Source organism: Prinia subflava, chromosome Z (assembly GCF_021018805.1).
Source record: "Prinia subflava isolate CZ2003 ecotype Zambia chromosome Z, Cam_Psub_1.2, whole genome shotgun sequence".
Lineage (NCBI taxonomy): Eukaryota > Metazoa > Chordata > Aves > Passeriformes > Cisticolidae > Prinia > Prinia subflava.
In genome coordinates, this window is record NC_086283.1 from 95,730,536 (window position 1) to 95,852,431 (window position 121,896).

The following is a 121,896-nucleotide window of genomic DNA, read 5'->3' on the forward strand; positions in this document are numbered from 1 at the left end:
TTCCCAGTGACCAGTGCACCTGTCTAAGCCATCGAATACCATGGGAGACAGTATCAAAAGCTGTACTAACATCCAGGTAGACAATACCTACAGCCTTTCCTTCACCATGCAGGTTAGCTTGTCATCAAAGGAGATGAGGTTGGTCAGACAGGGCCTGCCTTTCATACACCTGTGCTAGTTGGGCATGATTCGCTGGTTCTCCTGCCTTGTGTGTGATGACATTCAAGATGATGGTTTTCATAACCTTCCCCAGCACCAAGGTCAGCTTGACAGCCTGTAGTTCACCAGGTCCTCCTCTGATCCTTAGAAAAGGGCATTACATTGGCCAGTCTCCCGTCACCTGGGATGTTTCTGATTAACTAGGACTGATGACAAATGATGGAGAGCAGCTTGGAGACCTCTTCCTCCGGTTTCCTCAGCACCCTTGGAGCCCTTCTGGTCCCAGAGGCTTGTGAGCATCTGAGTGAAATACAAGGTCACTAACTGCTTCCTACTGCATTTCAAGTGGCCTTTTCTGCTCCCTGTCCCTGTCTACCAGATCAGGAGGCTGGTTGCCTTAAGGATATCAGGTTTTTCTGTAAAGACTGAGCCAAAGAAGGCATCGAGTATCTCAGCCTTTTCCTCTTCCTTGGTGACAATGCTCGTTCCATGTCAAATAAAGGATGGAGATCTTCCTTGGACTTCCTTTAGCTGCTGAAGTACTTATAAAAAACCTTTTTATTATGTTTCAAAGCAATGACCAGATTGAGTTTTAGCTGAGTGTCACCTTTCTAAATTTCTGTCTACATGACCTAACAGCATCCTTGTACTCTTCCAGAGTTGCCTACCCCTACTTCCAAAGGTCAAGAGTTATCTTTATTTCCCTGACTTCACTCAAAAGTTCTATATTCAGCCAGGTGAGTCTTCTTCTCCACTGACTCATCTTTCAGTACACAGGGATGCTCCTGCACCTTTAAGATTTCCTCCCTAAAGTATGTCTAGCTTTCATGGAGCCTTTTGTTATTAAGGATTGTTTCCCAGGAGATTTGCTGAACCAGTTTCTGAACAAGTCACTGTTCACTTCCCAGTTTAAGTACAGCTTTCTGTACTGCCCATATGTTGCTTTTCACGAGTTCCTCAGCTATCACTGTACTGTGACTGTGAAGTGTGGAGCCAGGCAGTAGATGGTGCCTGCCCAGGGACTGTGAACCAGCAACACTCACACAACATCACTAAAACCAATGGCATTATACCAGATCCATGCTTCTTTAAAAGTGTATTATTCCCCAAATTGGGAATAATGTGTTACACTGACTCCAGCCTCTAAGAGAGGCTAGGATCAGTGCCTAGGACTCCTTTCTTGCAAACTTATCCAATTCTATTCAGAAAGCTATTATCCAATGTGCTATTTTTTTCTTATCTTTTCTTACACTGGTGAGAAATTAGAATGTTTTCTCACTCTCCTATTTTTTATAAGTTAACAGCCAGCAATATGGTTTTGTATAGATAGAACACCCAATATATAGGCAGTAAATTATTCCAAAGCAAATGTTAAAATATGGTAAGCCAGTGAAATATATCGCAGTTTAGTTTGTAAATTAGTTGAAGCTCTTTTATTTAACTTATGACAAAATTTGCACTTTGTTGGACTGTGATTGAAGCATGGTTCTACAGCCCACATGCTGATGGGTGTGAAGGAGGAACCTGACTCCAAAATCTTGAAATGCAAACTGCATCAGTCCAGGGGAGGGAAGTGTGTTTTCCACTATATCCACGCATTTCTATAAAATGTCCTTCTACCTTGTACTAGTGTGGCCTTTTTATTTTTTGTCTTTTCCCACTCAACTAAGATGCAACAATGATGTGGGAAGGAAAATTTCTTGCATTTTGAAAAAGGGCCAGCTGGCAATCAAAAAACCACAGATCCTGATAGAGGTTTATCGAACAAGCTCTTTAAAACAAACCTGCATCAGAGAAATCTTGCCACCTAGCAGGGGGTCTGGTATTGAACTTATGATTAATGATAGGTATGTGAATGGGTAGTTGAACTCACATGTGAGGAAAGAGTGAGGGAAGAAGATAAAATAGCAGCTTGTTTCTTGGCTTGGCTAGCATCCAGTTGCTGACTATCAAAAGTGATTGAATTACAGGTTGTACCTTTCTGTTTGAGCCTTAAACAAGAAGATACCTTCCCATTGGCTCCTATAAAAACCCACCTTAATATCTCAAGGACTTCTGGGTGCAGAGTCTCTAGACTCTATAATACAGGTGGTTAACTGGGTTTGCTACAGGTAATATCATGAGCTCCCTTGGTGACTCCAAACTGACTTTTGGATGGCTGTTTCCTGCTATAGATGCCATTTTAAAGCAATTTCATAAAAAGTTTCCGTGGATACAATAGCCAACAGTGGCAGCTATACAGAGCAGCAGCTGGGTAGACAACACCACAGGCTAACTCTGCACCAAGTTGTGTAATCCATGTATCCCTGTCCAAGAAGTCTGACTCTGGAGTAAACTCTTAAGTTTTAATCAACAGTTTTAATATTTCATTATATGCACAATGAAGGCTGCTGTCAAAGTAGATGCTCTCCCTAAGGCTGTGTTGGGACATCTGATCCATTGATCTTCAGTGAACACAAGTACAACTGACAAAGAAAGACAGTCCTAAGCTGAGATCTTTCAGCTGCTTCACCCAACCTCAGCTGGATCTTTGATCAGGATTTTTGCCCTTGACAAATGCACTGTCTTGGCAAGGGCAAAGCAAGATGTTGCAGCTACTCACTTGAGGAGGCTGCCAAACAATGTTTAAGTTCTTCCATTCTTCCTTAATTAGGGAAGGTGAGACAAGAAATCAGCAAAATGGGTTGTTCACCCAACTACCTTCCTGCATCTACCCAGAAAGATCTTTTTCACAGGCAAGTATAGCTGTGAGTTTGCTCTAACACTATTGTGGTATCCAAGGGTTCCCCTACACTCAAAGGCTAAAAAGACTTACCTGTCAGGCTATACTCAGTTGGCCTTTAAACTAGAACCTACTGTTCTTGTAATTACCTTCTTGAGTGCTTGCCTCTAGGGACTGTAGTCAGGCTTGTCAGAAATTTGCCCAAATGTCCGGACAACTGCTACAGTTCTGGAGATATATTCATGATTACATTGCAGTGATATGTGTTCTCTCTAACCTAAGGACCTTGCAGATTAGGGATTCTTTTTTTTTTTTTTTTTTTAAGGGAAGGAATGGGGGCTTTTTCTGAAAAAATATTCTTAATTTCTTAGTTGAGTGACTGCCTTTCCTTCAGAATTGCAGGCACCACTGAAGTCCTAGAACATGGGGAAACAGACCGCTACTTCAGCAAACATTTGCTTAAAATGAGAATATTAGTGTTTGCAGTTTTCAAAGGGAACTTCCCAATTTCAAAAAGACAAGGTTCAAGCACTACAAATGCTTGTAGTCTGATCTTTGCCTCCAGGCAGAACACCACTAACTCTCACTGGTTTGCAACACTTGGCAGCACACTGATGAGCAATATAATATGCACGAAAATGAGGGAACAAAATATATGGAAATCTTCAATGATGGAGCAAAGGGTTGGAAAATACCTTGTATTTTCAATTTTCACATCATTTCATTGAAATTTCTGATTTTCAGAACATTGGTTCAAATATTAAGGCAGTCAGTATTTAATATCTCCATAGTGGAATTCCAGCATTATAAAGGAATAAAATCTACAGCTTCGTGCTAGGAAAGTATACCTCACTTCTTTTGACCATGCTGTATACCTCACCAGTTTTTGACTCTGACTGTTTTAGGAGTTACACCCACTTGTCCCCAGGAGAGAGACTCCAGGCTCCAGTATGGCAAGTACCTGGCAAGAAAACCTATCATAAGTAAGTGTCCTCTCCATACAAATTCACACTTAGGAAGGATGTTACAGATAGCGAAAAAGATCTTGAGGGGCAGCACATATTATTTTTAATTTTTGTCTCTATCCCTTCCTCCTTTTGTATTTAGCAACTGTGAGGTTATAATGTCTGCAGAAAGGAGACTATCTTTCTTTTTCCATGAGAGGCAGACCTCTTGGTAGTTCCACTCTTTTTATTTAGGGCCATCTCTCCCTGTGCAGTCTCTTTCTGCAGTTCCTTATCTGACCATATTAATTGATGCTGCTCTGTTGTGCTAAGGCTGGTGCTATACATCTTTCAAATAAAATAAAAAATTTGATAGGGGAACACTTAGAAGAGATTCAAATGACGCACTTATTCTGATTATACTATTTCCACCATTGTAAATGGCCTCTCTGGAAAACTAGGCACCATTATTCACTCTAGAGAGGACACCATTTCCCCAGCCACTCCTTAGACAGTACAGACCATTACAAAGGTTTTGTGAGCCTGATGGAAAAAGGCAGTGCAAAACTAAAAAGCAAAAATAATTCTTCATGAGGATTCCTGTCGATGAGTCTCCCCTCTCCTCATGAATGCATCAGGAGGCAGGAAGGAAAGTCATGGATGCACATTTCAGCTCCACCAGTAAACAGTTGATCATGTGAAATAAAAGGTTTTTCTCCAAGTTCCAGTGGTCCCACATGCTTACCTCAGACCTGTTGCTGTGTATTAGCAGTTTATGAATGTGTATGTGCCAGGGATGATTCCTGTCCAGAAGATGCCTGGCACAGCTACAGAGCTACTGTCACATTCTTGGAGAAGCTCAGAACATTAGTGTGATGACCAAGCTAGCAGGACAGCATCTTTGAGACTTCTCCCCCAGTTTTCCTCTTGCTGAACTTGGGAACTGCCTTCATATGAATAAAATTATCCTGTTGAGAAGACATAATACAGCTTTGCTGTGCCTTGTGGTGCCAGTCAACAGACGCTGAGGAAATGAAGCAACAAGTCCAAGGTATGGTGGAGGTGTATCTAGACTACTGGTTGTTCCTCTCTGCTGGGGACACCATTTACTATGTGGTAAACTTACTGGAGGAGCAAAGATGACTGTAGTCCTGCTGCCAGTACTGCCCAACACTGCAGGCAGTTTGGGCCCTGGAACACTGCCACACTGCTGGGCAGACCCACCCTAAATACTCCTGCAGAGAAGATATCTGCATCCTTCCCTGCCTCTGCCTGCCTGACAGCTCTTGAACTAAAGAAACCTTTGTGTGGTTGCTCAAGTTTTTAAGCCACCCTCCTGGGCTGGTTTTGAAAGCTCACACCTGACTTAAGCGGTTTCTATATTTGTCATTGCCTGTAAAACCCTTTTGTATAACTTGAGTCTGACCAGGGACACCATCTCCTAAGCAAAATCCAGGGATCCCTAGAGGCTCATCCTGCTCACACCATAACCAATGCAAAGAGTTCTTCCTTCCACTTTTCAAAGTTGTAAAATACAGAGAACTGTTTTACCTGTTCCTAAAGTTCATGAAAAATCTACACCACTTGGAGTAAAACTCTCCTTTACCTAGTGGACTGAAGAAACAATGTCATGAAATGCAATAAGTAATCACATAACAAAACATCCTAGGGAATGCCTTAGGTCATTTTTTTTACAATATGCTTTAAATCATTTAAGATAACAAAGACTTTGACACAAAGTATCTCAGGTTTTTGGTAGTATCAGTATTTATCATATTCAGCTCAAATTCACCTTCACACAAAACAGAGAAGCCCAGGAAGCTACAGATGTGGAAGTACTTAGGATCAGAGGCATTTTATGCAAGTGAACATCAAGCATCTAAGTATCTTTGGTGTGACCCTAAAAATTTCAATATCAATTTTTGGAATAAGAAAATCCCAGCTGACCGGCTGGAGCAGGTAAAGAGAGGACCCACAGGCTTATGCTGGGAGTAGTGACAGGATTTGTGCACCTGCACAGAGCTCAGCCATGCCCCATGCAGGCCCAGAGCCACAGCAGGCTGCAAGAGGAAACCTCTGCAAACCACCAGCTCCTCAGACACAAGAGCAAACCAGGAGCTTTCTTCTGCCAAGGTCACTGTTGTGCCTATTATCACCAAATAATGGGAGGTGTGGATCTGTGCAGAAAAGGAACTATGCAGACTTTCAGCCAATTAATTTTACAATTGATTCTCTCGTTTGCTGGCATCCTCTACCACCAGCAGGGCTCTTTCCTGCAATCCAGTGCAACGCACACATCTTTGAAAAATGATGCTTTCAAGCTTGCCCTGTGGTGCAGTAAATTGGAAAGTGCTCTTAATAATAATAAGGATCAACATTGACTTTAATGGTCTTCAAACCCTTCATGTAATTTCATTAGCTACCCAACACAGATGCAAGCAGGGATGATGTCATCCTTTTTACTTTGCTCTGAAACCTGAGTCAGGCACCAGAGATAGAAAACAGTTTTATTGTTGTAATCGGATTAAAGCTTCTGGCATTTGGTGATAGATAGGCGATTGCCAGAAATGTAGGAGGTTCTTATGAAGACACAGCTCAGACTGGGGCAAGGGTCTTACAGGTTGTGTGCAGTGGAGTGTTGTGGGTGCCATCAGATGGCTGGGAGCACTGTGAATCAGCATGGGCAATTTGTCCTTTAGTAACATTTCTGCCAGTGCAAGCACTAGAAGACAGTGCAGACACACAGCACTGAGAAACCTCTGTTTTCACACCAGTAGTGACTACCAGAACTCCCATCTCCTTGCAAAGCACATTGGCATAAATACCTCATGCAGGCAGTATACCACTTCACATGTGTGCTGAGTGCAAGTTGTCTGTGTGTGCAAAAAAACTCCTGCTGTCTTCCTCTGCCTGACATGGTGAGCACCACGGATGATCCCCATTTCTCAGCACCTTACCCCAGGCTGACATCTTTCCCAAGAACAGGAAGAAATAGTGGTTGCCTTTTGATACTTGTGGACACAGAGCAACGTCATGACATCTTTCCCACTCTTCCAGAACAGATGCAATAGGTAAAAATAAAAAAAGATTAAAAAGAAAATCCAGAACAGAAACAAAGAGAAATGGGGAAGCTAGATAAGTCCATGGCCATTGACTCCTTTACAAGGCTTTTTCAATAAGCTGATAAGATGCAATTACCTCATCATCTGAATACTGCAGCAGTAAAATCAATGCTACTTGAGGAGTCTGACAATCAGCTGTTCACTCTCTTGATATTTGTGACAGTCAAGGCAATTCTGTATAAAACATTGATAGCATTAAAGTACAACAATACTAGTTCCTGGTTCCCTAACGGATACTGAGAAAATTAACTTATTCCACCTATGGAATTACGATAAATTCAGACCTCTGAATTTTCATTTTTAGCTCGATAAAGTGTTTTTTGGGTTTTTTCCTGGGTGAGTGTTCTGCAGCAATGTCAGCACTGTTGTGGAAGAGGCATTCACATGAGACCCAGCACATACCTGCCTAACAAGAAGTTAGAATACAGAACAACCCTCTGGATGGACTTTTATATTAATATCATAACATTATTATCCAGAATGTAATTCTAGACAATCTGATTTTAATTTTATCTCCATGTATCTGATCAGTAAATAGACCTGCAAACATGTAATAAATAACAGCAAGGTCACAAAAACCCAAATCATCACAATTATGGAAGTAATATATTTTGATTGTTAGACGAGGCAAGCATCTGGCTGCCTTTCAGCATTTCTGAATGTCCTCTGATTTATGTACATTATAGATGTCAAGCAGGGGAATAGATTGCTGTGAAAGGTTGTGGAATCTCTATCGTTCAAGATTTCCTCAGAGTAGATTAGACAAACATCTGCCAGGAATAACCTGGGCAAAATTGCTTCTGTGTTCAGCAAGAAATGTGTTGCACAACCTCTTGAGGCCATCCAGCTCTACAAGTCTAAAAAGAAACTGATACTCATGTCATGGTTTTCTGATTGTATGGGAAGTCTGTCTGGGCTTTCATCAGATATTTAAATAGTAAACCAGCATTAATTTATTCATAACAATCATGCCAAGAATAATATGCATCAATTTTATTTCTGGCATGATGTGATTTCCCTGGAATTATATAAGGGACTAATTTAATTCAGCATTTGATAATTAATAATCTATCAATGTGTTACATTAATATGCATATTGAGTTATTCTGCCATCATTTAAAACAGTTATATCACTAATGAGACTATTAACTATGGAGATCATCAAGTCACATTGGATTCACATTTTAATTATTTCTATCTAAGGCTAGTTTTTAGCTCAGCCAGTTAACAAATGCCAGGGTAGTGCTGGCATAGGAAACATGCAGCTCTTAATTTTCATTACGATGTCGTGGAGAATGCTAGTAAAGACAGATGTGACTGTTTTGTATCACAGGATCCTGCTGGACAGAGAAAACTTAAAGGTGTAGTCTCATTTAGAACATGATGCATCGATGCTTTTTGCTCACTGTTTCTGGAATTATTTTAATTGTACCAAATCCAGAAGCTAATTAGGATCTAATGCTGGAAAACTCATCATCTCCTGGTGAACTTCAAATACACAAGTAGCTTCACTGAAAAGAACAGCTAAATTTAAGTTCCTGAGCATTTGCAGGAAATATTACCATGGCTCCTCAAATGTGATTACAACCACAAATCTTATCCCAGTTACCTGACAAATTAACAGAGCTATGCCACCTTTTCAAGTTGAATTGGGTAGTGAGTGAGTCTGAGGTGAGACAGAAGAGTCCCCTCTGGAAGCTCCATTTCAGATTAGTTGAACAAGAGATGAAACCATTAAAATGTTACTTAACATTCTACTTCTTAAAACTCAAACTTTAAGACTGACAATATGAGCAGCAATGCAGAAAAAAAATATTGCAAGTAAAATTGAACTTTTAGGGCAATTTTTAGAAATTACATCATTTGGGGATGTTTTTGCTATTTTGTCTCTAGCAAAAATGAAGTACACTTGGAAAGATGACAATGTCACTTCAGTGCATTGTATTGTGTGCTGGATTGCCATGTAGATTCAAATTATAACTATCTGGGCACCAGGCCCATTCTTCATTGACACTCATAAAGAATGAATATTAAGAGATCAAGAACACAGCAGCAGTTAAGATGAAGAACATTCTGATCCCTGTTGCATGGGGTGGTTGTTTAAATGTCCAGAATATATCCCAGCAGTGGTATCAGACAAGCAAAATTGTGTATTTCCTTGGGTCCATAAAGAGAGAAAAAGTTATTGCAGTTGAAAAATATCCCAAAATAACAAGAGCAGCAGTGGCTGCAGGTGCATGGTCATTGGCAACCTAAGTTCAGACTCAGACTCCATCAAGTGGTTTGCCCTAGTTGTAGTCATATTTTACACCTGGGCTTGTCTCTGACTCATGCCTTCTCCTTCCACACTGTCCTTGGTTCTTTGTCTTCCCACTGTTTTACTCTGTACTAAAAAGGCCAGCCAGCCAGCACACCTGCTCCCAAGTTTCCTTTCCCCACAGAGTATCACGTGTTATCCTGTAGGATGAGAAATGCTAAGGAAGAGGCTGAACTGATCTATGTCTGTTCCAGAGTGCAGAAGTTCCAATATCAGTGAATGTGTATTAATGCATGCAGGAAAAAAGAGAAAAATTTAATTTTTTTTTTTTTTAACTTCCATTCCTGTTTTTCTGTTCTCATTCTCTTTCCATGACTTCCACTGATAATGAATCAGCATGAGCTCTTACTGACTCACACCAGACAAATAGGTTTGGACTCTGGATAGAATCACATTTTCTCCTCTTTCTTGCCCTGTCTTAAGTTCTTAGAGCAAGGCACAAGTTGTTTGCTTCCCCCAAGACCCAATCCCACAGACATTTCTCACTAATATGAAGCAGAAGCTGAAAAGTCACACCAAAAACCATGTGAATTCTTTACTATTTTTTCTCTATGCTGCACTACAGGTCTACATGGAGCTTCTCAGACCAGTAAAAACAAGAGATAAACAGACTTACTTTCTAATATTTGCCATACAGCTTCACAGATGCAGGAGAAGCTGTACCCAGGGGCACTGACACAGGAAACATGCACCCTCACAGTCCTGCTCCTGAAAGCAGAACAAGGTGTGGGGTAGGGAGCCCTCATTTAGTGCCCCTGACACAGGAAGATCAGAAGTGATTCGCCTTCACTAGCAGCATTGCAGGAACAGAACCCAGGCACACAATGCCTATTTCTGTTGTTGCACATGTTTAAAAGTATTTTCAGTAAGGCATTGGAACAACCCTCTTGCAGGCTAGGAGAGCATCATGTGTTCATATCCCAAGGATTTCCCACTATACACTGGTCTCTATTACAGATTCCTCAGCAACTGGAAACTAAGCTGCTTTCAAAGAAGACTCTGTGGGCTAAGTTGTTCTATTTAGCATTACATGCTGAAATAAATGAGGCTGTACATAAAATCCCACTTTTTTCAAATGTCATTTACATTATAATTCCATAGTTCCTCACTTGGCCTGGTTTTAAATCTTGTTCTTAACACTGTAATGGCACAAAAGTGGGGACAGAAAGGAGAGGGAAGAGATAAATTTATAGATCATTCTTGTCTTTTGCTTTTAAGAGACTTTGCTGTAAAATACACTTCATATTTTAATGGGAACCTGCTTAATAATTATTAGGCCTAATTTAAGGGTGCAGAAAGCAACCATGTTACTAGTTACACATCAATTGGTTCACTAACCTCAGAAAAGATAAAATAAAAGGACCTAGGTGCATATACTTTCCCCCTTTTTTGCTCCTGCACAAAACCACTCTTATTGACATTTGGGTGAGTTTTAAGAAAAAAAAAAAAAAAAAAAAAGAAAATATACATGATGAAAGAAAAATATCAATAAATAAAGCCAAGTGAGAAAACATGAGAAAGAGCAAGGAATGTGTTAGGGATGGCAAACTGAGTCCCCAGCTGTGCTATTGGGGATGATGGGGGCACTCCAAACATCAAGCTCTGTTATTCCAAAGCAGGCGCAGGTAAGCCTTAGAAAATCCTTCCAGGGAAAGTCCTCACCCAGCTGAAATCACAGCAATTTGTTATCTCTCATGGTGCTTGGATCTCACTTTCAAACCTCAGGATATTTATTAGAGCCTGTAAGAGCTTTAGATCCCTTTTCTTGAAGACAACAGATAGCCAAGCTGAAAAACTAAGGCAGGAGCGTGGAGTCACTCTTCATTCTTAGTGGCTTTAAGAATAGGGTAGTAGGGTGTTGGGGGTTAGATTTGTTTCTTTTTTACTTAAAGAATTTTTTCCTGTATGTTGCTAGGAAACTAACTACTGGCTAGTTGTAGGTACTTAAGCAGAACAAAGGGGCCAAAGGAGAGGAGTTGTAGCACTTGGCTACACTTTTTTAGGTCTCAGGGAGTTTCTCTCAGAGGGGGAGATAATTCGAGTTTTAGGGTAGGTAAAGGACAGAGCTGGGGGGCAGTTTCTCGCTCTTACTCTCAGCATCGGAGAGAGGATGGCCAGGCTGCTGCTTGCTGCGGGAGGAGTCACTGTCACCACCACATCCAGTCCTGGAAAATCGACCACCAACTGCTCGTGTGCCCAGGAATTCTGAGCTCGCCTCCTCCTGCCCTGCCGGGCCGGCCCTGTCCTGCCACCTTTCCTTCGGTGCTGCTTTGAGGATTTCTGTTGCTCTGTGTCCCTGCACTGCCCTGCCCTGCTGGGACATCCCTGCTGCTCCAGCCACCACTGCAGAGCTTCTGATCCCATCCACCAGCCCAGGATTGTCCACCGCTCCAGCCTGGGGCTCTCGGAATCCTAAGAGATCAAACTGCCCCGGGCTTTGTGAAAGAAAGCCCTCGAGGTTCCTGGTTCTGTTTATTATTAATGCTGTAGTTGTTGTTGTTGGTTTGCTTTGTCATATATATTAGTAAAGAACTGTTATTCCTATCCCCATACCTCTGCCTGAAAGCCCCTTTCATTTTCTAAATTAGAATAATTTGAAGGGAGGGGATTTGAATTCTCTGTTCCAAGGGAGGCCCTGCCCCTCCCTAGCAGACACCTGTCATTCAAACCAAGACAAAGGGATACATCCAGACATACTTTTTATGCCAGGCTCTTCCCCACATATAACACAAATATTGTTATTACATCTGTCAGCAGGTCTGTGATCCCACTGACCATGGAGTTATTCCTGGGTTCATCTCCTGGTCTCATCAGTATGGTAGAAGAAATTGGCTCATACTATTAGTGTAGGCAATTTCACCTATGGAACAAAAAAGCATATAAAAATTAGCATATAAAAAAGGTCATTTGTTTATTGAGGATGCTGAGACTTCATCTTGGTGCTCATAAGTGCTCACAAGGTGCCCTGACTGATTTCAGCAAACCCTCTAACAGTGCTGATTTCTTCTGGCTGTGGGCAGAAAAAACTGTAACATCTCCTACCATATGAAATAAACGATAAGGCAAGAATGAAAAGAGGATGTATTTTAATTCCTGGTCAAACTGGAACTCAAAATACCAATAGCTGACCCTCAATAGTAACTGTAAGGTCGAACACAAAGTGATACCTAGACCATAAATAGCCATTTTGGACAGGATTAGCAACCGTGTGTTCAGATAATGAATAAGAGGACAATTGCAGGCTTGCACAGACTGCTGGTTGGGTAGCAGTACAAAGAGCCACACTGAGCATGATTACAGCAGCCCAGACAGGTTCACAGTCCTTCTCATCCATGCAAGGAAAAGACAGGCTCTGTGCCAAAGGGGCTTTCCTTTCCTGACATTTCACAGCATGTGCCATCAGAGGGCTCAGGGCCAAGAGTGGGAAGTTTATTAGCAGCAGCTGGAAGAGTTTAGACAGCTGTTGCTTTCCAGCGTCTTTCCGAAAGCCTTGAGGACCCACACTCCTAGAGAATGTTATCTCCAAAGCACTGATCAAGAATGCATCTGCAGGGAATTCAACTTGAAACACATAAAAGGTTCCAGCAAAGAGGAAATAAACCAGCTGTCCCAGTGCCCACAGTGGAACAGACCAGACTGAGTGGGTCTACTGCAGCAGGGTAGCTAGATAAAGGCTGGACATCGTGAGAGGCTCCCCAGGAGTGAGCAGAGTGAAGCCCTGGAACAGATCACCTGCAAGGCTGCCTGTGAAACCTGGGCAGAGGGAAGGTAAAAATGTAACCCATTTAGTAACAATGGAAGGAGACGGACATGGAGTGCTCTTGAGGGTCTTTACAGACTTCCAAGTTTTTACATATTTCAAAGGCAGTGAAACCCTACAGACACTAGAACTATACTATGTTGATAGTTACACACATCTAAGTCAAATCAAAACAAAAATTTTGTTTCAGAGGAATGTGCATGCTTGACTTCCACATAACTTGAATAGCTGTATGCTTGCAAGGATTGTGCTGTATTTGTACCTGCTGACAATGTGCTGAAATAATCTTTTTCTCAAAGTCGTTACCAGGTATCTCTTACCTGTTCTTCTTTGTCTGCAAAAGCTTCAGCTAGCTTGCACTCCCAGGGCGAGTAACTTCAAAACTTTTGGCAGGTATTGAGGATAACTGGCAAAAGTTTTGCCTGGACTCTGTACTCCTCAACAATTTAGCAGAGACACCTCAAAACCTAGCATCTCTTTTTGGTGAGAGATTTTCATCTTTTGATAAAGAGTCATTATCAAAGTAGATCAAGTAGAAAGTCTTTGGAAAGTACACAGCAATCTTTTTGATTTTATAAGTAACTAAAGACAAGTAAGGAGTCTGAAGGAAATGCTGTGCCCTACCATAAGCAGGAGAAAATGAGAAGCTTAAAATAAGAAGACTTCCAGGGAAAGAACAGAAACCTTGCTAATAGGAATTCCCAGAGGGCTCAGGACCAGCATATGGCACAGCAGCCTTGCTGAGTTTATCACATGAATTTCAGTTTCCTTGAAAAGTTGAAACGATCCTTGACCAAATTTTTTTTAAGTCCTTTAAACTGAGGCAGTATTTCCCAGTGCTAATGAAAACCCATTCATGATTAATTCAATATCCTGATATTTGAAGAGAACTGCTGTTGTGGTATTATACAGCTATCACAGAAAATTATCACTTCAGGACAGATGATGCAGTTGTGTTGATGAGTAAAAATTACGCCAAATCATTAAGGGCTCTTCTGATCAGCGAAGTTGTCCACTGAAGTCATGTATATGAAAACTCAGCATGACTTTTTTCTGCTAGAAAGATCTTCATAGAGTTTCTAGAGGACCGTTTTTATCTTTGGAAGACTTAATTAAAGGGTCTGCATTTGAATTATGACTTTTGAGTCTCTACAAAGTGTTAAATGGTTTTAGAAAATGTTTCCTGTCAACTTAGAGTTACAAAGTACTTTTAATCATCCAAGGCTTTTCCATTATATCTCGATGTTAAGTTTCTAACTTTTACTAACTAGATGAACCAGGTGTTTAAAACTTTGTGTTCTAGGAACTCCATAAGGTCGCCAGGGAAAGTGTCCCAACTCCATCCCCAAAAGGTACAAATGTGTTGCTATTTTGGTGCAGTTTTGGGTAAAATATGGAGAAAAGACATGGTGAGTGGCATGAGTGGTTTCATGAACAAGGTTGTTTGGTATTTTCTCTATAGAAGAAGAGAAGGACAATTTAAATGTTACATGAAACAAATGACAGTGAATTGATATACATTTAAATACACTAAGATCTATCAGTTTCCAAGAGTGATTGAGTGACAAGCCTCCTTGCTTCCTTACCTTCCATCTGACCAAGAGGAAGCTAGCTGGTGAGAAGTTTGACCTTAGCCTGGTTGAAATGGTTGCCTGCGCAATGCAACTCTTCATTTCCCTTCTGTAACACATTTCTCAGGTTCTACCCTAAACCTGATACAGAGGATGAACAGACCATCCCATTTTCAGTCTGTAGTCTGCAATAAGCCAGATAGTTGGGGTGCAGCCAAAGCAGTGCTCTCAGCATTTATATCCAGATTTTTTCTTGATATAACAGAAAGAGAAAAATCACTGAATTTGGTTGTGGTCCTAGTTTTGAAGTTCAATGAGCTGAGCACTGAGGTCTTTGGAGACAGAGTCTTCAAATAAAAGGCAGCCAGGAGTCCCCCTCCAAGTCAAAAGCTGCAGTGAAGTGGCAACATGCTAAACAGACATGATTAAACAAATCTGCATCAGAGACATGACCTGCTCACACTGTGTATCAAATGAGGAAAAGCAGAGCACTGCTTGTAGGTGCTCACACTGGGATTGGAGGGAGGAGCACAGCCCGGAGGTCTTGAGCAGAGATGAGAGTGGTAAGACCAGGTTCAATTGCAGGCTCTCTGCAACCAGGCTCCTTGATGAATGAGGAAAATTAAACCCTGGGATTCCTCTGTGTCATGACACAAAATACTGCTGGATGAAGACATGTAAGTACAAAGCAGGATGAAATATCCATTCTGATATTTACAGAGATAGAGCAGAATCGCAATTGCTTCACAGATAACAGTAACTATTCATCCTAATTTTCTGCTGAAAGCCTATAGTCTACAACAGGGTCATGCTAGCCCATTGCCCTCTTCTCCCCAAATAAAAAAATGTACCAAGAGAATAGAAAGCACATGTTAAATATCTGACTTGTGTCTAGCTATTATCCACCTTCTTCCTACATAATAACCTCCTCTTCTCTATTTATATTCACATCTATATTTAATGCTCACTGAAGACTATGGACTTGTATTTGATGTTCATCTGAAGACATGATTCATCACAATCCTCAATTTTAGTAATGGGAAAAGGCTGTGTTAGAAAAAAACCCAGATGAGCGTTTTCATCTTGGTAGCCATATAACCTTTATGTGAACTTGAAAAGTCATACAAAAAATGGCAGTCTCAGCCTATTGCGGTTGATTCACAAAGTTTTCTGAATGCCGCATGATCCTCCCTAGCAGTATCTGATCTCTCCTTCTTTCAAGAACACTCGTTAAAAAGAGACAGCAAATCACTCATTCGTTGACCTACCATGTCTGTTGTTTTTAACATAAGATGTAAAAACATTCTATTAGTTAAAAGAAGTTTTTGAAAAAACAGATGTTATCATTTCTATGTCTGTAGTTCTGAGAATGAAAAACAAGGACAGTAGGTCAATTATGAACTTGTTTTTCATGCTCTACCCTGCAACCAGAGCCACCAGTCCTGACTGCCAAGCAAGTGGTCAGAGAGGAGCATGGCACTCCCTTCCCTGCTATTAACATGAACCCTCTAAGAACAACCTATGGCAGGGTCACTAAATGCAGACAGCTGAAGAGCCTCTGATATGAATTCACTACAAAAACAATCTACTGATCTTCCTTACCAGAATAAAAGGAGCACCAGACTATTTTGTGTCATGAAACATATATGCTCAGATTGTCCTATAATTCTCACATGGAGAATGCCAACGTACATGGGGCAAAAATATTCCTACACACAGAGCACACAGAGCTCGTTGCTATCTATTAGTTATCATGACTTTATAAACCTCTTTGCACAAAAAATAGATTTACCTACCCCTGGTTTTCCAAACTAGTTAGTTTCCCTTAAAAAAAATCAACCAATTAGAGATCAGACATAGCTGGGTTAGATGACACTATAATTTTAGAATATAATTTAATGTGAACTTCTAATTCCAATGTGAAAGATTGAAATTCCACTGGATATGTGAATTCATTAAACAGAAGATATTTTCATCCATCAGAATACATTCTTTACAGAAATAAGAAGCCAATCTCCAAATTTACCGTTGCTATTTGGGATATTGAGGTTTTACCTGAATTAAAAACCCTTAATTTCTAGAAAAGCATGATCCTTCACCTCTTTCATCCTACCTTCCCCAAAGGAGTCAAAGGAGTAAGTGAGTAACCAAAATACCTGGCTGAAAGTGCATATGCATGGTGGTGAAGCCAAATCAGAAGGTGTGGTCTGGATGCCTGAAGCACTAGCCCTGAAAGGGGCACGTGGCTGAGACAGGCTCATCTGATAACTTCAAACCACACTGCAGCTCCTTTTGTTTGCTCAAAACAGCTCCTTAGCTCCAAAACATCCTGGAGCTTCTCTCATGCCAAGGAACTGACACCAAATTTTCAAATGCAACTCCCCCTGGGAGAGGAACAGAGCAGAACCTCAGCCCCAAATTCCTGATGCAGTGACGGGCAGGGCAGGAAGCAGGAATCACACACAGGCACATTGTCCTGCCACAGGGAAGGTTTTCACACAAACCCATCAGCTGCACCAGGCTGCCTGGTTGGGATGGGTACAACTGGTTTATGGGACCAACCTGAGTCAAGCTGGATCATCCTCCTGAGCTGGGTTTTGGGGAACTGGTTTTGTGACCCCTTGCTGGTCAAGGGAGCCAGAGCAGGTCAGTGCTGCTGTCTGTGGCTCTGTGGCCAGAAGAAACCTTTGTCTAAGTCTAGCCTCAGTGACATCATGAACTGACATGTCTGGGACCAGGAGCCTCATGCAGTGTTTTTATCTTCTCTGTCACTTCATAGAGATGCTTATGCAACATGACAGAGGGAGGCAGGCATGGTATCCCATTTGTGTGCATACACTCTACCTCTGGACTTCTCTACCAAGAGCATGCTATTTCCAACATACTTTCTCCTGAATCCAGCAGACTTTTCACTTTCTCTTGCCATTACTGCCTGCATGCTGGACTTGGGGACCCAGTACCCAAGTGCTGCAGAAAGACTCAAGTGACACAGCATGACATTGGAATGGCTTTGCTATAAATCAAGAAAGTCACAGGCTCTTCATTCCACCAGCAAGGGTATAACAGCACCACATAAGGGAAAATCTGACCCATGCAACCTAGAAAATATTCCCACAGATGCATGAAGAGACTAAAACCAAAAGGGCAAAGCAGGTGCTGATCCATTTTTCTGTTACAGACAGTCTTCCCCACATCTCTATTTAAAAGCAATGATTGAAACATATTTCCATCCTTGCTATTTCTGCATTATAATTGTTTGTAAATACAATTTTTTCTTTAATTACTCCTTCCTACATATGCATGAGAATGATATGATAAAGAACAATGCAACATTGCAATTGAATAAGCATAGCAAAAGCACTGTGCTATTAACTTCATAGCAGTGATGTGTTATAAAATGAAAGTAAAGAAAAGGGGGAGTAATTTGTTTATAAATATGTTAGTTAGGAGGAGCAAATGCCATATTGCCTGATTGCAAGTGATTGCACAGCATGCCTTCTAGCATGGATTTCATGGTGCAAAATGTAGTTAATAAAACTACCTTTATGATTTTTATTACAGTCTTTTAGCATAAATAGCTAATAACCAATTTACATTAATGATATTGGCACAATGTAAATTAGTGTCTTTTTGTTTGTATTGCTGAAGTGCAGTTCCATTGCCAGACAATTGTATTCGGCCATTCTATTAACTGGAGAGATCTAGGAAACAGATACAGTCCCAGAGCCTGCTCAAGGGATATTAATTCTGAAAAGAAAGTGCACTGCATGCCTCCTTATTAACTGGGGCCTCACAAAGAGCACATCTGCTTTTTGCACCCAAGCCTGTTCCTCCATCACACATGTTGGTATAGAGATAAACACCCAAGCAGGTTCAAATCAATTTTAGAAACCAGGTTTCCAGCCCCATGTAGCATTTCAAGATTTCATTTGCTTTCCTGTTCTAAGTCACAAGCACCAAGGTCTTAGGAAACTGGTTGCCACCCACCCTAACCAAGAGACCCCAGTAGTTGGGTCATTCACTTAGAAGAGGGTACTAGTTCTCGTAGAGGCATAGCAGCTGCACTGGGGATGACACCAGGCAAACACAAAAAAGGGGCTGCTGCCTCCCTATGGTCTCCTGGTCAAGATCTTCTCTGCTAGCACTCTCTTGCTCCTGGCTACTTAGGACACCTCCCCATGGTGGAAGGGTTGTATTGCATCCAAGAGACAGACCTCACGGTTTCTTCAGTGTAGCAAGTGATGTGAAACCTTGCACGAGACTTACACCACCACTTCTCCCCTTCTCCCAGGTGATGGCTTTCCTGCTTGACACATAGAGAAAGGGATGGTTATAACGTAATTTCTATTGGTGCAAATGGCAGGTGAGGAAAGCGGCCTTTACAGCCTATTAAATCAATGCCTCTGAAAGCCAAAGATCAAATGCAAATGTGGCAAATTACTGGCAAGGTATGTGAAAGCCACGCAATCCTGCCTGCTGAGGTTTTTCATTTCAGGCCTCATTCATCTGGGACCTTTCATATTCACAGGGTCTTTCTTTAGTCATGCTATATAAGCAGCTACTGTATATACTGAAAGCAAATTGCCCCACATACTTAAGAGTGCTGCTGGAAGAACAATAAATCATTCATCTATTTCTAATTTCATTACCCTTTATGTGATACTGATACAAAAGCATCCTTTCCATTTATCTGCCTGTTTCTTGGACAAAGACTAGAAGAAAGGCTTCTTCTCTTCATACAAATTGGCAGTAAGTTGTTCTCCTTTCATCAGTACAGAGGACAATTTCTGCTACCTGAGGGTTTTGGACAAGGGATGCATGTACTGGTTGTGTGTCATTTTAATTCCAAGCATGCAATACACTGGGCTAAATTCTGCTGCTGTTAACACCAGACTAATAGCTCCAAAAAATCCCCTATGAACAGAGAATGTTTTTTTTCGTTTTGAACACGAACAGCCATTTTAAAGAACCATTATTTAAATATACATATATAGATGTCAACTACAACTCCCTCTTACCCTCAGCATGAGCAATGCCATTCTAGCAGATTAACAGTAGACCTCAGGTTCGTACTTGTGCTGCACTACTATATACTAAGGATAATTTCATTGAAGCTCATCAATTTCTGTTGAATCTCCAGTGTAAATGAGATCAGAAACAGGCTTTGTGATCTCTGTGTATTCTTGTCCACTAGATACACAGAACATAACGAACTAAGCAAACAGAGTAGACAAGATAATGCTATCACTGTAGCATATTGAATACTAATGCCATTAATGACATCAACATTATGAGTGTTATGAATGGCCAAGACTCATGAGAGGTATAAGAGGAGAATCACTTCACTGGAGACCTGGCACCAGAAGACAGAACCCAATGATATGAGGTCAGGGCTCAAGATTGTTCTGATTTGATAATTACTTAGGTACCATCTGATTAAAATTAGGTGAACTTAGAGAAATGCTTCATGGTTTCACTTCCATTCCAAAACAATAAGATCACTGCTCCAGCTGGCTCATGTGCCTCTCTTGCATATTATGAGCCATAAAAACACCAAATTGAGCTAATTATGATTCCTGTTAAACTTATACCATCCAATCCAAATCCCATTATCTGAATGTAAAGATTCCCAAGAGGTTCCACAGAGTTTGGATTAGATCTACAATGACAAATGCCAAGTATGTAAGGCCAAAATGAGCTGACTACACCAGTGTAATTTTGGAATGACTCTAATAGAGTCTGTGAGGCTATTCTGATTAATGTGGGTTTGAACAAAGAATTTAACCATTAGTGATTTGCACTGGAATACAGTATGCTTGCCATTTTATATCAGTCCTAAAGATTTCCGTTTTCTTTTTTTCTTTCTAACCCTAATTAATTTTTCTTTTAACTGTATCTGTTATGTGTTCTCCTGGTAATTTTTCAGATGAAAGATTCTGTGTAGTTCATTATTTCTTCTACTAAAAATATTGGATACAACCTATAATAGGACAGGAAAGCTTTTTGCATAGCATAGTCTTTGAGCCAAATTCAGGTCTTGCACTTCAGGAGTATTCCGTTCTCACTTGACATCAATAATATAGCCTAAGAGGAAATGAGAGAGGGATTTGGTCAATTATACAAGCACAATTTTTTCCAGAACCTGCTTGAAAGTGACACAAATAATCATTAATGAAGATTAATGGGAAGATTCTGGGGTACAGAAATAATTATTTACTATTTCACTTTAGAAGCACGAATGGGAAAACAAAAAATGAATGATCACAAGAGTTAAAATCTGGTCTAGTGCAGTGTGTTTGGGAGTATATGGCTATTAATAAACTCTTTTGCCAGTATTTCAGTATGAATAACAATATCTCAAAGCTTCCTACAGCGGCCACAGCCTTGGCTCAGATTTACTGAGAAAGCACCACCTGCTGCTCTGCAGCACTGATCGGGTTAAAAAGCCAGTAAAAATGGTATTTGTTTCTCCTGAGGCTGGCTGGTTGAGGCAGCTCCCGTAACTGGGCAGCTGTCCTGTGCTCCCTGCTGTTGGTGTCAACACCTCCACTGGCCACCAGTGCAGAGGAACCAGCAGCACCTGCATGACACTCACACACAGAGGGCCCAGTATTTCACCGGTAAAGAGATATTTGCAAGGAAAGAGAGCTGATGTTTATTTTCAAAAGTTATCTCCTGCAAGGAAAAAGCCCTTTTCTTTATCACTGGAAATAGAACTTTTTACAATAAAAGGACACCAAATCAGGACAGGTTTCCCTACAGATAGACAAAGCTCAGCAGAGTTTAGCTGCTGATTTGATGCTTCTTACAATCTCCTTGAATATTAAAATGCTTTGCCATTGCAACTGGGGGATAAAACCGTGTATTTCACAAACCTACCTTAATCTGGCAACATTTACAAATGCTAAAACATCCTTTTTAAAAGGTGCTTTAAAGACATACTGAGGCATAGGTTTAATAGCTTGGATTTAGTCAGTCAAAATCAAGGGCTGGTATGGAACAGCAATTTAAAATATCAAGCAGCATGCACATCACATCCAGTGGAAGTGGGTGCCATGATATATGGTGCAGTTCAGACTGCCCTGTTTGCTCAGAGTCACTGCATTACCAGCACTATATCCTAACTTAACTGATCTGTAGAAGTGCTTTGGAATATGGAAGAGCAAAGAATCCACATACAACCAATTTCTCTTCTGCTCTATTTAAAAGTTAAAGGCACTAGCAAAAGAGAATAGATATCACTCCTTGCTTTATGCAGATGGGAATACCCATCATGAAATTATTGATAAGCCTTATTCAAAAGGCAGAGAGCCCTCAGGGTCCTTCTCTGCTGCCCCACAAAGAGATGTGGTGCCATATCCATGGGACACTGCTGCAAAGCTGATGGGACACACCGTGCCAGCCTCTCAGTGCCCTGGGCAGGAGCAGGCACTTCTTGGGTGGTCTGCAGAGGTGTCAAATCTGCTGTCATGCTCTGGCCAGGGGCCTAGGCAGAAGGCCTTGCATGAGCCCCATGGGTGGTCCTGCACTACAGAGGAACACTGTACCTCTTGTCATGCCTGGACTGCTTCATTTCAGAGAAGGAAGCAGGAATGCTCCAGGCTATCCATTGCATCAGAAAGGATGTGTCAATAACTGCCCTGTCTGTGTGTATCTTTCATTGGACAACCTCTCTAGGAAAGAAAAAACTAACTCTCCAGAGGGTGTACAGGAACAAATAAATTGTCTACAGCAATTTCAGATGCCTGGAGACCTCTTCAATGTCCATTTGCAATACCTGTTGGGAGGAGTGAGAGGAACATTAGGCAGACAGCAATAAGGCACTGGCAAAGCCAAATTCACCTCAGACAGAGGGCAGGACAAGGTAGGCAGAGAAAGGTGAGTGAAAGAGTGAAGTTGTCACACGAACACAGATTACAACACCATCTTGTGATCCAGAACAACTGCCTGCACTAGATGTCATTAAAACTTCAGGGGAAGGGACAGCTAAATGAAACTTCTCACCAGTGAAAATATTACCTCCAGGAGAAAGATGCTTCAGGAGTACAGGAACCTACTCCTGCCACTCAGCTGGTGATCCTCCCAGTCTGCTGACAAAGCAGCAGGGCAGGGTGCTTTTCCCAGCCCCATCAGTGCTCCCTGTAGCCATCACAACTGTGAGCCCTGCACCCTGAGAGCCCACAGCACCTCCTGCCCACCTAACTGGACAGCTCTGCTCTTACCTGCCAGCATCTCTGGTCTGCAATCAAAACACAAAAATTCAGATATCTGATGGTCCCCCTGAGGACTGTAACATCGTCAGCCTTGCATATGGCCCCAGATGAGCAACAGCGTAGGGCATAAGTGTAAAAAGTAAATTACTTATGTAAATACAAGGCTAAAGTTGTGTTGAATTATGTGACTTTCTTGTCTCTAGCTTCTGTCAACAGCCAATGTTGCCACATGCTGGCAACTCTCCTCCTCACAGAGGGCAGTGAGCCTGTCAGACCTGCACACCAAGCCACCTCACAACTGCACACAGCCATCTTCCCTCACCAGAGATTCCATTCACATAGCTGGTTATTCCCTTTAGCAAGAAGTTTCTAGAAGAAATTTCTCACTGATCCCTAGCTGATGGATTGCCCCTTCTGCATGCTTAGAAATCTCCTTTAATTGCTAGGAAGTAGAACATTTAAAACAATTCCTTTTGTAACTGTTCTTTTGCCTCCAGTGTAAATTTTGTTTGCATTGTGTATATAGGGATGTTTATGTCTAAATTTTATTGTTTTCTCCCCATCCACGTATAAGGGCAGATGTTAAAGAAATCTCCTATTTGGTGTTACTTATGGATATGTTTCTTAGAAATAATAACAAGCAAAAAAAGGTAATTTCATACATGTCAGTTTTAAAATAGGCTTTATTAACTCACAAACATAAGTGTAATTGGTAAAGATACAAATTTATTTCTAAATAAAACCCATAAAGAAGGCTCCCTTCAAAACTGGAAGTAGTACAACAGCCCCAGCAGACCAGCACAATGGTTCCCTTGCTGAACACAGACTGGGAAGCAAGTCTCTGCAGAGCACCCGGCTCTGTGGCTACACATCAGGAGGAGGGGGATGTTTGAGCAGTTATTGAGGTGCAAATGGAGCTGTGATCCTTCAGAGGATGTCTTTGAGAAGCATCAGGGACAGTTCAGCTTATCAATTCAGTTTATAAAAACACTGCACCAGCTTAACTTGGACTATTTTTCTATAGAGGATGCCAGGCAGGGTTATATCCATTACCTAATGAGTGCCTAAGATGCCCAGGGTAGAGAGAGCCTGCACTTGCATCTGACCTGACAACAGCTGGTTTTGACCAGACTGAGATGTTTTAGTCTGTCTGGACATGCAGTCTTGTTATGAAAACATCAGGAAATAGAAACTCTGTCTTCTGCCCCCATGGTTTACCCCGGAAATATTACCCTCCCTGCACTACAGCTCCAGCCAGTTATGCCTTTCTCCATTACATTAAATTCTCTTTTAATAGCTATTACTGTCTCCCCATAGAAGAGTTTTACACCACAAGTAAATCACCTCTCTGACTGAGAACAGGAGGGAAAATTCTTTCATCCTATATTCTGCACACATTGAAGTGAGGTGACCTTAGTGGGAGCAGCTTTTCCATAACATTCTTTTGAGAGCATGAAGCCCATTGGATGGGAATCACTACCTTAAGTTTTCTCAGATCAAGTCAGATGTCCCATTTAGTAGAGAAAAGACAGCAATTAGCTGTCTTTGGGCTATGACTTACTTTTCATACACTAAATCTTACTTGGTTTAGGTGAAAATCCTTCTGACTGTGCTGACCCAGCAAAAATTACTAATCACTATGGCGGCCCTAAGTAACTATTGGGGTGGCACAGAATTTTAAAAGGAAACTCATCTTTGTAAAAAGGATTCTGATAACAGTGCTGAATAATATGAGGTTTAGGACAGATCTAAGTGCTGCAGGCACCCTAACTCTGTAATGCTTCCCCATGACCAACCATTCTTCCAGACCACTCAGTACAACTCATCTATGAACTTCCCGGGGTTTTTTGTTTGGTTCGGTTTGGGTTTTTTGTTCATTTTTGTTTGTTTGTTTTGTTGGGGGTTTTTTTCAGAAAAGACAGATAGATTAGAAGACTTGGATGAAGTGTGAAGTCAATCACCTACATATGCTACATCTTCAGTGCCAGGCATACAGAAATACCCCTCATTTCATCCAAAGAGAATCTCAAAAATCTTGATTAGAGATATGTTAATCTGAAGCCATCCTTGGAAATTAAATGTCTGTGACCTTTTGAATGACCACTTCCTCTGCTTGCCAGCATGAGAGGAGAGAACAAGTGTGTCTTTCTTTGCTGCTTCAGGTCCACCAGAAGATAATTAAAGTCCACCTAGAAATTAGGATGGAATGCACAGAAAATACCTACATCCTATTCCTATATTTACAAATAATCTGGTGAAAATATGCCAAAGCTCTTCTTGCTACATTTCCTCAGGAGTAGAAACCCTGTTCCCTTCCACCAAACAGCTCTCTTTGAGAGCTAGGTTTCCAAAGACAAAAGTCCTCACACACTTCCAGCTGGAAGCACTGCCCAAGAGCTCTGCCAGCTCACAATAGACCCACGTGGCAAAAATATTCATGTGTTATCAGCCTGTTGGTAAGGTGTCCCTTGTGACTAGAAAGTGGACATGGAGGAAGAATGGTATAATTTACCATGAGTTTTGGATTTAGAATTTCCCAGCCCACAAAGCTCTGTGATCTTCATCAAGCCACTTGCTAACTTCCTGGCAATTTTTCACTCTTTAAAAAATGTAAGGATAAAAACACTGCTTTAGTCATGGTATGTTGTAAGGATAAACACAACTCAGATGCTGAAGTGCTGAGATACCACAATAGCATATGTGACACGAAAAGGAAATGTCTCATGGACACAGTGTCTCATGAAGAAGAGAGAAAACAGGTAAAACTTTAGGGAACAACACATGTCAGTCTAGAAATGTTTCTTCAGCTTATTCTGTTTATGCCATGAATGCACTAAAACTCTGGCCCACTCACATCACCTGCCTGCCATCAAAGCAACAGTACCTGGTCAACAGCATGAGGAGCTTCAGAGAAAATCTCAGCTAAAAATCAGTGGTAAAACCTGCCTGGTGGTGTAGCTTGTTACACAGGAGCAACAGTGCACAGGGAATTACTCATCACAGAACCAGCTCTATATCATGACCTCTGATGAAACCTCAGAGTCAAGAGAGGGCCTTAGTTGTAAAGGAGAGGATTACCCAGACATGGCACTAAGGAAAGTCTTTCTGACAAGTCGTACCTGCTTACCATAATGGCTAGGTCTGTGTTTGCCACAGCTACACAGAAAGGTTTAGGGCTTGTTTCGAAAGACAAGAGATGCTAGAAAGCCTTGGAGCTCCTGGCAGCCTTTATGATACACAAGTAAAATTGGTAATGCTGGTAAAAACAGCCTCAGGTTCATTACCTTGGACCTTTCTGTCCAAAAATTACTTCTGGGTTTAGTTTGTTACTCTCTGACGTGGGTTATTCTGAGTCCTTGCAGGGCTGTGTGTCGTTCAGCCAGTACAGTGTCTATAGGTTTGACCTTTACAGTGGAGCTGCTCCACAACTTCCCAGACTGTCCTATTTGCTCTGACCTTCACAGAATTTTATACTGATATGCTGATAGCAAAATTGTTGTCATAGTTGGGGATGAGAGTTATGTTCTTAAACAAAACAGCCTGTGACAGCACATACCTAACAAAAGATAAATGAAAATTATGTTAATAAGGAAAAACAAAATTCTGTAGCAGAATTTGATGCAAAGTAGGTTGTGAAATTTTCAGTGGGCCAACAGAAAATAAGTTTTTAGAAGTTCCTACGAGAACTTCTTAGTATAAGCCCATGAAAATAGACAAAAACAATTTTGAGATAAACATGATGACAAAGTTCAAAGAACTTAATGTACAAACAGTACTAAAAGAAAAGTGTATGACTGAGAAAGAAAGAGGTAAAAAGCAAGACCATAACTGTTACTCTACTGGTACAAAAATGTCCTTCTAGGAACAAAATTAAGCTGTCAGAATTTGTGGAGCATATCTGCATATCAATTGTCAGGAAAAACAAAAGGAAAACAAACACAATGAATAACAGCACAGAATATTGGACTTCACAGAGTCAGATATGAACCAGACTGTTCCTGTAGCTTGAGGCTCCTTGGAATACACTAGCCCCTTATTACAGATTGTGTACAGAAATACTTTTGCTCATCTTCTGTTTTTATCAGAAAAATGCAAGGAAGTATTAGACAACAGCACTTCTAGGAAAAACAAAAGTTTTTCTTCTGATTTTCTACTCTGCACTCAAGAACACATATTCTTGTGGGAAGAAGATGTATTTGGATCACTTTTTTTCCTTTTGTTGAGAAAAGAGGTATTTTTAGCACCACTTTTAAATATATTTGTCATCTGTTTTTCCCATTTCCCTTAGACTTTTTTATTTGTGAAACTATGTCCATGGAAGGGATGTTCTGTCCCGGGTAAAGAAGGTGCCTCTTCAGGGACCCAGGCATGGTCCCTTCACCTGCCCATGCCTCAAGATCTCGGCTTCTCCCTATCAGAGCACTTCAAAAACAATCTGGACTGCCTTTTTCCCTTAATTTTTACAACAAGGGCTGAAAAATGCAAACAACCACCAATCCTCATTCATAGAATGGTCTGTTTACAATTTTCTGTAATTTTAAAGGATCTTTCAAGTGGGTTGGTATTTAACATTTGCTGTCTTTCCAGCACACATCTGGAGCCTTAAAAAGACTCATTATTTCTCCATAAAGATGTCTTTCTAGATGAGCTTTCTGATCTTGTTTGTGTTGGTGATTGAAAGTGTAATGTCCCCAGAATGCCAGTGTAAATCACTGAAGTTTAATTATGAAAACTGTTTTCTGCTCCTCATAATCTTTGGCCAAACAAGTCTATGTCTCCTCCTCAAAATCTTCGGGCAAAAAAGTCTGTGTGAAAGGTGAAGAATCCAGGAGTTTTTACAGACAGATTGTACATACCCAGGTATGTGGACAGCAAGCACAAATGTAAGATTTTTATGTCAGGAAAGCCTGCAGGATCAGGTGCTTCATAGTGGAACAGGCAAGACACGGTGCACAAGCTCAAGCACAGCTCCTCTGTCTTCAGATGGCTGTTCCAAAACAGAACTGACCTGATCTTGCCTAGTTACATGTGCAAGAGGAAACTGCTCTGCGGCTGCACTGGTGTCAGATGCAGATCTCCATGTGGGAACTGATGACAACAAACTTAGCACTGTATGCAAGTCATTCAAAAGTCAATGTGGCCCTGTGAGAAAACCAGCATTCATACCTGCCACCATGACAGCCCGAAGAACTGAATCTCTCCATTCAGGCAGTCCAAGGGCAAAAATGTGTATGTTTGCTAAAACTCTCAGAGTATTTTCAGTTAATAGGTTGCATTAATGTCTAAAAGTTACATTACAGTCTTTACACTTTCTGTGCCTTTCCTCAGAATACTTAGCTCCATTCGTGCATGTATAGACAAGAGAGATTTTGAATTAATAAATGTGGTATTATGGCATGATCCCTTAAGCAACTGAGAGATGAAAGGCTGGTTTTTGCTTTATTCCTAAACACACTAACATCAGGGGTAAATTTTGAGCTTGATGCAAGAGATTCAGCTGTGCAACTGACATTAAGGCTAATAGCAGCCACAAGAAAAACAAAATTACATTCTCTTCCTTGGACGAGAAATTAAATACAGATTGCAACTTATTCAAAGAGTTCAAAGTCAATTACTTTTCTCAGTGAAATCAATGAGAAGGACTTTCCATTTCAGTTCATCAGACTTTCTGCCTGCTGAGTAGAGTGACTTTATCTGGGATCTTTATCACCATTTGCCTTCCCGGGTTGTTGGCTTTTCTTTCTTTCTTTGCCTGATTGATGATCGGTTTCATAAATACAACAATATAGGTTTTTGTTTCAAAAGCATTTCAACTGCTTTCAATAACTGCTAGAATTTTGAAAAATCAGTAGAAATTTCCTTTAAGACACTGTAAAGGCCACAATAAAGGCTAATATTTGGATGAAACATCCAAATCCCACACTCCATTCCTCCCAACAGACCTGTGAAATGTTGCTGCAGATCCGTGGAGACACTCTGACTAGGACAAACTTTCATCCAGTGATGTCTCTAAAAACAGTGTGATTAGGTTTTCATTTGTCACTGTTTGTTTAAGGCAGGTGTCACTTTTCCCATCAACAGTATCAGTAGGCACAAGGGCAGACAGTCACTTACAAAAACCACTACAGAACACAGACTAGATGTGCCTAGGGGACATTGAGGTGAAACCTATGTTCAGTTCATTCAAAGATGTCAACACTATCTGCTTACATGTACTGATCCCAAACTTTGTTCTAAGATACTTGGTTTTGGCATTGCCATCTCCAAGATCTGGGCTGGTTCTCACACCGACAACTGTCATTCATTCTTAAAACCAAATGTCCACACAACACAACCAACTTAACTAAAATGAGTAACTAAAGGTAACTAAAATTAGTTACCTCCCATCTTATGTGCACCCACACCAGATAAGCTGAGAATTCTGCAGCCAAATCCCAGGACCCAATTTCAAACATTATTAAATAATCATCATAACATTTAGCTGCTGAGTAGCCCTAGTAATCACATTGTTCTCAGATTCCCATGCCCTGCTGTTATCCCAGCAGCCACTGCTCCACAGCCCACAGCAGCTGTGCCCCCTGGTATCCCCCTCTAATTGTCTGCACCCCAAACTTGTGCTTGTAAAGATGGATGTTCAAGATGAGGAGCAGATGCACGTCCTGGTGGGGCAGGGGTGGGAGCAGGAGCTGATGGTGCAGCTAAACATTGCTGGAACTGTCATGGAAATATGCAGCCTGCCACGCTGTCCTTGAGGGGCAAGGACATGGGGAAAAGGAGGCATATAAAGGGTTTGCTATCAGTTAGCTGAAGAAAACTCTTCATGTATATGTGCCTGTAAGCAGAAAGTTCTTTCACTATATACATTATTAGCAAATAGAAATTATTAAGTTCAAAAAGGACAACAGATGGATTACAACTGGATCCCAAGGGTCATTAACTCACGAGATTTTTAGAGTGTACCATTAGACTAAAATCACTTAAAATACCTTATATACCATAAACAGTGTATCTCAGAAGCAGAAAGGAGCACGAAAGGTAGTAAGAAGCAGCTAAGTGGAAGGAAAATAGTCTTCCCACCAGACCAGAATGGGGCAAAATCATAATTTTTCCAGTAATAAAATGAAACATAACATTCCTCTGTGACAGTATGCAGTGTTTGCTGTGTGTTAGCATTAGTCGTTACTGCAACTGTGCAAGTGTTGTATCCAAGCTGTGTCCATTGAAGAGCTGGAGGCACCACCTCTTGCATTTCCAGAGTGGGAAAGAGAGAGGAGACCTCATGCCTACTTCAGTGCCCTGCCAGCTGTGAAGGGCAGGGGCACTGGGGCCCCTGGGGCTCAGGGGATTCAGGGGACAGCCCTGCTCCCACTCCCTGCCACGGCACCCCTTGCTGCTCACTGAGTCACGAGGCTGCAGTGGATGTGGATGAGCCACTGGCAGCAGCCACCTCTCTCTCATGCTTCCTTCAATGCTCAAGACATATGGGCTTTCTCCCCAGTACGCTGGCTGGAGTCCAGGTCAGTTTTGGAAAGACCTTCCCCACAGTGGGTTTTCCAAAATCCTGCTCTCTATCCTGACAGCAATCTCAAAAGCTGTTCATCCCAGGCAGGTAAAGCATGAAGAGAGCACAGGTCCCATGACCAAGCACAGACCCCTGCCTCCCTGAGCTTCCCAACACCGAGAAACAAAATCCACATACACTCAGAGAGCCAAAATCCACTTCGACCCTACAACTGTCCTAAACTCTGGGGTCATGCACATCTTGATACATTTTCTATCCTTTATTTTAAACCTCATGATAACACTGGTAAAAATCCAACCACAGGCATGAGGGAGCCCCCTGCTGGTAAATAAATTTCTGGTGGAAGAGAAAGAAAACAAATTTTGACTTAGGTTTCTTTACCCTGTCAGCAGATCTGTAAGGTCATACAAATCAGCACCCTTTCATAACCATATTAGGGGGGAAATGACATCTGAAAATCTATGTGCTGGGAAGACAGTCGTGAAGGAGGTCCCCAGGTTAGGAAAATCAAGTTAGGACAGTTTGCTACTGATTTCCTGTGGCAGATTTAACCGTTGAGTTAAAACCCACCGACATCAGAGGTGACATTACTGTGCAAGTCACATGAAGGTGCTGCAAGAGGCTGGAGAGCAGAGGAGAGGACAAGTGTCTCATCCTGGCTCACACACTGATTCTCCAGGTGCATTGTGTATGTGATGAATAGCAAATTCACATACAAGACATGAATCTGAGCTGCCATTTGTGCCACACAGATTGTCATCCAAGAGTTGGGTATGAATACTACTTTCCCCGGTCTCTGCATTTCAGTCTTATTTCAGTACACACAGCTGTGTTCTCATTCCATTAAGACAATAATACCACCTTTCAAAATTCAGGTTTGAAATAAACCCAGGGGACAACAGACAGACAGTTAAAGATAGTTTGGCAGTGGTGTGTTGCTGGAAGGTAATCAGTGGGGTGTTCCTCTGTGAGGAAGGAGGATCACACTCTAGGGCTGGAAGGCAATCCTGCCTTCCCAACACAGCTTTATCATAACACTCTCTGGGATTTTGCCATCAATGTGGTCATTCAGTTATCCATGACATATGACACAGAAAGGGAAAAGCTTGAAAAAGGGTTAAGGATATTGTACTTCAGGTATTTCTATTATCTTCCTCTAACAAGATCATTCGTATTAAAAAAAAAATAACCACACAGAGAAACACTACGTTGTTGATATATGGCAAGGGGAAATACATGTGGGACATACTGACAATTTGTTGCAGTTTGAAACTGTGACAAAATGTGATTATCTGAGGTAAAAATATGTTATTAAACATTCGGCAAGAGGTCAAGCATTCTACAGCTTCCTGGTTCTCTTGCAAAGCTCAACAATAAAATGTGAGGAGAACAAACTGTGTTAAGACTTTTTTTCTCACTAAGACCAGATTTTCATGTTCATATATTGAATTTTAAAACAGCTAATTTGGAGAGAGAGCCTTCATAAATTGACCTATTCTCTGCAATGCTGGTTTCCTATTTTTCATCTTTCCTAGTGTAATCAATAGTAAAGGACTGTAAGTAAATTGCTCATGTGGGTAGTCAATAGATTGAGAGGATGTTTTAAATATCTTAGTAACAACTAACATCTCAGACAGGGTGTTGCAGCCATCAATGGGGCTGGTTTAATGCAGTGTCAGCAGGAACCATATCTGTTAAGCCACACACCTCTGCAACACCACAAACTTCTTGGTTTCTCAAAAAATGTAGTGCATTAGGTATGAATTCAGCAGTGGTTAATGTCCTTTGCTCAGTGCTTGTTCCAGAGAGATGAACTAAGTTGCACTCTAGAGGAGATAGGGCAAAAGGGGCAAAAGTATCAGTGGACCTCAAACCACCCATGTCATGAATATTCATTGCCAGCTGAACTCAGACTGGGTACCTTTCCTGATCATCCTCCATTAACCACGCCTTCCTCCTCAGTGGATTTCTGAACAGACCACCAAACCGTCGGAAATTATCCCTTGAACACCAAAAGTCCCAGCCATGGGCCAGCACACAAGTTTCTTTGATCCTTCAATTGGGCACAAGGCTGCTTTCATATCTTCCAGGAATGCCTGTCAGACCTGACAGGATCTGTGTTGCAGGAAAATACCAAGAGCCTCCTTTTCATCGTCTATACTGAGAGCCCAGATGTTCATCTAAGCACCATTTACAGGTAGTGGGCTATCTTTTTAAAGTAATTTTATTCCTAGAATTGCAGTAGAGACCTCAAAATGAGTTTTATCACTGTAATTTTATTTACTTATAAAAATCTACAGTTTGCACTTAATATAGAGAATACTCTCAAGCTGTCAGCTATCTTCTGCCAATTTATTATTCATAATCTGATACTAATTTTTTAGACGTTAAGCTATTGTCCAACAGCTGGTTGCAATATTTTGGGAGGGTGGGGAATGGAAAATAATGCTTTTGAAATAGGCTTAGACTCACAGCACAGGAATCACAATTGCAAGGACCCTCACTGCTCCACTGCTGGCTTACTCCTCCTCTGCAATGTGATGTATTGGAGCCAGTCTTACCCAAGAACCTCCCTTTCACCCATTTGTCTACCAGTGCTTGTGAAAGGGACAGAACTTATGAAAGGATTACTTGACCTTTTCTCTGGAAGATGGGAAGGATTACCAAAAGATCCAGACTGGAATGGGTTACTTCCACAACCTTTCAGCAGTACTCCAGCTCTGATGGGATTTTTATCATCTCAGTGGCATCACAGCTACATGAGAGGAGCTGTGGTTTAACTGCACCAAGCACTGAGAAACTGGAAGGGTTTCACACAAGCTCCCTGAGAACTGGAGGTACTGTGGCCCTGTTCAAACAGGGGGCTGTTGCACTGACATACCTCTCCATCCCACAGCTTGGGGAACTCACTTCTGTGCCTCAACCAATTTCATCTGAGCTTTCTTTTTCCCTTTCACTGTATGTTCTTGGTATTATTTTAGACAGTTTGTTCCAAACCCCATTACCCTATGTGACCAAGAATTATCACTGAAATAACCACACAAGAACCAGGGAGGAGATATTCAAAAGCACAGATAAGCGTGAGAATCTTATTTGTGTTTTTGAAAAATACCCTTACAAACCTATCTTGAAAAGGATGCCTGATAGTGTCAGACCATATGGTGAAAAGAAAGACAACATTCAAATAACAAGAGACAAATTTTCCAAAAGCAAGTGCAGAGGCATCGTCACATTATACCCCAGGTGTCAGAGTGCATTGTCCCAGGCACTCCCTGCCCATATGTTTTTGCTGTATGTCAGATCCTTACTCAGCACCTTCTTCAAAGAGCAGAAATGAGATCTTTTAGAAAACCTTGTGAGACACCCAGATCGGTGTTGTAACACAGCACCCACCCTTTGCTGTGCCTCCAGATGCACCCAGAAAATGCAGTATTTCTCTTGCTTACTCATTCCAGTTTCTACTTGTTCCATGAAACTAAAATCTCATTTCTACACATGCTTTTCTCTGCAATTCACTCCCCAGTCTCTGTTTAAAACACACCAGACTCTACCTATAAACTGCTTCAAATATCCTGAGAACTTCTGCAAGGCACAATGCAAATTTGAAAAGTTCAAGCCTAGTGCTAATGCAATAAAAGAAGGCAAATATGATTCCAGATATACAGTTGGTGTAATGCCTTTAGGAAGCGCTCCATCAGTTTGATTTAGAAAATGATTGCATTATGTTAAAACAACTAAATTGGATAAGAGGAAGAGGGATTTGTTGACATAAATCTTGTCTTTGGGCTTCAAACCCCTCTAAGTAAATACAAGTAAGAAAATACGTACAGAGAGAACTGCCAATTTCCCCTGAGAAGATCTGTTTTCAAGGAAGTAAAAGTCTATATTGGAAATCAATCCAGTTGTTTATAAAGAGAAAAACCTCTATTGGAAGTCAGCAGGAAGGAACATTGGAAGCAAACCATCAAATAGCAGAGAACAAAGTGAAAAAAGAACCAAACCATCTAACCCAAATTTATTGTTTTCATATAATTCTATGAGTCTGACTTCATCTGCAATAAATTTGGAATAATTTGACATGTGGACACCACCAGCTCAAAGGAAAAAAAACACAGTGTAAGAGCAATCAGGAACTGCCCAGTAGTTTTAAAAAAGGTTGCCCCGAGTGATCAGCACAGGGAAGAAACAAGGCAGATACAACCCTAGGCAGCAGAAATTCTCAGAATATTTTGCATAGACCTGACATGGTGTGCTCATGGTAATCTTTAGCCTAACAATTGATCAAGACAGTTATTCACTTTAATACATCTCCTGCCAGAAGAATCCTATCAACCTAGTGGGAATAGGGAGCATAGGCACAGGCCAGGGTGGGAGATGAAAGATTTGCCTCCCTTCTGCTTTCTCCTGTCCCTACAGCTCCACAAAATCGTGAGGAAGGGAAGCAGGGAGCACAGCCTGATGGAGGCACCTTTCCATAGTCAGCTGTGATTTAACCAACCAATTCTTCTTCCAGCCAAGCCTTGTTTGTCCACAATCTCCTTTTTAAATAAGTAACTGAATATTGCTTGGCTGAATTACATAGAAGATCTGGGAAATAAGTGCAGCTTCATGATGTAGAAATGACAGGAAAAAAATTATCAATATATGCTTCTGTGAAATGCTGAACAGCTGTCAAGTGAAAAGAAACAAATCTGAAATGCAGTGTTACACATCCTCACACCAAATTCATTCCCTGTAATTATTACTGGTCCTTTATCTGTTACACCAGCAGGAAGATTTGCTAGGTGGTGGATTAACTCAGTAAGATTGTTCAAAGCTTTGATTGCTGAACAATGGCCAAGGGCTGGTTGGTTACTATCCCCAGTTCCCCAGGCTGGTGTGGCCACAGTGATTACTGACACCCCTTTGTCCAGGAGGACAGCAGTGCAGAGGGTGGACAGCTGCCCATGCTCAGTGCAGGAGCAGGCACAGGTGAGGGGAACCTCAAGCCAGATCCTGGACTTCAGAGATCCATTTTAAGAGTTGCCAGCCTGGAGGTTCCTGGATCCTGGCATCAACTCACCTTAATTTCAACTAATTTCAACACTAGCAAATGTGAATAAGGTAGTCATTTATCCCAACAGGTGGCATGGCTGCAAAGTTATTACAGAGAGAAGCTGACAGAAACGGAAAAATCCATGCTTTATCTCCTCATATACAGAGTGAAATCACAAGGGCATCTTGCCCTTGCTGTGAAGTCACAGGACAGTAGGGACTGTGGGGAACAAGGTGCCTCAGCCAGCAGCAGTAGTGAACCAACTCTGGTGCCTCTGGCACCATTTCAGCCCTTTCCCCCACTGAATGACTGCTTTCACTTCCCCAGAATTCCTCTCATCTTCTTGAAAGACTGGGCATTCTCATTTTATTGTCCCAGTGGTGTATATTAGTACCTACTGTAGTGCTTGACTAAATTCTGAACACATTACTGGTCTATAAAAGAGTAAAATCCTCTGTCCTGCTCAGCACAGTGATGGACTGCCCAAAATCCTTGCCATACACTGAATCAGACATGGTCTTTGATCATGTAGACTAGGGCCCACATACTGTTTAGGTGGGTAAGGCAATCCCTGTGCAAGAGGTAGACCCAACACTGACTTTTGAAGAAAGCTATTACTCTTATAACAACAGCTCCTCACCAGTTCCTGCCTTTGCCATGGCAAAGTAAAGAACAGCATAAGAGTCTCTCCATTCTCTTTTAGTAACATACTGCTCATCTTAGACATGGAGTCACACCTTAATACTGGGGCTCTGATCTGCTGAGGACAGGGATGAAGCGAAGGACCAAAGTTCCTGTTGATCAAACCACAGGAAAAACGTACAGAAGAGAAAGCAAGATGCCTACCTGCCTTTCCTTGGACTTCTCAGGCCAGGAGAGGTCTGAGGTTTCTTCACAGACAAGCCTGCCGAAGTTGAAGCAACCAAGATTAAAAAAAACACCTTCCATTCAGACAATATTGAGCAAAGGACTTTCTCCTTGAAAGCCAGTCCTCAATGATGCTTATAGATATCCTTCCATTGTCAGCTCATCCTTCCCAGGGGACTAAGACAACCTTACCAGCATTAGATAATTTTGTCTTCTATTAACCTGTTCAAACTGTGGCTGTTACACAGCATGAGGATACAAACTGCAAATGTGAAGGAGCCACTAAACTCACTGGAGGTCTCACTTGGTGTATCACAGAAAGCCCTGTGGGAAGATATCACCTCACTGCAAAGGGCTGTCATTTATTTTTCATTACAGGAGAGCGAGTTGGTTGAGATGGCATTAGCACAACTCAATTTTCACCTCAAGGTGGTCTTAGCTTCCACCAGCACTTGTTCTCTAACCTTATACTAACGCTGCTCAGTAACCTGACAATCTGCTTCTGTTCTTGCAATGTCCAGGATCAAAAATGTCATGGTCATGCCTCTGAGATGTAAAAATGTTCCTCCTTGCCCTTGGAAATCATTGGTACATTGCCGTGACACTTCTATAAGGGAAAAACATGTTTCTCCAAAATCCTCAGGTCCTGGAAAGAGTGGTTTCCATCCTAGATCCTCTCACTGTTGCCTCAGCTGCCAAAAAAAGGGTCATTGTGGCCCTGCACATGGCTGGTTTTCACTCGTGATAGTAATTTCTTTTCCCAAAGTCACCTGCTGGAAAATCAGAAATAGGAATTAGACATCTGACTCTGAATCTTATGCTTCAATCATATGGCCATTGCTCCCCTCTTCTGTCTTTGCCAGTTTTATGCAGTACTACTTTCAATGATATTCATGCTCTTCAGCATCTCTCTCCCCCAAATGAAATCAATAGAAGTCACTGCTAGTTTAAAAAATAAGGGAAACAATATTTTCAGTAACTCTGACAATTGCCCAGAAAAGGAAAAAAACACTCCAGACACCTGTACCTCATCAGGCTTTTAGTTACTGCTGTTTGGGGACTGCTCCTCTTCCTTTTGCATTTTCTGCCATCAGGAAACAAACTCAGATATAACATTTTACTTGACATGTATTAAGATCTACCATTCCATACCAGCCTTGGGAAAATACGGAGGGGAAGTAAAGTAGCTGTAACAACTAGCTGTATGCATGTAGCAGCCAGTTCTATGCATACACCATATTAAAATCCCTGGGAGATGAATGAATGCAGTAACCATAGCTTATCTGTATGGTATTTGATAAACAAAAAGGAACTAAATTAACACTGATTTCTTTTTGACAATCTGTTCTATTTTATCCTAATACTGAAAAAAATAAAGCAAAAAGCCTATTTTTAGATACATCAAGTTCTTGTCAATGGCCCAGCACTGCGTTTTGGGCAGCTGCCACTCACCAAAAGTTTGGGGAAGGAGAGGCAGCTGCTGATAAGGCTGCAGCCTGGATCCCTGCAGTACCCACACAGCACCACCACCACACCAGGACCTCCTAAAGGCTTCAGGGACAAGAGGCACAAAGCAACAGCCAAAAACTCTAGAAGTTAATGGCAAGATTTCTACTGATTTCAGACAGGTCTGTGTGTCATCCAGACACTTTTGCAGCAGACACTCACATTATTGATTTCATTTATTTCAACAGCCAATTAAACACATTTCAACTAATCCTCACCACATCAGCACATCATGTTGTCCTGCCTTGGCACCACAGGTGAACAGAGCAGAGTGATTCGCCCTAGGGATGAGGAGGAATCTGCTGGCAGCCTGGGATGGAGGAATCCACACTGAAGTAGTACCCACATATCTGCATGAGACAAGATCAGAAGTCTACAATAAAGATAATTCAATTTTCCTTTAAAAAACCAACCAAACAAAAAAACCCAGTAAGTGGAAAACACTAAAGTACATAGAATTCACACCTGCTTTTTTTTTTCTAGAAGTCTGGTTCCAAGACATGCATGATGATGTAAACTAGAAACACTCTTCTTGGATGAAATAATCTCAAAAATTCCCCCTCAGATTAAAAATACATTTCTTTTTTAAAACTGAAAACATCCTCTAGGATGCTAACTATTTTGTATGCATCTCAGTCATTATATTATTTGCCTGCAGTTTGAGACGGCAAAACTTCTCAGGGGGAAACTAACACGGGTATTTTAACGGTTGGTTTGTTTGGTTTTTTTTCTTTACAGTTTTCTATGTGCAAAATCTAGAGGTTTGTTTCTCTCTTTTATCTGAGAGAAAAAAAAAATTATCCTAATTCAAAGCAGCACTGAAATACAAGGCTCTGCCAGATGTTACATAAACGATGATGTAATGCTGAAGTATTTCATTACACATGCAGGTCTGTTCCTCAGCCCAGCAGTGATTTATTACATTTTGTCAATCCCATTTTATGTACCCGCATCATTTTTACATCATTTTTCTTCGTGACTTTGTTATATTCTCACAGAAGCACATAGAGATAACATCATAACAGTGCAGCCAATGAAGTTAGCATTTTACAAATAATGTTACTAATAAATAAATATACCAGTGAGGGGAAAATGGTCTTTCTGAGAGAGTGAAAAGCAAATTTACCTTTGAATAATCTGATGGGGGGAAGAGGCCATAAGTCCAATAGGAAAATTGAGTTTGTATCCTCTCGGAGCAGCTCCTGCCTTCATGCAGAACAGTGAGGAAACGGTGTTCTTGCCTCTTTTTAGTTTAATCTCACATTCCCTTTGTTCTCCTAATGTGTTCTGTGTGCTGCTGGCTAGATCTGATGCACAAGCTGCTTGGTTAAGCAGATGCATCAGCAAGTGAAAGAAGAGCAACACATAAAATCTGTTTTGACCCTGAAATTATCAAGCCATCAGACACACTAGCTTTTTTTTTCCTGATCATCCATAAGATTTATTAGAAAAAACACAGCCAACAACATTGCTTCTTAAAGGGAGAAAAAGAATTCCAGAAACTGTAAGTTCAAAAAATATGAAGGTCATGTCAAAATAATGTACCAGGCTATTTAGAAGATGCATTCCTACAGCAACATTGTTAAAGAAAATAATACTTCCAACAAGCAGCTTGCCAAAAATCCCATTAGACAACGGAAATAGAGAAGTCCTTTTTTTGTAGCAGTCAGCCCTTAGCCTGCATCAAGCAAAATGTTGCAGTGAGAAGCTGCAGGTGAAAGGAATTTAAAATTTTTGTCTTCCTAACAGCACAGGGCCAGATTTTGTTTTTGCTGAGTCACTAGAAAATCAAAGAAATCTTGATTTTTTTTTTCATTTATTTCCTGACATTTTAAATGGTGTCTTTCCCTTGGAGAGACACATAAAAGGCAAATCTCTGGTGTTTTCTAGGTGACTTCCTTCTGAGGGGAACTGAGGCTCCCATGTGCTAAAAGGACCCATTCCACAGGGAAATCTGCTGCCTCCCTGGAGCATGGGAGAGAGATGCTACTAGAAGATACCCTCAACTGAGTCAGCACACTGATTATTATTATTCACTGTTGTTGTGCAGGTTGGCAGTAATGCCACCGAGAAGTCTTAGGGCAATTAAAAAGGACTTCAGGGCACTGGGATAACTGGTGGTAAGGACAGGAGCACAGATGTTTTCCTCAATTCCTTCAGTAGCAGGGAAGAATGCCAAAAGGAACAGCCACCTCATCAACATGTGGCTTAAAGATTGGTGTCACCAGTGGAATTTTGGCTTTTTTTGTTCATGGGGTGTTTTATTTGGCACCAGACCTCCTGGAAAGACATAGGGTTTGCCTGTCTAAAAGAGGGGAAAGGATTCTAGCCCTGAGTTGGCAGGGCTGATTGAGAGGGTTTTAAACCAGGTTCGAAGGGGGAATATGATAAAACTAGCCTCAGGAGAGATGAGCCTAGAGTGAGCATGCCAGCACTGGGGGTGAAATCAGTAGCCCAGCTGAAGAGCATCCACACCAGTGCACACAGTAGGGGTAACAAAGCAACACACAGGAGGAAGCCAAGCGGGAAAACTGACAGTCACCATCACTGAAAGGTGGTGGGATGACTCACACAGCTGGAGAGCTGCCACAATGGTTATAATGGTTCTCCAGAAGGGACGGGGGGGAAGCAGAGGCAGTGGAATGGCTTTGTACATTAGGGAGTGTTTCACTGCACAGAACCCAAGGACAGTGATGATACAGCTGAGTGCCTACGGGTAAGACTCAGCGGGAAGGTTATTAAGGCAGATATACAAGGCAGAGATTCCTCTAAGGATACTGAGGGAGGTGGCAGAAGATCTCACCAAGCTGCTCTCCCATCATTTATCAGTCCTGGCTAACCAGGGAGGTCCCAGATGACTGAAAGTTAGACAGTGATGCCTATGCACAAGAAGGGCCAGAAGGAGGATGTGGGGAACGTCAGCCTGTCAGCCTGACCCTGGTGCTGGAGTAGGTTATGGAATAAAAATCCTCTTGTAGGTGATCATGCAGCACATACAGGACAAAAAAGGGACAGCCTAGCCAGCAGGGGGTTGTGAAAGGCATGCCCTGCCTGACCAACCTGATCTCCATTTATGACTGGGTGACCTGCCTGATGGATGAAGGAAAGGCTGTAGATACTCTCCATTTGGACTTTAGTAAAGTCCAAATGTCTCCTATGGCATTCTCCTGGAAAACTGGCAGCTTTGGTGGACGCAGGCTGCTTTTTTCTTTTTATCAGAGTTTAAAAAAAAAAAGTTAGTTGTCCAATCAGCCATTAGATTTCAACTGGGCAAATAGGAGTTTGATCTCTTTTCAGATAAAAGAGATGTTACAAATAAGAATTTTATCTTGCACAGAGGCATGACAAAGTATGAGACAGAATCCTTCTTGATTACAATCTTCCATCATCTTGATTTTATAATTACAGCTTTCAATTGTTACCTTGGTGAAAGATTAAAACATCATTACTTGTCATACATATTTCACACTTTAGTAAATTTTAATAAACTGAATACATGAGAAATGTTCATATTATCTTTCACAGTACTGGGATGCTAATGACATTTCTATTGATTTGAATTGACCCACTTTTATTGGTCAAAATAACTCATATTCAGGCAAGGCATGGACTTCCACTATCAACACTAACAAATGAAGACTGCTGAGCACTGAAATGGCTAGAATAGAATCATTAATCAGAAACATGTTAAAACAACTGGCAATGTGCTATGGAGGTCTTATCTTCCTAATGATCAATCTTTTTGGTCTATTGATCATTTGTAAAGGATACATGTTGGTGATCTCTTCGCAACAGCACTAGGGAGGAGGTAAAGGCAACACAAGCAAGGGAAGCCATCTCATGCACAGCTGCCCATCAGCCATGAGAGCCTTTTTCACCACCCTGGTACTTTGGGAGCCTGGGGATCTGGCCTTTGCTGGCTGTGACAGAAATCTTTTCTTCATGGTGCTCCTCACCCAGGCCTGTCAAGACAAATCCTTAGACTCACCATCAGTGTGCCTTGGCAAACCACAGCTGGTGCTAGCCCTACTCTTCACAGCTGTGACCATCAGTGCCACAACACCATGTGTATGCCAGGTCTAGTTTATGCTGCTCCAACCTGGTCAACACCACGGTACCAAAGCCTCCATGAAGGAAGTGATGGGGAGCAAATCTGGGAGGTTTTTGTGGGTTCTGAATACAATAAATACAAATTGCAAGACAGTCTGCTTTTCTTATCACAAATACTGCAAGTAAATCAAGACTCCAACTTATCCATTTAACTTAAATAACCCCATCTATTAAGGCAAGCAGAGATACTTCCTACTCAATATTCCTAAAAGTTTTAGAAATCTAGCACAATTAGCACTTTTTTGCTGAATCATATTTTGTTGTTTGAACTTATATTGCTGCTTTCTCTTCTATTTCTAAGCACAACCCACTAGCAAGATGACATAATCAGATCTTGAATTACCCAGACTTCATTACTATTATCAATATGTTACAGAACAGTTGCTAATATACTCTGAAATATTATAAATAATTAAAACTTAAATACATTTGGTGAATTAATATGGTACATCTGGGATACACTTTCTTTTCTTCTTCTCTTATGGTCCAATATTGAGGTGCTATTAGCCTACACACCTGCAGGCTTTTATAAACAACTCACCTCTAAGCACTTGAGGAATGCCAGCAACAGCAATAGACATAGATACAGCCTTAAAGTTGACCACATGCAGAAGTGTTTGGAAGACCAAGATTTAACTTTATTGCCTTCTACTGATCTTGAGTTCCCCTGTCAGTCAGTGAAGGAAGAACATTTACCATTCTGTAAGACAACCCAATAATACTATTTATGGTTTTAATGCATGCACCTACAGGTATATGCAGTTCAGTAATTTACAGCAGAATTTCATCAGCCACAGAATGCATTAGCAAAACTGCAATTTAGCTGAATTAACAGCTGATTTCTAAAATCACCACCAGAAATCTTAACTGTCCCTCTCCCTCTTTATCACCAATCTTCATGGGTGGGTAGGCACACTGCATGTCATGGTTTTAACATGTAAAAGTAAACCACTTAATTTATTTGGGTGTTTGCTCTACCAGTGTTGTGTTCTTTGCTTCAGAAGTCTCCAGCACAGAAGTATGGATGTGGTGTTGTACCTCTGTATTATTATCTCAGACCCAGCTTTACCAGACATGAGAATGCACAGCTGCTGTGGTAACCCTTAGAAACCACGCTCATCCTGTTACACAGTGCGTTCACACACGTAGATGTTCAACAGTCCCTGCTCTAAAACTTGCTAACCCATTTGCAATGCATCACCCAGTAGCAGATAAAGTGGTTTACACATATCATTCACTGCAGATCATTTACCTCCATAAAGAAAGTGAGATAAAGGTACTTAAAAAGCAAAATTGATTACAATCTTCCATCATTTTGCTTTCTTGTGTTTCTTGATATATTCCTGTGGAAACAAAGGACAAATTGCCTGCATTCCCTCTGTTGTAGAGGTTATTGTTTACCCAGTGAATCTGACTCTTCCAAAAGTTGTGCTGTGAACGCAGGCGAGCCAGGGTTTAGGCCCTACTCCTACACTGTACAATACTGCATAACATCCAGACCTTTCAGGAGGAACAGGTGAGACTTCGTTGAAGTTTGGCACAGATGAGTAGGTATTTATGGAATAAATACTGGAAATGCAAGAAAGAGCTGTTCAGAGTTGCACTGGCTGAGAGTTTGACCTTCAAGTGTTTTAAAAACGCATGAGGGTGAGTGCCTGTCACTGAGTCATGTCACAGGCTTGAGCACCACGTTTGAAGATGGTTCAAATCAAGTTTTCTTGATATTATATCCCTCTTCTATCAGACAGAATTGCTGTGCTAACTAGAACATTTTCATAAGCAGCAGACACATTATAAAAGCCCATTGCAAATGACTATTTTAAGATCTAAAAGATATTAACATCCAACTCTGCTACTGGTAAAACACAAATACATACACCAGGAAAACTGAACTGAGCTTAGAAGGCCTAATGAAGGGAATCTCTAAAGCTGTCAGTGCTTTGGACCAGCAACACCAAAAACCAGTGGACTGTAAATTATATTTTAGGATCATAGAATCCTGACTAGGAAGGGACCTACAAACATTTTCAACTCCAGGCCTTGCCCAGGACACCTCCAAGAATCAAACCACATTCCTGACAGTGTTTTCCAAACGCTTTCCAATCTCTGGCCTCCTGTCATGACCCCTTTCTCAGGAAGTCTGTTCCAGTGTCCAACCACCTTCTGGACAAAAAAGCTTTCCTAAAATATCAGACCTATACCTATCCCAACACAGCTTCACGCCATTCCCTCAGGTCCTATCTCCCATGATAAAACATAATTCCTTAGCTCCCTGCACATCTTCAGAATGGGAGACATGACAACCTTTAAATGCTGCAGAAGCACATTATGTTGGGGATTCTGTGTTTCTTCATGTTTAAAAATCAGAGTTCCAAGCAACACCACTTGTGCACTTGCTTTAGTTCCAGACTGCAGGCAAAATCTCCTAAACAACTTACTCATATCCATAAAATCAAGATATTCCAGTCTCTGAACTTCCTTGCAATGAGTTAGCAGCCAACAAAACATCCCTTGATATCAGTCCACAAGACTTCACATGCTCACCAGGAAAGCTTGGTGAAAACAAAACCACACTAACTCCTAAGACAATCAGCAGTGATTTTCTTCTGATTATACTGCCTCAGGAAAAATCAGGCACTGTCCCTCACAGTCAAAGACACAAAAAGAGACACTTTTATCTTGTTGATGATTTGTTGATTAATGGCTTCCAAACAGCTGAGGCCATTTACCGCATACCCAACATGACTGATGAAACCTACTGTGGTAATAATCTCAAATCAGAGACATCAAAAATGAGCCTCAAGGACAGACATCTCCCTCTCCTATACCCACATAATGGCCATTTATACAGCTACAGTAAGCCTCAAAGTGCATGTCAAAACACCAAATTTAAACACAGGAGGCTGACTTGCAAAGTGAAATGAATGTAGAAGATTTTACTCACTATATGTTTTAGCTTAAGAGGCCTCTTATGGAATCACTGTTAAAAGAAAAAATCGATAAAATTATGGCAGTGACACAAAGCCAATAAAAGCAGATAAATTTGGAATCAAGGAATCACTCTCACACTGCTTCACTCCCAAAGAGAACAAAATGTGTTGCTAAACTAAAGCCCATTAAAATGTCATCTACTCTTCCTGTTTTTCTTTCCATGGTCACTGTTTACCAGGGTTTCTACTTTCTGATCAATTAGCTTTTAATATCTTGCTCATACCATGTGAAATATTGGGTTTAGAGCCTCCATTCATTTCAGGAGGACCAGGACTTCATACTAGGATTTTACTGAGCATAACCCTGCAGGAGCCCTGCACTTATGCCCACTACCAGCCCATCCCAACCCTCTGTCCACCAGATATCTCCACAACTTCATCATTAGGAAGAAACTCCCACATCTTACTGAGCACATGTACTCACCTATATGTATAAGGATACAGAAACATAAACAGAAATATCCATGCATATATATCTATGATTCCAAGGAGGGAAAGATGAAATGTACACAGATAAACTAAAGATTTCATATACATGTAGGTCTAACTGCCCTACCAGCTCACAGAGTTATCCTGCCCACAATCCAGCTGCACAGCCTAGGTTATATATTGGAGCACCAGTACACTGGAGAGGTGTTATCTCCTGGTCCCCAAGTTTTCTCCCTGCTCTAAATTGGGTGGGACTTGGACTGCAGAACCTGCAGTTCTGGTCTGTGGTCAGGATCATGGGTATGATCCTGTCCACCCTTCACCAAGGGTCATGGCTCAGCTGGGACTCACATTTTGAGTAGTCCTCTGCTTGTCTGGTTATGGACTGACACAGGTGAATCACTACCACAGGAAAGAGAGAGACATGGGTTTCAAGGCTGGGGTGCAGGTGTTTGGGATTCTCTCTTGCAACCTGTTGATTTTGCCCTTCATTGTTACAGCAAAATACACTTTTAACATCTTTACAGGTGTATGTGGAAATGTGAATTTTGTTGTTCTTATGTATTGTTAAAGAACCTATAAATGCCTTATGACTCAAAGATCTCCAGCCAGAAGAGAAGAGCTTAAAAATGGAACAAAATTGCTATCTACAATTTTAATGAGCAGCTCTCCCACTGAAAAATGCTCTTCAATTTAAACTCTATTAAGAGGAAATTAGGAGATCACCCATCACAGTGTTTTTGTTTATTTTAAAATGAACGCTAAGAACATCAAATTGCTATCAGCACAAATGTTTGATAGACCCAGAAATAATTTAAACCATTTTATTACATATTTTTACCCCCCATGTTTATGTTATAGTCTCCAGCAATTTAAATTTAATAGACAAAATCATTAAGAAGGTAGTGTAAATTGCTCTGGAATCAGTGACAGAACTGGCACTGATTTCCATATGACCAGCATTTAGAGTGGGATGTTTGTATTAACAGTACATACAGCACAAAAAGCAGTGACCCTTGATTCTTCACTTGACCTTTCTCTCACTGGTGTGAAGAGGAGAACACAATGACCGTGTGTAACCTAAAACATTTATACTTGCTGTCTGGATTTCTTTGTAAAAATTCCTTTGTATCTAGATATAGGTGTATCATGTATATATTTTAGGGATAAATGTACACATTTGTGTGCAGCTGTGGGTGCAGCTCTGTGTCTGTATGTATGTCAGCGTTAAGTATTGCACTGCACTCCCCAGGTGGCAAAGAGGCTGTCATGTAAATAGTTAAATAATTATGTTCATGTTAAATAGTAGCATATGCAATGTATGGCTCAATAAAGCAGGTAGTATGATATTCCAGCATACAGAGTCCTGTGATTTTATTTGCAGAGCAACCAGTACCTGATGCATAGTTTTCAAGTGTCCAAAACTACCTGATTTAGAAAAAATGACATCACCCCATGCCTTCTCTTCCAGGAAAGATTCTGAAAATACCTCATTTCAGCCTGGCCAAAAATATAGTAACATCAATCTTTCTCACATATCATGGCTTCTTCTACAGTAATGTCCAAAACCAAGAAGCATAAGGAGACGCAAAAAAGGAGCAAAAAAAACAAGACCAGCTAGAATTTTGCAAACCTCAGAAAAAACACAAACTGTAATTATATTCACAATTAAAATGTTTCAAATCAGTGCATGACAACAAAGAAAGTCCTGTTCTTCTTTGGTTGAGTATTTTTTATTTTCATATCAACTGTATTAGCTCAGCCATTCCTTGATCTAGTTTCCATCAAAGTTTGTTTTTTCAATACTGTGTTTTTAGCAAAGAATTTCCACATGTTTACAATAAAGAAACGTGACTTCTTGCAGTGTGAGGCTGCTTGTCTTTCTAGTTCCTATCCCTTGTCATGTGCCCTGAGGGTCTGGTCTCTGTGAACCAATGAAACTGCAAAGAGCACCAATAAAACCTGATAACAACTAACATTGTCAAAACATGCAGGCAAACGGAACAATGCCCTTCAGTGAGCTACACTTGTTAGAGGTACTTTTAAAGAAGCACTGGAAGTCATTGAGCTGCTAGAATCTGGTTTCCTGATGCTTTGCCTCTCAGGCTGGGGTTTTCCAATCGAGCACAAGCTTCAGGTGAAGAATTATTTTATAAGAAACATCACAAATGTATGATGTATATAGAAACCTTTCACATATAGAAGACTTTCTATGAAGTTCAATAAAGGGTGAACACTGAGAGGCACAGACCCCTCAAAGGTGCCTTCCATGGCATTTCTTCTCTCTATGCTGGCTGTTATTTCTAATAAAAGTATTTAAAATAAGTGTTTCTACATCTCCAGCTGAAATTAGTCCACAGGTCCTGATGAGAGGTGCAAGAATACAGACATTGATGCATTCTGCATGGCTACAACAGACAAATTTTTGTGAGGAAAAGGAGCAAAAAGGATTGGTCTTGGCTATTACTGGTAACACTGCCAAAGTTCCTGACAGGAACACATACGGGGGAAGAACCTTGGTGTCTTGGTGCTGCAGAGGATACAAAGCTATAACACATATAAGTTGTCCCAGTAACATTCCCAGCTTTTCCTCAGATCTTCTTGAGCAATGTGGCTGCCATCAGTCTGAAACCTCTCTCTCAGCAGCTCAGATATCTCTGCTCCTCTGCCACCCTCATCACTGTATCTCCTCTGCAGCTTCATGTTTCTCCAGCAGCTGCATCTCCAGATTCTAGAGGGAATTTATTTTCCAACACATCTCCCTGGTGAGATTCCATCATCCCTCTGATGTCCCCACCTTCACTGGCGGAATCTGAAGCAGCTGCCAAGGCTGAAGCCAGTTTCGTACCAGCACTGTCCCTGACAAGCCTACGGGCAGATCAAAGGGAGGAACAGGCCTTCTTCACTTTCTTGGCCACACCACCTTGGGAAGGGTGTGGTCTCGGCAGCCTGATGCTGAGCTGAGCAAGGATCCTCCTACATCCATGCAGCATGCACTTCCTCTGGCTGAGCCTCTGACCACAGCCTGCTCAGGCAGAGCTGCTGGATGCCCAGCCAGGTAGGAGCACAGGCAGAGCAAGTATCATCCCTCCAGCCTGCCCATGGCTGTGTTTTTATAGCTTGATACTCAAGCTCTCCATGCAATAGCACATTTTAAGTGCTTCCAGCTGGTTCAGCCATGAGAAAAATGAGCCTTCTTAATATGAGCTGCTCTAGAAGGACTGAGATATGCTATCTCCCTTACCTCACAACCCCAGTTACTGTTTACCAGGAGACAGAGAGCAGCTTGATCATCTCCAGTGTGGACTAACTACTTACCCCAGTGCTTTTTCCTGAATTCTGGTAATCTCCTTCTTCCACATCCCATATTCTTTGTACTCACTACCAAATCCAGATTTGACAACAGGCCACTCCATTGGTCTCAGAGTACCCACACTTGCAGATGCCAGTTTCAGATCCTGCTCTTCATTATCCATGATTCTACCCATCATCTGCTGCTCTCTGAGTGCACACAAAGCAAGTGCTCAAGCAGGAGCATCCACTGTGAGTGAGCTCACTGACTGCAGGTTTTTTCAATAATCTTTACTAAAATCCTTTCTCCTTTTCTTTGCTAAATCCACCTACTGAAAGAAAGGTCACTTCAAAGGGAGACTCTTGCTCTGCCCAACACAATTGCATGCTGAGGTAATTCAGAGCAGTTATGATAAATATTCAGACTGCTGGCATCAAAAACAGACAGCAGACTCACAGCAACATAACATTAAACATGTTTCCATTATCTGGGAAATTGTCTGGCTGACCATACCCCATCCTTGATAGTTTTCACTGCCTGAAACAAAGAGAGTACCACAGAGGTTTGTGTGAAATATAACTGCAGTGCTTTAGACTCCCCCAAAAATCAAGGAAGCTCTTTTAGAGGAGCACTGTCACTTGTCAAGAAAGGATGTGTTCATAACTGCTGCTCCACAGGTTCCACTTGGTCCATTTGGGAGAGAAGCAGTGCTGAGCTGTGCTTCCTGCAAGGGCTAATTTTCACTCCTGAAAGGGTAGTGCTGAACCATTGGCTGGGTGGAAGGAGATACACTCAGCCAGGTAAGAACAAGTCTGGGTGGCAAAAGGCAAAAGGATTTGCAGTGAGAGGAAGCATGGCCTGCCAAGTCAGAATGCAAAGAAATCATTGATCCCAGCCACCAGTTGTGCCAAAGAGCCTAGTACTCTGTAGCCCAGTCATGAAAACACTCAGCCTTGCAAAACAGCAAGAGCACATGCAGCAAGCTGAGATGTACAAAAACATTATTTCAGAGCTGTAGGCAGGATCAGATTACGAAAGGAAGCAAGAAGCAGTTCATCAGAGCACCTCCATTCTAATTCAACTGCTGATTTCCTCAAGATCCCCCCTGTAGCATTTCTTCTGTTTGTTTCCATTTCCATTGTTTCTCCAAAAAGAACTTACCCCTCGGGCTCCCTTCCTTCCTCAACACTATGAGAAGACACCTCATTTGCTCCCCAGCAACTCCACACACCCCCCTCCCTTAAGCAAGCCGGCCACCCTCCCTGCATCATAGCAACCCATGAGATCTCACAGAGTGAATCAGCTGTGAGCAGGCATGTTGATGAGTTCCCTGGGGGCTAGAGCCAAACCCATACTCGAGACAGCCTGGCCACACGTGCCAGAAATCAGTCAAAACATTTCACACCTTTATTTCCAGCCTAGGCTCACTGTTGCGAGATCCCTGGTCTAATGGAAGGTGTCCCTGCCCATGAGTTAGAACAAGATGACCTTTAAGGTCTGTTCCAATCCAAACCAATCTATGTGTGTTCTCCTACCAGACTGCTCTCCCAAGTATTGTCTACAGGTAATTTCAGTGGCTTTGCTTTCATCTCCTCCTAAGATATTTTCACTTCTTGGCCAGCCTTTGCTATTGATGGAGCAACAGAGGTCCTAGAGACATTCAGTTTCCAGACTTTTGTGAAAATGTGCACCCATGTGGGAGAGAGGGATCTAGACTTGTGTCCCACTGGGGAAAGTCTTCACTACGAGTTTGACCCAACTACCAGACAAAAGAGAATCCACACATAGTAAGACCCTCCTAAATGCCTCAGTAATAAATAAAAAAAGTTTCATTCAGGGTTAACTGATGATTCAGTGGTTAGAATGTCATTCCAGATAACCTACTTGTTATTACGCGCCATGGTTTTGGCAATAAAAATGTTTCTTTGTTCACAGTGCTTTTTTTAGTTTCTCTTGCCTCCTCTCTTCACATTACCTGCTGTCATAATTAGGTTTTTAATTTAAAATAAAATAAAACCCCCTATGTTCCAATATGAGCAAATATTGCTCCTCAGCCTAAGTCCTGGATCTCCAGAGACCAAGTCCTATAATACAGCTTGTCAAAATTATTCATCAGAATACCAATATGGCTGTTAACTAGTAACAGTAGGGGAAAAAAAGCATGAAAATATAAAACACCTGCCTGTTCAAGCAGTACACACACCTTTCAGACAAGAGCTCAGCAATGGTCAGATACCTTCCACTCTCCACCTTGATAAAGTAGTCCAGCTGTCCCCTGGGGCCTGCAGAAGAGGAGATGAATGTGTAATGTGAATTCTGCCTTCGATTTATGGCTTAATTTTAAAATAACTGGAAATAAAACATGAAGAGGAATATCACCCACAGAGAATAGTCTGAACTCTGCTTTCTATCAATTTTCTACAGCTTCCATTTATCTATGTCAGCACGGGTAGCTTTCTGTACTGTGAGCTATACGTTGGACCAGGCATGTTCCCGAGGCAGGGCTTGCACATCATGTCCAAGTTCCTCCACAGCCAGGAACTGGACGTCCAAGCAGTGACTTGTGGGTCACAGACCCACACCAGAACAAAGCCAGATACAGTGAGCCACAGTCAACCAGTACAAAGTCCAAATATAGGGGCTTTCAAGCATATTTTATTGTACTTTTTTGTAACATGCCCAAGACCTTCTATTTTAAGCCCCTAGTAGTTTCTGGGGGAAGGCAAAAGAGGGTGGTGAAACAAGTCACAGGTTTTGGGTTATCTACTGCCATTAATTCACCACATCTCTACCACCTCCCCTTCCTTCAATGCCAGCTCTTCAATTTTCTAATACTTTTGGAAAACATAGGTGAACTGGCATAAAATAACCAATATATTTGTATCATCCCAGAGATTCAAGAAGTCAATGCTTTAATGCTAATGTTCATGTGATTGTGAACCCAAAATTGATGCTTTCAGTCACGCTGGGAAAGGGGGAAATTTGAAACAAAATGCCATTTAAGGACGTTTATGTTGTTAACCTTTTCAGCAACACAAGGTTCTTATCATTCAGGTCTGGCATTGGGAAGACAACACAAAATAAGAGCTAACTGAAGCTTCTGGGTAGAGACAGAAACTTAGCACCATATATTTGTCTGTACTCATACTAGTCACACTCCATGGGTTTCCTAAAGCAGAATGCACTCCATCAGCAAAACAGAACATGTACTAATTCACATCCTTAGAAAGGAAAGTAGTGAATCATTTCTAATGATTCGGTTGCTCAATTCATAGCACCTAATTAATTCTCACTGGAAAGTTGCAAAAAATTATCTAAGACAATTTCAAGTATTTATTTCAGATTTATTAATAAATAAGCTTAAATGAGGAACTGATCTTGTTAAATCATTGCCCTACTGAGGTCAGTCTTCAAGTGAGATCCCTGTGAAACCATATCACTTTGCTGGCTCTTGCTGTATGGGTTCCTCTCACTAAATGTTTATCAAACCACACACATGACCTTGGTGGATCCTCAGCTCTCTGCATGCATCACCACTATCAAAGGGACAGCCCCTGAAGAGGGGAACACAGAAGGCAGGACTGACCTCTGGGGGCTCTTGCTTTTCGTAGAGAAAAGCCAGGTCAGACTGCAGGCTAGCTCTCAGCAAGGCTGCACACCTGAGCATGGAGCTAGAGGGAGGGGCTGACTGCCCTCCAACAGAGCAGTGCAGGAACCAGCCAGATTCCCACCAGTGGCTCCACCTGTGCCAAGAATGGCACAGCCTGAACCACACCAGCAGGATGGTGACAGCAAGTGCAGGGAGAAGAGGGAAAACTACTGCCACAGCAGTAATCCCTGTTTAACGAGTCCAAGTAAAAAAGGCTGCTTATATCTAAATTCAAGCGTTCTGATGATGCGAAATTAAACACTTTGCTTCTTCCTGCTGACAGGAAGCAGCAAACATAACAGCCTAACATCCATTTTAGTATGCTTTATGTAAATTTGAACAGCCACCATCCTCCGTGAATGGTTTGATAAAGAACATAACTCTCATTCTAAAACAGAAACCCTGTGTCTGTTTCCTCAAGCTTTATTTTCTGCTATATTGACCTCAGCTACAAAATTCCCAGCAAAAATACAATAGGTGGTTTATGTCACATTACAGGAAATCACAAAAGTCTCTAAAGTGACCCTGATTTTCAGGCACTTCTGATTTTCTATCAGCTTTTTTTCCCTTTTCACGCCTGCTACATAATTAAAATTGGAGCTTTATAACAGAAAAATGACACTTTTAAGTCACAATTAGGCTTTCTTGCTACGTTACTTTCTCTGAATTGCTACAGCAGAGGATTTTTTTTTTACTTTCTCTTTATCACTGTAATTTCACTTCTTTGCATAGTGATAAGTATATACAACAGCAGCAGCATGAGAAGAGATGGAGATTCACAGCCATCCAAGCCACAACATTATTTCAGAGACAGTTGCCCTGCTTTCCTTGCTTCCTCAGACACCAACTGTCTAAAATTTTCTGCAAAATTATGTGTGTCAGTTCAGTATAATAACCAGAACCATGCATGTCTGTGCCAATAATGCCGCTCTCTACTGAGTTGCTCTCTGCTAGCTGAAAAATGAAGGACCACAGCTTGCACTGGAATCAAAAGAAAGAAGTGCAAAAGCCAAGTCTTAGCAAAGTCACTGTCCTTCCATGCCAAGTCAAAGAGAAAAGACATTTTCTGCTGTTCCAATTACTCAGTTAATCCCAGCGAGCTTTTCCTGGAACTGATATCTGTCACCATTACCCAGTAAACACAAGGCTATTAAGATATTTTCCAAACAAAACTCTTCATAAAAGCACAACTCGAAATAAATGCCACTGGCAGCAGAGCTCTACCACAGCTCCCTCAACAGGACATTTGCCACTATCCTGAGTGTGCCTCCCCATAGACTTAAGCCCAGAGCCAGCCCTGGATAACTGCTCCTGCATTTGGTGGCAAATGAAAACATTGTTTCTTTTCAGCGCAGAGGGAAAATGGTTGATGTTTCTTGACAGACCAAAAGTCCAACCTCGAAATGACTGCAGCTCTCCATTGAGCACAAGTTTGAGTACTTTTGCTTTCACAGAGAGGTGAATTTTCCCCCCCTAATCTACTATAGTTAACTGTAACACTGAAGTAACAAAAAGAAGTACATCACTTGGAAAGTGGGCCTTTTTTACTTCCTTGGATTTTTGCTCCAAGATCTCATTTAGTGGAGAACATGCAAAAATTTATCCTCCCAAATGTCTCTGAGCCTTTTCCTTCCACATTTCTCTTGGTCTCACTAGGCCGCAGTAACATTCAAGTTTATCATTTCACATGGACATTTGTTCTCCTTCTTACCACATCACATTTTCATTAAGAAGAAACATAGACACCTTAGGACAACAGCTAACACTTCAACTACTCCTTTCCACAGATTTTTAACCTTTCAGATACTCTGATTTCACAATTTAACTCTTCAGGTGCATGCAACATTCAAACAAACAGAAACCATAGCTTAATACACATTTAGAAGTAAATGAAACAATAGATCTTTAAACATGATTTTATGTCTTGATTTTCTCACCTTTTCTGAATGTTTTGCAGGGCTTAAATAAGAGTCTTTTCAAATCCTATCCAAGAACTGCACACCCTCCACATCTTCTTTTTCAATTGCAAAGCCTGTGGGTTTAGATCTATTTTTTCTGGGACTTTAGCTTCTCCCTCCTTCAGCTGTTCCTGCAGACACCAACTTTGCTCTCATTAGTAGCCATTTATTTTCCCCATTCCCTTGAACAACTGTAACCAGTTTCACCGTGTGGTTTTTGATTCTGCAGTTTTGGTTTTTAGGTACCTGCCCGCTATCTTCACAGCAGGATAGTAACCACCTGTGTGTGCAGCGGTGCTCCACTGGAACATATGAACATGCACATCTGGTAGGCCCTGGCAGGGCCAAGTAAAGTGTATTTTCAAAACCAGTGGAATTATTATATGTTTTCACACATAATAGAGTTCACATGCTGATGCCAAGACACCTCTCGGCCAAATCAAATACAACTGCACCAGGCTGACAAGCCAGGAGTGGATTTCGGGTATGTCAAGCTCACACCCAGGTCTAAGTTCATGTCCTAGGTGTGTTTATGTACGTGCAGGTGAGACAGGACCGCTGATGTGGCAGGACACATGTCCCTCCAGGAGCTTCCTTCGAGCCAGCTGGGGTCCTGTTGGGGTGCAGAGCCTAGGCAGGGATGCCATGCCACCACTCCAGCCTGGGGCCCCCAGCAGCCAAGAGGATGGCACTGGTGGCACTGGAGCTTGAGACACACCTTGGGGAGGCACTCAGTGGGGATCAGCTAAGTGAACTGGCAGGCCAGCAACAATACCACCACAGGGCTTCTGTGAGCAGGAGAGACACTGATGGGCAGCAGCCTGCCCCAGTATGCCACACACACCCACCCTAAAAAGCATTGAAGGATGCATGTCTGCAACCTGTGGGCCAGATCTGCAATGCTATCATTTAACTCACACCTTTGATCTTGCGTTCCCCCGTTTCGGTCCCGTAAAGCGCTCCCCTGTGCCTTACTTTCCCTCCTCCCTTCTCCCCATATTTCTGATCCAGCGTGCTGATTCTCACTCTCTACCCTCTTCCACAGCCCTTGGTCTCCCTGAGCGGCCCCGGGCCGTGCAGCCCCCGCCGCTGGTTCGCGGGGCTCTCCCGTGGTTTGCCAACACCTCCATCTCCCGGACACCGGGCACACGGCACCAAACGCTTTTTCACCCCTCCCCTGCTTACAAAAGTTATCGACACCTTGTGGTTGATCCAGGGGCTTCAGGGACTCCAAGCTGTTAACTGAGGGGTTTTTGACCGGAGACGAGACCTGTGGGTTAAACTTTGAAGGGGTCTTCACAAGACAGCTGGACTAGAGAGATGGCATTTCACTTAATACTTTTATGCTTGACATGCTGAAGTTTTCACCTGCACTGGGAATAATTTGAAAATCTACAAATAAATTTTAAAAACCTTTGATTTTTGACCAGTGAATTCTGAAAATGTCATTTGCTAGCAGTCATAGCCCTCTGCCCTCCTATCTCTTCACCTATTCCTAGTTAAAGTCTACCCAAGTTTGTTTCAAAGAAATCCAATATGCAGCTGACCATTGCTGAGCTAATTCAGTACATTCTTGATTTCTTTCTCCCACCTCAGTGCCGAACTATGTACCAAAATCATGTGTTGGGAACCAAAACCAGAGAGCTGGATAAACGGCTGGAAGAGAGCAGCTAGCTCACAATATGGATATTTCCTATCTTCTGCCTCAATTTTCCCATCAGTTTCAACGGGACTTTGAAGCCTTCTGCATGAAAATCGCCTCCTGGATACTAGCGCAGAGCTTTGTGCCACAATAACACAAAATAAATTGATTTGCATAAAAGAGAAAAGGAAAAAAAGAAACCCCGCTGTCACCGCTCCGCGACCCGCCCCGAGGGGCGGGACCCGCTCCCCTCACAGCCCCGGCCCCGCCCCCGGCGCCTGCGCGCCGCTCCGCGCACGCGCGCTGGGGGCGCTCTGCCGCACGCACTTCCCGTTCCCGTTCCCGTTCCCCCCTCCCGCTCCCAGTCCCGCTCCCCCAGGCTCGTTCCCCTCGCTCCCGCCCCGCCGCCCGCGGGCGATGCGGTGCTCCCGGCGCGGGGCAGGCGGGCCGCTCCTGAGCTCCTGAGCGCTCGCAGCCGTTCCCTGCAGGAGCTCCCTTCCTCCGTCCCGCCATGGAGCAGCCGTACGGCGGGCAGGCCCTGGCCGGCGGCGGCGCGCTGGGGCCTGTGGATGTGCCCAGCGCCCGGTAACGGCGGCGGGGGGGAGCGGCCGCCCTGCTGGCTCCGGCGGGCGGCCCGTCGCCGTCCCTTCTTCAGGGGGGCAGCGGGCATCGCCCCGCCGCCTCCCGGGGGCGGGGGGACCGGCGGCCTTCGCTGAGGCGTCGGGGCCGGGCCCGGGCGGCGGCGTGGCAGGTGCGAACCGGCCTCTCTCCTTCTACAGGCTGACTCGGTACATCGTGCTGCTGTGCTTCGCCAAGGTCTTGAAAGCCGTGGGGCTGTTTGAATCCTATGATCTCCTGAAAGTGGTCCACCTCGTGCAGTTTATCTTCGTAGTGCAGCTGGGGTGAGTGTGCAGGGGGTGGTAAAACTTCGGCTGTTCTTTGACGGCGTCAAGCTTGTAACCCTGCATTGTGTTGTTATAGTTTACTCAAACAGGAGAAGGCATAGTAGTGAAGCCAGGAAGTGCTCTGTTCATACTAATGGTTTTTGCTTCATATTTCTGTTCACTGTAATTTCAGTATCTTGGAATGTCTCCCGTTGGAAGTGACCCGTAAGGTCCATTGAGTCCAGTTCTCTGCTCCTCGCCCAACTACCTGAAACTGAAATATATGATCAAGAGTGTTGTCCAGATAGGTCTTGAGCTCTGAGAGGCTTGGAGCTGTGACACTTCTGGGGAGCCCGTTACAGTGGCTGGTCACCCTTTTAGTGAAGAATTTTTCCATAATGCACAGTGTGAATTTACCCCGATTCCATCATTCCCACTGTCATTCCATCTTATGCTCTGTCACTGGTCAGTAAAGATCAATATCCTCCCCTGCTCCTCCAGTGAAGAGGGTGCCACGAGGTCACCCCTCAGCTTTCTCTAAGCTGAGCAAACCAAACAACCTCAGATGCACCTCTTGCCCTTGTGACCTTACACCACCTTGGCTGCCTCCCCCAGACACAGTCTAACAGTTTGACATTCTTCTGGTACAGAGGCACCCAAAACTGCACACAGGACCTAAGCTGAGGCTGCATCAGTGCATTGCAGAGCAGGACAGTCACCTTCCACAGCAGCTGGTGATGCTGTGCTTGAATCAAATGCACTCCAGGAGACAGCTGGCCCTTTTTGTTGTCAACTTTCCATCAACCCAGACCTCCAGATTTCTTTCTGTGGGGTTGCCATGCAGCCTGCTGTTGCCTTTGTGCATACAAGCAGGGTTACCCCACCGCAGATAAAGAATCCAGCACTTGTTCTTCTCATATCATTGGCAGTTGTCCAGCTGTCTAGTCTGTCCACGTGTCTCTGTAAGGCCTCCCTGCCCTCGAGAAACTTCGGTGTTTTTCCATCTTCACAGTTGGGCCTGTCCTGACAGTGCTGTTGGTCATGGTGTGACTGCTGCTCCAGCTGGCAATCCAGTCTCACAGAACTGTGTTAACAATGTTGTTCTCACACTAAAACCGAAACCGCACTGCCCTAGCAGTTACCGAGAAAAATTTATCTCAGTCCACTCTGAAACCGGGGTACTCAGGCATGTCCAAACTTTGTTAACAAGGGTGTAGAAGATAAGCTTTCTTCTTTATAGTTTGTATTCCTGAAGTTCTTGTGGGATTCAGCTGCCGTTTTTCCCAGATTGGGGATGAGGTATGAAAATTCACAGCAAATACACAGAAACAATCTCTGCAGACAAAATCCTGCTTCATGTTTAACTGATGAGATGTGGAGGAGCATTTATGTAATAAACTTGACAGAGTTGGAACATTTGGAATTCCATTTTTCCTTTTATTTCTTAAAAGGATTTTATTTTCATATACATTTATGGACTTCTCTCTTGCATGTTCACAAGCACCATAGGTTTTTTTTGCCCATCGCTTTTGATCCCACTTGAAGTTGTGTGCTGTGTCTTCTATTCCTACAAGACTGTGCATTCAGCATTCTATATAATTCAGCCAGACATGAGAAACCTAGTTGTTTAGATCTGGTTTGAACAAAAAGCTGACTAATAAACTAATAGAGAAAACTTTCTCCTTTTGACAGGTCTGCTTTTTTTATGGTTTTGTTTCAAAAACCATTTTCTTCTGGAAAGGTGGTAACCAAGCGTCAGGTGAGTTGACATATGTAAGAGTGACTTGCATCCTTGTAAATATTCTTTTCATTATGGCTCTTGCCAAATTGAAAGGCAGACAAAGATTACCTCACTTAGAAGATGGGGTTACAGATTCTAGAGGTATGCAACTGTCTTGTGAGCTAGAACATTCTGCATTCTTACCTTTGTCAGCTTCTCTTGAGAGTATAGTGAGAAGGCTGCTCCTTATTGCCCAGCAAACATCTACTCCAAGGAGTGGATTTTCAAAAAGAGCTTGCTTAGCTGGCTTGGACAGTTAGACGGGGAATTTCTGGACTTCCAGAATGTTGAAATGCCCTGGTCTTGTCCCTCAGAACAGAAAAGTCCCTTCTGCATGTGATGAGGGCCTAACCTAACTGCTCATCAGACCATTGTGAGTTCCCAATATCCCAAGGAGTTTAGAGTAGAGCCAAGTTAGAACTTGCTGATTTGTAAGAAATAAATCTTGCTCACCTGCTTTGTATTCATCTTGGGTTTATGTATTTGTGTGTGCAAAAACTTGATCCAGTGCATGGAGTAAGTAGACAGGATCTGAAGGATAGCCTCAACGTGTTCCTGTGTCAACTGCACATGACTAGATGTGTATGGCAGAATTTTTAAAATGTGAACAGGAATAAATGTTATCATTGATTTGAGTTCAGAAAAATCTGTCCATATATGGTTTTACTTTAGCTAAAAAATTTCAAATTCTGGATTTTGAAGTTGTGTTCATGGTAGGTGCTTCGCCTTGTTTAGCATACTTCCAGAACTAGTTGTTTCTAAAACTTGCATCTGAAGGTAATAAAGTATTGAATATCTGAATTATAGCTTGCTTCCTGAAGAAAGAAAGTAGGACACACATAAATATTTGTAGGCATAAGGTCTTAGCCTCAATTGTACATATTAACTAGTTCTTTCTATGTTTATCTGATATATACAATAGATTACAAAATAGGTAGATGGACTTGATTTTTTTTTCCAACCATTTTCTGCCTTTTTGTTGAAGAGAACTCAGACAATGTTACAGAATCTAGTACTGTGGTAGAAAAAAAATCTGGTTCACAGTATGTCCAAATAAATAATAGTTGCCTGGCAAAGTAAGAAAATAACCAAACTATAAATTATAATTATAGAACTTGCAAAGCGCATGTTAACCCCTCAATTTCTACAGCTGTTGTGCTAAAACAATGTGTTTATTTTGAAACTCCGGAGATAATGATAATGAAATACCTTTCTTTCGTAGTGGATCAAAATTTTTAAGCATGCTGTTGTTGGATGTATCATTTCACTCTTGTGGTTTTTTGGCCTTACTCTTTGTGGACCACTGAGGTAAATACATATTTACTGTAAATACTGTTTTTCTTTTGTGATCCTTCCCTGTCTTGCTCCTTTGTTTTTTGTTTTCTGTCTGTCAGACAATGCTGCTAGCCACTTGGTGTATATCCAAAAACATACTGAATCCTTATAAATTTTCTTGTGAAATCTTTAGTGTTTGGGGAAAAGTACATATAATTTCTGTAGGACTAGTAAGAACTACTTGTTTTATGAGATGCCAGTGAATTCTTGATAGTACTTAAACACTTAATGTGAGTGATACATCAAGGTCACTTAGTGCAGTTGTTGTCACTTCTCTGCTCTCATTAGTGTAATGCCAACTGTTTATTTCCCTGTTTGGAGTCCATGGCTTGATGGCTAATGGTAGCAGCTGGTATTTCTTTGACAAGTGACCAGAATCAGTTTCTGCATTTGTTGCACAGTACTTCTTTATCTGCTTGGCTGTGTGCTGTGTGTTGAAATTGGGTAACATTAGTGCATATACAGGTAAAACCTGTAAACACATTTGTGCTGTGTGTTAGTGCTACTGACTGAGTAACTAGAGAAGAGTGGCTAGACTTCCAAAAATGAAGGTTAATGTATTGGAAAGTACACTTCACTAGCCAGAGGAAAGTAAAGCCTTAAATTATACATTTTATGAAGGTGAATTTTTATCATCTGCACACATACCTGAGAGTACTAATACTGTGATTAATTATATTGATGTAGTTAATACTCTCATGTCTTTCTGGATGCTGAAAGTCTTGCCAAACAGAACCAGTTACATGGGTCCTAGCATATTGTATTACTATGCAGAGGACTGCAAAAGCATTTGGTAAACTTGAGAGCAATAATGACTTTCATGTTCTCCTCAGGAAAGCTGTCAGTACAGCTTGTTAGTTAGTCTTTGCTATCTGAAGGAGATAGCATGTAAGCTAGAATTGTTTATTTTTAGCAATTGAGAGATTTTGAGGTGGCATGAGCTATTGGTCATCAGCACCCCAATGAACAGGATGCAATGGTACAGAGCAGGACATCTTTTTTTCTCTGGGAACAGAAACTGGTTTAGAAAAGGTATTGTAGTAGGAATAATAACTCCATCTTGAGCAAGTTGGTATCTTGTTGTGTTGCTAGAAGAAAATATTATTTAGAGTTATCTATAAATGAGTAATTTTAATCTGTTCCTTGAATTAGGAAGTTCTTGTTTTGTGACATGTATAGTTGTCTGCAGCTAGATCTGTTGCTGGTCAAGGCAGATTGATTTGTGTTTTTCTTTTGAGTTGTTTAAACCTGCTGTTACAATCTTTGTTGTATCATTAATTTTAGCTGAAATAGTATGTATCAAGGTTGTGAGGTAAACTCATTGTAAATGGAGTATTTATTTCATTTTTTTATAGGACGTTGTTACTGTTTGAGCACAGTGATGTGGTTGTGCTGTCGCTCCTTAGTGTCTTGTTCACAAGCTCAGGTGGAGGACCAGCAAAGGTATTTAAAAATCTGTTTTACCTAATGTAAAATATACTGAATCCTATAAATTCAAGTATTTCTTTACCTGGAACAAACTATGTTTTGGATCCACATACACAGAAAATGTGGTTTTTTAGTTTAATTCGTGGTGAAATTGTAAGATGTACTACTTGAAATAATAAATATGGCATTGAGGGAGAAAAAGTAAGGGAAGGTGTTGAATATCCACGGCAGATACCCAAAGAAGTTTTTCTGGTTTTTCTGTTTGTCTCTTGAAAAGAACCTTGAGAATTATTTTTGCACTTCAGCAGTCTTGGCAATGGGATTTTGGGTTCAAACTGACAAAAGAACATCTGTGCATTTAGTGGTCCTGACTTAGACACTGAAGTCCAGCAATACAGCCGCCAGTTCCTGGTGTAGAATCTTCAGTGTGTTTAGCTTTTCACATACATTGTTTCTTTCTGCCAGGAAGTTCTCTAAGTACTTCCATGTCTGGATGATCCAGTGTGTGCTGAATACTTAGGCCCTTTCATTTAACTGAAGACCTATACTTGAGGCATGCTCTGTTTCAAGTCCCACTTCACATACTTTTGCAATATGTTCTCTAAACGTGCCCAATCAGCCCTGAATGGAATGAACTTATCCCAGTACCTAGCAATCTTGAGCACTTCCACTCAAAAAGAGTAACAGGCAAATGCCTCCTGTTACACATATCTGAGGCTAGAACGGAAGTCTCAGTTTGGTGTCATCTCAGGCTGGGAGTTCTGAAATCTGTGTCTCATAACTGCACTGCAGTCCCCTAAGCACTTGCAGGCAGTCTAAGAGTAAAGTCACAGTCATCTGCACTGACACTCTGTGCTCAGCCCCTGCAAATTGAGAAGCTTAGGGCATCCAGCATGAAGATCACACTGAAGAAGACAAATTACTCTCTCCAGCCAAGTACCTAAATGATAGATGTAGAGCTTCAGAGAGATTCTTTGTCAATCTGTATCTTAGTGGGCCACTTTTGGCAATTAAGCTCCCTATCTTAAGGCACCAGAAACAAGGGAGCAGTAACACTGTCCTCTCAACCTTTCAGCTTTATGAAACGGTCAACTGACTTTCTGCAACAAGAATGTTGTTAGGTCTATTTGGCTTTAAAAGATAAATTTTAATAGTATTTTTCAGACATAGAGTTCAGTATCTAACCAAGGTGATGAGTACCAAATATTGCAGTGATTTAAGTCTGGGCAGTGAAAGCTCTGGAAGTTGTAATTTCATGGCTACCTCTGTCCTTGCCCCACAAAAGCATTTCAGAGCTGTTCTTTCTCATCTTGCACAGTCTTTGCACAGTTCTTTAGCCTTTAGGTCCCATAAGACGAAATTCAACAGTTTGTACAGATCTGTTTGTAGCTCATTGATGTTACAAAACACTAAATCATCAGGCTGAAGTGGCAGAGCATTCTAGCAGGCAGAAAGACACCATGAAGAAAGTAATCACACTTAAAGTTCATAAGGTACCAGCATCTAGCTTGCTACAGTGGTGATGTGTCCTGAGTTATCTGGGAAGTCTGAAAGCCAGAAAAAAGTGAAACGATATTGCCAAGGTCACTTTCTTAAAAATAATAGGGTTTTCTTTAATGGTTTTCTTCCTGAAATATCCTTACCTTGATCAGGAAGCAGGGAAGGAGGGGACTGATTTCCAGGACTTTTTTACAGTAATCTGTTGTAGCAGATTAGAAATACTTGGAGTTTTTTGTTGTTTGGTTGTTTATTGTTTGTTTGTTTGTTTCAGACAAGAGGTGCTGCATTTTTCATCATAGCTATCATTTGCTTACTACTTTTTGATAATGACGACCTCATGGCTAAAATAGCAGAACATCGTATCCTTTCTTGTTATGCAAAAGAGCAAGTGACTCTTAGTACTGGAGCAGAGAAAATGTGAAATTAAGTGTACTGAATTAAATTATAATTAGAAGTGCTTTTGAAGTAAATTTTCAATTGATCATCTCATCATAGTGTACTGACAAAAGGTAGTATATCTACAGATGGGCAGTAAAAATGAACAAGATGAAAGTACACTTTCCAAAGGAAGAATAAAAACATGGAATTACAGATGCAGATGGTGAATTCTGGAAACTTATTGATGAATTTACTTAGTTTTCAGTGTGCAGAATCATAAAATAGAATCATAGAAAGGCCTGGTTTGGAAGGCACATTAAGATAGTCAAGTCAAACTGTTTACCCAGTACTGCCAAGCTCACCACCAAATCATGTCCCTAAGTGCTACATCCATATGCCTTTTAGGAACCACCAGATGTTCATTCAGCCACTTCTTGGGCAGCCTGTTTCAATGTTTGATAATCCTTTCTGAAGAAATTCTTCCCAAAACTCAATCTACTCAATACTAATACCTGATACTACTTAAGGCCATTTCTTGTTGGCCTGTCATAAAAAACTGACCCCCACCTGGGTTCAGCGTCCTGTAAGGTAGTTGTAGAGTGTGATATGGTCTGCCCTGAGCCTCCTTTTCTCCAGACTAAACACCCCCACGTCCATCAGCTGCACCTTGTAAGTGCTCTCCAGCTCTGTTTTCCTTCTCTGAACACACATCAGCACCTCAGTGTCTTCTTGTACTTAGGGGCCCAAAACTAAAGAAAGGATTTGAGGTGTGGCCTCACCAGTGCCCAGCACAGGGGACAATCCCTGCCCTGGCCCTGCTGGCCACACCACTGCTGATCCAGGCCAGGATGCCCTTGGCCTTTTTGGCCCCCTGGGCACTGCTGCCTCATGTTCAGCTGCTGTCACAGCACCCCCAGGTCCTTTCCAGCCCCTCTGCCCCAGCCTGTGGCCCTGCCTGGGGCTGTTGTGAGCCAAGGGCAGGAGCCAGCCCTGGGCCTTGTTGGACCTCACCCCATTGGCCTCAGCCATGATCCAGCGTGTGCAGATCCCTCTGCAGAGCCTGCCTGCCCTCCAGCAGGTCAGCACTGCCACCCAGACTGGAGTCACCTGTGAACTGCATGAGGCTATGCTCAATCCCCTCATTCAGATCACTGATAAAGACATTAAACAGGGCTGGTCCCAGTACTGAGCCCTGGGGAGCAGCACTGGTGACTGAACACCAGCTGGATCCAATTCTGGGCCCAGCCACCCAGGAGGTTTTTAAATCATGAACAGTTCACCTGCCCAAGCCAGGAGCAGCTGGTTTCTCTGGGAAGATCATATGGGAAACAGTGTCCAAGGCACCCATGCAGCCCTGAAGTCCATGCATCCACAGCTCCTCCTTCACTCACTAGGCAGGTCACCATCACAGCAGATCAGGTTGGTCAGTCAGGATGTGTCTTTCACAAACCCATGCTGAGCGCTATGCCTGATCCCCTGGCTGTCCTGCACATGCCAACATACCAGAAAGTTCAGTTTGCTTATCTCTGCTTTCTGTGTTCTGCTATCTTTGCCTGTTCTTGTTTAAAAAAAAAAATCTAATTAAACTTTTCCTTAATTTTTTGTTTAGCTGAGGGGCATCATGACAGTGCTCTTACTCATGTTCTGTATACAATCATTGCTTTCCTTGGTGTTGCAGATCACAAGGTAAATAATATGTATTTTAGAATCTTTATTTAAGTTTTGTAGGTAAGAATTTCAGAGCTAATCCTGAATCAAAGCCTGAATCAAAACCAAAAGATTAAACATCCCCACCCCATATTGGAACTGAACTAGCATTGTAATTTTTGCACACTGATTAAAGTATGAGGAGCTTCAATACAGCAAGCCAGACCATGCAATATTCAGCCTCTATAGCTGATGAGGACTTCACTGTAATGCGTAGCCTAACAAGTCTCATTAAAATTACTATGAAATATTATTTCATCAATGTTCTGGATGTTTATAATGCTTTGCCTAGAAACCACTTCTTACTCACTTTTAAGGCCTGTTTTGTTTCTGCATCTTTAGCTTTTCCCCAGTCTTTCCTTTACATTAGACTTGTATTTGAACACACAGATTCTGATAACTCTCAGTAAGACAGTCCCATTGTAATTGGTGGTGCGAATAGCTGAATATCATAACCTGACTGTGGGGGGTTGACCTGGCTGATAGAGTTGTGTTGGCTGAGTCTTGCTAAAGTGGCTTCATTGAGGACTAAAGCAGGAAAAAACATGAAAAAGTATTAACATGATACTTTAATTATATTAATTTTTAAAGTATTAATATAATACTTTAAAAGTATTAATATAGCAGCTGAAAAAGTATTAATATAAAACTAAATCAAATATTAGACTGGTTAATGGTGCAAAAAAGCAAGTGTGATCTAAGGGAGATCGGATGCTGTGTATCTTGTCATTCATTTAAAACAATTTTGAAGAAGTATATTGTGAAGAAATAGGGTGTGTTCAAAGGCAAGTGGATGAAAAGATTATGAAAGGTCTAGAGGACAAGAATCTTTGGGGGCTTATGTATGCTTTCAACACACTTAATAATGGGAGATGGGAAAACTTCGGGTGATTTTTCTTCTTCAGATACTGTTTGGTACCATTTTGCTTCTGGTGTATGCTTATTAACACTATTGAGAGTTCTGAAATTCAGGTCATATTAGGCTGTTGTGAATAGTGCTAAGGCACAACCATATATGCTATGGTACTGTTTTTAGCTAGAGTAAAATTACAGGAAATATCCCAGTTTTGGCTTTTGTTTCCAGGCTACGGAAAGCACATTAATATTTTCTCCTTGTGAGTGTCACTGCGTTTGGAGTGAGGTTTTTGGTACTTAAGAAATGCTAATGGAATCCCTTTATGTCTGTAGGGTGGAGTACTGCTTCTGGTGCTGGCATTGTGCTGTAAGGTTGGTTTTCACATGGCATCCCGAAAACTATCTGTAGATGTAGGTGGAGCAAAGCGTCTTCAGGCTTTGTCTCATCTTGTTTCCGTGCTTCTGTTGTGCCCATGGGTTATTGTTCTCTCTCTGACAACAGAGGTAAGATGATAAGTACAAAGATAAATCTTTTTTTGGAATCCTTATGAATTGCAATTTAAATCTTTCCTTTAAAATATCTTTAAAATTACCAATATTGCTGTCTTTATTTTTGTAGTAAGCTTTGTTTGAAAATTTTCCATTATGCTTTTCTTCTATATTTGATTTTTATGTGTGTGATACTTTAATTTTCTCTTTTGTGTGATAACTGTATTTCATCCTTCTAGCTCAGATATTATATCTTGGGTTTATCTACTCACATTGCACAAGCACTAATGACTATGTAAATACACTGCTCTTTTACCCCTAAGAAGTAGATAATTTATTGTCATTTTTAAAAAATGCTCTTTATGCTTGTGTGCATAGGCCATTGCAACCATGGCATTGTTCATGGAATTCCTTTTACGAACATGAAAGTATTTAAAATAAAGTACTTCAGTGTGTTTTAGATATATGTCTCCTTTTACATCTGGAATGATGTTTATATGTGTTTATATGATAAATTGAATATAAATTGAATTTATATGATAAATTGAAAGTAAAAAAGTATTTATGTTTTATGGATTAGTGACAACACTTGTAATTCAAGGAAACTACATTTAATGCTATAAATACAATCACTCTTCTGATGGGCAGTCCTATTTGAGTTTTTTTTGTTGTTGTTGCAGAGTAAAGTAGAGTCTTGGTCTTCTCTCATCATGCCTTTCATAACAGTCATCTTTTTTGTTGTGATCCTGGATTTCTACGTGGAGTCCATATGCTCTGTGAAGATGGAAGCTTCCACATGTGCCCGATATGGATCCTTTCTTATTTTCATTAGTGCTCTGCTTTTTGGAAACTTTTGGACTCATCCAATAACAGACCAGCTTCGAGCTATGAACAAGCCACCACACCATGAAAGCACAGAGCATGTTCTTTCTGGAGGGGTGGTAGTGAGTGCTGTCTTCTTTGTTTTATGTACGTATTCTTGTCTAAGCTGTAGTAAATCTGTGGTCTGTTTGATTGGGAAGCCAATCAGAAAATTGAGGTGTACAGAATTCTTTTGGATGAGCCTTATGGATTCTTTTGAATAAGGCAGCCTGTAGCTTTTCACTCTTACTGTCTATAGAAAAAAAAAAAAAAGGAGTGTGATCTGTTGGGGAAGTGATGATCTAATTTAAATAGCAATGAAATCCAATAATAAACCTCAAGATAAAGTTGACAATCGATTTGCTGCAAGAAGATTTCATGTAAACTCTGCTGATTAAACACATTACAAAATAGCTGTGAAGCTTAGAAACAGCAACAAAAACTTCAATACTTTCCTTGCAGCTGCCAATATCCTGTCCTCCCCCTCCAGGAAAGGGCAGAAGGGTACCCTTATTGGCTATTCCCCTGAAGGCACTCCTCTCTATAACTTCATGGGTGATGCATTACAGCAAAGCTCCCAGTCACTGCCCCGGTTTATTAAGGAGTCACTGAAACAAATCCTTGAGGAGTATGATTCTCGGCAGATCTTCTATTTCTTGTGCCTAAATCTGGTAAGTGCATGGGGTTTTTTTCTTCAAACCCTATCACAATAGTGCATTTATAATACAGAAAGAGGAGTTTTTCTCTAAAACATTCCCATTATCGATTGGTTTGAAAGTGACCTTTGACAGAACTATTTAAGTAGTGGTCACTGATCTGTTGTCACAGTGCAGCACTTGTTCTGTGTGTAAGGGTTACTCCAGTAACTGAACACTTGTGTGATAGTATGTTTAAGGCTGAGATACCTCAATGTTGCCAGCAGATAAGGTGAAATTGATAAGGATGGGGACAACAAAATAGAAGATGTGGGATTGTTGATAAGTGTCATATTGGACCAGGCTACTTTTATTTTTAGCGTCTCTCTTTCTTGAACAGGAAAAGATGATGCACTAGGCAAAATTGATACAACCTCATTTGCAAAGATCTTCAGGAAAATAAGAGAAGAAACTTGACGTATATGTGTTAACTGTTAAGGAATGCCATTATGGAATAGGAAAGATTGGAAAGAAGTTTTTAGGCAGATGGATTAATAATAGTTAAATATACTGGGTAAATGTATGTATTAAAAATGTTTCCTTGTGTACCTTTCTCAGCGCCAGTTCCTAAAATTTAAACAATCAATTTACTGGTGAAGAAAATGTTGGCATGACAGATTTATAGACAGCATTACTTTTGCAGTAATAATGTATCAGATCAGACATCTTGCATTTTTAATGATAAAATGCTTAGAATTTTTTCTGCAGAATGTCAGTTTAAAATTCAAAACAAAAAAATTACTCCTGTAAAAAGTTGGGTTTTTATGTGTGAGGCTTTAAGGAGAGTAGGTTCAAAAATGTCTCCTAGACTTGGAATGCATCATGTATTTCATTTGAGGAGAGAAAAAATGGTCTAGAAATACTTAGAACAATACCTTTGAGAAATGTTGAATGTTCTGTGAAAAGAATATCCTTCTATCTACCAAAATATTAATACACAAGTTGATATTTGAGGAAAAATTCAAACTCTGCTTTGTTTCAGGCTTTTACTTTTGTGGAGCTTTTTTATGGAGTATGGACCAATAGCCTTGGTCTTATTTCTGATGGATTTCACATGCTTTTTGATTGTTCTGCATTAGTGATGGGTCTTTTTGCAGCTCTGATGACAAGGTGGAAAGCAACTCGCATCTTTTCGTATGGGTATGTATCTTGGGTTCTTTAAGGACTATTTGAAACTTAACTCTTCTTGCTCATTTTAAAAATGTCCTGGTATGTATGAGATATTTTATTAATGCATGCTTCTGTGGGTTTTTGCTGTGTTTCTTCTGTTCCATTTGTGCTCACGCTATTCTCCACTTACCTGTGGAGAAAATGTGTCTGAAGTGTAATCTTCATGTATCTCTACAAGTAAAACATTTATCACTGTGAATATTCTTTAGAAATTACTTCATGCTAGGCATTTATGTCAAACAAAAATCTATGTTAAAAATCAGTGTTCATATGAAGATTTAGATTCAGCTGATACAATTATATGTTTGCATAGCAGTTTAGCAGTTTGAAGCCCTAAATGGGTAGTATATATAAGAGAATACTTCTGTATTGTTTTATTATAATGGAGTGTGGACAGTTGGAAACTGGCAACCTCTTGATCAGAAAAAAATAACTCAGAAATTGAGGCATGATTCTGTGACATTGAGGAAAACCACAGCAATCTTAATGCTGTATTGAAAGAATTACAACTTTATTGTAACTTTGACATTTGTTCATAGTACCTATTCTTCACTCTCTAAAGTATATATGTTTACTTTCAGGTATGGACGTGTAGAAATTCTCTCTGGATTTATTAATGGCCTCTTTCTGATGGTGATTGCTTTCTTTGTCTTCATGGAATCAGTGGCGAGGCTGGTAGATCCTCCAGACATAGATACAAACATGCTGACTGTAAGTTTTGTCCTTCTGTTTCAGTGTAGTTTTACAGTTAATGGTAAATTTATGTTTATCTCCAAGGTGATAGTCCTTCCAGTACCTGAAGGGAGCCTTCAGGAGAGCTGGAAAGGAATTTTTTGCCAGGGCATTTAGTGGACAAGAGGAAATGGCTTTAAATTGAAGCCGCGTATAGATCAGATATTAGGAATTAATTAGATGTTAGGAAGGAATTCTTTACTGTGAAGGTGGTAAGGCACTGGAACAGGTTACCCAGAGAAGTTATGGGCATCCACAGTTTTCCTTAATCAAGTGCATGGTGGTTTTGGTTACCGTGTTCTAGGAAATAGTTTGAATACCTTTGGGGATGCAGTGAAGCTGACGCCTTTTCTCCCTCTCACAGCCAGTCTCCGTGGGAGGGCTGATTGTGAACCTGGTTGGAATCTGTGCCTTCAGCCATGCACACTCCCACGGGGCCTCTCGGGGAGGCTGTCCCACACATGACCACAGCCATTCCCACCACGGCCACGGCCACGGGCACTCCCACAGTGACCACGGGCACGGCCACGGACACTCCCACGGCTCCTCGGGAGGAGGCATGAACACCAACATGAGAGGCAAGTACAGGCTGCTGTGTGAGTGATGTACGTGATCTCCAGGAGGCTGAGGATTTTCAGGAGCAGACCTCTGCAGTATTATGTATTATGCCTCAGTCCAAAAACGCTCTCCAAAACGAGGAGTGATCTGACAGGCATTTAATGCACCATACAGGAATTGCTCAAACCATTTATGAATTTAACTTGAAGAAACGTGAAATGTTTCTGGGCAGATGTGTGTAATACATAAGGAACAATAAAAAGCAGGAATCTGTAGTACTCCCATTAATAAAGGTCACTGTAAAGCATACTCAAAAAGCTTTAAGTCCTTTTTTCTAAATTCCAACTGGAAATGAAAGTACAAAGTCTCTATCTATAAAGATACTATCATGCTTCTAGGAATCGTGTGACAGCTGGTTGTAAAACTGGGAAGGGGATAAGAAGCAGAACAAATACAGACCATCAATAGAGTATGCTTTTATTTGGGATTCAGAAGATAAAATGGTAAAGAAAAATGTCCAAATCTGAAATCATAAGGGCACTGTATATGAAAGTTCAGCATAGAGTTTTTTCTCTAGTAGTTAGAAAGTAGTTATTTACCAACTGTCTGGCTTACTAAAAAAAACCTTCAGAAGAATTGTATTTTCTGTGTAAGCTTGTCAGAATATGGTGAATAGTCTCACGTTTCATAGGTTATTTTATGTCTTAACTTGGTTGTCCTGGTTACTCATGTTCTTTATGTCTGTAATTTTTTAGCCTGCCTATACTCATGTTTCAATATTCTTTAAAATCCTGACACTTAACTAGCTCTAATCTTACCAATGGTTGGAGAGTATTTTTTATGCCCATTGAGTGTACATTGAGAATGAACCCACAATTAAAGCAGTAGAAAGTATGAAATTCACAGCAGTAGCACAAAGAGAATTCTCTTGTAAAATCAGAGTAGAATTGGCATACAAAAAACAACCAGTACATGTGTGTCCACATTAGCAAGTCAGTGCATGTACACTGATCTTCTGACTCTCTGATAGAGATCAATAAGTCCTTATATACAGAGTTAAATTATGCTATACTGTACAAACTGTACTAACAATTTAAAGACTATTCATATATACTTTAGTCTGAGTATGCCTACCTAGATCATTGCCCCATAGATTAAAAATTGGATTTTACATTCATTTTAATTAAACATTAGAAGAGACAAATATTTAATGTATTTTGTCCTAGGTTACGCAGAGAGTCATCTCTGCTTAGTTTGAGGATATTTAGCAAGCCTTACTAAGTTTCTGCTGTTTTATATATACATACATTTTAGACAGAACTGTTAATCACTCTGTTTGTTTTGGTTTTAGGTGTGTTTCTGCATGTGTTAGCAGACACTCTTGGCAGTGTTGGTGTTATCGTATCCACGATATTTATTCAGCAATTTGGATGGCTCATAGCTGATCCTCTCTGCTCTCTCTTTATTGCTACATTGATTTTTCTTAGTGTTATCCCACTATTGAAAGATGCCTGTCAAGTGCTTTTGTTGAGGATACCTCCAGAGCAGGAGAAAGATCTGCATGCTGCTTTGGAAAAGGTACAGTCATACATACAGTTAAATACAATATACAGTATAAATACAAAGCAGTTACTGTTTTTAATGATTGTTAAACTCAAGCAGTTCAGTCAGACAGTTTCGATTGTCTTAGACAACTTCATGTCTCAAATTGTTTAAAATCTGACAGGATGAGTACTTCTAACTATAAAAGTTGGTTTGCAGCTTAAAAGACTTCCACTGTTTTCTGCTTTTATAGGTAGCCCTATCATTTCAGACTAGTATAGTAACAGTTTGGTACATGTACAATGCTGTAGTACTGAGAAAGTAATTTGGCAATTCCCCAAATCTGCAGCCTTTATAAACTCGTTACAAACATTCAGGCTACAGGATTATATCACGAGTTTGTAATTTGAAGTTTTCTGATTTATCCATATCATGAAGGATATACTGATTCACAGTAGGTGGGATGGAAAAACTTAAGCTGTTTTTTCTAATTATTTTCTCATTCTAGACTGTTCTCATCCTGTCTGGTGCAGTATGGCATCTGCCTTGAGGCTGTACCTAGTCTTTGCTGTTGCCTCATTTTAAGTTCCTGCCCAGAATCATAATGTGGACCTCAGTATGGAGAACTCCTCTCTGTAAAAGAATGAGTTAAAAGTTCTTTGAGGATGCCATCAACTAGAGGCTTCAAGGAAGACTATCCTTACACTGTCCTGTCAGTTACCAGACGGGAAAATGTGTTCTTGTCTGCATGAGAAAGAAAAGGACAAATGGGAATTGTCTGGGAGAGATTCGTGTAGTGAAAGGAAAGTGATGTGCAGAGTGTGGTTTCACTTTTTGATGAAGGAAGACAGTAATTCTGAGAGACTGGAGAAAAAGAAAGTACTTTTTGAGAGCAAAAGACCAATTGATTAAAAGATAATAGGAAAAGCATTTTAAAAATTACATCACAATAAAACAATGTGCTTGCTGTGGGTTGACCCCATCCAGCAGCCAGACATCCATACGGCCATTTGCTCACTTCCCTCCTTTACCACCACCACCACTGCCAGTGGGATGGGAGCATAAGCCAGAAAACTCTGAGAGCAATATAACAGGTGAAGAGCAGTGGGCAAAAAGAAAGAAAAGCAGTGTATCGCCTCGCACAAAGCAGACTGATACCCAGGCAGTCCCCAAACAACAGCCAACTTGGAAGCCAAAATCCCCCCTTCATCCTCTACCCCAGTTTTACAGCTGAGCAAGGTGTTACATGGCATGATCATCTGGACACCTTGGGTCAGCTGCCCTGGCTGTGTCACCTTCCTGCTTCTTGCCCATCCCCAGCCTACCCACCAGGGCAAGGGCAAAATGGGAAAAATAGAAAGCCTTGAAACTGCCTGATAAAAAAGAGGAAGCCTGAACAGTTGAACAATAGCCATATCATTGGTGTGTTATCAGAATGGTTTTAGGCAGAAATCCAGTGCCTTATCAGCTGATCTGAAAAACCATCACAGCCAACCCAGAACAAAGACCAAATTGAGAAAAGTGTATATTATGGAAGTTATGTCTCTGAATAAAGTTCAGCTATGATAACTAAATATATCTGCTAAACAGTGAGGTAACAAGTGCCCTGGTAGAGGTCAGGCCAGTATTCTGATTAATCTGTGCTTTTATGTTCCTGTGATCTGTTCTTTAAATTGGGATTTTTTTCCTTATCATATTTAGCATTGCTCTTTTGGGGTTTTCATTTAGTTTGACATCTACCTTCTAGAATTTTACAGTAGTAACAAGGTAACCTTTCAATACAAGGTATTTCTGAATATAGCTTAGTTGGAAAGCTGTGCTACAGTTTTGTCTCCTTATGAAATATTATCCACCATGTGTATGTACAAGTTTAAAATTACTTAATTTTTGCTAATGAAATTTTTTCACAGATTCAAAAGATAGAGGGAGTTATATCCTACAGAGATCCTCATTTTTGGTGTCACTCTGCAACTGTTGTGGCAGGCACAATACATGTGCAAGTGGTATCAGATGTGATGGAACAGAGGATTGTACAGCAGGTAAAGTGCAAGGTCCTTAGACTCTTAATTTCCTACTCAGCATCCCCCTTTTTTTTCAGGTCACAGACTGAAGTTTCAAGCTGACATTTATGATTTTTTTGTAGCTCTCTGTTACTGTCTCGGAGCTGGTCTCTAACGCTGTACTGCCCCTTGCCTGCTAGCATGAAATTAGTCATGTAAAGAGTTGTTTGCTAGAATATTTGCCAAAACACTGACTGAAAGTGGCACTTCATCTGCTCTGAAAAAAAAAGGGGAGGTGTAAAAACAGGCTTGCAAAACGGAATAAACAGTAGGGGTATCTGGATGCTAATCACGTGCCAAACTGGATTACCACTACATATCTGCTGTGGGTTTTTCCTTTCATTAAAAAGATACATATTTCCTTATGCAAGACACTGACAATCACCCAGTGTGCAGAAGTTGCAAAGCCATACCCTCTTAAACTACTCTTTGCTTTCCAGAGAATTGAATTCTTCACAGTGTTAAATGGGGGGCTTTTTTAGAGCATTGCAGAGCCAGCATACTGCAAGTTACTGTGAGATACATGTGAAGTGCAATATTAAGGTTAACTGTACCATTCTGTTCAGGTCACAGCAATTCTGAAAGATGCTGGTGTAAACAACTTAACTGTCCAAGTGGAGAAGGAAGCTTATTTTCAACACATGTCTGGACTCAGTACAGGATTTCAGGATGTCCTTGCAATGACTCAGCAGCTAGAATCCATGAAATACTACAAAGACGGTACTTACATCATGTGATACAAAGTTGTATTTGCCAAAGGAGATGTAAATGGTCAAGCTGTTGGATTCCATATTTGTATTTTTGCTGGGAGATCTTGCACATACATGTACAGAAACAAATGCACTATATATTTGAATTTTTGTAAGTGTACTATCTTTGTTAATTGGATTGAGATGCTTTTATAAATGAAATACGAAGGACTTGGGTACTTGCTGTAAATGTGAAAATAATCAAGATCTTATATACTATACTTGGTGTTTATTAAACAGAAGTCTTGAAACTTGTAGATGAGCACAGATATTTTCCATACTTTCTCTAAAGTGTGGAGCATCGGTATTGTAATTTTGTGTTAGCAGTGGGAAATAGAAGTAGTTTATATTGGAATGCAAACATAATCACCAGGGCACTATTTTTCTTTCTTTCGAGGATAGCTTGAAGACTCTAAGAATGAAAAAAACCACTTTATTATGGGGATAAAAAATATCAAGTCCTGTGTTTTGCATATTTTGTTAGATAACAGAAATATACAGTTTTTATATTATGTCTCAGCATACAAATCTGATTTCTACACTTAATGCATCAGTATATGTGTTACCATTTTACATTTTTATCAAACTTTGTTTTAAGAAGCAAAATCCACAGATTTAACAGTAAGAAATAAGGAAGGGAAGAAAAATGAAAACACTTTTTCCTGGGAAGACTAAGAATCATAACTCAAACCACTCTGTAAAATAAAAGTTTTTGTACTTTTTGTATGAATAACTGCAAATGCAATATTTGACGTCTAGAAATAATAAATCAGTGAGCATCCTAGTACTCAGCTAAACTTAGTCTCTTCAAGATATATTATCCTACACTTCACTCAATTTTTTTAGTAGTACCATGACAGCTGCAGGGTTACTATAGCTCACTGTACCTCCATGTGTTACCTAGGGAAGAAGTTCAGGTTTAGAATGCTAAATTGTGACAGTAGTCTTTGACTTGACAAGTTGCTGAAATGAACAGTAAATTGAGACTTGACTGGAAAGTGAAAAAGGGCCTTTAAGAACAAATTACAGAAGTTGAGGACTTAATACTGCAAAGAAAACAAATCTGTGTGTTTAGTGAAAACCTTTCAATAGGGTAATAAAATACATCATCAGAGGTAGTTGTGCTTACATCTGTTTACGGGCTTCTTGTGCCCCCTCTTTTTGTCTGTAGCACATTAATATATTCCTTGAAATATAGAAATCAGTTCAGTGGTTAACAGCAATGAACACATCTTTCATCATTCCATGTATCATAGTAGTATTGTCATACTATTTTCTCGTTTCTAGAATTGGTGGCTCTTGAATACTATAATAATAATAGACTTGATGTTAGTGAAATTGAAGGACAGAACAGAGTGATAAAGGAATTATATAACGGGAGGAGATTTACCAGGAATGCAGTTAGGGATGTCCTTGAGCCATTCTGCTTGTTTTGTGATCAGATTGTTATTATATAACTTTAGTGGTTTGTTTTGTTACTCCTGAAGGAGTTCCTCCCCTGCTGTGTTAAAACACTATCTGCAGTACAAGACTGACTTGGAAAACTGTGGCCTGAAAACTTCTCGAAGTTGCATTGCATTTGTGTAGAGTGATGAGGATTAAGTGCATAAATTGCAGTCCCTCATGTCCTGGGGACAGCTCTGGAGAGTCAGCCACCTCCTCAAATCTGGATCCTGTTTTCTGCCCATTTGGCAGTGGTTTTCTTACACTGCCTCCTCCAGAAGGCTCATCACTTGATGAGCTATAGTTATGCACTACAGTCTAGAACTAGGGTGATATTTTGGTTTTGAAATCAATCTCAAACAAAAAGCTTCAGTTAATGTTTACACGTGCCACTGCTGTTTTGAGGTGGTTGTACAAGAATTGACAGTATTTCAGCAAACCCCACTGTGACATGAAATGAAAATTATGAAAAGGGGGGTAATTTTGTCTTTTAAATCATTATCTTAACATAATTGTAAAACTTCTGTGCTTGCCACAGCTTCCTCTGAGCAAATGGTGATTTCCTCCTTCATCTTGTAGCAGCAGAACCCAAAACAAGTCAAGGTGGCTGGCACTGTGATAATGGCAGTGAAGACAAGCCCATACCTGGATACTTCACAGGCAAGTGCAAACCTGCATCTTAGCTTGTATTTGGCAGGTTTTTGCATTACCAGATTTTTGCATGTTACCCAGCACACATGCACAGTGTTCTTCCTGGCTCTCCTGGCAGGAAGACGATGACAATAAGCATTGTCTTATCTTACAACATCCATTTTAAATTTGTTTAGTCTGGCAATAATCCACCAACAAAGGGTTCAGGATTCCCCACGAGATCTATTGGACGGAACTGTGCTGTGTGGGCAGGTTTTCAAACCACAGGTGCAGGCCAGTTGATTCGTATCTTAATACTGGGAGGGCATGGGGAGGTTCAATCTGATCACCTGATCTGTGTGCAGAGAGTTGCAACAAAACACTTCGAAAGATTAAACAGGCTTAAAAGGCACTCCGAGCGAGCAATACATGTGTACATAAGTTTATCCTGCCTGGGGCTTCAGGTTCAGTCCGATCCCTGCTGCCGTAAGTATTCCTGGATAGAGAGTACCACCAAGTACCTCCTGTCCAAGTACCTCAGGCAAAGCTCCCAGGCACAGGCAGTACTTAGCAGGCTCAGCTCTAAGTGATTTCCAGCTCTTAACAGGTCCAGCTCTTAGTGATTTCAGCTCATTATCTTGCTAAGTGCCTTCGGCAGACGCAGGGAGAGAGAGGAGAAGCGCTGTACGAGGTTCCATAGATGAGTCTTTATTGGCATCCTCTGCGAAGGGTTTCAGTGACAGCTCTTCTGCTGAACTGGGCAGAAGTGGGGTTTACATAGGGTACTAAAGTTTTGAGAAATGGTCCAATGGTATCCATAGTCGGGGTAAATGTGACCTATTGTCTTACAGGGAGATAAGAAAGGGTCCGAAGGCAGGAGAGGGGTTACTTGGTCCAGTCACCATGACTAGGCGTTTCTTTGTCTTAGGCAACTCAGGCCTCATGGCTGCAACACATAAGGAGGAAAATGTTAGTGTTTTCCATGAATGTTTTACGTCCTGCATCTCCGCCTCCCTGGACCAGAAGCCCTGGGGCCGAAAGCAGGGCCCGAGTTGCGGCGGCTCCTCGGGGCGGGGCCCGGCGGCCAAAGGGCGGGCGGTGCGCGGCCAGCCCGGGCCGGCGCCGGGGCCTTGGAACGCGCCCTGCCCGCACCGCGCCGCGCCCGCACCGCGCCCGCACCGCCCGCTGCATTCCCGGCTGCCGGCACTCGCATCGTTATGGGCGGTGAGGCCGGCGTTGCCGTGGCTGGCGGGGCAGCACCTGCGCTGCCCTTCGTGTCCTGCTCGCTGCTTGCCGTCCGTTCAGCGTGGCGGGATACAGCCCGGGGGCAGCCCGGTCTTCACCTAGCGGGTGTGTGCCCATTTCGCATTCCCCTGGGACAGCCCGTTGGTTCCCTCACTCTCCTCCCCTTCAGCCCTCTAGTGCGAAGGGGAGGAGGGTGAAGCCCCCGAGCTCCTCTTCTACAGCCCTTCGGCCAGCTGGATGCAGCACTGTTCATCACCACTGTCTGTGCCCGACCATGCAGCCAGTTCCTAACCCAGCACAGAAGTACTCCTGTCCAAGTCGTGGGCTGCCAGCTTTTCCAGGAGCGTGCTGTGGGAGACAGTGAGAATGAGTTATCTACCTCTTCATCCTGGTTGGGTGATCTACAACAGACCCCCACCAGGTTGTCAGTCTTGTTGGCCTTCCCCTGATTCTTTTGGGAGACCCAGCTTTCCTTTCAGCTTTTCTGTCCTTGCTGGCTCTTGCTTACCCCTGTGTGTGTTCTGCCTCCCTGTGTCCCTGCCTGAGCCACCTATGTCCAACCCTGCCCACCTCCGAGCCAGCCCACTGCTGTGATCCTCACTGAGACCCTTTCCAGGCTTTTGGACCTCCTGCCCGATCCCCCTCACCTCATGTCTGGTTGCCCGTCAAGCAGCATGCAACACCCCCCATCTCATGGACGTCAACAGCACTCCTTGACCTCCAGTGGTATCTTTATGTCTCCTTCCTTTCTTTCTCTCTCACTCTCTCTCTTCTCCCCAATTCCTTTCCCATTTTTCTTCCTCTTGCTCTGTCTTTTCTAGCTCTCTTTAGTAGAGTAACTCCCTTTTATTTATTTTTTTTTATTAAGAGTAAATGGTTCTGAGATACAATGTTTGTCTCGTTTGACTTAATTTCGTTTCTGACCATCTAATTTTAAAATAACTCTTTGCAGTTTCCCACAGCGGAATGTAACACTGATATTGCAGGTAACTGCTAGACTGCCATTGAAAGGGGCAGTCCGAGAGCAGCCTAATGTCACACAGAAGTGTTCTGTGATTAAGCCACTTGAATTTCAACCCTGTACTCTAAAAGTGTTCTCTAAGGAAGCATTTCTTCCTGTTTAACTAAACCAAGGCTTGACAGGATGCTCTTACCCTGGAGATAGCCGATATTCAATTCTGACTTACTGCAGGTAAACTGAGCAAAAACATTCCAGCCAATGGAATGTTGATGCAGCTGTGCATGTTGGAGCTGTGCATTTTGAGTTATGACATGGTTCAGTTCCCTCCATCCATGATCGCAGCAGCTGCCTTCTGTTTGTCACTGAAATGCCTTGATGGATGCAAGCTGGTAAGGTGTGCTTGTCAGGCCACCTCCTACTTTGTGATTCAGTGTGCCTGTGCAGCAGTTTAAAAAGCCACTCTTACAAGGTGCATGTCTCCTGCACTCCTCATGGTATTTCATCATATTCTTTTCTCTTTGTGGACCACTAGAAGGGGAGGACAGCAGTAGGGCAGTACCTTTTAAAACCTCCCACTGTGAGACAAGAGACCATAACTGTCCAAGCAAAACTAAAGACGAAGAACCCAGTGTACTTGGATTACTCTATTAGGCTTATTCAATGGATTCCCTTCCTTTCAGTTACCACTTCTGCAATGCTACACATCTTACACTGAGAGTGACATTCTCTCAGTTATATGGCAAAGAATGTAATCAATGTGAATAAGTGTGCTGCCAAGCAAAAGGTAAGAATCTTAGGGTGCAGAGGTGTGGGGGAAATGTGTGTGGTTATGTGGCGATACATGGCACACTGAGGCTGGTGGATGGAGTCTGTCACTGCAGATGGACTTAAATAAGATCAGCTTGCTTCTGAATTGAAAATCTTTATCTTGCTCAGGTGACATGGACCATCTGTGAATGGGGTTTGTGTACTAGGATGGGTCTGGCTTGATCACCAAGCCTTAAGTGAGCTGAAATAGTGAACAGGATAAACATAATCAACCTTATTTCTCTGCAGGCAGTCATGAAGAAATATGCCACTGATGGAGAATGATTTTTGCTGTTATATTTCCTTCATATATATTCATAGCTCTGTAGATATTGTTGTACATAGTTCCTAGCCAGCCCCAGTACTTCTCCCCACCTTTTCTCTACCCTGATAGGCAGAAAGGAGGCTTCTGGAGGCTGCAAGCTTAGGGTCTAAGGCCCCTATCCTGGCCTGGTTCTTCCTGAGCCAAAGCTGAAATCAACTCTTTGAGAGACATTTCAAAAACAAAGTTTAGCTCCTATGTAAGAGCAAGAGGTGGAAGAGTATTCAGAGACGGTTGAACAGGTGGGAATTACTTCATCACTTGTGCTTCTAATTGAGAATTCTTGTCAATTATGCTAATTTTCTCAACTTATAAAACTGTGTTCACCCCATGTGGGGAAGGCATTTATTCCATATCTGCCCCTGGAGGCCTCCAATAAAGACCACCCTTTATATTATCTCCTGTATAATACTGCCTCGAAAATGGGTTGTTTCATTTCTAGGTCTATAAGGCATCACCACCAACACCAAGATAACCACCATTGAGCAGTTGTACTCTCCTATTATATGGGATCTAGCTAAAAATTTTTAACTCCTATATGACCTTAAGCAGAGTGCTGCTCACTTATATACAAAGTGCCTTATTTGTATTAAACTCATTAAATCTGTTACCATTTTTTGTTTGGTTGGGTTTTCTTGGTGGGGAGGGCAGCCAGTTGCCTTCCTCCTGCGGCTGAGGCGTATCCCTGGAGCCCGTGGCCAGCGCTGGGAGCCTGGCTGAGCCCCGGGGCCAGCTCGGCTGCCGTGGCTGGTCACGCAGGGGGTGTACGGACGGGAGCACTGTCATGCGCTCTGCCAGTGTGGTGGTGCAGTGTCTGCCGGGTCACACCTGGGGGCAGAAAACAGCTGTGTGCGGCGGATGACCTGCTCAGCCTGGCGGCAGAGCTAAAAGAGGAAGTGTTGAGGATTCGAGGACGTTGGCTGATGGAGCTGTGCTCTACCCTCCCTTAGACAATTACAGAGGCTGTCCGAGGTGGTCAGACATTGGAACAACGTCTGGAACAATGCCCAGGGTTGTGCAGAGTCACCATCCCTAGGCAGGCTCAAAAAAATGTGTGAATATGCCACTTGAGGTCATGGTTTAATGGTGAACAGGACCAGTGCGCTGGGTTGACAGCGCACTAGTCTTGCTCTTAAACCCAAATAAGTCTCTGGTTCCGTGCAGCAGCTCTCCTCACTGAGCGTTCAGGTTTTGCAGTCTATTTTTAACTTCCGTTAGCAGCTTGCACCTACTGCTTCTATCTCCACGCAAACACTAGGGCAGAGGCAACGATTATTGCGCTTTACCTAGCGCTCTGGCAATGTTATTTTTTTTTTCTCCTTGCACGCACTGCACCAATGCCGCGGACGGCGCAGGCGCCGTCGCTGCCCAGGGCCGCTGAGGGCCGGGCGTCCCCGCCCCGCGGCGGCTCTGCGCAGGCGCGGGGCGCGCGGGCCCCCGGGAGCCGCGCGGTTTGAAAGGGCGGCAATGGCGGCGGCTCCGATCCTAGAGCCGGCCCCGGCTCTGATCCCGGCCCTGGCTCTGATCCCAGACCCGGCCCCGGCTCTGATCCCGGCCCTGGCTCTGATCCCAGACCCGGCCCCGGCTCTGATCCCAGACCCGGCCCCGGCTCTGATCCCAGACCCGGCCCCGGCTCCGATCCCAGACCCGGCCCCGGCCCCGACCCCAGACCCGGCCCCGGCTCCGATCCCAGACCCGGCCCCGGCTCCGACCCCAGACCCGGCCCCGGCTCCGATCCCAGACCCGGCCCCGGCTCCGACCCCAGACCCGGCCCCGGCTCCGATCCCAGACCCGGCCCCGGCTCCGACCCCAGACCCGGCCCCGGCTCCGATCCCAGACCCGGCCCCGGCTCCGATCCCAGACCCGGCCCCGGCTCCGATCCCAGACCCGGCCCCGGCTCTGATCCCAGACCCGGCCCCGGCTCTGATCCCAGACCCGGCCCCGGCCCCGACCCCAGACCCGGCCCCGGCTCCGACCCCAGACCCGGCCCCGGCTCCGATCCCAGACCCGGCCCCGGCTCTGATCCCAGACCCGGCCCCGGCCCCGACCCCAGACCCGGCCCCGGCTCTGATCCCGGCCCCGGCCCCGGCCTGGGCCCAGGGCAGCGACGACGTGGATGTCCTCACTCTGCTCCGGTTAGTGCCGACGGGACTGGGAGCAGGCCAGGGGTGGGATGAAGGGATGCGCACCCTCTGACCGTTGTCGCTTTACTCCCGCCGCAGCCTGAGGGACCGAATGAAGGAACAGCTCACGGAGTACAAAAAAGCCATTCTTGCCAGTAAGTATATCCTTCCTCGCAGTGGGAGGTTGCACTAATAAAGAAATGTGATGCATCATATATATATATACATATATATATATACACACACACACACACATATATATAGACACACACACACATATATATATACGTATATATAAACACACACACATTTATATGTATGTATATAGTTTTTGGATCTTTCCTTTAATTATTCTTCAGAAGTGCTCCTTACAATAACGATGGTTTTTTCCCCTGGCTGTGCGTTTTCACACAGAGTTTTCTAGGCAGCTTTTGGAACGTATTTGAATGTTCATAAAGATGCTATATAGTTGTTGCCCACTGTCCTTTCCTTTCTTTTCTGGGTTTGAACTTTAGACTCCCCTGACAGGTAGTGATGGTTTTCAGAAATCTGGTCACTGGGGCTGAAGTCTTGTCAAAAGTCTGCCAAAGTGTTTGGCAGCAATACTGATTTAAGGTGTTTCCATTACCTGTAGAGTCACGAGATGATTTTAGGTTGGAAGGGATGTTAAACACATCTGGTTCTAATCCCTCCACTATGCACAGTGACACTTTCTGCTAGACCGTCCTGCTCAGAGCCCGATCCAACCTGACAGCCTGATCTTGATCACTTCCAGGGATGAGCATCCACAGCTTCTCTGGGCAATCTCTCTATGAGTGCCTCACCACCCCACTGTGTATCTATCCTAAACCTACCTGCTTTCATGTACAAGCCATTCCCCCTTGCCCTGTCATTACATACCCTAGTAAAAAGTTCTTCTCCAACTCTCTCATAAGCTTCATTCAGGGACTGGAAGGTCACTGTGCAACCTTCTCCAAGCTGAGCAACCACTCTCTGAGCCTTTTTCTCATAGGAGAGGTGCTCCAGCCCTCTGATCATCTTCACTGCTCTCCTCTGGACCTGCTCTAACAGATCCATGTCCTTCTTATGTTGGGAATCCCAGGCCTGGATGCAAAACACCAGGTGGGGTCTGCCAAGAGCAGAGTAGAGGGGCAGAATCAGCTCTCTTGACCTGCTGGCCACATTTCTGATACAGTCCAGGGTACAGGCTCTTCCACTGAACTGTCCAGTGGCATATATAGACCAATGTCATGAACCAGCTCTAGCTCATCTAAAACGTGCTAAATTAAAATACTTTAAAGCCTAATTATTTCTCTGATACAGCTGATTGATAGCATAGTCTCATTTACAGTAGAAGATAATAAAGTTTGGAGGTAGAAGTAACTTGTTTGCACAAAAAAAAAGCTAATCTTTTATGCTGTATATATTGTGTTTAAAAGTCTCTTGTGCTTGTTTTAGTAATGTTCTCTTCTGCAGATCAAGAAAATTTCGTTGATCAATTGAAGATTAATGCCATTGAAAAAACAATGATCCAGAGGTATGTCACTGGATAACTTCAAAATTCTCTTCTAGTTATTCCTTCTTCATGAATTGCTGCATTAACAATCAGTACCTTGTGAACATAGGTGAAAATAACGAAAACTAAGAGAAAATGTGGGGAAGAAATGTTTTATTCATTCTCCCAACGTACTTCTGTATCTGATGTGGCTTTTAAGTTTGCAGTCCTTTATGTGATGGCTAGAATTCACTACTGTAGTTCCACATGCTAAATTACTCCTGGCCCTAATAATTTGTGGCTCACATGAAAAATTCCTACATTAGATATGTAGAAAGCAAGTTAAAATGTGACACTGTTGTAAAACTCTGTTATCTTCACACTAGGTTGTCTGTCTTATTGTTTCTTGTCTTTCAGTGCCACAGAAGATTTGGAAAGAACTATAGGGGAAGCAAAAGTCTCTTTCCAGAACAAGACCTTGGCCTTGCAAAGGTAGAATTTTCTTCACCCTTCATTTATGCATCTATGTATGCACACACACAGAGGAAAGCAGGAGGTTTCCACTCTGTGTGTCCATACATAGATGCATATATACATAGACCTGATTAAAACAGGATTTTAAAGTGATATGGCAGAATGGAGAGATTTTAAGTACCATTAAATGATGGGAATGCAAATGCATATGCTGTAGAAAACAAAAAAAAAGCCCACCAAAATCAGAAACTTACCAGTTGAAATGTAAACTCAGAAGTTCCTTTACAGTTGGGAGTGACTGTACAGATCAGTAAGTATATTTCTTGGCAGTATTTTCCAAATGCTTATGAAAATATGAAAGTTAGACATCCCATGTATTTCATGAATGTTTATTTGAATTCACACCTTTGCCCAGCTTCCTTTCTGCAGACTCTGGGATTAATGGTGTCCAAATATGTTGGTCAAGAGACAAAGGAGTTGTCACTCTCACAAATAATCATTGATACTTCTTTCCTGTCCTGCGAGTTAAGTCCTATTATTTAAGAAGTGTGATATTTAAAAGGTACTGAGTATTTTGTTTATATAATTCCAATGTGAAAGTGGACAAAAGTGGAATCCTGGAAAGCATATTTTTCTATTATTTATTTAAATCTACTTCTTTCTGTTTCCTGCTTCTTTCAGTTTCTTATGAGTTCTCATCAGTCATATGTTATTTCTTACAATATGCAGGATCCAAATTATGGATGCCCTGAGAAACAAATTGGAACAAGATGATGAGGATTCACGGTAAGGTGTTCTTGGGGGTCAGATGTCTAGAGAGAAATGGACTTTGCAGAGTTTATTGTGACATATTTCTAGATTAGTTCATTTTATCTCTTGTGGAAGCAAGCTTCCTTTTTCTAGATTTGACAGAATGATATGCTGTCTACCTTCTGGCTAGAATCAGCATTATCAGACCTCATATGCCCATGGTAGATTTACAGCTGGGCTCTGAACTTACTCAGCTTTGATTACAGAGATCACAACTCTTGATTCACTAATGAGAACTGCTTGTAGCCAAGAGAGCTTTCTGGTTTTGGTGCCTGAATTATCTGCATTTATAATATCTGAGCACATATTACAGGCTTGTAACAGGGCCTTGCCTCTGTTTTGCTGCCTTTATTAATTAACTGTGTAAGAGCAAAATGTCTTTGAAAAAGAACTTAAAGGTTAAACATTTAAAAGTAGCTTTTCATTTCCCATTCATTATTAACAGGTGGATGCATATGAAGTGTAATATGAGAAATTTAATTTCTGTCAGAAATACGGCTAAGAGATTGCATCTCCATGATTTAGGAGCTTCACAGCCATTTCCAGATGGCTGGACTTTCTTGATGCCAAACTCTGTGATTTAAAATGTTGAACAAACTTAAATGAAATCTTAGGCAAACTGAGAGGGAAGTAAAGGAACTCTTTGGCCTCTACAATGATACTGAGTGTATTAACTGTAAAAAGAAGTGTGCAGACACCTAATACTATTTTGCTGCTAGGACACGTGAGAAATCCTTTCTTTAAACTAAACAAAGTTGATTCAAACATTTACGATATTGACATATATTAGTGGTCCTAAGGTATGCAACTGTTTCCTTTCTTAGTCTGATCCTGGAAACAGTGAACCGCATAGGATTGCTCAGCCGGACAATAATTGAGTATCAGCGGGTAAGTGACAATTGCAGCTTCTGCTACTGTTGTGCAGGTCAACCAACCTCAGCATGGACAGGAGGGCACTTTGAAAGCAACAGGACTGCACAAGTCATTTGAAGCCAAATATGTGGTGACATGGGTGCAGTTCATACTGCTGTCAAAATTGTTGAGAGGATTACTTAAAGTGAGCATGTAAGCAAGTCTGTTTAAGAGTTGCCCTTAGCTGTTTTTGTGGATTGAATTAGCATCTTTCAATATTTTTGAAGACAAAAGTCTGGAAAATACTTTTTTTTTCCTTTCAGCAAGCACATGAGAAGGAACAGAAGATGACTGACATTAAAAGGAAAAGACTCTGTAAGTGTGTTATTTGTATTGACTTTGGTTTGTATTTTAATGTAGAGTTCATATTTTGAGGTAGTACATGTAGTTCATATTTTGAGGTAGTTCTTGTAGCAATATTACTTTACATGGGAATTAACAAAACCCTACACAGTTATAAAACTGGTTAAAAGAGTAGAAACTACTGTAGAGATGAGCTGATGTATTCCCTACTTGAACATGAGACTTACACATTAGACTGAGAAATGCAAGACAACACTCAAAAACAATGTGGCAGCATTTTATTGTTTCGTCTAAACTCCTCAGAAAGTTACACATTGCTTAGTCATTTAAATCAGCACTACAGCATCTAGAAGATACTTGTCATACTGCACATTTATGAGGTGTTTACAGAGGGGATTTACTTAAAAATAAGCATATATATATATTGGTATTCAGTAGTCTTGTTAGAGTGGGTCAGATTTAGATGTGATGTCAGTATTCAGAACTTCATGTTGTAAATGTCTTCTTTGAATGCTCTTTCTTTCATGACCAGGTTTGCAAACAATTTTAACAGCTACTGTTTGATTTACATATAGGGAGTTGTGTGTATGTTGAGAGTAATGAACAAACAGAATGAAATAACTGTTTGCATGTGAAAAAGGAATATATTTGATATCTTTGCAAATGAAGGAAGGAATGCTCTGCTAGCATTCTTTCAACATATGAACTGCTCCTAAACACTTTTAATCAGTCTAGTTTCTAGCCTGGTTTCCTATAAAAATAATAATAGTCACTGGTCATGTCCATACATTCTTTGTATGACTTTGGAATTTAGTTTCAATGAAATCTGAAAAAGGAGTAAGGGTCTTTAAGAGGTATAAAAAAGACCTGTAAAAGTTGTGGCACTCAGGATATAAGACAGGATATAGGACAGAGATGCAAATTAATCCCTGTGTGAGAGAAAGGTAGGCAGCATACAATGTACTTTCTATTTTGCTGTTGACAAGGGCACCAATTGATATAGTTTGATATTAGATACACAACATCTGTTGCTTCTTTCATAAAAGAAATATCTTGAGGTATATTGGAGGGAAGGAGTGGAGTATGAAATTAGGGTTATTGCAGTGGAAGGTACAGTGGAAGTTTAGGTGACTGTGAGGAAAAATAATATCTTCAGTTGTATTGTTTACCTAACTACTTAATTCTTAATTTTCCTAATAATGTAACAGCTTTAAAAAGAGAAGGACAGAAATTACAGCAAATGCAGACCACGATGAAAAGGCAAAAGGAGAAACAAGCAAGTGTGAATGTCACTGAAAAAGAGAACAGGCTTAATAAATTGGAACGAGAAAGACAGATGACTACAATAATTCAAAACGTGCTCCAGGTAATATTGTGTGGCTTTTAGAACCAAGTTTACAATTTTCCATTATATTCAAGATAATATACTGTATGGCAAATATAACTTAACTACACAAAACTCTGTTTTCCAAACAGTGGTAATGGGAGAACTGTGTATAGAAGGAAGACTTCTATTGCTTTAAAGGCTAAGAGCATGAAATTGTCACAAGCATCTTTGCATTAATTTTTGCAGGGTTTAGAGACAGTCTATCAATCTTTGTTTCCTTAAAGGCACAAAAATAATGCATCCTTCTTGAAGAATGTCTGTCACAGTAATGGCTGTATTTCCTTCTACTCTGAGTCACCTCTGCACCCTACCCAATCAGTTTCTCCATCTCATGGTTCGAAAAAGTAAATAGGGGTTAATCCCACGTTACCAGTGCGTTTCCATTCGCCCCTTCTGACCAGATGCCTTCTCTGTGTCACGCCCCACAGCCCTGTGAAACCTTGGCCTGCAGTCGTGCCTGTCTCCAAATCCCTTCAGCAGTGTGGCCTTTGGCATTTTGGTTATCCACGTCTCAGGGGCTGCTAACAACTGCTCTGCTTACCTGCAGCCAACTGTCAGGTCACCTGGAGTGTGGAGTCAGGCAAAGTGAGGGGGAAAACCTCATGGTTGGGTTAATGTGGAGGGGGTCTCAGGCTGTACAGGAATGTTGAGGACTAGAAGAGCGTTCTGACTTTTTGCTCTGCATGCTGATGCTGCTACTATTTTGTATTGATAATGTTGTTACATCTCAAATTGAGTACAAGAAATTCAACGTTTTACTGGGATTTAGATTAGAGTCTAAAGCTATCTCCTAGTATTGTATTCCTGAAATTTTCTGAGCCCTAAGTAGAGCAAATCCTCTTCAGTTAAATTTAAATTTCTGGTTTTAGTCCAGAATGGCGGGGTGAGAATGTTAACTCTGTTATTGTGTGTTTGAGGCAAACTTTATTTCATATTGTTAAAAATGTTCTCTAGGTTTCTGTGTTTAAAACAGAGGTAGTATATGCAAGCCCATCTAGGAAATCAAAAAGCATGGATTTGGGGTGTTTTTTGCCCATGTATCAACAATAGGATCTAAACCAATACTTCCCTTTCTCCTTTTTTGCTCCATCCTGCCTACTTCAAACACTTGTGAGTTTCAGGGACTTTCAAATTAAAAATTAAAAAGCAGACTTCCTTTGAGATACTTTACTACAAATTGTCCTTTGCAAGGGCTTGTTTTAACTTGTAAATCTTTCTCATTTATAGAACATCATAATTGGAAGCAGAGTTAACTGGGCCGAAGATCCATCTTTAAAGGAAATTGTTCTACAGCTTGAAAAAAATGTCTATCTTCAGTAAGTCAGGAGATGGATATATTGGTGTTTATTTTATTCAGTGTGTGCATTTCAACTAAACCTGATAGATTATATGCATCTCAAAAGTATACTTCAAGAATTCTAAAATTTGATCTTTCTGAAAGATGTTGTTCTCTTTAGAAAATTAGAATGTGTGCAAGCAATTCTTTTCAACGGATTTATCTTCTGGTAGACAACAAACATTTGAACAGGTAGGAGAGCTGATTAAATGAAACTACCTGAAGACTCACGTCTCAAGCTGTGCTGTCTCAAGTGCCTCTGAAAGGCAACAATAAGACAAGACAGGTTTCAAGGTTTCATGTAGAAGTGGAGTTAAACTGAGGCTTTGCTGTGTACCCCTTTCCTGAGAGTCAGCAGGCTCTGGAGCTCAAGCAGGATGCACAACCCTCCTGTCCTAGTCGAAAGTTCAGTCTGGAAGATTTATTAGCAAGTCTTGAGTTGGGATTATTTTTGGTTTTAATTACGTATAATTTTATGTTTTATGTATTATTGTATGGATTATGTATAATTTTAAACACCAGAAATTTTATGCTTGTTAGCAGTGTCTCGTCTGCAGAGGTGACTGCATACTGTCGACTGTGCAGCTAAGCAGTGTTTTAATTACATGTTTTTACTAGCATTTGCGCCTTTTTTAGTCGGTGCTGTTTGTTGGAAATAAATGTTTGAAAGTGTGAAAAAGGCATATTGTGTGTGTGGCTCTATGCAGATATTTACTATATGTAATATGCTAGGTAGAAAAGTTATGCAATATTAACATTTTAAATAATATAGTAAATGTAGTTTTTAACATTGAATCTAAGTAAGAATTGTGTGTAAGGTATTGTCCTTAGCTCAAGAGCAAAGAGAAGATAACCCAGAGGTTTCTACACAGAGAGAACAATTACAACAAGCCAGACTAAAACCCCCTCTTGGATGTTTCAGAGGGAAAGATGCAGATCTCCTTGAAACCACCCTGACCAATCCAGACCATGCATATCTCCTTGAATCCACAAAGCTACCTGGTTAAGCCAGACTCCAGGACGCCAGGGGTTTTGCAAAAGGCTCGTGGCAAACGGGCTTTTCTTAGATAAAGTATGCATAACCATTAAAGTTGGTCCTCAAAAATAGAGAGGCATCTCCCTAACGGGGCCCTTCTTCACAGCCTTTGTCTGGGGGGGAGGGGGGACGTAGTCCCGGGCTACCTTTCTTTGCTCTTATTGCCTCATTATTTGTCCTGTCTCTGAAAACTTTTTAAACTTTTATTATTGTATTATATTTTTTGTAACCAATTTTTATTCTTTATTAAATTTTCATAAATTTCAAGAAGCGAGTTATTGGCATTTATCACAGGGAGTCCCTTGTTATCTAGGTGTATGACTTGTAACTTGGTGAGTGATCACTAGCTGGGGTTTTTTTAGGTGGGTGCCTTGAATTAATAATAAAAATAAAACCTGATTTTCCTGAGAATGTGTCATTTGGTGTAGATGATTTTTTAACTCATGACGAAGCGCTTCGCTAGGCAGGCCAGGCCGCAGCTCCGGGCCCCGCCCACGGGCAGGCGGGCCCCGCCCACGGGCAGGCGGGCCCCGCCCACGGGCAGGCGGGCCCCGCCCACGGGCAGGCGGGCCCCGCCCACGGGCAGGCGGGCCCCGCCCACGGGCAGGCGGGCCCCGCCCACGGGCAGGCGGGCCCCGCCCACGGGCAGGCGGGCCCCGCCCACGGGCAGGCGGGCCCCGCCCACGGGCAGGCGGGCCCCGCCCACTCGAGCGTCCGTGGCTGTGGGCGGGGCCCGCGCTGCCCCTCAGGCTCGTCACCATGGGCAGCAAGATGGCGGCTGCCAGCAGGGCGGTGCAGGTAAGGGCGTCCCCGGAACGGCGGGGTCTGAGACAGCCGGAGCCCTGCTTCGGGCGGCGGGGCTGCCTTCTCCCGCTGCCGCCGCTGAGCAGCAGGTCTGAGGCGGCCGCGGCTTGAGGGCACGCCGCTAGGGCGGCCGGTGTCCTTGGGGAGAGCCGTGCAGTGGTGCGCACACGGTGTCGCAGGTGCCTGGTGCTGTGATAGCGGCGGGTGCGGAGCTGGGTGGTTGCTCCTTCCCAAGATGGGCCTTTCCAAGGTGAAAGTGTTTTGTACAGGCAGAGCAAAGGTCGCGATTCCGAGTGCTAAAGCGCTGTGGAATCACGCCGGGGTTTGGATTGGAAGGGACCTTAAAGGTCACCTAGTTACAACACCCCCCGCCGTGGGCACGGACACCTTCATTAGACCAGGTTGCTAAAAGCCCCGTCCAAACCTGCACTTAGGCACTTCCAGGGTTGGGATAGCCACAGATGCTCTGGGCAACTTGTGCCAGTGCTTCACTACCTTCGAAATAAGGAATTTCTTCCTAATCTTTCTAATCCAAACCTGTCCTCTGTGAGCTGTAAGGTTTCCCCTGAGCCTTCTTCAGGCTGAACAAGTCCAGCTCTCTCAGCCTGTCCTCACAGGAGAGGTACTTCAGCCGTCTGATCACCTTAATGGCCCTGCTCTGAACTCACTCCAGCACGTCCGTGGGTTTTTTTGCTTTGGGGACCCCAGAGCTGGATGTAGCATGCGGGGTGGATTCTCAGCAGAGCAGATTGCATTGTGATTGTATTCATGCAATGGCAGTGGCTGTTTCTGCACACACACTGATGAGACAGGAAAACAAAGCCTGTACCTGATCTGGACATCAGGGTGCAGGACTGCTTTTTAAAGTAAAATTCCTCCTGGGGTAAACTGAGAATTTCGAGAAGTAGTAAGTGCATCAGAGTAGTGGTGAACAGAGCGGCTGTTGATTGACACATTGTACATGCCATTTTATTATTTAGGGTAACCTGTGTCTGTTTCTCTCCCTACCTGGTCTCCTTCTAGGCAGTCAAGCCACATACTCCATTAATAAAGTTCCCAGACAGAAAAAGTGGTCCCAGACCTAAAAGTAAGTATTTTGGGTATGCATACAGCTTGCGCCACATTTCTTTACGTGGACTGTTTTGTTTAAGAACCAGGATCCAGTTTCTTGCTTTCAGCTGTACAACTAAAATGAGTTGGAGCAGGGTTTTCGAAACATGCTTGAGTTAGTTTGAAGGCAGCTCCTGAACTTTCTTCACAACTTCTTTTCTTTACAACTGTGTATAGACACATAGTGCATGCACATCTTTGTGAATCTTTCTTGAGAAAAAAATAAAGATTTCCAGTATTTTTTCTACTTTAAATAAAGTCACGTTTTCTCAAGTACCAATATTTACTGAAATGACTGTGCCCAAGTCAGTTTGAAGCAGCTTTAGTTATTCAGTGATATTTGCATAAATGATGTTGCATTTTCCTCATTTTTTCTTAGTTGAGTGTTTCTTAGTTTCTGCTCTGTTTTCAAAACATAATTATAGCTAGGAGATCCAGCCCTCTGTACAATTTAAGAAGTATTTTCTAATTAACACTGAGGAAAAAAATTATTTCATTGCAATCTTTGATATTAACTTTTATACTTGTGTTGATATTTATCATATTCCCAATATTGTTATATTTAAACAACAGATTTATATTAGCATTATGTTGCTATAGAAGTCCTTTTGGATCAAAAAGCATCTGAAAGAAAAGTAGTTGTCTTTAAAAGTTGTGTTATGTTATTCTTTTCAAATTATACTGTGCCTAGTTATTTGGCACAGCATCATCAAGCCTGCAGTTTAGCTTTAAGTTTAGTTTTACATTTGAAACTCCACAGTGCATATAAATGCCTCTTATGGCTTACCTGTGAACTCCTCAGGAACTATTTTCTGCTCTAACTTTCAGGCAAAAATCTGTACATTTTGCACACTTCAGCTAAATGCACCACCTCTCACGCCAGTGAACTACTTTCTCAAAAGCTTGAAAATGTGTTTCTGACCTCTTGTTTATCTTTGTGTCAGAAGATTCTTGTGACTGTATCTTTAAGTACATTAGACTTTTCTACCTTCATCAGGATCTGCCATCTTGTTAGTAAACTGTAACCTACTTTGTCTTGCGTGAATGCTGTAGCAAAAACTGCATCTAATTGTACCAGATTGTTGCTCCTGTGCCGCTAAATGGCTCCTCAGAGCAACTCCTCAGGCTGGATGTGAAAAGCCAGCCAAATTCTAGTGGCCTATTACTGCTGCAACGTTATGGTCTCAAACAGGGAAGGGAGAGGTGTAGCAGAGATTGTTATAGAACTAAAGCAGCAAGATTTCTGATTACTGCTCTTCTGATGTTTTTAATTGGCTAATGAGTCTACTGCAACTACACTTCAGACTAAAACATACAGTAGAGGAAAATCCTTGACAGATCTCTAGACCTTTTTGTGGTAGATGAAACAAACTTGGAGAAACTGCCTTTTTTTTGGTTTTGGGGTTTTTTTTGGTTTTTTGTGGGGTTTTTTGTTTTTTGCTTTTTGTTTTGTTTTGTTTTTTGGGGTTTTTTTTGTATATAAGGTGTATTCTTTCTTGAAACAAAAACACTTTGCCCCCTGTTCACAATATGCTGCTTCTAATGGACTCACTTCTGCCTTGCTCTGTTTGGGATCTTCCATTATTTCTGAACCGCCTTGGGACTTTCAGACCCAGTTTTATGACTGACAGCTTCTGAATATGCCTCTCAATGTTCGCTTGGTCACAGTGCTGCAGGTGTTTGATTGTTTGTCCCAATCCTGCAACTGTATCAGACTCATTAAATCTAAAACTGGCTCCCTCTCCTTTGTGGTCACTGGTCTTGCTGGAGCCAGGAGAGACAAAGGCAGGCAAAACTGTAGTGTTGTAGCTGCTCATATGCTTTGGTTCATGCAGTTTTCATGCTGCTTATTTTATAGTTATATAGAGCCTCTGTCCACCTGTTAGATGTTGCACTTGTCTTGCTCATTTTTCTGGAGCACTGGGAAGGAGTTCTGTGGAAGCATTCTGCTTTGTCAGGTGGTTTACCCTCATATATCACAGAATGATAGAATCACTAGTTTGGAAGAGACCTTCAAGATCATGGAGTCTAATCCATGCCCTAACACCTCAACTGAACCAAGGCACTGAGTGCCACATCCAGTCTTTTTTTAAACAGATTCAGGGGTGGCGACTCCACCACCTCCCCAGGCAGATAATTCCAGTACTTTATCAGTCTTTCGGTAAAAAACTTTTTCCTAATATTCAATCTATATTTCCCTTGGCACAGCTTAAGACTATGTCCTCTCATTCTGTCAGTTGCTGCCAGAAGAAAGAGACCAAGCCCCACCTGACTACAACCACCTTTCAGGCAGTTGTAGAGAGTGATAAGGTCACCTCTGAGTCTCCTTTTCTCCAGGCTAAACATCCCCAGCTCCCTCAGCCGTTCCTCACAGGGTTTGTGTTCCAAGCCCCTCTCCAGCCTTGCTGCCTCCTCTGGACACGCTCAAGAATCTGCACGTCCTTCCTAAACTGAGGGGACACAGCTGGACACAGCACTCAGTGTCCTTCCTAAACTGAGGGGACACAGCTGGACACAGCACTCAATGTCCTTCCTAAACTGAGGGACACAGCTGGACACAGCACTCAATGTCCTTCCTAAACTGAGGGGACACAGCTGGACACAGCACTCGAGGTGTGGCCTCACCGGCATGGAGTACAAAGGAAGAATGACTTCCCTGCTCCTGCTGGCCACACCATTCCTGATCCAGGCCAGGAGCCATTGGCCTTCCTGGCCCCCAGGGCACACTGCTGGCTCATGTTCAGCTACTGTCACAGCACCCCCAGGTCCCTTTCTGCCTGGCCACTGTCCAGCCACACTATCCCCAGTATATAACATTGCAGGGGGTTATTTTGGCCAAAATGCAGGACTCAGCACTTGGACTTACTAAACTTCATCTTACTGGACTCTGCCCATCCATCCAACCATTCCAGGTCTCTCTGCAGAGCCCTCCTCCCTTCCAACAGTTCAACACACCCTCCCAGCTTAGTGTCATCTGTAAATTTACTGATGAAAGACTCAATCCCCTCATCCATAACCAATAAAAATATTGAACAGAGTTGGCCTCAGCACAGACCCCTGAGGAACGCCCCTGGTGCCTGGCTGCCAGCTGGGTGCAGAACCTTCCCCACCACTCTCTGTGCCTGGCCATGCAGCCAGTTCCTGACCCAGCACAGAGTGCTCCTGTCCAAGCCATGGGCTGCCAGCTTTTCCAGGAGTGTGCTGAGGGAGACAGTGTCAAAGGCCTTGCTGAAGTCCAAATAGAAAAAACATCCACAGCCTTTCCTGCATCCACCAGGGTCAGCTGGTCATAAAAGCTGACCAGGCTGGTCAAGCACAATCAACCCCTCCTAAACCCGTGCTGGCTGGGGCTGATACCCTGGCCATCCTGTAAGTGCTGTGTGGTGGCACTCAGTATAAACTGGTCCATCACCTTACTGGGTAATGAGGTCAGGCTAACTGGTCTATAATTACCAGGATCCTTTTTCCCACCCTTTTTGTAAATGGTGTTACACTGGCCAGCTTCCAGTCCTCTGGAACCTCACCAGTGAGCCAGGACTGTTGGTAAATGATGGAGAGTGGCTTTGCAAGCTCATCTGCCAGCTCCCTCATCACCCTGGGGTGGATCCCATCCCATATGGGACTGAGTGCTGAAATGAACATATTGCTGTCATCCCTGCCCTGCCTGGTGGGGAAATTGCATATTTCCATTGTAAAATCAGCCATGGTGGGACAGACCTAAGGTTCAGAATGCTGACTGTGACAACACTGCCCTTTTGTCATCTCTGCTATCTGCACAATCAAGGCAACTTCTCTATTGTGAATTCCTGAAGCTTAGCTGCTGATCCTCACTGGTGAAGAACTCCATGCATTTCTCGGTCATTCCTTGGTCTTTGCATTTCATTAACATGGACTGCTGATGCCTGATACTTGGTGGTCATTCCATCATTAACAAAATGTGATAGGATGCCATTTTGTAGTATTAAAAATGGGTAGCACAATGCATTGCATGGTGTGGTTGTGAGCTTTAGCCTTGAGATTCTTTTCACTCGTCTGTCTTTTCAGCTGCAGTAAATGAAAAGCATCATCTCAGTTATCTTTCTACATAATTGCCCATGCGCAAACATTTACATAACTTTATGCTTTTTCTTCAGGTACAGCATCTCAGTAAAAAAGCCACTGTTAGGGTATATGCTGATCTATCTTCTGTTTCCACATCAGCAGTTCTGCCATTCAAACTAGTGCCAGAATTTTTAGATTCTGCACTTGATACATATAACAGCAATAAAAGCAGGTTGTAAAAGTAGATTAACTTAACTCTTTTAGTTATTTGTTATAATGAACAAGATTTTCAAACAATGGTAAATTTTATTGCCTGCTTATTAATTTTGCAGTCTAGTAATATTTCTGTAAATGGTTTTGAAATCTGGTTTTCAGTACAGGAATCTCTACAAGCAAGTATGCCATCTCTCCTTGCTTCCAAAGCACAGGAATCTGTAGGAGGCATATCACCGGCCTTTCAAAATATTTCACCTGCTAGTAGAGTACAAGTTACACCAGACACTTCTGAATTAACAAGAACCTTACCTCAGAAATACAGAAGGAAACTAATGTCAGATGAAGAGATTGAATTTATTCAAGTAAGTTTTTTTTTTCTTTAGCTTATTTCTACATCTTCTGGTGTGGTATTACATAGTGATTATTTTTAAGACTGTGCCCTGGGCTTTCGTGGTTTTTGTACGCAATATTCAGTGTACCAATTCTTGGTACAGAAGGTACCCAACTCTCACTGTATAGCAGCTTGTGGTACCACTGAGTAGAGAGATTTGGACTTAGAACAGATGTGCAGGTAAGCTGGTGATAGTCACATCCTGCATTGACTGCCACCACTGCCTGTTTTATTACAGCTGTTTAATGTGTAATTCAACTGTGCTGGGCAGGAGCACAGAAGTCTGTTCTTAGACCAGGAAAGGCTATTACCAGGTGATCGAAGTCCAAAATATTTCTCAAACCAGTTTTATAAGTTATTTATTAGTAAATTAACTCTTGTATTTCTAGTAGTGGAAACATGATATTAAACTTAAGTATTTTCTGCAATACTTGTAAATATGACATTGTACATGAAAGACACGAAAAACCTGCTTCTGTTCTGTAACAATTCTCAATTGCAAAAACTGATGATTCAAAGGGAGGATGCACAAAATGTGAGGGATCTGTGAGGTGATTGTGAGTTTAAAATGAAGAGATGCTTGCAAAGCTTTGTTAAATGGTAAGGACATGTATAGCATAACCATGTTAGTAGAGGAAATCAATTTTCCTTCATGTATGCAAGTAAGCTCAACCTACATAGTAGAAATAAAACCAGTTATTTCCAACAGTAATACACTTCTTGACTTTTTGCAGAAAGTTGTTTAACAGTAAGGTAAGTTGTGAAATAATTTTGTTGGGAAAATAATGGACTGAATACCTTTCTGATTTCTCATTAAGATTGTAATGACTCCACTTGGCTTTGTTTTTACTTTGCACTTTGGAATGTAGGCAGTGAAAGTTATTTTAAAACTTGTGTCTGTTAGCATTCTGTTTGCCAGACATTTTTAAGGTTAAGAGTCAGGTTTCTTCAGAGAAAGAGACATGGAAGCAGCTGTAACTGTAGGTAGCATGTGTTGATTTTTTTGTATTTGCTTTTGAAAAAATGTAGCCATGATTGGTAGATGCTGATATTTGACACTCTATGCATTTCTTAAATAAGTAGAAAACTCAATATTTAAACCAGAAATTAAAGCTAGAACTATGTCTGTTAGTCAATAACAGTGCAAAAGAGAATTTGATCTCAGTTTTATGTTCTATTTAGTGGAATATATTTAACTGTTTGCTTTTCTTTTTCAGCGTGGAGGTCCAGAATAAATGGGGAAGATAGTTTATTGGCCAGTGCTGAAGAATTAGGTATTATATTCACAATAAAGGTGTTTCCTTAATATTAAGAATTATTGTATACTAATAGCTTTTATAAAATCCCATATGAGGGGTGAGAAGATTGACACAACACACAAGACACTGATTTGTGACTGAAAAGGAATTTATGTTTATGGCTAATAGCAATTGAATATATATGATGTCTGCACCATTAAAATATTTTTCTAATTAGCCATTTGAAAAGTTAACAATCTAACAGTCATTTTATTTTTCCACTGGTTGAGATCACAAAATCACAGAATGGGTCAGGTTGGAAGGAACCACAGTGGGTCATCTATTCTGACCTTCCTGCTCAAGCAGGGTTATCCCAGAGCACACGGCACAGGACTGTGTCCAGATGGTGTTTGAGTATTTCCAGTGAGGGAGACTCCACACCCTCTCTGGGCAATCTGTTCCAGTGCCTGGTCACCTGCACAGTAAAGGATTCTTTCTCATGTCCAGGTAGAACTTCCTGGGCATCAATATCTGCCCATTGCCTGTTTTCTATTGCTCAGCACCACCAAGAAGAGCCTGGTCCATCTTCTTGGCAATTTCCCTTCAAGTACTGATGTTGATAAGGTCCCCTCTCAGTTCTATCTCCTCAGGCTGAATAGCCCCAGCTCCCCCTGCCTTCCATCATATGAGAGATGCACCAGACCCATCATAAAATTTGTTGCCCTCCACTGAACCCACTCCAGGAGCTCCGTGTCTCTCTTGTCCTGAGGAGCCCAGAACTGGACACAGCACTGCACGTGAGGCCTCACCAGGACTGAGGAGAGAGGCAGCATCACCTCCCTCCCCCTGCTGTCACAGCTCTTCCTAATGTCCCCAGGATCCCACGGGATTTCTTGGCCCCCAGGACACGCTGCTGGCTCATGGACAGCTTGCTGTCCACCAGGACCCCCAGGTCCTTCTCCTCAGAGCTGCTCCCCAGCAGGTCAGTCCCAGGCTGTGCTGGTGCCTGGGTTGTTCCTCCCCAGGGGCAGGACCGTGCCCTTCCCTTTGCTGAATTTCAGATGGTTCTTCTCTGTCCCTCTCTCCAACCTGCCGAGGTCCTTCTGAAGGGCAGCACAGCACTCTGGGGTATCAACCACACCTGCCAGCTTTGTGTCCTCTGAATTTGCTGAGCAGGCCCCTTCATCCAAGTCATGGCTGAATCAGTTAAACAGGGCAGCACTGAACCTTTGGGACACTGCCAGTGACAGGCCTCAGCTGTGCCACTGATTGTGACCCTCTGGGATCTGTTGTTCAGCCAGTTCTCGATCCACCTCACTGTGCCCTCATCCAGCCCACAAGCCTGAGTTTGTCTGTGAGGATGATGTGAGAGACAGTGTTGAAATTCCTACTGACATCAAGTAGACAATATCCACTGCTCCCCCCTTACCCATCCACATAGTTGTTTCCTTGTAGAGGGTGATCAGGCTGGTCAGGCAAGACTTACCTTTAGTGAAGCCATGCTACTGTTTCTGGTCACCTTCTTGTCACCCACATAGATAGAGATGGCCTCCAGTATGAGGCATGCCACCACTTTTCCAGGGATCGAGGTAAGACTGACTCACCTGGGTGTCTCACTGGGAATGATTTTACAGGCAGGAAACAGACACTGAAGTGCTCTCAAAGATGATGGCTGTTCTTCACAGTTACATGCCTTCATTAATCTTACAGATTAATTTTTTATATAACAGCAAAGCTTGAGTATGTAAGGAAATTAATTTCTCAAGTGACCATTTCTCCAGTATTTACCTCTGATGGCTATTGAAGGGTAGTATGACTTTTCTATAAAGGTAGAAAGGTACCTACCTATTCAATGGTCTTCCAAATTTGCCTTAAACCAGGACTTGAAGTTTTATTGTAGGTAGTTCTTCATAATGAGGAAACTATAGAAGTATAATTAAGAATTTCCAGTAGTGTGAAAGTGGACAGCAAAATGGTAACACAGAGGCAAGAGGTCTGCAGTGCAGAGCTGCTCCCCAAAGAGGGTGAGCCTGTTTGTTTCTTTATACATTTGTGGGTCTGGTTGTGGATTGGCTTCTGAGGTTACTACCCCTTCACCCCACTGGCCAGACCAGCTGTCAACCAACATTATTTTCAGGCTAGAAATATGGAAACAAAAGACAGTGAACAAAACCAGGAAAGTCTATTTATGTTCCAAAGCGTGAGAAACTGCAAAACTGCTCTCAATATTGTGCAGAAACTAAAGAACTGACTCCATCTTATGAACAAGTTGAACTCAGAAAACAAGGGCGACACAGTAGAATCTAACAAAATGTCTGAGAGCACCCTTTCTAGAATTTTTTTTTTTTTTTTTAATTTAAGAACTATCTCTCTACGCAGAGAGTACAGAGAAATTTTCCCGACTGTCGGACGCGGGATCAGGGTCCGAACAGAGCCGGTTTCTGGACAAACTGCAGAGGCCGCGGCGGGCGGGCCACAGCACACAGCCCGCGGCACCCCGGGCTGCGGGCGCGCACGGCGCCTGCGCGGAGCCGAGGGCCGCGGCCGGAAGCGGCGGGGCCGCGCGTTAAAGCGCCGAGCGCCGCCGGGGCCTGCGCGCCGCCGCCGCCCCGCGCCCCGCCGGCTATGGATGCGCGGGCCCGCGCCAAGCGCTACGAGAAGCTCGACTTCCTTGGGGAGGGGCAGGTGAGCGACCGCGGCGCTGGGGCTGCAGCAGCCCGGCTGCGGCGGGAGGGAGGCGCGGGGGGCGCCGGGCGGTGCCCGCCCCGGGCCTGAGCAGGGCTCGGCGGTCTCTCTCTCGCCCGGCCTGTCAGGCCCTGCTCACGGCAGCGTCTCTCTCTGTCCTAGTTCGCCACCGTCTATAAAGCTAGGGATAAAACGAACAACCGAATCGTGGCTATTAAGAAGGTAAGTGTCAGAATGTCTTCTCATTCTGAGAGGTGTGTCACCGCGTGTCTGGTTGCCCTTGACCCACCTAACGACTTTTTTTTTAACCGACTTGATGGAAAATGGCATAATACGCATTTTTGTTTCTAGAGACGCATTTTTGTTTCTAGAGACGTTTGTTTAAATGTCTGTCTGTAATGCCCACCCACCCCAGGAGAGGGAGTGGCTTTGCAGTGTTCCTGAGTTTCTCAAGGGTTGTGTGCTCTGTGACTTGAATTTCTGGCTATTTGTTAGGTTTATTCAGCAAACAAACCAGCACACACACACACATTTCCAAACGGCAGACTTTACTGTACCTAGATAGTGCCTTTTTTTTCTTCTTTTGTTTTAAATCTTTCGTGCTGCTGTGCTAAATTTCCTTTAGTCCAGAATGTTATCTTTTATTTAAAGCTCCTTAAAATTTATAGAGTCATAGAATATGCTGAGTTGTAAAGGACCCATCAACATCATCAAGTCCAATTTGCATCCCTGTGCAGGACAATGGAAGAATAACACCATGTGCCCAAGACAATTGTCCAAATACCTCTTGGTGTCTCAGGGTTTGGTGCCATAGCTGCTTCCCTGGGAAGCTTTTTCCAGTGCCCAGCCCCTCTTGGTGAAGACTCTTTTCCTAATATCCAGCCTAAACCTCTCCTGAATCAGCTTCATGCTGTTACCTCAAGTTCTGTCATTTTTGGACAAATGGTTTGCTGAGTAATTGAATTAGCAAAGCCTTGTTTCCTGCAGCTTTGTCCATTGAAGCTGGCATCTCATGTTGATTCCCTTTCTAATAAATGCTGAAGTGGCAAGCAGCATCTCTGTATTCTTCCCTATTCTTCCGATGTCATCTGATCCTTCTTCCTTTGGGTATACATCTTCCGTTTTTTACCTTATATTCAAGAGGACATCCCTGTTGAGCCAAGTTGGCCTTCTGCCTCATCTGCTTGACTTGTGACATTTGAGAAATGCCTGCTCTTGTGCCCTTCACAGGTGATGCTTAAAAAGTGGCTGGCACTGGTGGACCCCAGCACCTGCAAAAATGTTTTCCCAAGGGACTTTACTTACTAATTCCCTGAGCAGCCTGAAGTCTGCTCTCCTCATGACCAGGGTGAAACTTTTGCTGGCACTTTCCTACTGTCAACAGAGATTTTAAACTCAATGGCGTTGTGATTGCTGTGGGTAAAATGGCCCTAATTTCCACTTTGCTCATGAGATTTTCTCTGTTTACAAGCAGCAGATTGAAGACAGCATCTTTTTGAGCCAGCTCCCTTAGGACCTTTTCCACAAAGTTGTCCAGGTTTGTAGGAGTCTTCTGGCTCAGGCTGCACCTGTTGTGTGATGCTTCCAGTTGATTTCTGGCAAGCTGAAGTCCCCCATAGGGACAAGTGCAGCTGATTTAGAGGCATCCCTTAGTTCCTCAGAGAACAATTCATTTGCCTAATTGTCCTGGCTGGGACATCTGCAGCAGAATCCCACAATGACATCCCCATTTTTTGTCCCTTGTTTCTGTCCAGAGGCTCCCAGCTGCACCATTTCCAGCTGTAAGTTCTGTACACTGCAGCCCTTCCACTGCACACGATGCCACCCCTGCCTCCTCTGTCCTGTGTTCGTCTCCTGAGGGGCCTGTGCCTGCCCAACAGGGCACTCCAGTCACCAGGTTTGATTGAAGTCAGGGCTGTCAAATCTCTGGGACTGAGTCAAAGCTCTGAGCTGCTCTTGTTTGTTCCTCCACAATGCGAGTGCACTGGCAGAGAAACATTTCAGGTGTTGTAGTTTGTAGCCAACACCTCATGGAGCAGATTGAGGCAACCCATTAGTGTTTGTTTCCTCAAGTTTTGACACTCCATCCCACTGATCATCACTGGTGAGCCAGGTATTTTCCTTTTCTCCCTTCCAGGCCAGTTTAAAGCTGTGTCATGAACTCTGCTAGCTCCTGTGCTAGAGCTCTTTTTCCACTCTGAGAAAGGTGCAGCCCATCAGGCTGCAGTCAGTAGAACAGGTGTTAAATCGTTCCACGGTTGAAGAACCCAAAGTTTTTCTGAGGACACCAACTGAAGAGCCACATATCAACCTGATGGATCTGTCTGTTCCTATGAGTGTTATTTCTTGGTACCAGAAGGATTGAGGAAATCACTACCTGTGAGGAAATCACTATTCTTCTATCAATTGTCCTGGGGCCCTGAAGTCTCTTCTGAGTGCCCTCAGTCTTTTATTTGTTACTGTGTTGCTGCCAGCTGGAACAACCAATAATGAATAGTAATCAGAACACCTTACTAGACTGGAGAGTTTTCCAGTAATGTCCCTTATCTAGTATGATAGCATTTTGATAAAATATGACAAAAGTGATCTTGGATCTCCAACATGCTTGTTTGCATACAAATGATGAAAATGTTTAGATTGTCATAAAGTATTTCACTTGTTACTATCTAAAGGGATCCCAGGAAGTTTCTGTATTAAAAATGGGTCTTCAGATGTTCTTTGTAAGGGATGAAAAATACATGTTACAGTGGTTTCTTTAATTAAAGACTCAACAAGCTGAATTGTGTCAATAGTAAGTAATTTTGATTAATGCACTAAACCCTTTTAGCACTGCAATACTTCTCTTGTATGGTTGCTACTGGTAGTGGCTGTGGTGAGGAGCATTCTTTGTTGTATCAGAATATTTTCTTAACTCCTGTCATCTGGAAGTATCAGTGGTAGGATTCTGGACTTGAACTTTCAGGGCATTAGATGATTGAGACAAAAAGACCCAGAGTCAGCCCAGGTTTACAGCCTGTGCAAATTGTACTAGAATCATTCTAAGATAACAGTCAATTACTTGGCTCTCATTTCTCCCTGAGGAGAAGCTCATTAGCAATATAATAAAGTTTCATGGCTACAAAGCAGTTTATGCTGTCACTTTGCTTTATATATGCTTTCAGTGCCATCATGGCTATTTTTTGTAAAAGCTAATGCTGTAGAGACAGTTATTTTTTTAAGGGGGGAAATAAACCCCAGTTAAAACCAACCCAATTGGAAAAGTGCTTCATTATTCTAAAACTCATTGTCATAGAGGAGTGGTACTAAAAAATGTATTCCCCACCCGCTTAATCTTACTTAACATGAAATATTTATTTTCAGATTAAACTGGGGCATAGATCAGAAGCGAAAGACGGTGAGTTTTAAAACAAATTTATGCTGTAGAAGCTGTGCTTTTTTGTATTGTTTTTGTGAATTGATATATTAATTTCCCGTACCACTGGTTGAGAAAATTGGGCTCAATGCCTGCTGTAAGGCTTAGTAGAGGTTTGCTTCACAAACTGCAGGGACAACCAAAAGCAGCATAGATACCTGCATGCACAGTGTATGTGTAAATATGAGTATATAACTTCTCAGTTTTGATGGAATTCAAACATGAATATAGCATAGAATAATAGTAATAATAACAATAGCACTGAGTTTAGAATACCTTTTTGTATCAGTACATCCCTATGCCTTAAATATTTAAGACGAGAGAATTTGTGTCTATTTTCAGATGTTTCCTTTGTTCTATTTTTGTGATGTGTGCAGAGGCAAAAGTGGATAAAAACAAGACCAAAACTCTTGTCTCTGTATCCTTTTTTTTATGTTCAGCACTGTAGAGCATGAGCATGTGCTCTGACCAGCCCTGTACCTCTAAGCATGGATATGGCAAATTGAAACCAAGTAATCTTGGTCTTCTCTTGTCACCTGTGTGGTGCAGCAGATTTTGTTTGTGTGCAGGCTGCTGTCCTCCAGGACTCCTTCATCAGGTTACCAGCTTTCCAGTGAAGAGGCTTTGCTGTCAACTCTCCAGTTCCTTTCTTTTGAAGAGAAACTGATTGATCACTCATCCCAGAGTCTCACAATTGAGCCGGGTGCCTGAGAGTCGTGATCCACCTGGCCTTCAGTGGCCTAATGGCCCTTAGGGGCAGTCATTACTTTTGGCAGCTATGGTGTCTAGGTGCAGATGAAAGATGTTATTAAAAATAATGATCATATCTGCTTTTCCTGTGTTATCTGATAATGTGGCATGCTTTTTTGTTTCCATCTAAGACTGTGCCCACCCCAAAGCAGCCTCTGTTAATGTGATTCCAAAACGGGTAATTAAAACAGGCAAAGCAGGAATGTAAAGTAATCCATGTATCTTAGCTGAAAACATTGCTATAGTCTTAGCATTGACTCATATCCCAGGTTTTAGGAGAACAGTGTTTTTCAGCTCATTTGCAGCTGCAACTTCCTGCATGATGTACCACAGGAGCATTTGCTTGCCAGTTTTCATACAAGCCACACACAGTAGCATTTTTGAAGGAGGAATTGGTACCCTGCAGGAACCATGGTTTCATACAGTGCCATCAGTGTGATTGCTGACGGGCACCATTTGCTCCCTGTTGGCCCCTGATTTTTCCTCTATAAAATCTGCTTATGAGAAAATTCTTATGAGAAAAGCAAGAGTAAGCATGTTTTGGTCACTCTCTCTTTTATGCCTTATACATGCTACACCATGAGTGTAGAAAAACATGTGCTATGCATTATTAAATAACACTATGTCGAAAACAGATTTATTCATGAGGTTTGACAGTATGCCTCCCTCTGGAAGTGAGAAATGGTAATGGACTTATGTTGGCAAGATAAAACTTTTCTTTAAAATTAAAGTAAGCCTTCCAATACCTCAAAAAAGGTGATTTTTTTATTTGCCAAAATGTAGACATGTTGCTTCATAATCTAAACCAGATTACTGTGATGTGAAATGGACTTGCTGTAGGAGAAAGTGTATGCCCACTTTTATTTGCAGCAGTTTACTTGGTTATGGCAATTTCCTTATTATTTAGCAAATTGTCAAATGTTAAGAATGTAATTTGCCATAATAAATAGTCTGTGAGTAGCAGAATGACAGGTTTGTTTGGAGCTTATCCAAAATCCAAAGGTTTTATTTGGTTTTTTCATCTTTTTTTCCCCTTTCTGTCAATGTAGGAATCAACAGGACAGCCCTCAGGGAAATAAAACTGTTACAGGAGCTAAGCCATCCAAATATTATTGGTGTAAGTAAAATAATACTAGTTTTAGAATCAATCTTCAAATACTTCAGTAGTTCAACAATTATTATGACAATGTGCCCATTTCAATATCAAAGGCAAAGCAATTTTTTTAAATCCTTTTAGTTTTTAGCCTGGGCCTACACAGATACTAATAGTGGAGGAATTGTGAAAATGTAGATCGCTTGATTTTGCATCTCTGATAGAACTGCAAATGAACACAGTGTTGAATTTACCTGATTGTTTGCTTCCTATGGAACTGGTGACAAAAAGCAGTTTTTTTAAAGCAGTGGTAAAGTCATATGGCTTATTAGTCATATGCTTACTTTAGTACACAGATATGATGTTTAAAATGTCTTTTGGAAGGACTGAAACTGGTATCTTTTCAGTTTCAGTTCCATTTTGGTAGACTTACACCTACAGATACCCAGCTGGAGCTAAAGACATTTCAAAGTTAGCTCACAGTGATAATTAGAAAGTGTCAGATATGATTAAGTACATGAAATATGAATTTTCCATATACTTTTCAAAGTGGAAATATGGTTTTCTTCTGGATTGTGTACCTACTTTCAAAGTGATTGCTTTAGCTATCAAGGTTAGAGAATACGCAGAGGATGACAATTAAAATGGCAAAGGGATGGAGCATATTCTTTGTGAAAAATGAGGAATTTATCACTTTAGAGAGAGAAAGGCTGGGAATGGGGTGGTCTACAAAACCAAGATGATAAGTGGTATCCATGCAGAACTGGTATCTCCAAACTCCACTGTCCTAGAAATAAGAGATGTATTTAAAACTATTGGCAGCAGGAGTGGAAACTGTACTGCTTCACTCAATGTCTTAATGAATTTATAGGATGTGTTGCCATGGGCCATATAGAAGCAAATTGCATCAACAGTTCAAAAAAGAATTAGACAAATTTATGATCAGGAATTCCATAAGCAGGGTCCAAAAACAAGAGACAGTGCTGTGCCCCTCTTCGTAGTCCTTACAAAACTTGTGTGCGTTTTGGGAGTGTGAGGGGCACAGTCACTGCTGTTATGAGCTATTCAAATGAATATCTTGCGATTGGGCAATGAACGTGGTTGTCACAGTGAGAATAAGGAATGAGCTGCACCAGGGAGAGCATACCTTCCTCATCTTGAAGGAAGAATACCAGGCTAGATAATATCTTGCTTTTGCTCGACATCATGCTTGTGTTATCTCAAACTAGAAATTAATTGTTTCATTACACAGCTTCACCCTAAGAAAGGGCTGTTTGGATGTTCTCCAAAGAGTTTTATTTATCCTGGAAAGCTAGCTACAAAAATGAATACACATCTAAAAATATCTGAAGCTAATAAGCCTAACACTTAAAATTTCAAAATACTGCATGCTTACAGGAAGCAGATACCAAGAGGTGAATCCATGGGCAAACTTAGTCTTGTCTCAGTAAAGGGTAGGAGTTTTGTAGAACACCAAAGTTTTGAAGACAAGGGGTGCATTACTTTATCTGTTGTAGTTAACATGATAAAGTTAACTCCTTCCCTTTTTTCCTATCTCCAGGAAAGAAAGGCAATCATGTAAAATGTTATTTCCATACTTAATGGGGATTTTTTTCTGTTTTGGAAACTGAGTTAAGAAGCTAAACTGAGTAAGAATATTTTTGTTACAAGTCAAAAAACTTAAACCAGTTCTCAATAAGCTGAAAATCCATGTGCAGACTACAGTCATGCTGAATTTCAGAAAACTGGAAGATCAGAACATGCTTAATCATAATGTATTTTGTTTTGCAGCTTATCGATGCATTTGGACACAAGTCGAATATTAGTTTGGTGTTTGATTTTATGGAAACAGATCTAGAGGTAAGATTTTTAAAGACTTTTTCATTCAGTATCTTAAGATGGTTTATAAAAGTTCTGCTTTAACAGGCATATATTTGCCTACATTAGAAAGGTGACTTTTATTATGTCAATTGATGAAGATCATGTCTGAAAGGTAGTTTGAGTAATTTCAGTTTTTATGAGTTCTCATTTGATTGATTCCTTTACTTTTAAATACTTGTCAGCATGATTTTAAAGAAACAAATTTTGCTTATGTTAGTTTTCTGGAACTCTAGTCTGAGTGTAGAACCTCTGGCACAGACCAATGTTTCTGGAATGCAATGGATAAGCATAATATCAAACATGTTCACGTAAGTATGACACTAAAATATTGTAAGAGATGAGCTGGTAGTAAACTCAAGTACAATTAAAACGTGTTTTCAACTGTAGCAATGCAAGGTAATTGCAAATCAGTACCTTACGGATACAGGCTTGCTGAAATTTAGATGAATGGACGACTTGAAAAGGTTAGATCAGATTTTTGCTAATAGAAGTTAGTAATGAGTAGACGTTTAGGAGATTCATTCTTTTTACATAGTGTTGTGCAAACTTTAGAGATGAAGAAAACTGGTGTGCAAAGGAAAATTAAATACTCGTGTACTGCATGATGCTGTGGTGTGCAGGTTTTAAACTGTGTTGTGGTATCAGGCTGCCACTGAGACTGCTGCCTGTTTCGATTAAGCATATGCTGCATATGTGAAATTTGTGCAATCTTAGCTCTTCTGTAACTCAGCTTATGGAAGGCTATTACTGAACAGGACAGTAGTATTAACAAACAAGCTCTGGGTTGTTTGCTTAGAATTTTAATGTTAAAGTCAAAGAATATAGAAAACTTAAGTAGATTTTTTAAAAATACAGTAAAATGGCCACACCCTCTGGTCTTTTTGGAAATAGAAGAGGAAGCCATTGTATTTACAAAGATTGGCTGCTTAGGTTGCAAAGAGAAAGAAGGAATAAGTGGAAATGGAATTTCCAGTTTACTGACACATTTATCATCTGGATGTGTGCATCTTTGTCCTGGAAGTTTGGTTATCAACGTGGAACTGAGATTAAATACTAAACTTTTGTTTCCCACACATTTTTTCAGTGTTGGGTTATGCAGAATAAGCTATCTGGACTCCGCAGTTTCTGATCTTCAGAACTGACCTACTTTTCTGGAAAAAGGGTGAAATGGTAGAGAATATGTGATTATCAATTTGAAGCCTGTCTTACAGGATGAAATAACTTTGGAGCTGAAAGAATGGAAATAAGTTTTTCTTGTGTGCTGAGCTTTACCATGAATTTAACACTTTGCAGGTTATTATAAAGGATACAAGTATTGTGTTGACACAATCTCACATCAAGGCTTATATGCTGATGACACTTCAAGGATTAGAGTATTTACATCAGCATTGGATTCTGCACAGGGTAAGCATATACTAAACTGACAGCCTTCACCCTGCAACAAAAATCACATTGGGTGGATTTACAGTCTAAAGCCTAATGAAGGTAGTTTTGGAATTCAGATGTTCTCATTCCATAAGGATTCATATTTGCTGTTTTGGAGAGATAATAGCAGTACCAGAAATGTTAAGATCTACTGATGTGGTTATGACTTTGATGCTTATAGAAAAGGTTTTCCAGTTAGGGGTGACTTTAATTATCACTGAACTGGGTCTGCCTGGGATGGATTGGACTTTTTTCACAGCAGATGAACTCTTAAGGTTTTCTCCTTTTTATCAGGCAGTGTCAAGGCTTTCCTTTTTTCCCATTCTGCCCTTTCCCTGATAAATAGGCTTGGAGCAAGATGTAAGGAGGAGACACAGCTGGGGCAGCTGACTCAAGTTGTCCATAAGGATACTGCATGCCATGTAATGCCTTGGTCAGTGGTAAAAACTGGGATAGAGGAAAAAGGGGGAATTTTGGTTTCCAAGCTGGCTGTTGTTGGGAGACTGTGTATTCACTCTCCTTTTGGGAGGTGGTGAAGGATTTCCATGGCCTTGCTTGTTTATTCGGATTTTTTAGTTCTTTCCTTCATCTGATAAACTGCCTTTAGAGTTTTCTTGCTTTTGGTCTTCTCTCCGCTGTACTGCTGAAGGTGGTGGGTGGGATGAGAACAGAAAGAGCAAATGGCTGTGTGGGTATTTTTGTGTTGGCCAGAGGTCAACCCCCAATGCACTGCTACCATATTGATCTATGTGACTTGCATGATTTCTGCTGTTATTGGGAGCATTGGCCAAGTCTTTTTATTATTCAGTTGGCAGCTGTGCAGATAGCATAACTGCTGTATCTGCAGGAAAGGTAAAATGTATCAAGAGGCATTTTAGACTCTGCAGCTTAAATGTGTCAGTATTCAAATGGGTCTGTCTCACTATGGTTTTCATAGATGATGAAATACTTATTTCCTGGGGGGTTTAAAATTTTTTTGCTCACAGTGCAGGTTTTAGGATAGAATCAAATCTTTCATTTCGCTGTTATGACATGTCTACCAGGAGATTCATTATATGTCTGTTTTTATCAATACTCACAAATCTCATTGTTCGTTTTCTATACTGACAGGATCTTAAACCAAATAACTTGTTGCTAGATGAAAATGGAGTTTTAAAATTGGCTGACTTTGGCTTGGCAAAGTCTTTTGGAAGCCCAAACAGAGTTTATACACATCAGGTAGTAACAAGGTAAGACCCGCTATTTTGTTTCTTACACAGAGATTGTTTAGTTGTTTTATAGATGTTTCTTCATCTTCAGAGTGGTGTCTGCTCATGTGATGTGGCAAGAGCTGCATAAAAAATCACATGGGAGCATTGTTTAACAGTCTCCATAAGAACTTTTAGTGTATGCATCTGCAGGGGTGGTTCTCCTATCTGTCAAAATAATACTCCTTCAAAAGGTGTGGAAATAGTGTGTATCTACTTATAAGCCTGGATTTTGGAGCAAGACAGCTGCTACCTTCTGCTAATCACAAGACCTAGAACCATTTTTGGAGCTAGTCACAGTACCTTTTTTGAGACAAACACTTGAACCAGTTAAAATATTTGTGGTTTTTATGGCATGCTTACTTAAGGTATGCTACAAAAGTGGGGCTGCAAAATATGCAATGTGTTGTTTTCTGACTGCTGTGATGCCAGATCTATTCAGGCAAAGCTGGTTTAACACTTTTATACAAAAGACAGAAATTCTACAGTGTCAAATACAGTGTCATGTCATTAAACTTGATTTTTCTTAGGCAGTGTGAGCAGTTGATTCAAAACAACAAGGCTCATTTTGCATAAAACTAGTCTCTATACTTAGGTCTGTTGATATGGAGATTCTTGGAAGATGGGAAGAATTCGGTCTTGCTATGATTTGTTCAATAAAATTTTAAGAAAATTTCAGTTTACCTTTATGTTAAGAACTTTCTTCCTTGCACGTTTGCAGTTCAATACTTGTAATCAGGTCAGTTGAAACTGCAGTTAATCTGTGGTTGTACATGTCCCTAGGGTGAGGTGTGCACAGATTTGTTCATTCTTTCTTAAAACATTTTGCAGAATACAGCTGTTCAATGTTTGAGAAGTATACAGGCAGAAGTAATGTCCTTTTTTTTTTAGCTTTTGCATTGCTTCAGTATGTAGCATTTGATATGAGCAAAGCCAGGTAATTCTTCCAAAATGTGTTTTCTTTGCAGGTGGTACCGAGCCCCAGAACTATTGTTTGGAGCTAGAATGTATGGTGTTGGTGTGGATATGTGGGCTGTTGGTTGTATTTTAGCAGAGTTGCTCCTCAGAGTAAGTATTGAAATGTAAGCATTTTGTATTTGCCCTTCCATTCCACTACAGCTTTTTACAGGTTTCTTCTTTCCTGCTACAAGCAGAAGGTGAACACAGGCTAGAAGAAATTTTCCAAAAGCTTCTTAACTGTAATGACAGTGGGGTTTTTTTGTTGTTGTTGTTTTTTGGAATAGATTGAGGCTTCATAAATATCACAAGCATTGGAAGTCTTTAAAAACAGCGGGGTAAAAAAGTTGCAACAAACTGTCAAGGTCTTACCTTGGGAGAGGTCAAGTAGATAACTCCTGCTGCCCACAGACACCTATTTTAGTTCACTAACCTTCTAGAAACGTCTAGATAGCATCTAGAATAGATGCATGGGCTGTCCCTTTTACACTGCTCCTCAATTACAATCACCAGTACTTTAATAGTGGGTTTATTTGAAATGAATGGAAAACTAATGTTTTTCTAAACTGGAGTTAGCTGACAATATTGAAATGAAGCTGAAGGGTAACATCAGGATAATTCTATGGCACTCTTCAGTGTGGTACACAAATGTAATGGTCCTTGAGTATTTTCCACTGAAGTATAATGTTTATTATACAGCTCTTGGAGAAGATATTAAAGTGTGAGGGGAGCAGGGGAGGGCTGGGGTACAGAAATGACTGAAGGAATGAAGTAGCCAGCCTGCAGCCTAATTTATCTTCCATGACTAAGTGGCTTCTGCTTGGCTTCTGCAGCTTTGAATGCTTTTGTGGCCACATCATAACTAGACTGGAGCACCTTCTGTGTGAACAAACATCAAAAGAAACCTTTTGCCTTGGTTGGTCACACCAAATACGTGTGCTGGTTCAATTTGGTGGGCAGTTGAGATATGGAAATGTACAGTGGCTCTTTAAGCAGCACTGGTGATGAGTCATAAATATGCACTAGGCCTGCTGAAGTTGAATGCATTTAAGCAAAGTTAGTAAGCCAATAATTCTTGAATTCAGTTGATTCTTTGGTTCGTCACAAAACAAAGTTTATTATGGTTCAATTTTTATCACTGTGATATTTTGAAATGTATGCATCCTTTTTCAGGACAATGCAACTTCTGGGAGCTTTTTATAAAAGTGGTTTATATTCAAAGGGCTTTTATGATGCCACAATTTAGTATGCTGTCTACCAGTGATATCTATTATGTTTTTTTCAGCCCTAATTAATTAAACACTGCTTCTAATTCTTCATAAATTTGCTTTGGTCACAAATTTTTTTACTTGCATGTGTGCCTGATAGGTGATCTAGATATCCCCTTTTCCGTCTTCTGCTTTGTTTCAATGACATGTGACACTGATCAGACAGTTTCCTATCCTAGAGAGTCTCTACTCTCCCTCACTCTTTCATTTCATTTCATAAGGCTAACTTGTGTAATCTAGTTATGATTCATTTTAAATATATATAAAAGCTAACTCCAGAGAACAGGTGGTGAAAAGATCAACCATGACCAACTGACTTCAGGCTGACAACTGGGATATAAAGTCTTTTATATGTTTAATAAAATTTACATTAATGTGGTTGTGGTGTAATCTTATGTTTAAGCTGTCTGCTGTCAAGTCAATGATACCAAGCCTGGGTTCAGAAAACCTTCAGGATCTATTTCTGCATAACTGGAATGCCTCAAATATCCAGTGTACCTCTTTGTGGGAAGACTGTATAAGAGTTCTGATTTTGCCTTGGAATTATGAGGTATCACTCAAAGCTTCTTTCGAAAATTGAAGTTCAGAAGTAAATTCAATTAAGTGCCATGTCCTTCTTCCAGGTTCCTTTTTTGCCTGGAGATTCTGATCTTGACCAGCTGACAAGGATATTTGAAACACTGGGTACTCCAACAGAAGAACAGTGGCCTGTGAGTCTTTGTTTAACAGGCTGACATTGGTACTTGATACTCTGTATTTTAGCTCTTGAAATTAAATGGTTATACCAGAATACTTGAGTAGATTTTTCAGAAGGCAGTTGCTTCATCTCCTGAAGCAGCTCAGAATTGATGCTTTTCTTGCCAAACTTCTGGTCAATAGCAACAGTATCAACACTTTCTGATTTCCTTTCTGTGTCACATTTTCCCATGGCTGCTAATGTGAGATTATTGCTGCTGCTTCATGTTTTTAAGATGCTTCTTTAATCAGCATGTTTTAACCAGAAAGGCTTTAATCGCTTTCAGAAGGAGGAATCATTTGTAGGTACCTAAGTTGGCCTTGGTAAATTATAGTTTGGCAATAGTAAGAAACACAGACCAATAGTTTCAGGGATAAACCGTTTGCCTTAACAATGATCCCAAAACAAATACAAACCAGTAGTACAATTCTGTCTGAGATGACAGCAAATTAAGTAACACCAGGCCAAACTTACTGTCAGGTCACACAATGACCTACCTAACTGTGGTTATTAAACAGAGTGACAGGAAGTGGGACATGTCTGATGAGCAGCTTGTACCAGCTGCCAGGCACAGGGAGGCCTGAATTCCCTGATCAGTCTTTTGTGGTTGAGTTGTGGAGGCACTCACTGGACTTGTTCACCTCTGCTTCCTCTCCATGCAGCTTTTCCTTGTTTTAAGTGGTGCTAGCATGCTATGGTATGTGATCATGAAATGGAGCTGAAGCCAAATGGAGAACTGCTGTGTGAGACACTGCCACCCCCCAAACAATTCTGATGTTTCTCCAGAATTATTAATGGAACACATTAAGGTTTTTCATTGACATTTCTGCTTCCTTTGAAGAGGAAGATTTAAGATACAAGCAGGGAAAAGACAATAGGAGATTGGCTGACACAACAAAGATTATGTATTCCCAAGTTCATTTCCAAACACATACATTTTAATAATTGAAACCTTTACTATCCTGCTAGCTAAGATTATAGCTGATTAAACACGTTTTTTGACTGTGTTAATATTTAATTTTACTTGGATGAACTTGAAGTTATGACAACTAGGGCTTTAAATACTTAAAACATTACAAAAGCATTATGTTTGTGTAATTGTCAGTTACAATTGTCTACATAATTTTTATGCTAGAATGTGAACACAATGGGATTGATTTCATACCTAGAGGACAAAAAATATGCAGTTAATTTTTTGTTTAGTTGTTTGGTGCATAGTTTCCTTCCCTCCTCTCATTGCTCATATAAAGTTTCAGTTGTGCATTTAAAATCAAAATGCACATAACGTTCAGCTAACTCCTATTAATGTAGAGAAGGTGAAGACCACTCTTTTGTAAATATTTTTCCTCCCACCATGTCAGTTCACTAAAGGAAGCTTTATTTCATTTGCCTGATGCAGTCTAAAATTCTTTCATACTTCCTTTAGCAGTTTTTCCTTTTGGACTGGTCACAACTAAAGCAGGGGAAGGACAGATCATTTGGAAAGTTGTTTCACACTGCAACAGTTATTTTAAAAAATCTTTTATGACCTACTATTCCTACATTTATTTTATTTCTGTGACCAAGTATTACAATATCTTTTGAAAGATGAGTTGCTTCTGGTGAAAGACAGCCAAATGAAGTTCTCTTTCTCTGAAAAGCTGAACTCTTTCTAGGGGAAAAACATACATTCCATTTTTGGTCTTTGTAGGGAATGACAAGTCTACCAGATTATGTCACATTCAAGCCTTTCCCTGGAATGCCACTTCAACATATCTTCAGTGCAGCTGGTGATGATCTGCTCAGTCTTCTTCAAGGCTTATTCACATTTAATCCTTCCACGAGAGTAACAGCTACTCAGGTATGGTACACTTGGGTTGTGTCCTAATGTTCATTAAACTACTATTAATGTCAGATAAATATGTTTGAAGCCAGTAAACCAGGTTTGAAATGAAACATCACATGAACTACTAGAAACATAATCCCAGTTTTATAGAGAGAACTGTGAAAGGCATGTGAATGACATCCCCATTTCCAGTGTATAGTCAAGGTAGACAACTAAAATGTGTATAAGCCATCACCTTCCAACAGTCATATTTGACATGTTAAATTCAGTCACCTAAAGCTTGAAGGTTGAGTCTTAACCTATCTTATCTTATTCCCTGAGTTTGAAAGGTTTTTCTCCTTCCTCCATCCAATCTCTTCTTCAATGTCTTTTAAACTTTTATGGTACTTTTTAAACATAAAATTCTGTGGTGATTAAACCATCATTCTTATCTAATTATCCTTTTCCATGATACTTTCAATTTCACTATTCCCAGATGGGGCGAAATTAAGGACTTGGAAGAACAATCTTGCACAATGTTCTAGTTCACAATACTGATTTCTGTGATGAGGAAGATACACCAGTTGGCAGTTAGAAAACTCTGTTTCTCTTACTTTACACTGATAGGGAAGCAGGCAGAAAGAGCTGTCCCGTTAGGGCCAGGACTCCCTCATTGCTGGTCAGATCTGAATCCAGGAGATTAGTGCATGTTCTGTATCTTTTTACTAGAAGAGTTTCTCAGGGCACATTCAGGCTGTTTTGGCCACCATCTTTAAGAACATTCAGTATGAGTTTCCAGATAATGAGTTCTTGCTATGCTTGAGACATTTCTATGGTAGTTCATATCAATGAAGTAATTTTTCAGGTCATATTGTAGGATAGTGCCTTGAATATATATTACTTTTCTAGTTTAAACTTTTTATTGACAATGTCACAGTTCAAGACAGGAAACAACTCGTGCTTACCATATTGGTTTGATTTTTAGCTGACATTGAATATCATGTAACTGGCACAAGTAATGATTACCTAAGAGATAGGCACTTTTTGTTAACCACACTTCATGGTTCCTAAAATTTAAGGTATATAATTCCAGTACATGAAAGCAATCTTGCTGACTAGTGTTTGCCTTTTGCTCTGAGTGATGTCTTTCTCACAGTTTACAGGGTAGAAACAGCACAGTTAAAGAAACATGCGGGAAAGACCCATCTTAAAAGCTAACAAAACAGCTGGTGTCCAGATCTTGAATCTGATCAAGACTTCAAAAATATTCCTTTAATTTTTCTTTATTCCTAGTTTCTTTTTTATCCTCATCTCTTCTGGTCTGTCATTTCAGAATGTAAGCTCTTCAGAGCTAGAAGCCACTTATACAAGGCTTCTTACAAAATAATCTAGTTTTGTCATAATGTCTGAGCACTAGTTAAAAATAGGAGTACACAATTATCCCTTGCCTTGCAGATCCATTTGGGATGGATAGCAATTGCAAATGCAATCTTTACTTGCCCCACGGCCACCCTGTAGTATAAGTGTTCAAGTAGTTTTTAAGTCCCAATTGAAAGTGCTTGTTTCACTGTAATCTCTTTATAAATGGCATTTCATACTAATTACTTGTTTCTTTTTCTTTGATTACCATTAAGGCATTGAAACAGAAGTATTTCAGTAACCGACCAGCACCCACTCCAGGAAATCAGCTGCCAAGACCCAACTGTCCTGCAGAAGCTGCAAAGGAGCAACAAAATGCAGTTTTAAATTTAAAAAGGAAACGAACAGACGGAATAGATCAAGGTAATTTTGTAATTTGTCACCAGTTTTAAGTAGGAGCTACATGCTCAGAGAGAATGGGGTGCTTCCAGTGTTTTAGAAGAATAAATCTCTAAATGAATAAATTCCCTGGGCACTGGCTGAAGCCCTTTAATACATGGTTTGGAGTCAGAATGACTTAGTTCTGTTTTCTAACAGAATTAGCACAAAAACGGCTTTTTGATGATGCTTAGGAGTCTATTAGAAGAAATAACCCTATTCCAATAATTTCTGTAATGGGGAGTGGTACTCCCCAGTAAATTGTAGGCTATTATATAGGCTTTCTTTTTCCTGAGATGTCTTACTCAGGTGGAAGTAATTTAACTTCACACCATTTAAAAAAAAGAGAGAGCACCTGAAACATGGCATGATATTCTGTGAAATGACAGGGTGGAGAGTGTAGATCAGATTCAGAGGAGAGATTTTTGCTCAAGCTGCCTTAAGGTAAGGAAGTTAACTGTTAAGGCCACTCTGGGTAAGTACACTTCTGTGACCCACCTCCAGTCTTACCCAGACAGCAGCATGTATTTCATATCTTTGAGGCAACAAAAGTGCACAGGACTCAAGACCTGTATGTGGCACTAAATTACTCAGGCCTTCTATTAGGGAGGCAATAAACTTGGTCTTCTTAACAGCTGGGATATGCTAGATAGCAGCTGTCAGGTTAGCATCAGCTCTTTGTTATTACCTGTATGAGACTCAGTTTTAATATAAGTGATATTTTTTTGGAATGGAGATACTTCCATAAAAATTTATTTCCTCTCAAGTTCAGAGAGACATCTCCCTTATTAGAGTTCAACTTACTCTTTAGGCACTTTGAACTGTTGTTTCTAAGTCTTCATCAAATTAGAAGTAAAATACATTAGGTTCACTACTTTCAAGTTTTCAATATATCTCAAAAATAAAGAAAGTAATCAGCTGACTACTTACACACTGTTTGCTGACCGAAATACTATGGGTCACCTGGCATGTGGGAACTTGTCAAGTTACAGTAGTTTAGGCAGTTAATCTAAGCATTTTAGCTCTTTTTCCAAAGATCATGTTAGAATTTGTGATAAGTGTTTAGGAGTATACTCCCTAAAATACTCCTGTTAACTAAAGGACAGGAAAAGAAAGACATGTTTCCTTGATTTCTGTGACTTAATGTATTTGAATTTGTTCATTTAAAAATGAGCAGAGTTTCCAGAGCTGTATCAAGCTAGAACAATAATGCTTTAACATTTTTCCAAAAGTCTTATCTTCAGCACGAGGAAATCATGTTTCTGTGTAAATGCTAGGAGTTCTGAGATTAGCTATAAATGAGGCATTTGGGAAGTCAGCATTACTTTTTGAGACCTTTGAGTATTGGTATAAAAAGCAGTTTCTGCCAGCTGGAAATGAAGACATGATGTATTTTCTAATGTGGATTTTCCATAATGTTCTGTTACTGCCTTAGCTGGGCTAACAGAACCAGAAGGTTTCAAAGGTAGTTCCTCTAGTACCAACAAAAGTTAAAGGGAGAGCAAATAGATAGAGCTAGCAAATCTGCTGCCTTGGATTTCATTTGCTATTCTTACATGGCATTACCATCTAAATTTAAACTAATTTTAGAAGAATAAGCCTCTTAATTTTGGTTTAAATAAAAATTTGAAAGACAATGTTGCTATAGTGGGTGGAAATGTGCAAATGTAATTTCCAAGAAAAACAAGTTTCAATCTTTGAAATTCTTGCAAAATTCTTGCATCCTGCTGAGCACATTTCTTTCCCCTACCCTTGTTGAAGTAGCATTCCAGAACTTGGCAGAACAGACTGAGTGCTCACTGATGGGTATCCTCTTCGAAAATACTGGCACCAGAAACTGACTGCTGGGATAAAGATTCATGCCATCACTCTATTTGCTGCTTTTCCACAAGAACAAACCCCTGTAGCCTGTGGGGTATGTTCACCAAACTTGAATACTTCTTAGAAAACAGCCTCTGTTCTCAGGGGGAAACTACCACTAGGTGGATGACTGCCTGTGGAAAATATAAAGCATTCATGATTTGTATCTACTGTTACCAATTATTTCTGATCAGTGAGGTTTGTGGAGACGCTGATTCTGTGATGACATAACTGCCCATCTCCTCTGTGTCACTTAACCAAAAGCAGCACTGCTTCCCCAGAACACCTATCTCTAGTCCTAGTAATATGCATTCCTTCAGAGCTATAGCTACACAAAACAGGGATTATAAAAAATGGTGCACTAAAATTTTTCCTATGTTAATTCAGCATAAGGAATCTAATATCAAAACTATTGGTTTGGAAAAAAAACCAAAAACATTCTATTAATATTTAAGATTAAGAATTTGTCCTGGATTTGACAACACATAAGAAAAATCCTTAAGAATGTATGCGTGGTAGGAGAGGTTTAAGTCTTAGAACAGCTTGCTTTTCTTAGGTTTCAAAGTAGAATTAAGTGGTTAGCTTTTCATATCAACAGTCGACTGGTTAGATTTTTATAGGAATAAAGAGAAATATTTACATGTATCCTAAATGCAATTAAAATTTAATTACAGAATTTGTGATTTTTGGAATATGCATACTGATTCAAATGAACTTTGATTCTAGCACTCTGTCATAGATTTGTTAGAAAATGTCATCATGTACTGCCATTGTTAGACAGCATTTAGCCATTAAGGGTAGATGCACCTTGAGAATGATATCAGAACTTGAGGAGGGGGCTGGAACTCTGCACTTTCTAACAATGTGATTTACACTTTTCAGGATTACCAAAAAAACTGATTTTTTAATTGCTGTGGATGATGAATGAAAATGAGTGAAAATTCCCTGACTCCCAACCACTGATGCAATGCTGTAATAGTCGCTGGATGGTTATTTTTTTATGTGTAAAATATGAAGTTACTATTTCCTTACTGACACAAAAGTTTCGTTAACCGTTGTTTTTACAATAAAAATGTTCTTGAGCAAAAAAAGCTTATCTGGTTTGCTGTCTTGTCCTCTTAGAGTCATGGTCTAAGACAATAACGGTCAAAACTGCTTGCAGGCTACAGGTGTACACTGCAGCTAATTTTGCAGAATCTCTGAAATCACATGTTATCCTGTACAGGTATATATCCTAAGGGGGAAAACTACAAACAACATTTTCTTCTCACATAAAGCTTAGATGAGCATATGACTGTCTTCCAGACTTATAATAAAAATGTATCCCTGTAAGAAAAGGGTGAGATTTTCTTTGTTCCAGTTAGTAGGCTCAAGTATTAACAAACAAATTTCCATATGCTGTCTCACCAGTCATGCGTTAAGATTTCTCCAAAGACACATCCACTGCCTTGAAAACAGTATGAAGTATAGACTGAATGTGAATTGTTTGGAGAGGTTTTCTTCCTATTCCAATCTTGCAGAAGTTACCTGAGAACATAGAAATGCTGTTTCCTTCAAAGCCTTGAAGATTGTGGTGAGAAATGGAGGAGGATGATTCAGCTGGGGAAACTATACTATACTAGTCCTCCTGTCAGCCTGTGTGTGTAGAACAATCCATAGTGCAGACACTGGACTCAGCTTTGGCTGAATTCCAGCATGGAGAGGTAGCAAAGTTTCTGCTGGGTAACCAAATTTCTGCAGTGGAGAGAACCAAGCTTACATATACTGTTGCTGCATCTTAACTGTGTGCCTTCTCCTGTTGTGCAGTGGATCTCTGGGATACCTGCTGAGCTATTGTCATCCTTCTGCCTTTGAACCACATTCAGCATTCTCTTTTCTAATTTTGCAGCAAGTGTAGTAGTACAAGACTGTGAGGTTTGTAGAGGAACAGCAACCATCATCTTGCTTGTGTGTTCCTTCATTTTGGTGCTACTTGAGCTAATGTATTAGGCCTCGTAAGGGAGAAGAGTTAGTATTTTCCCAGTAGCCTCCTGTGTTCTGTGTTGGTTGTTGGCAGTTGAAAGGTAAGCAGATTTCCCAAGATCTAATTGACAGTGTAGAGAAAAGTTTTAGCCATTAAAATCAGTTGTATAAATTTTTATCGTCTGTTTATTCAAACAACATCCTCCTCATTCTAGGCTAGAGGATTATGATTAAGATAACTACAGTCCTACTTCTTACTGGCACAGGTTCAAAAAATCATTAATCTGAATAGGGAAGAGGTATTTAGGAGTACTTTAAACTTTTTTGCATTTGCTTATCTAGCCTGTCTTTCAAACTGGTCCCAAAAGCCTGGAAACCTTCAGCCCCTATAACAGATAGTCACTGAAAAATGCAGTATCCCTGCATAGGCATATATGCATAGGCATAACAGATAAAGTTTGCATGACAGTAACAATATTTGGTAGTCTGTCAGTTTTGCTTTGGGAAAGAAACACCGTTTCTGTCTTGTAAAAAAAGTTGTATCTGTCTAGACAATACCCTTCCCTGAAGGAAACCTTTTCCACTGGAAAAAATAGAAATCCTCTAAGCTCCTGCTGACAACAGTTGTAGAGTAGGTGCCAGATTAGATGGACAGTCTGTATTGATGTACAGAGAGTGGTTACTGTGCTTTGTAAGAGTGGGCTTGAAGTGTGATGTACCTGAGGTGCCTGAGCAGCAGGCCTCAGCTAGAGCTGACCTGCAAGATGAATCTTGGGCATTATGTGACTAACACCATCAGCATTGTTCAGCTAAAAACAAATGACTGAGATGCTTATGATAGTTGTTAATCACCAAACTGGCTGCTTTAGAAACTTTCACATTTCAACCTTGTGCAACTGCCTGCAAGAAATGTATCATTTTAAGGAATGTTCCCAAGGAGCATCAATAGAGACTTGTTTGTAAGGTATTTTAGGGAAAACTCTCCCAGCCAAGACTTGGCCTCTGGCCATGCCCTGGCCCCAACTGGGAGGGAAGTATGAGATCAGACCCAGGTGCTTGTACACTAAAAATGTATTCAAGTCCCTTTGGCTTGCTGGTTTGGGCCTATAAAAGCTGGACCCCCTTTCAGGGTGAATTTGGAGACCTCATCTATGAGTGGATGCACCCCATAGGATTTTCCCAATCACTGGGAAGGGTTCTTCAGGTCCTCGCTGCAAAATGGGGCTCCCCAGCCCCATTACTCTGGATGATGGTGAACTATTTAGGCAGTTGGTGATACATCTTTCTAAATCACTATCCTTTCTCTTGTGTAGTTATGATTAGGTGCACTATCTTGCCTATTTTTGCATGTTGTTAAAGCTGAGCACATAGTAAGCTTATGTTTTTATTGAATGTATCATTTTA

The 121,896-nt window shown here is 41.4% G+C and overlaps 4 protein-coding genes and 1 long non-coding RNA gene across 8 annotated transcripts; 4 read left to right on the forward strand and 1 right to left on the reverse strand.

Annotated features, from left to right (window-relative positions):
* Positions 1-41,635: 41,635 nt before the first annotated feature.
* Positions 41,636-56,022, reverse strand: LOC134564822 (uncharacterized). 2 transcript variants are annotated; one of them, XR_010083661.1, is made up of 3 exons: positions 55,758-56,022; positions 50,763-50,841; positions 41,636-41,700 (listed from the first exon to the last, which is right to left on the reverse strand). It is a non-coding gene; the product is annotated as an uncharacterized LOC134564822 (long non-coding RNA). The 2 variants fall into 2 exon arrangements; XR_010083662.1 differs by lacking the exon at positions 55,758-56,022 and adding an exon at positions 54,146-54,291.
* Positions 56,023-56,101: 79 nt separating this feature from the next.
* On the forward strand, positions 56,102-75,322 carry SLC30A5 (solute carrier family 30 member 5). Its single transcript, XM_063422720.1, has 16 exons — positions 56,102-56,393; positions 56,588-56,710; positions 58,385-58,451; positions 59,695-59,780; positions 61,163-61,250; positions 63,007-63,094; positions 64,723-64,799; positions 66,009-66,179; positions 66,845-67,133; positions 67,488-67,696; positions 68,703-68,860; positions 69,472-69,601; positions 69,987-70,200; positions 71,532-71,758; positions 73,633-73,761; positions 74,349-75,322. The coding sequence occupies exons 1-16, from the start codon at positions 56,320-56,322 to the stop codon at positions 74,517-74,519; spliced, it is 2,301 nt and encodes a 766-aa protein (XP_063278790.1). The 5' UTR covers positions 56,102-56,319; the 3' UTR covers positions 74,520-75,322.
* Positions 75,323-81,348: 6,026 nt separating this feature from the next.
* Positions 81,349-90,214, forward strand: CENPH (centromere protein H). The gene is made up of 9 exons (XM_063422392.1): positions 81,349-82,074; positions 82,162-82,217; positions 83,539-83,599; positions 83,975-84,049; positions 84,761-84,817; positions 85,666-85,729; positions 86,017-86,068; positions 87,265-87,422; positions 88,671-90,214. The coding sequence occupies exons 1-9, from the start codon at positions 81,407-81,409 to the stop codon at positions 88,761-88,763; spliced, it is 1,284 nt and encodes a 427-aa protein (XP_063278462.1). The 5' UTR covers positions 81,349-81,406; the 3' UTR covers positions 88,764-90,214.
* A 288-nt stretch (positions 90,215-90,502) lies between these two features.
* Positions 90,503-97,872, forward strand: KGD4 (alpha-ketoglutarate dehydrogenase subunit 4). Its single transcript, XM_063423336.1, has 4 exons — positions 90,503-90,613; positions 91,643-91,706; positions 96,146-96,348; positions 97,595-97,872. The coding sequence occupies exons 1-4, from the start codon at positions 90,575-90,577 to the stop codon at positions 97,610-97,612; spliced, it is 324 nt and encodes a 107-aa protein (XP_063279406.1). The 5' UTR covers positions 90,503-90,574; the 3' UTR covers positions 97,613-97,872.
* Positions 97,873-100,007: 2,135 nt separating this feature from the next.
* Positions 100,008-119,621, forward strand: CDK7 (cyclin dependent kinase 7). 3 transcript variants are annotated; one of them, XM_063423066.1, is made up of 12 exons: positions 100,008-100,300; positions 100,463-100,522; positions 103,661-103,694; positions 105,512-105,579; positions 107,347-107,415; positions 108,730-108,840; positions 109,972-110,090; positions 111,077-111,176; positions 112,957-113,043; positions 114,760-114,909; positions 116,508-116,655; positions 119,413-119,621. In XM_063423066.1, the coding sequence occupies exons 1-12, from the start codon at positions 100,241-100,243 to the stop codon at positions 119,436-119,438; spliced, it is 1,032 nt and encodes a 343-aa protein (XP_063279136.1). In that variant the 5' UTR covers positions 100,008-100,240; the 3' UTR covers positions 119,439-119,621. The 3 variants fall into 3 exon arrangements, with proteins under 3 accessions (XP_063279136.1, XP_063279134.1, XP_063279135.1); XM_063423064.1 differs by lacking the exon at positions 100,463-100,522 and having other exon boundaries at positions 100,149-100,300; XM_063423065.1 differs by lacking the exon at positions 103,661-103,694 and having other exon boundaries at positions 100,249-100,300.
* Positions 119,622-121,896: the final 2,275 nt, after the last annotated feature.

Coding starts and splice junctions, on each gene's coding strand:
- KGD4 (XM_063423336.1), top strand. CDS start 90,575: ATGGGCAGCAAGATGGCGGCTGCCAGCAGGGCGGTGCAG. Junction 90,614..91,642: donor CTGCCAGCAGGGCGGTGCAG/GTAAGGGCGTCC, acceptor GTCTCCTTCTAG/GCAGTCAAGCCACATACTCC. Junction 91,707..96,145: donor AAGTGGTCCCAGACCTAAAA/GTAAGTATTTTG, acceptor TCTGGTTTTCAG/TACAGGAATCTCTACAAGCA.
- SLC30A5 (XM_063422720.1), top strand. CDS start 56,320: ATGGAGCAGCCGTACGGCGGGCAGGCCCTGGCCGGCGGCGGCGCGCTG. Junction 63,095..64,722: donor GGCTAAAATAGCAGAACATC/GTATCCTTTCTT, acceptor TTTTTTGTTTAG/CTGAGGGGCATCATGACAGT. Junction 69,602..69,986: donor TAGATACAAACATGCTGACT/GTAAGTTTTGTC, acceptor TCCCTCTCACAG/CCAGTCTCCGTGGGAGGGCT.
- CDK7 (XM_063423066.1), top strand. CDS start 100,241: ATGGATGCGCGGGCCCGCGCCAAGCGCTACGAGAAGCTCGACTTCCTT. Junction 105,580..107,346: donor GCCATCCAAATATTATTGGT/GTAAGTAAAATA, acceptor TTTGTTTTGCAG/CTTATCGATGCATTTGGACA. Junction 113,044..114,759: donor CAACAGAAGAACAGTGGCCT/GTGAGTCTTTGT, acceptor TGGTCTTTGTAG/GGAATGACAAGTCTACCAGA.
- CENPH (XM_063422392.1), top strand. CDS start 81,407: ATGGCGGCGGCTCCGATCCTAGAGCCGGCCCCGGCTCTGATCCCGGCC. Junction 82,218..83,538: donor CAAAAAAGCCATTCTTGCCA/GTAAGTATATCC, acceptor TCTCTTCTGCAG/ATCAAGAAAATTTCGTTGAT. Junction 86,069..87,264: donor CATTAAAAGGAAAAGACTCT/GTAAGTGTGTTA, acceptor ATAATGTAACAG/CTTTAAAAAGAGAAGGACAG.